This window comes from Pituophis catenifer, unplaced genomic scaffold (assembly GCF_029215685.1).
Source record: "Pituophis catenifer annectens isolate HBS135680 unplaced genomic scaffold, rPitCat1.0.hap2 SCAF_1, whole genome shotgun sequence".
Taxonomy (NCBI): domain Eukaryota; kingdom Metazoa; phylum Chordata; class Lepidosauria; order Squamata; family Colubridae; genus Pituophis; species Pituophis catenifer.
The window spans coordinates 156525760-156669938 of record NW_027256881.1 but is presented as its reverse complement, the minus strand read 5'-3'; the positions used below and the strand labels follow the sequence as shown (position 1 = coordinate 156669938).

General features: G+C 37.6%; 2 protein-coding genes across 3 annotated transcripts; one reads left to right on the top strand and one right to left on the bottom strand.

The window, feature by feature from the left end:
• Positions 1 to 28687: 28687 nt before the first annotated feature.
• UGP2 (UDP-glucose pyrophosphorylase 2) lies at positions 28688 to 63690 on the top strand. Of its 2 annotated transcripts, none has more exons than XM_070933084.1 (10): positions 28688 to 28744; positions 43255 to 43382; positions 45092 to 45199; positions 45858 to 46043; positions 50852 to 50985; positions 51812 to 52109; positions 53009 to 53206; positions 56011 to 56253; positions 58002 to 58106; positions 62966 to 63690. In XM_070933084.1, the coding sequence occupies exons 2-10, from the start codon at positions 43269 to 43271 to the stop codon at positions 63071 to 63073; spliced, it is 1494 nt and encodes a 497-aa protein (XP_070789185.1). In that variant the 5' UTR covers positions 28688 to 28744; positions 43255 to 43268; the 3' UTR covers positions 63074 to 63690. The 2 variants fall into 2 exon arrangements, with proteins under 2 accessions (XP_070789185.1, XP_070789184.1); XM_070933083.1 differs by lacking the exon at positions 28688 to 28744 and adding an exon at positions 31468 to 31818.
• Positions 63691 to 63745: 55 nt separating this feature from the next.
• On the bottom strand, positions 63746 to 128321 carry VPS54 (VPS54 subunit of GARP complex). The gene is made up of 24 exons (XM_070956544.1): positions 128156 to 128321; positions 125216 to 125325; positions 116471 to 116632; positions 111575 to 111816; positions 106421 to 106499; positions 106119 to 106153; positions 90400 to 90531; positions 89321 to 89706; positions 88395 to 88521; positions 86984 to 87091; positions 85678 to 85733; positions 84199 to 84295; positions 81680 to 82020; positions 79936 to 80065; positions 79222 to 79403; positions 78176 to 78288; positions 75849 to 75912; positions 72989 to 73094; positions 72493 to 72580; positions 71553 to 71674; positions 68753 to 68833; positions 67962 to 68069; positions 67018 to 67112; positions 63746 to 64866 (listed from the first exon to the last, which is right to left on the bottom strand). Exons 3-24 carry the CDS (start codon positions 116604 to 116606, stop codon positions 64761 to 64763), a joined length of 2934 nt encoding a protein of 977 aa, XP_070812645.1. The 5' UTR covers positions 116607 to 116632; positions 125216 to 125325; positions 128156 to 128321; the 3' UTR covers positions 63746 to 64760.
• Between the last annotated feature and the right edge of the window lie 15858 nt (positions 128322 to 144179).

The window sequence follows — 144179 nt, the reverse complement described above, 5'->3', positions numbered from 1 at the left end:
AGGAAAGAAAGGATCTTTGCAAAATATCATTTCTTATTCTTCTATCAGTAAAATATATCACCACATCTCTGGGCAATTTTCTTTGTCTAGCCACCCATGAGTTCACTCTGTAAATTTTGTCTATTTTATAGACCACGTCTGCTGGATCAATTTTTAACAATACAGCCAGGGCATCAGAACAAATCTGTCTCAAATCTTGCCTATCATTCTCTTTTATTCCTCGAAGCCTTATAGCAAATTCCATGGATCGAAACTGTATCATTGTAATTTCATTTTCAACTCTCTGCACTTTATTATCCACATCAACAATTTTAGAATCAGTATCCTTCATTTTGACATTAACTTCTGATTTGAATTCTTCCAGTTTGGAATCCACTTTGGTAATGGTTTCTGCCAAATCAGAAACCACATTTGACAATTTGTCAGACACCTTGTCATAATTCTCTTTCATTGCCTCTTTAAATTCATTAATTTCTTTCTTCATTTCCTGTTGTGATTTTTGAAATTTATCATCCAGAGCCTGGGTAATAAAATCTTTCAAACTTTGAACATCAAAATCCTTTCCCTCACTCTGCTGACTGGGAGGGGGCTGCTGTTCCGGTTTGTGAGTGGGAGATCCCTCCCCTGCAGCCTTTCCTTCCTGTTTCTTTGAAGCCATTCTGCCAAGTAAATTAACTTTTCTGAAAAAAGGAAGTCTTTTTTTTCCCCCCCTTTGCACCTCCACAAAGTCCTTTAAAAAAGTCCCCCAGATTTGGTCAAATTAGAAATTAAGTAAGCTGGAGCAAGCTCAGGTTTATTTTAAAAAGGAATTTTTCTTCCACTCTTCTCTGTTCGCTTGCTACAAGCAGTGCTACAATGTAGCTTGTTGAAATAGCTTTGCGAGATCACTCTCCCTTTCAGCTCGTTAACACTGGAACGGCGCCATTTTTTCAAGCCGTTTCCGCTCGCTCTAACTTTTCCCAAATCAAAAGTTCAAAAACAAGAAAATACTTGCAGTTTCTTGATTTAGAGGTTGAGGTTGTGTTATAGCAAGATTATTTTCCAATCAATTTAAATGTTTGCTGCAGCCGGCTTGCTCTGACAAGCAGAGTCGTCCCACGCCATCCGGAGTCTCCGCAAGTTGAAAGGGAGCCGCGCCCGTTTCCTCCCCAGTAGCAGACTTCTGGGGGTTCACGGGGGCTCAACCTGCCTCTTGCTTCCCTCTTCTCCTCGAATCCTCAGGATTTTGGAGTTTTCAAGCCGCTCCCCTCACTCGGAGCGGCTCTACAGGCGGCGGGGCTGGCGGTCCTTCAGAAGCGACCGTCTTCGCCGGTGGCAGACAAACCCGGAAGTCCGAAAATAGCCAAAGTCTTGAGGTCTTAAGTTTCCTTTTTGGAAGGGAGGGAGGGAGGGAGGGGGAACTACAAATGTGTTCAGCATATACTGCTTTTAAAATAAAGCATTTAATATTTAATAAGTATTCAAGCAATAGGTTCCTATATACCTTAAATCTTTTCTTAATCCCAATCCTCTTTCTCTCCCATAAGGAATTTCCTTCCTAGAATACTAGGCTGAGTTGATGACACTTGGGAGAGTAACCACAACAGTTTATGGCATGAAAACCTGTGTTTGTTGCACCATTTAGACAAGCTGGGATCTGATATTGTAAATTATGGGGCATGGAGAAATTCAGTGCTAAGCCTTTTCCATGGAAAAACAGTAATGGAAAAAGCTTCAGTTGTTGACATTCTTTTGTCAGGCATTTTATTATCTGGGTTTATCCTTGGGTTATTTTTTTCCTCTGAGGATCAATGGTTTCCCCTCTCTGGACTTCCATTTACCAAAGCAACTCCCATTTATCAAAGCAAAGAGCCCACAATAGAGAGTAAGAGAGATAATATAACTTGACAAGAACTTTCTTTGTGGAGTTAAAGTGGTAATTGTGTCTTTATGCTTATACTTTAGTACACGTGTGTTATATGCACACATTTTTTCCATGTCAAGCACTGGGCCCTAAGCTCTGACTGATCATAAAGACTTAGTCTTTTGTATCTCCTCATTGTCATCTAGTGTTTGTCTGGATTAATGCAGCCTAAATATAGCAAATATAAAATAATGAACCATGCTAGCGTATGCTATCATCACTTTGTATCTGATTTATCTAAGGTGGAAAGAAATCACATGATTAGAATTTGTGTGTGGAATAGAGTTAAGTGCAGTCTGGTCCTGGCAGAGGCCATCATTAAGGTGAGTTGGACAGCTTGATAGATCTCCTCTGCACCAACTAATTTTAACTACTGTTTCTTGGCCAGTGGCAAAGGTTCTCAAACTTGGGGTCCTCAAACTGTGTGATGCCCAGCATCCCTAAAACAATAATTGATGAAAATGAAAGAAAAGTGAAGTAGGCTGCGGGTTTGATTAGCACAATACTGTAGAAATTGAATTGGCAGGTTCAGAGCAGTGTCAGCCTTTTTCTCTTCCCCAATTCCCATCAGCTATATGATGAAACAGGTGGGGTGGGCAAGAGGGGCCCATTCCAGGAAGCCCATCTCGGGAAAGCTGACTGCCAGAGTAGAAGTCACACACTGACAACAGCTTTGCCCAGCACACTTTTGGTAGGCAAGAGGCAAAGTTGCCAGTCTGGTATTTACTGCCCCTAGCTCATTCCCAGGTGGTTTTATATAATCCATCTGCACCACAAGCAATGTGGGTCTATCCAGATGCCCACTGAGAAAATGATGAGCATCCCATCCCGAAGACTTCAGTTCTCCTGATACATCAACTAATCACCTTCTCCTTTAACTCTCTGCCCCAGAGCTTGGAAGCTTCCCTTATAAGAGAGAGCAGGTTTGGTCATCCTCTAAATTTCAAAGTAGGATCTTTTCCCAAGCCTGATGTAGGGTCAGCTAATCTTCAGTCAGAATCAAGGGGTATTAAAGCAGTCCCAATTATGCTTTGTTCACATCTGGGGGGGGAACACACCTTGCAGAGGGACGTGAGTATAGTCAGGTTGCCTGCAGTGGGTACAAACGCTCAGCTTCAACACCAAGGGTGAAACGGTCCAAAAAAGAGAATAGAAAATGACAATCCTGGTTAGATCACCTTGGACAGTATCCAGAAATGAGTTGGCCTTAGAGCCATTCCTGCAAGTGCGAAGGCTATTTCAGGAGAGCTTGGCACCCAGATCTCAGATACAGCATTGACCAGCATCAACAATTCAGGGAATTGTTTAGCTATGATCTAAGCAGAGCTAAACTGTGACATGCCCCAAATCCACCTCTCATATTTGCTCATGACTCTGAGAAAATCTGACCCAAGTGGAATATTCAAGCAATTCACTTGATCTCACAAGTGGCTGTTTTTGTTTTAAGACAGCCCAGTATTTCTCAATCTTGGCAATTTTAAAATGGGTGGATTGCAACTCCCAGAATTCCCCAGTCTGGGAGTTGAAGTCCACCCATCTTAAAGTCGCCACGGTTGAGAAACACTGAGATAACCTACGTGTACATGAGCATGTAAATCCATGACCATCATTTCATTTTTAGTAAACTAATCCATCATTTTTCCACGACTAAAAGCCAGCTGTATTAGGGTGGTGCAGACAAACACATCATACAAAACAGCCACTCAGAAGTGGAGGGATTTTCACAATAAATCTCTTGCAAATAGTTTGGAATTAATTTTTTGGATTAAAGCCATGTCTTCTTGACATATTCAAGTAATACACAAAATATTATCAGTTTATCTGTTACTATGACTAATTTAGAAAAGTCCAGGCCAGGGCCGGATTTAGATGAAAAGAGGCCCTAGGCTATTCCACTTATGAGGCCCTTTCACCTATAGTGAAAGTGTAATTTTAATTTTGCTAACAATTTGAATGTAGGCCCCTCTTGATCTTGAGGCCCCCTCTTGATCTTGAGGCCCTAGGCTGAAGCCTAGTTAGCCTATAGGAAAATCCGGCCCTGGTCCAGGCACTGAATTTAAAAGAGAGAGAGAGAGACAGAGATTCAGGGAGCCAGTTGTCAGAAGTCAGATGTATTTTGCCAAGTTAAATATGTACTGAAGGATTTCTGACATATTTGCATTATTGCGTTCAATCACACCACCATCTGTTCCATTTGCAAGTCATTCCAAAGGCACATTAAATCCAGCATGCATTTCCCCATTTGTCCCTATTATCCATGCTCAAACCACTACCCAATCAAGGTTGCCAGATGCTGAGTTCATTTTTCCCTCCTAAAATTCCCAAAGCTCCATGAATCAACCCTTCGTTTTCTTCATAAAAAGAGAAGCAAAGCAAAGCAAAGCAAAACCAAACAAAAATGTTTTTTGCTTGCAGCAAGCTTTGTGATTCCTTTTTTTTTAAAGAATGTATATCTTTAAGAGAGTTTCTGGCTATCATATCTATGTTGCAAAAATCCATATGACCACTAACAAGAGACAGTATGTCCTGTATCTGTTTGCTGCCATCTGGAATCCAACACCCCAGTTTTGGTAGCTCTAGAAGTGCTATTACCAATCCCAAATGTGTGAAAGGCTTACCTTGCATTAAAACCAAGTTCCGTCAACATGAAAATGAGGTATCTTTTCACTGTTTGCTTTCCCCCCCCTTTGATTATCTTTTCAAAGCTGAATTCACATTTAAGTCATTTAAAAGTTCATCACTCTGATGAGATTTCTGTTTTTAGAACTAAGTTTCAGAAGATAATAGAAAACTTGTTACCCTTATTTCTCAGTTCCATCTCAAAAGCATATACTAAAGCAGTGGTTCTCAGTTGTGGGGTGCTGACTACAGATGGGGTTCAAAAATCATCTAGGTGAGACATCAAATAATTTGGTGGTAATTTAAATCAATGTAAAAGTATCATGGATGGAGAAGAAGTGAGCAGCTTAAGAATGAAAATACAATAGATAATATACCCTTTGTATCCATGTAGTTGTACTGGTTGTGGATATTCTAGAGAGGAAAGAGAAACTAGAAACATATCAGTTTAATGGGAATTGTTTCCTTCCTTCTCCTTAGGAAGCTGAAAAAAATGATCTTTATCAGAGAATGGCAAACTCCTTATTCTGCTCATTTCTTTTTAAGTCTGAATGTAAGATCAGGCAAGCGAGCAGAATCGAAGAATATAATTCTTAAAGATTAGAATAGGCCCAGATAGCAAACAAGAAGATGGACAAAAGAGCAAAAGGTGCAACCTGGGGATCAAAATTTGAAAGTAAGCAGCTATGGCTCAAACATTAACGGTAAGTAAATGGATAAATTTGGTCACACTGTATACAAAGTAAATAAATGGAAAGGAAGTTCCAAATTAAATCCAAAGAAGCAAGGACACCCTAAAAGCATAGCAAAAAGAGATGGGACGGGAATGTATTGCCTCATCAACAAAATCCTTACTGTTTCTCTCTGCTCAATAAATAGAGCAATCTTTGTCCCTCTTAATATTCTTCAAATGTGTTAGACTACAATTCCTATAGTTTCCAGTCCAAACAACTAGACCATGTTGGCTGAAACTTAATGGACAAATACTGATTGTACCTGGACAGTACCCAGTTCAAGAAAGCTAGCAAAAGAGATGATGGGAGAAACACTTATCAGTTTAATTTTTATTCCAGATCAATTCTCATCTGCAATTCATTTCCATTCTTAGTAGTCAAATAGTAAACACATTTGATTGGGCCGAGTATCCCTTGGGTTCAGAAAAAAATAATAATGAAGCACTGTACTGACTATATCACCATCAATTTAGGACAAATAGCATGGTTTAGCTTCTAACCATTAGCTTTGATCTAATTCTTATCTTTATCTAAGAAACACTTCCTTTTATATAAGTAAAAAGTAAAGACGCCCTAAATATTAAAGCGATTTGTAGTGGTGAAATCCAAATTTTTTTTACTAATGGTTCTGGGGGCATGGCTTGGTGGATGTGGTTGGCTTGGTGGGCCTAGCAGGGGAAGGCTACTGCAAAATCTCCATTCCCTCCCCCACTCCAGGGGAAGGATACTGCAAAATCTCCATTCCCACCCGACTCGGGCCAGCCAGAGGTGATATTTGCCAGTTCTCCAAACTACTCAAAATTTCCGCTACCGGTTCTCCAGAACCTGTCAGAACCTGCTGGATTTCACCCCTGGCGATTTGCCATTGTCCGATGGAATCCAGAGAAGGGAGTGGCATCTCAGAAGAAGCACTAGGAGGAGGAATTCTAGAGAGAAATTCAAAATAAGAGACTGCACAGTCCTGAACTAGATAGAAGCAGGAGAGAGAGGTTTAGGGTAGCTATTCCTTAAAATTTCCCAGGGTATATCTGTTAGATTAAAAGTTTGTTTGTTTGAAAATTTTATTGATTTATTTACAAAATTTATTGGCTTCCTATCTTACCATAGGGTAACTCTGGATGGCTTACAGTTACATATACAGTTAAATCATAAAAAGTTAAAATCAGACATGAAAAGCAAGGACATATGGAGAGAGCGGAGGGTAAAGTGGGGGAGAGGGGAGGTGGGATCTGTTATTACTCAATTAACAATTTCCATTGCACTGTTCCCCCACTGGGGCCCCAAACTGATTGGTAAAGCCACATCTTAAGGCCCTTATTAAAAGATAAGTTATACACCAGTGAGCCATGGCGACACAGTGGTTAGAATGCAGTACTGCAGGCTAATTCTGCTGACTGCCACCTGCCAGTCGTTCGATTCTCACTAGCTCAAGGCTGACTCAGCTTTCTATCCTTCTGAGGTCTGTAAAATGAGGACCCATATTGTTGGGGGCAATATGCTGATTCTGTAAACCGCTTAGAAAGGACTGTAAAGCACTGTGAAGTGGTATATAAGACTAAGTGCCATTGCTATTGATACACTGTAGTCTGGCGAGAGTCTGTCTATTAAGTAAACGAAGGATTGGATTTTGCTGTGGCATTTTTGGGCTTGGACCTAATACATTCTTCTGGGGGGCTTTCTTCTTTCCCACTCTAATCTTGTAAAAATCTAATTGATTAGTAGTTGCCTGGATTTTTGCAGCTGAGATTTTGTAAACCCCAGTTTACAGGCTTACATTTTCCAGATAGTTCCCTAACTTCTTACTAGGCCAATCTTGTTTAGCTTTTTTCAAGTTTTCTAAGGTGCTGCCACCTACTGTTAGGTGCTGTTAAGTGCCAAACTCAGCTAGTCTTCGACTTACAACCACAACTCAGCCCAAAATTTCTATTGCTAAGCAAGACAGTTTTTGAATGAATTTTGCCCTACTTTACAATCTTTTTTGCCACAGTTGTTAACTGAATCACTGCAATTGTTAAGTTAGTAACATGGTTAACTGAATCTAGCTTCTCAATTGACTTTGCAGTCAGAAGTTTGCAAAATGTGAACTTGACCTTGGGACACTGCAACCATCATAAATACATGCTAATTGCCAAGCATCCAAATTTTGATCACATGACCACAGGGATACTGCAATGGTTGTAAATGTGAAAATTGGTCATGCTACTTTTTTGAGTGCCATTGTAATTTTGAAGAGTCACTAAACAAATGGTTGTAAGTTGAGGACTACCTGTATCTATCAGCTCAGTCAAAGCAGCCACTGTCTTCAGCAGTTGTACATTTTTTTCTCAACTAGGCCAATCCTTTATATTGATTGCTTTTGAACTAAATTAGAGGTCTAGAAATAACATGAAGTTTATTTTGGCAATAAATAATGTCTTGCAACATTCCTCTTTTATCCTTAGTTGATTCATTCCTTCTTGCATAAAAGGACTCTGGCCCACTGATTAGGTTAAACAAATATTGCATTAGCTCATCCTGTTATAGGTTGGCCAGACTTTTCACTAATTAGTGAAACCCGTGATGGTCGAGCAGGGCACTTTTCTGAAATCAGACCACTTGACATGGAATGACCCAGTAATAAGAGTAGGTTCAGATAGAATTAGAATCATGCACATATTTGTTAAGCTTAGATCATATGCTACACACATACTTAGAGTTGACATTTGGGTACCCCCCAAAAAATGTTATCACTTGTACTTCTTAAGACCTGGGTTATCAGCAAGACAGGGAGAATAATTTGTGTGGGTATGCAGAGCAATTAGAAGCTGTATATGGTATTTCCAGAGCTTAGTTGGAAAAGAACAAATTTCGTTGGTAGTTTGAATAAAAAGGGGGGGGGGGAAACTGCAATGCTGTTTTTATACTGCCTCTTTCAATCAAATCCTTAGAATCCTCAAACTAAAAGGGTTGGGCTGTTCAAGATCCTACAGCAAATATAGACAAAATGTGTCATTCCAGAAGTTATTGAAAGGCTCCTAATACCCTAAACCAGTGTTTCTCAACCTTGGTAGCCTGAAGACAGGTGGACTTCAACTCCCAGACTCTGCCAGCCAGCGCTGCTGGCTGGGGGAGTCTGGGAGTTGAAGTCCACCCGTCTTCAAGCTACCAAGGTTGAGAAACACTGCTCTAAACATTTTCATTGTTCATGGGAAGGCTGTGACTTCAAATTTGTTGACAACTGGACTGCCACAAAGGTCTACCGTGCAGGTCTTCAACCATACCGTGCAGGTCTGTTGACTATAATATCCAGGGATTAATGGAATTGGAGCGCAGCAACTTCTATAAGAGAAGTTTCTCCACCACCCTATCAAGAACATTAAGTTTCTACTGAGAGTTGACTCAGACTTGAAAGCTGAAAGGCAGTCAAGCAAACCGGGCTCATTCATTCATTTCAATAGTTGTGGCTTCCACTAATGAGTCAAAAGAACAAGAGATACATTTGATAGAGCTCCAACCCAGCCTGAGCTGCATATACTGTAAATCCCATCAAATAGCTATTTCTTTCTGACCTTAAAGAATGGATGTCATTTATTTTTCTGCTTTTCTTTTTTGTTTTATACTTTTTAAGTTAGGCTTTTATGTGCTGCACAAGAATTAGGCCCAAACATTAAATTAGAACAGATCCTCTAATTCTGTCCAAATTAAATTATACTATTGGGTGCAGCTATGGGATTTTGGAGTAAATGTCCCTTATTAAATCTTTTTATATAGATTATTTGATGATCAAACTGATTTAGTTTAAGTGAATATTTAAGGAGATACTTTGTGCAAAGGAAATATTTAGTAAATAGGAAGAGAAGATTATTAATTCATTTTTTGTTTTGTTTTATAGGAAAGGTATAAAAAAATTATACAATGTTTTTTTTAAAAAATTGGGGAAAAGTAAATAATGTTTACAGGCAAAGAATATTTGTTTCAACTTTCCAAGAGTGTGATTAAAAAAAACCTCCTAGCTTTTTGTTTCCTATATTTGTATTCCTATATTAACGTGTAAAATAGCTCCATTAGTCTCTTTCTGCCCATTTATAGTTAGTGTTCAGTTAGTAAAAACAAGTAAAATGGCAGCAGTGTAATATGTAAGAAGTATCTCATATATAATTGTTAATTTAGATTGATATTGATTTAAATTCTGTGATGAAAGTAATTTAAACAGGTTGTGGCAGATAATTTTAGTGTCTACTGTAATTCAGGCTTCCCTGTTCTATATCACTGTCTAAAAGAGGTTCAATTCCCTTTTATAAATAGGGGAAAAGAACAAGCACAAGAAAAGGAACATTTGATGGAAGAAAAGAAAAAGAAAAAGCAGGAAGGAAAGAAAGAAAAAGAAGGAAAGTTCTCAGGAAAAGGGTTAAGAGATTTCAGTTATATGATTTAACGTTCTATTTTATTCTATTAATGTTAACATAATATAGTAATTGAATGTATCTTACTAATCAGTATATTGTAACTAAATAAGATTTGTGGCTTGTTTACAATAACAGGATAGGCTTGCCCCAACCCCTTGCATCTGGGAAAATGTCTTCAACTTCAGCTTATCTTAAAATTAAAATGCATATAAAATGCCTAGCTATAAAGGGAAGTGTCAAATATAAAGCCAAACATTATTCAGTCATGAGTGCTCTTTTGAAGATCACTCACATGCTATTTTTCTTTTTATATCTAATAAAGCCTCAAGGATTCACACTGGTTTTTGTAGACTCAGCTGCCACTGACTTTCAGAAACTAGCCTTGCAGGAAGTACGCACAAATCCGGCTATCAGGTTAACAAAAGAATCTCTGCTTTAATTCTCTGGCTTCATGTTTCATATTGCATTTTTTTCCAAACATGTCTTTAAACTCTTTTTCTATTAGATCTGCAAATCATAGGACTCAATCTCAACTAAAGTAAACAGTGCTCTGTGTTAAAGTTTTCACCTCTATCCCTTGGAAAAAATTTTTTATGATTTTTATGCATTAGATCAATGCTTGTTTAAATCCAAATTACTATCAGATGATTGGCAGACATGTTCTTCAGAGGCTATCTGAGGTGACCTAAGATCACATTGTGAAGATGAGTGTTTTAAGATTCCAAAACTAAGTTTAGGAGCTTGGCTACAACTCTGAACTGGAGCCAACCCAAGTTTCTCAGCTTTCAGCTTAAAAGACAAATGCACAAGGAGATAAACATCTTATTAAACAGAGTACAAAAGTTATAGATGCTTAGTCAGCAATTTTGTGAGTTAATTGAAAGATAGCAGCAATTCATTGTTAGAAATGAAACTTAACTAATAGGTGAAAATTGTCAAAACAAAGCCATCATAATGAACATTGTGAATGAGTCAAGTGTAAAATAAAAAGGAAAAAGTGAATAAGAAAACAGTCTATTAATAGGAGTAATGATCTTTAAGCATTTGAGTGTATTTGACTGGAGTCCCCCTTTTGCTTGTTTTAATTGCTTGTTAGACTATTTCATATATTAAGCTACTTTTAATGATGTATGATTATTTGTTGATGTTTTTTATTATTGCTTTATGCTGTCCAAGGTCATTGTTTCAGTTGAAGATGCTTCAACTGAAGGCTACAAAACAAAAAAAACAAAAAAAACAAAAAAGGTTGCATTGTCTGAAGGCAGAACTCTTAGATTTACAATGATTCTTCCATTATTTTGCCTTCACACTTTTTTTTTTTTTTTGCTTTAATTTATATACCGCCCTTCTCCAGAGACTCAGGGCGGCTTACAATGCGTTAAGCAATAGCCTTCATAATTTTGTATATTTATACAAAGTCATCTTATTGCCCCCACAATCTGGGTCCTCATTTTACCTACCTTTGAAAAGATGGAAGGCTGAGTCAACCTTGAGCCTGGTGAGATTTGAACTTGCAGTAATTGCAAGCAGCAGATGTTAATAACAGTGCTTTAGTCCACTGTGCTACCAAGGCTCTAAACATAAGGCAAAATATTTACAGCATGTCATAGATTTTCGTGACTTTCTTCATATAATGTTGGAGCTTTATTCTTCAAAATCTTTCAGGAAACCATTTCAGGTTTTTAATATTAGTACAGCACTTTCAAAATAATAAGCAATTTGTGTGGTCATACCATGTACATAGTAGTAAGATTAATCTTTATTATGGTCACTGACCAGCAAATCACACAGCCTACTTCTTAAAAGAATAAAAGAAAAGAAACCAAGGCATTGGAAGAGAAAACATAAACATTACTTGGGGAAAAATACAATGCCTAAAATATAGAGTGCTTCTAAAACATCAATAAGTGTACTTATAGCAGGTTATTACAATGCAGTGAGTATAGACTTTTTTTCTTCCATTCACTTATGCCTGGTTATCAGAGATTGCCTGGACAAGTCCCTGCATTTTTCTTGGTAAAGTTTTTCAGAAGTTGTTTGCCACTGTCTCTTTCTGGAGAGAAAATAACTGGCTTGTGATTACCCAGCTGGCTTCATGCCTAAAATAGGACTAGAACTCATGGTCTCCCAGTTTCTAACCTGATGCCTTATCCGCTATTCCAAACTGGCTCTTTAAAAGTACAGTAATGCAGCCTAGATAATATAAACAAACCGACAAATTAATTAGTAAAATTACCTTGAGTTCTACTTATGAGATATTAAGTTATTAAGTGGGTATATATTTACATGAGTTTCTATGAATGTAAAGGTATATAAATAAAAGAGTATATTGGTTAGTGACAAATAAACAGCAGAATTAAATCCTTAGTTCAATAAAAGAGACTGAGATGAACAAAATGAAACTATACCTTAATTTTAAAAAATAGTTTCCTACATGGGATAATGGTAGCTGAAATAATATTGGCCTTCCGAAAAGCGGTGAAGACCTGGCTTTTCCGGCAGACCTGGGACCCTTGATCTCGCTCTTGCGATCCGGCGAGATCCGGCCATGAATGGTGTGAATGAGTTTTAATGTTTTTAATGTTTTTAATTCTTAAATGTTTTTTATAATGATTTTAAATGCATTGTGAGCCGCCCTGAGTCTTCGGAGAGCGGCAGCATACAAATTGAATTAATAAATAATAAATAATAAATAAACTTCGTAGCTTTCCTGGTGTTGGGTTCTGGTTTGACAGCAAGGAACAAAGACAAAAAGGGAGAACAAAGGAGACTTCTATTGACAGATGGAAGTTATTGTAAGAGGCATCAAAGGAAAACATAAGTATGGTCTCAGGTTCCTCCACAGCAAAGTTACAACTTCATTCTGCAAAATGAATGTTATATTCCCCCCCCTCCAATATTGCACAGGTATTACTATACACTAAAGAAGAAGCTGTCCTGCATAAAGGGCAAGTGCTTTTGAGTTTAATAATTTGCTAGTCTTTCATTATGTTCTGCAACTTTGGGTGCCTAGTATACCCTGTCCCATCTAAAAAGCTACATAAAACACAATAGAATAGAATAGAATAGAATAGAATAGAATAGAATAGAATAGAATAGAATAGAATAGAATAGAATAACAGAGTTGGAAGGCAACTTGTAGGTCATCTAGTCCAACCCCCTGCTCAAGCAGTAGACACTATACCATTTACGATAAATGGCTGTCCAGTCTCCTCCTCCTCCTCTTTCTTCCCTATTGCTGGATTGAAGCTCTCACTTTTAGAAGCCCATCTGGTCATAATTACTTTAGGTTTGTTTACTGAAAACGTATCTAATTGGTGTGTATTCAATAAAGTACACCAAAGCAAAGCACTGTGATTTAGTTTATAGGAATGAAAATAAGACATTCTGAATTTTATTTTTGTGTACTTGTAAATATGTGTATATTATTAATTTTGTACTTATATTCTATCAAAAAGCTAAACTACTTTGAGATAATTTTAACAATAAGTCTTACAAATAGAGAAATGGAGATTTAATCAGAAACAGACACTGGATATAGCTGCTAATTGATGTTTTATTATCTTACATGGTTTGATTAGTGGAAGAGATATGGTAAAACATTTATCATTAGAAATTGATTGATTGATTTAAAAATTGTATACTGTATACTGCACAAGTCAAAAAGAGGGCTGTGAAAATATCTACTCACATCCTCACATCCTGGACATAAATTGTTTCAACTTCTACCCTCAAAACGACGTTATAGGGCACTGCACACCAGAACAACTAGAAACAAGGACAGTTTTTCCCTGAATGCCATCACTCTGCTAAACAACTAATTCCCTCAACACTGTCAAACTATTTACTAAGACTGTATTACTATTATTCTTCTCATCCTTCCTATTACCTATCTCCTCCCACTTATGACTATAACCTTGTTGCTTGTATCTTTAAGGTTTATATTGTTTTATTTAGTTTCCTAGTACGATTTGATTGCTTATATAGTATCCTAAGACTATCACTAAGTGTTGTATCTTATGATTCTTGATGAACATATCTTTTCTTTTATGTACACTGAGAGCATATGCACCAAAGACAAATTCCTTGTGTGTCCAATCACACTTGGCCAATAAAGAATTCTATATTCTATATTCTATCTATGATGCAATAGCTTGGATAGCATTTAAGAGTTCTCATAGTGGATGGAATGTGGGAACAATATCTTTCAATGGTATAAATAATTATATTGTGGAAAATTGCATTGCTCCACATGATTTTATGCTTTTAAAATTACTCTTGGATTTCTTTCATAGAAAAAGTCCCTGTTGGACTAGGTCAAATAGAGCTCTCAGGAGTGGCACATAATCTCCACAATGGCCAATGAAATGCCCTTGGGAAGCAGGTCATGAAATTAAAATGTTTCCAGTTACACATTCAGTACCTATAAGCAATTTATTTTAATTCTTGTAATCATAAAAATGTATGGAGCATTGTTATTCTACAATCAGAATTAATTCAGTGAATAAGCAATAATAATTTCTAGCACAACATAAAAGCCAGGTAAGGATTTTAAAATATAAACAGATGAATGGAAAATTTTAGAAGAGGCAGACGAATGGGCAGAAGTGAGAGATCAAAAAGAATAGAGAAATTGAGTCAACTGGAAAATTAAAGAACAACACTAACAGAAAGCTTCTGCTGAAAAAGAGATAACCACCCTAAAATTCTCAAAAGAATTTTGGTTTGTAAATTAAATAATTTGTGGAAAGTTACAAATGATTTATGATATAAAAAAAATAAAACTACACATGGACTTTGCAGATTCTCTGTATAAACAATATGAATATGGAAATGTATTATTTGAAATGGTTTTTCTATTGTATGTAAATGTACCTGTTGTAATGCTAACTATATAATATCACATGTTGGAAATTTATTTTGTCATTATTTAATATTTGATTATGTTTCTTCTCTCTTAAAGTGAAAATGCATTCATGTATATAACTTCAAGTGCAGGAATAAACGAATGGAATCAGTAAGTCTATTTAGCTTTTCCAGAGGAAAAACATGTTTTGTTTTATCAATGCAGGTATTGTACCAGGTTACCCTTATTTCCTGAAAAAGATCTCCTGGTTGTTTCCTGTGCAGAGTTGACTTTTCAACAGCATTTATTAAATTGCTGAACTAAAGTTGTTTTGCAGTTGCAGACAGAACAAAGTAATTTAAAACAAGGGCAGTGAAGGAGCATAAATGCTAATTTACTTGTAAATGCACATGTCATTGAATGAACTTGAAAATTGTAATTGAATAGGGATCCTGAAAAACAATCCCTGATTAATTTGTTGATAATTTTGGGAGAAACCAGATCTTTTTTTAAAAAAAGAGATGTTCATAAACCTTAATAATAATAACCTCATGGGTGCATGTTGTTGGATAGTATTACATCCAACCAATCTAACTTGTCCTAGAAAAAGTGACAAATCACAAGTATTTAACGGAATAACAGAGTTGGAAGGGACCTTGGAGATCTTTAGTCCATCCATTTGCTCAAGCAGGAAACTTTACCATTTCAAACAAATGGCTGTCCAATCTTTTCTTAAAAGCCTCCAGTGATGGAGCACCCATAACTTCTGAAAGCAAGCTGTTTCACTGATTAATTGCTCTCACTGTTAGGAAATTTCTCCTTAATTCTCAAGGTTGCTTCTCTCCTTGATTTGTTTCCATCCATTGCTTCTTGCCCTGTCTTCTGGTGCTATCCACCAGCAAACCATTTCAGTTTAAACTATGCATTCTGCACAAATATGATTCCAGGATTCATGGCTTTTGCTAGGTTGAATACACTAATATGCTACACTAATGGGTGGGGTGGGGGCTGGGGTGTTGGACTAGATGACCTACAAGTTCCCTTCCAACTCTGTTATTCTGAGGTAATCAGTAGCAGAATTGTTACTAACTGTAATAAGACTGAAACAGTGATTATGAATTTTGTTGCTCACCTTCTTTAATTTCTTGTTGTTTCTTAAAGCTTCATTTTGTTCCAACATCACAATGAAGAAAAATCTTAACCAAATATTTAATTTTTTGTATTTTAAAGAAAACGTTCAAAGGTTATTTGAGACATTAGCAAACTAAAAACACAGTAAGGAGGCACTTTTCCTTCAAGCGATGAATGAGTAGTCTGAGAAAGTAGTCAAATTTAACTCTTTGTAGTTTAGAAGCTTGATAGATATAAATAAAAAGGAACAATTTTATCACATGCTCTGAAAGGTTTTTCTGTTATAAAAGATCAACACAATGTTTCATATGCATTAATTATTTCCATAAATAAAAAAATATGTCTCCATATTCTATTATGGAGAATAAATCAAATCCATCTCTCTCATACACAATAGAATTTCAATAGGCATGTGAAGCAGTGACAAGGAGAAACATTGTTATTTATTTATTTAAATTTATGATAACTCAGCTCCAATGGAGTTTTATACACTCTGAAAACTATCACAAAAGAAAAAAAAAACAGGTAGAATTACAGCATTATAAAAATACAAAGGGACATTATACGATATCCAATATAAGTTCACTACTAGTTACTAATTAACATATTATTTGCCAACAATGTCCCAGATAATTAATAATGCACAAACTAGGCTAAGCATTGCACAATTGTAACAGAAGAGCTACCTTTAGCTCTTGTGCCTAAAACTCTAATGTGAATTTTATTAAAGTATAACAATTTATATTAGCAATATTTATATTTTAATAGTAAGAGGCATATATTTTTAAATCTGTTTAGGAGAATAATTATGTACTAACCTTTCTCATGTCTGTTTTTCCTTCATGGCTTATATCCAACAAGGAAAAGAATGGTCTTTATACGTATTATATTACCATTTCTGCTGTTGACTGTAATTTATTCTCGAGATTTTTTAGATTCATGAGATACACTGCCCTTCAGTATAGTTTAAGTGCAAGCAGGAATTACAAGCTAGTAAAAAACATTTCCCTGAGATGTGTATTAAATTTCATATATACTGAGGTTTCATTAAGAGGACTTCCTCCTGTCATCTGTGCTATGTTGGCTTCCAAAGAAAAACATCACCTTCATGGTGAAGTTTCTACCTCATTTTGTTTGCATTACAAAAAGAAAAAGAAAAAAAGGAGCATTTACCAGACACGGGTAGCCTTGACATCAGGTTTATTTCCTCTCCTGCATTTATAAAGGGGCCAGTGATTATCATGTTGATAATAAGCATTCCATTGTGGGTCTTTGGCATTCTCATTTTGAGAAATCCAATCATGACACATCTGAAAAATATCAAGTTGCAGAAAGCTGATGAACAAAATCCTTTCAGATTGGCTTTTGATGTGCCTGCAGCCATTTTAGCTAGATGGAGTTTTAAATATCTCTGTAGTTGCGAGTTCCCTCAACAATGTTAAGTCCTAAAAGATGAGTGCAGTTTTTGTTCTGTTTTGCAAATTGTGATCCCAACCTATTGCAGTTTGTAAATCAAAGATTACAGGTAGTCCTCAACTTATGACCAAAGTTATACCGGACCTACATGAGAGGTCTTACAACCAGAATTCAAACTTACAATGGTCAGCCTTCCCTCCCCCATGGAGGTGTGACTGCACTCTGAGGGCTCGGCATCTGGGCCACATTTGTCACCATTTGCAGCATGTGTTTTACAAAATTTTTGCTGAAAGCATTTATTTCGGCCCATACCAAACCACTGGTTTGGTTAACAACTATGGCATTCGCTTAATGATCACTTAACAATTGCCATGTTTGCTTAGTGACCATCACACAAAAAAAGTCATAACATTGGATCAAACCTAATTTACGACCCTGATGAGCAGGCTCCATTACGGTTGTAACTCGAGGACTATCTGTATAAACATTAGCAACAGAGATATGTCAAATGTCTCAGAAGAGGTCCGCCCTAATTTCTTGAACTGTATAGGTCAGTGATGGCTAACCTTTTCTGGACCGAGTGCCCAAAGTGCGCGCCCAAACCCCCAAAATGCAATGCATGTGCCCCCCGTGCATGTCCCTGCCATGTGGCCCCCCCATACCCCTGTGCATGCGTGCACTGCCCTCACATATGCCTCGCCCCCATGCACGCATGCGTGCCCCACACATGCACCCTGCCCCCCACGCATGTGAGGCAGAAGACCAGCTGGCCGGTGGGAGGCGCTCGTGCATGCGCAGCAGAGCTGAACTGGGGCGACGGCTCACGTGCCCACAGAGAGGGTGCTGTGCGCCACTTCTGGCACACATGCCATAGGTTCGCCATCACGGGTATAGATGATCAGGGATGGGGGGAAGAAGTACTTTCATACTGCAAGACAAATATAATGTAACCCAACAGTACACCTAGAACTAGTATTTCTGGGGTGTGTATTTCTTGTCTGGATTACCTCTCAAGATTGACAGCAGGAGGGGAGTTGCAGCTACATGGACAATTTCTATACAACCATTGTGACATAGTATAGCTGTACATTTCTGCAAGAAAGGGTGCGGGGGGGGAACGACAGATTACAAACTCAGGCAAGAAAAATTACGAGGTATAATGTTCATCTCTGGAGGCAAACCTGAAGCATCAATGAGGTTCTATTCACATTTTTGCTCATATTGACTCTTCTCAAAAATTGCAAAAATATAAATAAAATCTGCAAATGAAACTTTGACTACAGACTTGCAGGACAACAGAGGACTTTTCATGGAATATTGGCCATGTTTCCAAGGTAAACAAGCAAAAGACAGCAATTCCTCCTGTCTACATGGCACAAAAAATTTGCCAGCCAAATCAAAATTTATTACTATTTCTTAAAAACACTTTCATGAACATTGGATCCAAATTTGACTATTAAAATTGTGATTCCCTAGATTTATATAAAAATTTTGCTGAAGAAACCTAATGCAAGACTCAAGTTACAAAAATATGCATCTGGCAATGACCAACTGTTAAATCTGATTTTTTTTTTCCAGATTCTCGTTCCCTCCCAATAAACTTTCATGAACTGATTTCTCCTAGGGCAATATGGTTCTCTGAAGAGTAACATAGATCCACATCAATGGAGAGTTGCTACCAGTTCTCCCCGGTTCTTGCGAACTGGTAGTGGAAATTTTGAGTAGTTCAGAGAATTGATAAATTCCTCTGCCTGGCCCCGCCCCCAATCTATTCGTTGCCTCCCAAGTCCCAGCTGATCAACTAGAAGGAAAAAATCAGGGCTCACTTGATAAAGAAGAGAAAAAAAAGCCAAGACACCTTAGCTTTAAATTGAGAAGCCAAGAAGCCTCCCAACGGATCGGCTAGAACTGATCCGCTCCCTGTAAACCACTTGGTGGTGGTAGATTGGCAATTGAGGCCAAGCTGCCTGAAAGCGGTTTCCGATGCTCTCGGTGGTGGCAGAGCGGCAAAAAACTGTTTAAACTCTTGCTGTGGCACTTCAAAGGGCCGCCCTACAGCTGATCAGTGGTAAAAGGCAGTGTGGTGGTATACCAGTGCGTTCCAAAAACAAATGGGTAGACCAGTACGGCTCTGCAAGCAGTTAAAAGCCTGGTAGACCAGTACCTCTGTTAAATTTTAAAGAATTGTTTGTCACATGACCATCAAACCACGCCCACAAAATAAGCCACACCTACAGAACCAGTAGTAAAAAAATTTACAATCCACCCGATCCACATAGTGATTATTAAAAATATACTGTAAATTTATTGCCCTTCACACCATGCTTTATGAAGCTATATCCAAAGCTCACTGTTATAATATCCTCACTCCAAACAAACAGAGATTAATAGCACTTGTGACCATTGTAGTATTTGGGGAACTGTGTTTAGTTCACTTAAAAGCAAGATAAAAAAACCAGCTGAAAAGGCTGCTTCGTTGATACGTTTTATACAAATCATTCATTTAGGAGCATATATACCAGGGCTCAAATTCCATTAAGTCTTAGCCAGTTCACAACTCTCTCCACTCTTCCCAGCAATTCCCTGATAATTAAATGAGTACAAGTAGTCCACGCTTAATGACTGTTCACTTAGCAACAGTTCACAGTTACAATGGATCACTCAAAGTTACTTATAACCCAGTTCTGGAGTTCTGACAATTATATCACCACCCTCCAGTGGTGGGTTGCCCACGGTTCGGACCAGTTCTATAGAACTGGTAGTAAAACTGGCGGGAGGCTCCGCCCACTGACCCGGATGTCATCAGAAGTGATCTGCGCATGCGCGCGGGCACAATGTGAACCGGTAGTAAAGGTAAGTAGAACCCACCCCTGCCACCCTCCCTGCAAATTCCATGACCACATCTTGGGTGCCTGGCAACCAGTTCACCTTTATGGCCAGTTGCAGCATTCCACAGCCATGTGACCACAATTTAGAAGAGTTTCTGTCAGTCTCCAAACTTTTCAGCTGGTTTCCCAGAAAAAAACCACACCCATAGCAGTGGTGGGTTCCTTCCGGTTCCGCCGAGCCAGTAGTGGTGATGATATGACATCACCGAACCGGTTCTGCCCCCCCGCCCCCCCACGTTATTCTTACCTTTTATTTGGCCCCACCCCCAATCTATTGCTGCCTCCTGAGTCCCAGCTGATGGCTAGAGGGAAAAAAACTGTTTAAACTCTTGCTGCGGAGCTTCAAAGGGCTGCCCTACAGCTGATCAGTGTTAAAAGAAAACAAATGGGTAGACCGGTGCCTGCAAAAATACATGGGTAGATCAGTGCCTGCAAAAATACATGAGTAGATCAGTGCCTGCAAAAATACATGAATAGACCAGTGTCTGCAAAAATACATGAGTAGATCGGTACAGCCTGGTAGACCAGTACCTCTGCTAAATCCTAAATAATTGCCACAACCATCAAGCCATGCCCACAAAATAAGCCACGTCCACAAAATAAACCACGCCCACAGAACCGGTAGTAAAAAAATTTAGAACCCACCCCTGACCCATAGAAATATATTGATTCACTTAATGATTGTGATATTTGCGTTAAGGACTGCCGCAAAAAACTGTAAAATCAGGCCAGGTCATGTGTGTGCCTTGACTTACCATCATCATGATTTATGATGAAAATTCTGGACTCTATGATGGTTGCAAATCAAGAATTACCTGTAGCTAAATGGGTACAAAGGTAGTAACTATATTGAAATTTATGCAATTATTATTATATAGCACATAGTCTTGAAAGCTGCAGGAAAACAAATAGACTTTAAAGGTGGTAAAGGATCTACCATCTTTAGTGCCTATTTGTTTTACACAAATACTGTATTTTTCGCACTATAAGATGCACCTGACCATAAGATGCACTTAGGTTTATAGGAGGAAAACAAGAAAAAAAAATCAGGGAACTAGGTCTCCTCTCATGTGCCAGCTCTGCTTATTGACTCCTGCACTGCGGAAAAGAGACAGAAGAAGCAGGAAATGACAAAGACAGAAGAGGCAGGGTTCAGCACTGTAAAAGGACCTAGCAGCTGCGGCCCGACTGCTATTCACCAAAGGACCCATACCATTTCCACGCACTTTTGGGGGGAAAGTGTGTCTTATGGAGTGAAAAATATGGTATATATTAAACACAATTAGCTGGCATCATACATTATACTAACTCATAGAACATATTGGGCAAACAAATGGTATAATCATAGAAAGTGAAATACCTATTTCAACTTCCACAACAGTATAACCCCAACTAATTACCCCGTTCCTGGTTAATTTTTATCAATCAATTTTTTTATTATGGTCGTAGACCAGCATAGGAAGGACAGAATACAAAGAATTTTAAAAGCTAAAAAATATAGAATACAGAAATTTAAAAACTTTTCCTCTGGTCCCATGGGAATCTGACTACCAGCAGAAACAGCTTCCCTTACCTCCATTTACACTGAACAAGCTAAAGGATGCTTTCCCGTTAACAGTTGGAAACTCAGCTCATCAATGATCCACATTTTGCCACCTATGCTGCACTGATTCTTTGGATGAAGACAGAAGAAAAGGATGAGCAGGTGCCACATCTCCCCTCCCCCAGGAGATACAACTCCAACTGCCCCAACCATCAACGAATATGAACCTATCACCTTTGCAAAAATCACCCACCCAATTCCAGGTGTGCAGTGCAGATGGTTTATACCCATCAGGGACCCGTGCTTTACTGACTTCCTCTCTCATCATGACATTATACTGCTCTAGGAAACATAGACTGTTGACAACCTATCATTAAATTCATTCATCTTCGACCAGGATAAAACCAGGAATAAAGCATGTAACAGCCAGTTCCACGCTGGAAATCTTAGTCATGAGAGTGAGTCTACCGTTATTCTAAGCAGACAGTTCTACATATTAACAACTTTTACTATCAAGCAAATTCTTCCCATTAATCAGCCTGAATTTTCTTATTTTAGTTTCACCCTGTTGAACTTTGTCCTGCTCTTGGTTTCAACAGAGAACAGATCATATCCCTCTTGCCTCTGACAACTTTTTGGATATTAATAGCTGCTATCTTTGTAAACTATTTCTCAAAGGGCTTAGTTGCCTTTTTAAAAATATATTTTATTAAGAGTTTTAAAAAGAAGATTAAAAACTAACAAAGACCAATACGGTACAAAGTTCAAAGGGCTTGGTTTCCCAGGCCACTTATCATTCTAGTGGCTCTCCAGCTCACCTGCTCCAACTTCTTCATATCTGCTTTACAAGCAGAACTGAACACATTTTGAAGCAGCACAAAGTACAATTAAATTACTGTCTCCTGGGAGTTGAACACATTGCTTTTATTATAGCAAGGCACAAGAAAACTAGATTGGTACTTTTCAATGCAATCTTGTTGCTTGCTCAAATTGTGTTGATGGTCAGTTAGTATTCCTAAATTCTTTTTACATGTACTTCTGCCAAGCCAGGAATAATGGGTAATACTGCATATTTATTATTTTTCCTATATGTATGCAGGAATTTATATTTTTCACATTCAGACACCATTTTCATGGATTTGGCTCAGTGTTGACGCTTGTTGAAGCTATTTTGAATTGTGATTTTGTTTTGTTCTCTGAGGCATTAGCTAATCCTCCAACCTTGAGGTTATTTGCAAAAAGTATCCTTCCCATCCCAACATTTGTGTCATTTACAAAGATGTTGAATAGTACTATACAAGGATGGAGCCCTGAAAAATTCTACCCAATATTTTACTCCAGAATAATGCTGAACTAGTTATCAGAATGGTTTGATTGTACTTGTTGCAAATCTACTGGATTTCCATACTATCTAGCAGACTTGTATCCCTATTTCTCACAAAATAGATCTTATCATGTTGCTCAGATTAAAGTACGTAGCACCCACAACATTAGCCTGATTTGCTAACCCAATCTAATCCAATCCAATCCAATCCAGTCCAACCAAATCACATTGTGATTTACTACAATGCATGAATCCAGCCACACAGCAACAATGTCTTCATTTGTAGCCATATTATAAAAATGCTAGTAAAATTTTATCTGGAAATGCAAACATAAAAAAATCTTTTGCAGATGTTATACCATTTTCCAGGTTACAGTTTTTATATCTAAACACAAAAACTGTTCCTACTTTCATTCAACTGACTTTGAGGAAGTTGGATCATATTCCACACAGGGAACATTAGACAACTTTTAAAAAGGTATACCTTTTCCATCTTACATATTTAAATATGCAATCCTCAATATCTTAGACCCGCATTCAATTATTCATTATTGTACTTTATATTAATGGTAATAGACCCCAAATCACTCAGATAATCTGTATATAAGTATATGCCCCTTTGCTCCTGAAAGATCCTACTATTTTTAGTTTCCAAGAAGAACATCTGAGAAATGTCTTAAGGAATATAAAATATAGTTCACATACTGAACGGGTTTCAAGGATGCTAAATGTCACAGGATTAAGACAATTTCTTAATCCAAGTAGCACCATGTCCCTGGCAACTTCAGTATATTTGATTAAGGAAAACAGTTCTCAAATTTCTTTCTTCTCTTTTGAGATTTCTACTTAAATGTTACACTACATTCATATATTATACTGAATCATAGGCTGGTTTGATGGTTTTAGCTTTGTACGCTGGGCAAATCTAGTCATTTATTTAATAAATCACAGTTAAGCGAAGCATGTCTAAGCATGGTATGCTTACCCAATGTCTCTCTCTCTCTCTCTGTGCATATTGACTTAATTAGCAGGAGTGCCATGTAGCATGTTCTAAATAATATAGCTCTTCTTGATAAATGATTTCTGGGGCCAATGGAATGTTCTTTTTTAAAAAAAATAATTACAGTCCTGGCATTATTTTTTTTAAGCTCTTAAATATGTCAGAACCTAATACACTACGAACGGTGAGTAATAATGATGCATCAAATGTATTTATTTTTTAAAAACTTGTTTCACATACACTTTAAAATATAAATAACTACAAAGTTTTTCTACAGCTTTGTATGTAGCACTGCAGTCCCATGCAGTACTCACTGAACTGGAAAGAAGAGCCACCTGTTTTTCTTATTTTTAATACGGCTGTCTAGTTAATTTCTATTTCTCACCAATCATAATAGCTTAACCTGTGGGACAGTATGAAAACCACTGAAATGGGTGGAAATGATATTTTTAAAAACAAAGCATTTTCTCATTCCCAGTAAGTTTTAGACAAGAACTTATACTGTAACTAATAGTATTTTATATTTGTTAACACCCAATTTGTGTGCATGAAAGCTTTTTCTCTACCAATCAATTTAATTGTATAGACACAGTTCTAAAATCAGCCATTTTTCTCCTCCCCTTTTTTTCTAATCAATTTGCTTGAATTAGAAAAGACGTGGCTAAATTAACAGTAATTATAATTATAATAACCTATATGCATTACCAATTTTGAAACATATCCTTCTAAGGATTCATCTTCAAAACATTACATTACATAAGTTAGCCTTCCTAAACCAGGGATTCTCCAGATCTTAGACTTCCCAGTCAGCATGGTTTATGGATGAGTGCTTTGGTTTGTAAAGATGAACTACTACATAGTTCCTCTATATTCCTTTAATAAGTAGAAATCCATTGTAATCATATATAGCAGGTTGGAAATGAAAGACCTACCTACATTAGTGAAGGCAGAGAAACTTTTACCCATATACTTTTTCAATCTAATTATGAGGCAGACAACTATAGATGTATCAGTCACGAGTTCTATTTTTTATTTTTACTGATGACTATTGATAGGAATATTGCTTTATTTTGTTCTTTGATCTGAACAAAGGGGAAAGCAATTAAAATTAAGTCGTACTTTTCCTGATAACAAATACTCTTGGCTACATTTTAACAGACATTTGTCATAAACGTAATTTATTTATCTTCAGTAATAGAAATAAAACATCTGAGATTATAGCAACAAGTAAAACCAGTGTATACACAGAGGGCAGGTCTTTGGGAGGCATTAGGCATACAGCATAAATTGTTAAGTAAAATAATATTCCACTCTTCTCTAAATAGAACTTCCTCCGTCCATCAGACGAGATACCCCATTTTTATTACTGAATCAGGTGGACAAAAGAATTGACATTTTTTTCTCATCCATCCTCTGTGCAGCTGCAATGTTTTCTCAAACAGAGTAAGAACCTACTTTCACAACTCTAATTTAGAATATCAGTAGAACTGTGCATGTACTGTTGGCACTGATCCACATGCCTATGTGGACAATATGGGTTTCCAAATAAAGCACAGTTTAAAGCTTAAATAAATGGACTAATGGACTAATGATAATAGTGTTACCATAAGTGAAATGGACACCATACATTTTAAAGTAGCGCAATTTTAGGAACAGCAGCTTTAAGAATAGGTAAAACATTTGGATTAAACATCTATCATTCTCTTCTACTGATTTTTAATCTATAAATAAAATATGATCAGGAAAATTACCGTACCTTTATCAAAGATGGCTAAAGACACTGATGCATCTGTTTTACTGAAATGAATAATGAATTCCATGAGAAAGTTAAGGAATTGCTAAACTTAAATGCAGGTGACCTAATTGCTAACTTACCATTATTGATTAAATTTCCCTGAGTCTTTGGAGGTGACTATGTAGGCCTATAATTTAATTTGATTTTTTTCTTTGGTAATTTTATTGATGCTACTGTTGTGAGTCCAATGCCTTTGCTAAAAAATGTTTTCAATAATAGGAAAAGACTTCACTGAAAAAAGGGGGAAAAGGGAAAATACTCAGAAGACCTCAAGAATGCCGGCTGGGCCAGATTAAGGCCCCTATACACAGCTCCGCTCTTCTAATGCTTAACTCAGGGGTTTCCAGACTGGTGACAGTCCATGGCCTGTCTCAGACAGCACCAGAAATAAAGACCTCTTTTAAGGAGCAGTATCAGAAAAGATTTAGAATCTTGATATTGCCATTGCTAATCTCAAAATACTGTTTCTTACTGTCTATAATAAAAGTGGTTGTTGCTGTTCCATAAAAATACTACTGCAGTTATAGAAATCTTGTTTGAGAGTATTTATGGTTTTTAGACTTCATTATTTATTTATAATTCTATTAAAATATTGTGGAGAGCAATGTAGGATATACTGCCAAAGTGCAGGGAAATAATTATTGATGCATAAATAGGCAGAATCTAGTCTTCAAATTCTCCCTTTTTCATATTGTAGCTGGAGGGCCACTTTTATCAAATAAGTCATGGAATAGGTTATAAAATTCAGGTGGTTTATGAAGAAGGTGTTTTTACACACTTCTTTTTGGCTTTTCCCCCATTACCTATCCATTTACATATTTCTGAATGTGTTTGTTTATAGGAAACAACAAAGAGAAGCATAAAAATTTTAAAGCAAAATATTTGCTTTAAAAATTTGATTTTTATTTTTGATTTGCTTTATTTGATTTCCATCTTCTTCCATTTATTTTATCTATTTTACTCTGGAATTAGATCCTGTATTTTATTTTTATTCTTTTTTTGATATGGTTGTAAGATTAATCAATAAACTACTATTGCTACTACTACTTCAATAGGCCTTAACCTGGATGATCATATCCGACAGCTTTTCTCTACCAACAAATGCCCCTCTAGGAATATTCCATCTCTGCTGTTTTGTAATTCCCACATTGACCCCCGATTCTTTTTGATTCACATTAGTCCAACAAAAGAAGGCCAAAGTATTTTGCTTTTAAACTTTCATATTTGTTTCATTAGACCTTCTGGAAAACCTATTTTTTCATATTAATTATTTCCTTTTCAGATCCACAATTTATACTTTTCAAATTGTTTGATACCTTAAATATTTCTTGTATACTTTGAATATTTGATGTATAGACATTTTTCTGTTGATTCTGTAAGACATACACATAAAATTATTGCTAGGTGCTTTGTATTGTTTTGGTTATTACATTTTTTTTTAATTTGATTTATATTTTTATTACATTTGAAATCAGTACCTAGTTTCTTTGATGGCACAGATGAATATTAGGCGATTACATTCTCAAAATACTGCTGGGGGGGAAATGCTTACTGACCTTTAAAAGAGAAGGTCAACTTTCTACATCAGAAAAGATTGCTGTACTGATAACTCTTGGATCCTATTCAAAATCTTGACTTTTAAACAGTCATGATTTGTAGTGACTCTTGACTTTCAAAAGTTCTTTATCAATTTGGCGCAAAGCCAACCAGTTACCTTGTAGGGGAGATGGGTGACATAGAAATTTAATAAACAAATAAAATGCGCAAATGATTGCAAACCTTGTCACATAGATCCTCAACTGAGAGCCTTCATATCTCTGTTGGCACCTGAGAGATGATGGTTAATTATCAGGGAAGGGTGTTGTTCTTTTTAAAGTAAGGAACTCTTGAGTTCCATGCTGTATTCACATGTTTTTTCATCTAAGGGAGAAGGCTTTTTGTTAAAAAAAAATCCCAAACTTTTCAAGTTTTAACTCAGCCTTCTCCTACCTGGGGTAACGGTGGTTCACTGTCCTCAGACAGAACTGGAGGCTATTTAGCTCACATCTGAAAGTAATTTTCAATATTTTATTGTAAATGATCTCATGGCTGCATTCCACTACTGTGATGCAGTAATATTGGACAAGCCCCAGGAATATCCAAGATTTAGTCTACTTTCAACCACACAAATATAGTGAGTTTGGGCCAGCCACTCTCTCAGCTACCTTTTTTCCATGGGGAAAAAAAGTGAGTGCCATGAATTCCTGAACAGAGATCGAATGTAAATCGATCACATATTTTGTATTTTACTCATTATTTTACAACCATAATAAACTATATCAAAGCTTGCCAAACCGCAATATAATTTAGTATCTGTCTCAGTCAAGAAATCACAGTTTAAGACAGGGCTTAGTCCTAATCCACAATTATGTTACAGTTTAGCATATTGGGTGAAAACGGCCAATGTAACAATGATATATAAAAATAAATGCTCACAAGGGAACACGCGAACCCTTATTGCATTCATTGCGCACGTATCAGTGTCTCCGGGTCAGAGTGAAGACTAAAGCGGTCCAAAACAACGAGACCCCCACATTCGTAGAGCGTGGCTTTTCGGGTGTTTCCCACAAATTCTCGTCCTTGAGTCACTTCCACGGGAGATCGGCGCTGCTCCAGGAAATAAATGCGCAGCGCACACTTCGTAGCTTGGAAGACAACCGTGTCCCCATTATTTTGCGAGCGCGCGGTTGCAGCGAAAAGATCGCCGTTTTTGGTAAACCAAAAGCCTGGGCCCAAAGCAACCAATTACCAGGCAGCCTTCCTCTGGCATCTTCCTGGCCGTGCGGTTTGCGGCTGCGCTTTTAAGGGCAAAACAACGACGCCTGTGTTTCATGCGGCACTTCCGTGTGAGTTTCCTCCGCCTTGACGCTGGCAGGTTAAAAGGGAGTCGTTTAACTTGCTGCAGCCGCCGCCGATCTTCCTGCTCCTCCTCCCTCCTCGAGGCCCACTGCTGGAGCCCTGACGTGAGTGGGAGGAGAGACCAGAGCAGGCTCTTGTGAAATACACCACTTTTTTTTCCTTTTTTTTAAAAAAAAAAAAAAAATCCCACCACTTACTGCCAGAATTGAGCTCCCAAACCCTTCCCCACTCCCCGGCCCAACCCCACCGCCCGAGGAAATAGGTGGGTAATCTCTGCTGGCTTGGAAAAGGAAGGGGGTGGGAGAATAGCTGCTCCTGCTCTACCGCCGCCCTCTTGCCTGGCTTTGTCTCCTAAAATAGGGATTGCCTCGAGGAGGCCTCTGCTTGGAGTTTTTTTTTTTTTTGCCGGGAACTGGGAATGGGGCGCGCGAAGACGCGCTCGCGGGCGCGCGCCAGTGTTTTGAAAGCAGCTGGTGCGGGGTGGTGATGGTGATGAAAGTGGAAAGCGGCCCGAGGGGGAAAATATGCTGCGGTGACATGATGTTAGTCACGTTCTTCTCTGAAACGCTGCTGTTCCGCTTTCTCCCATTCCGCGTGTTTTTCATTTACTGCTTTTGCTTTAATGAAGGTCGTATTTAGGTCCCGGCCTCTTGTTGCTTTTTCAACTTTCCCCGGCGCCGCACCCAACCTCCCTCCGGTTTCTTTCCCCATCCGGACCTTGCTAGTGCTTCCTGGGGAGAGGAAAATAGAAAATCGGAAATTCTACTGATAGAGGCATTGAGTATGCAAAAGTGCTAAAAAAAAAAAGAGAGAGAGAAAGCATATGCCCCCCCCCCAATTCCTTTCAGCTCATGGAAGGAGTAGCTGAAGCCCTACCTTTACAGGAATTGTCTCTTTCTCTTATTCTGAAAGCATTGCAACTCTAAAGGGACTTTGAGCCAAAGAAATAAGCAGGCCAGTTCTAATTGGTACCTGAACTGGAGACCTTCAGGAAATTAGGATTAGTCTTAGACTAATCTGAGTTGAGGTTACATTTTAGAAGATGCATTGGAAAACTACTGTTTTTGAAGACATTGGAAGTGGAATTTCACTTGAAGGGCCCCTTCTGCTCACTGCCATTGCTTTAGGAAGGTCCCTTTTGTTCTGGGAGCTGAAGAAGGCATAATAGTGTGCTTGCAAGGTAGATTGATCTATAAAGTTGCCAAATGTATTTTAGTCTAGCATGGTGTAGAAATGGAGCCAAGGTAGTTAGTTCATGGTTCTATATATCTCACAAACCCTGAGAACAGGGTTGAGTTTGCAGGGGTTAGTAGATCCTGCAAACTTAGTGTTACATGGATATCTCCTTCTGTTATAACAGAGAAAATGAAATGTTTATTATGCATTCATAAAAATTGTGAAAGAATAATTGCAGGAACATTAGACTGTTATTTCTGTGGGGTGAATCACACACACGTCAGTCTGGAGTCTGGTGGTGCCTACGTTGAAAAAATAAAATTATACTTTTATATCGTGGAAGCTAATAATTTACTTTTATCCCAGTAATCCACTTGTGTGTTGATTTTACACAACACACAAGTGGATAACTGTGTGTTGAGTCTTGAATTACTTCAGTCTGTTTTATAGATCCCACAGGAACTGTAGGCCATGGAGAAAATCAATATGCAGCTCCACAGATTTTCCCAAGTGATCCCTTATGATTTGCTCTCATTCCATTCCTGTAGAATTATCTTTCAAAATGCATCTTTTCTTCTGTCCCTCTAATTTTTACCTATTTACTTATTTTTCCAGAGCCCTTGATTTTTTGGGGGGGGATTTTTAAAAAAGTCCAAAAAAGAAAACTTATGCTGCAAAGCACTAATTATCAGCCCAGACAAAACCCATGTATTTGATTGGGGCTACAGTTCATTGTTTATAAGTATGTTATCTGCCCCCCCCCCAACCCCAGAGCTGAGTGGGAATAGAAGAAAACCATCCAGTAAATGCTTATGTTCTCTACAGCGGCTATTTTGTAATACTCTGTCATTTTGCAAGATCATCTATAAACATGTTCCCACAGTTCCAGTTATTGGTCATCATATTGAAAACATTTTAAGTTTTCTGATGTTATTTCTTGAAATAAAAAGGATTTGATAGTTTTTTAGACTAATATACAATACTGTGCATTTGTGGATCAATCAAATGAAAATACATTTGAGCCATAAAAGCTTATAAAAATAGGTATTCTGTAGAGTACCCCAGTTCTGTCTCCTAATAGTGACCATCTCATTGAAAACTTTGAAAGAAATCCTTAAGTACTGCAACAAAATAAATGCTTAAATGTTTTTACAAATTCAGATGATCTTACCTGAGTTTTGCACAGCACATTGTTAAACTTATCTATCAGAAATTACACCCACTAAATCCAAGGAAGCAATGATGAGGAATAGCATTGCAGTCCTAACGTGCAAAGCAGCTGAAGCGTGGCAGAAAAGAGAAGAACAAAACAAAAATGAAATGTAGAAATTGCCGGTATAGCTCACAGAGCAAATTCCAACATTTCTTTAAAGCTAAGAGCAAGAAAGAAGAAAAGGGGTTCAATTCTGACCCTCCCTCTCTCTCTCCCACTCTCTCTCCCTCTCCCTCTCCCACTCTCTCCCAGTTGGGGATGAGAACTGAAGTTGTAAAATCAAAAGAGCCTCTTCTCATATAGAAAGAGATGGCTTGAGGAAAGCAGCCAGGAGCTCTGGGAGAGGGAGAGAAAGCAGGACCAGTATTTACTGTAGGTGGTCCTAAGGAATCCTGCCTTTTAAAGGAAACCAGTCAATTCCCAGGAAAGGAGGAGCCGGGTGGAGGGAGGGAAATGGTGTGAGCCACTCTCATCTCTGCAGCAGCCAGGCGTTTCCGTGGTGGTGAAGGGGGAGGAGAAAAGGGTGGTGGTGAGGCACAGTTTTTGACCCTCCTCTTTCATTGATGAAATTTAAATCCTTAGGTTTTTACCTTGAAGACAGTTTCTCTGAGTCATTTATTTCTGAAGATAGGTATAGGCAGAGAGCAGGGAACAATCGGTGATAAAATCCTGATGAAAATCATTTTTTTACAGCGTGGGTGGCTAAAACGATTATGATTAGGACTTTTATTTTTTTCTAAAAGAGTATTCTGTTGACGGTATGTAAATTTTGAATAACAGTGAGGGAAGTATCTGCTACATCGGGGGAGAAGTCACTTAAAAGAAAGCTCTTATTTTTCTGAGCTTTTCTGGCATATTCTGAAGGAGGTAGTGTCTTAATTTTTCTATATTTATACAAGAAGAGTATTTATTTTCATAAAGATACAAAATGTCATCATTTGCAAAAGGTAAGTGTAAGCATGTTAAGTTTTGCAGTGCCAGAAGCTGTATGATGTTCGTGGCTGTGTGTGTGTGTGTGTGTGTGGTTTTTTTTTTTTTTAAAGAGCTGTGCTGTGGCTCACAGGCAGCTACTGAGGTAGGATGGTAATGATCAGAGGCTGTTTAAAAGGGGTATCAATTGGATTAAGTCAGCAATTCTCTTTTTGAGGGTTGCTTAGGTGATAGCAAAACACTGCCAGTCTCTATCATCTTGTGTGTGTGTGTGTGTGTGTGTGAGAGAGAGAGAGAGGAAGGAGAGAGAGAATGTGTGTGTATATGTGTGGGAAGGGGAATATGTGAGTAGGATTCCTTTTCTTTCTCCAAATGTTAAAAAAAAGAGACTAAAACTAGACTGAGGCAGTTGGAGCTGCTTGTCCTCAGTCTGGTAAATTAAAAAACTGTCTGTACTGAATAGTTTATCAGCTGGCCTTCCATTAACATTCTGGTGACATAAGTGGTTATTAAAGCTTCATTTCTCCTAGGTATTTTATGGCCGTGCATGTCTGTATACGTGGTTTGAAAACCCTGTATTGTGAAATTGCCCACAAGCAAACATTTTAGCTTGATGACTGATGCATTGCTGTGACAAGGAAATAATTGAATAGTGTGCTTGTTTCACGGAAATAATCTCATTTCTGTTTTATGCCACAAACTGAATATATGAAGCCTTCAGTATTAGGAAAGTGTATAGATTATTTCAAATAGGCAATACATAGAAAACCAGGTAGCAGTTCAGTTCTGAGTACTACTATCTATGCCAATGGAGTGTGAATATACCTGGTGGATTATAGATACAGAATAATCTTTCTAACGACTGAGTGAAAAGCTGACCACTACTGACATGACTGACTCTTAAAATAGACTCCTTGAAAGTGATCTAATGAACTCTACACAGCAAAACAAAAACAACCCCCACCAATAAATGTTATTTTAACATTTGTTGTTGCTATTTTTTAAGTCCAATACTGGAGGAGGCCATTTTGTATAAAAATGGATTTCATTATGTTTTCTAAATGTGTCTGTTTTATAATACAACATTCCTCACTTAAAAGATAGTCTTGGTTGTAGATGCTATTTTTATGTATCTCCTACATTCATAGATTATATTGTAAACAGAGATTAAGTATTAGTAATTGCTAATATAAGCTTAAACTTTCATGGTCAGAATGTAACAAAGCACTTTTCTGTACTATCTAGCATTTTTAATGGAAGGTCAGTAGATCTTACTTTTCTTTTTAATGCATTTAAATGTATGCAATATCTTACATGCTTTTTTTCATTTTGTTATTGCGAAATAAAATGGTGCTTTTTTTTTGCGCCCCCTCCCCCCCAATTTTGGCATACAATTTTAGGATGAATTGGGATCCTGGAAAGGGATTTAGCACACTACAGCTTTCTGTCCTTTTGCTAAGCTTTTCACATTATCAAAGATAAGCTTTGCCAGAAAATCACATTATCACTTAGCAGATCTAGGCCACTCTAATTAGGTTAAAACTAAAAAGTGTTGTCTATGCGAAATAATTTTATTTGTTTATATACACTGAATAAAAAGATAAATCTAAAATACTTAAAGCCAGTACATATGCTGGATGTTTCCCCAGATGAATGCATTTGCATAGGGTTGATGTTTAAATGTTTAGGTAGTGGGTCTGAAAGTCTATGATCCATGTATTTCTATTATTAACAGGAAAGTGGCAGAATTGAAGAGGTTGTGCTGCACAGAAATAATATTGAACATCTTTCAGCAATATATAATCCAGTCATAATTTCTTATAAATTTCTAAAGCAAATTATGTAGGTACATGGTCGATTTTCTAAATCCATATACTGTAGATTATAACTATATATTTAAAATGGATTAAATAAAGCTGTTTAAAATAGAATTAAATTAAATTAAAATGGAATGGAGTATATTGTTGACACCACCTACCTGTCCAAGAGTACTTGGATTCTGTCCTTCTAGAGCAATATTTCACATGCTGTCTAAGTAAAAACAAAAAGGGGAAAGGATAGTACTACCTACTTAATTATATGTAAAGTAGCTTACTGGATCCCAGTTTCAGATTCTGTACCATGAGATATACTGTAAATACAGAAATGATCCTTGTCATGTTCCTTATATCTCTTCTAGATACATACTTTTCTTTTCTCATCTTTGGGTATCCCTCTGTCCCAGATACATTCTGTACTTTTAATATGGCAAGATGTGTTCTTCTATCTTTCTTACTTAATACATTTGAATAAAATTTACAAGCAGTGATTCAGAATTTGATGTGACCAGATTTCAGCTCCCATCTGTCCCAATTAGCATGAATCATGGCAAAAGATTTTGATAATTGAAGCCCAGCATATATATTTAATCCAATTTTGGGTTATCTGTCCTTAGTCTGACCAAACAATTCTAGAGTGTAACTAGCTGTATGCTTTCCTTTCTCTAGCCTCACCATTGTTTTCCTTCTACACCCTCACACCACCCCACATCCACCCCCATTTCGTGTATTGTAATTCAATACCCTTTCTTAGAGATCCACTTAAAATCACCATAGAGTCAGAAATATCATCCTGTGCTGTGCTTTTTTAAAAAACAAGCTAGGACTATAAAGGCTGATTAGCATAGTACTGCAGTACTTGTAGTATTTTCATATATTGTACTTGTTTCATTTCCTTCTCTTACAGGTGTGCATGTAAACAAAATCTTGTCTCATGCAGCATTTATCAAAGTGCAGTTTTGTTTAGTGGGAAAACAAGGTTCAAAATAGACTTTGAGAAAGGCAGAGTTTTATAATAAATAGTTTCTTTGTTCACAATTTAGTTGTATTTGAAAGCAGTAGAAAGGAGTCATATTACTTTGTTTTAACTAAAAAGTCAAGGTAGCATAAGTCTCTCTTATCCAATTTGATACCGGTATTGTATGCCTCCTTTCACTAAGGGTAAAGAATGGCACTAAAAGCACGAAAATATCTTGAACGTTTGATTGGAGCCATACTGCTTTGCTATCCAGTTGTCTCCATTAGAAATACCTTCAGAATTTTAGTTGCAGTGGGGGCTGTGCCAATTCTTTCCTTTTGATCTGGAAATAGATAAAGCAGACTGAATGTGGGATCTCTAAAAGAGACAGAAATCTTTATCTTTCTGTGTTTCACAATTTTATTATTTATTTCAAAAATAGTTCTTCAATATGGTCCTTTTCCTTTTTGTTTTATTCTGAAGAGTTTGTTAACTAAATGTAGGACGGTTGGAAAGTTCTTACCTTGTTTGTTTGTACCTGAGCTCCACTGTCTGGGTGTATTTTTTTTAAAAAAAGCTATATTTTCTTGAGTACAATGTTAACTTTTGCAATAGCTGTGATGAAGCAAGTCTGTTCAATTTTTGTTCAGATTTGTTCAAACTTTTTTGCTTGCCTGCATCACTATATTTGCTAATCCTATCGGGCAATGAGGGCGTCATCGTTTTATTGCTACATTGGAAATGAGACATGCAGTTGACAAAAGCAGTAGGGAAGGCAAACAGTTGAAACAAACCATGTTCTAAGATCGTTTTATCAGGCGGTTGTAACTTCCAGGGTTATTTTTGTGAGACTGGGGCATAAATATGTTGTATAGCTACTAAGAAAGAAAGCTGGTTCTACTTACAATGAAATTAAAATACATTTCATTACCCAAAACAAAACTAAATGTATTCACTTGACATTTGCAGTTGAATTTAAATGTTTCTTCTCTAAATTGGGATAATATACTTTATAGGTGTTTCCCCTAACAATTTTCAAGTATGAATATAGCAAACCTGCTTTTAAACCTAATGAACATACCCTTTTTAAACCTAAGATATCAGCCTTTTGCAACCCAGAAGCAGGAAAGGGTATTCACCCCTCATCATGTCTAGCTATCTTGAGAGCCGGAAATCCAACAAATCTGGAAGGCATCATTTTAGGGAAGAAATCTCATCTTTATAATGAGGAGCATGATTCATTAGTATGTGACACATGCACTCAGTGCAGTTAAAATATTAAACAATTGTGCAATCTGCAAAATCTGATCATTCCAGCCCTGATATTTATTATTAAGTTTCAATAGTTGCAATTATGATTAGTTTTAATAACTGGTTTAAGTGGCAAAATGTTGTAGGTAGAGATCTTGCATTTATTATTCCTAGCTGATGTACTTTTAGTGTTAACTATGGCACATACAGAGTTACATATAGAGAACTAATAGAATGCCTTTTGTTTGTGAAGATTTACTTATTGAACGAAAGGGCTACTTTGATAACAAGGTGCTCTACCTCTATTGTTACATGAGTGGCACTTTTGTGAAAGGTACTTCTTGATCGGCTCTTTCTGTATTTTTTATTACTTTTCATCTGCTCTTGATGGTCCATCAAACCTCTGGAGCAGATTTCAAAGATTTCAAAGATAGTGTAAGAACTGAAGAAGCTTTTTGGATGAGAAGCAAAACATCTTCAAGGAAAAACAAAGTCCTGTTGTCTTTTGAAAAAGCCCCTTTGGGACAACCATGACTTGTATCTCCATACTCCGTAACTTCTTTCTCAGCAGACAAGAACCATTGACTATAAGACATGGTGTTGTTTATATTATAATTATCAATCAGTTTCCAAGAATGTTTAACTTGGATATGTGTTAGTTGAAGAAACTTAAGAATTCATAATTGTGTGAAGGAACAGAGGATTTTTAATATAGAACTTTAGGTACAGAACTTTTGAGATACTACTATTTTTTAGTCTTTCTAACAAAGCCACAACAGGTTGTTATTAGTACTATATTATAGAAGTCCGATCACTCCTTTTTAGCCTAATAAATTTTAGTGTCTTCAGATACAACTGTCAAATGTATTGGAGTATGATGAAATAAGCTGCAGGTCTTGAAATGTCTTAATTAATTTTATTGTCTTAATTAAATTTATTGGTCTGAAAAGGTGTCACCAGATTCCTAATTTTTGGATACTGTAGACTAACGTTTTTTTCCTACAGTGTTTAATATTAAGTATTTAGCTATAATATAACAGCCACTTCTTGCAACAAATTATTCTCACTTTGGTCAGATACAGTAGAAAATCACTGTTCTTAACATCTATTCAAAATCCATAGATTCATGTCTAGTTTTCTGTTACCCACATACCAAGTTTGAAGTTTGTTTGTAAATGGGAGTCCACTCATGTTACTTTGAATTTTTTTTTCTAATGTCAATTCTCTTCTTTCCTACCACCAGTAGTAGATTCAGTTTAAGATTACAAAACATGGTTATAATGCTGATTGTGTTAGGTGTATGCTTGGGTCTAAAACATAGTAAAAGAAATATAACAGAGTTAGACAATATGCAAACAAACTGGGAATTGATTATTGAGGGAAAAACTTCTATGTTTTTGTAGATTTTCACGGGTAGAGGTATGCACGTTTTGGTGTATTCGGGTCTTTTCCCGTGTAAGATTGAGAGTATCTTCATGACGTTTTGACAAGTTCCCACTCGTCATCTTCAGGCTGGTGTCTTCGGCTTTGTGCTTCTGCGAGGAAAGCGTACTAATGTACTAGAAAATTGTCTAGCTTGTCTTTTACATGGGGCCAGATGACAAACATATCATCTACATATCTGAGCCAATCATTTTGGTTTATAAGTAGTTTGTTCCATTGCCCTAATTTCTAATCCCTCCATGAACAGATTGGCAATAACTGGGGAGAGCGGTGATCCCATTGGTGCCCCTTGCGTTTGTTTGTATCTTTGTCCTTTATACATGAAATAGGTCTTAGATAGGCAATGCTCTGCCAATTCTATGATGTGGTTTGGTGGTTGATATTTCTTTTTGATCATTGCTAGAGCTTCTATAATGGGTACTTGGGTGAATAATGGACCACATCAAAGCTTACAAGTAGGTCACCCTGCTCTATGCGTTGGTTTCTCAGAATTTCTATGAGATGATATGCGTTCTGCACATAAGAAGCAATCGATTCCGCAAACGGTTGTAGTTGTTTGACTAAATATCTAGCCAAGTTTTGCATCGGCGAGCCTATGGAGCTAACTATGTCTGAGAGGTATGCCCTCTTTATGTATTTTTGGGAGGCCATATAGTTTTGGACATCTCGATGACTTCTCTCTAGGGATGATTTTTTGTTGAACTTTCTTTATCTATGGGGCTGGCCTTTATCTTGGTTTTGGTAGTTTTTTCCAAATATGTGGTTGGGTCAGTACTTAGGGGTTTATACGTAACGTCTTGGAGGAGCTCGAGCAACTTTTTATCGTAATCCACTATATTCATTATCACCGTAGCATTGCCTTTGTCTGCGGGCAATATGATTATGCTATCATCCTTTCTTAGTTCCTGCAATGCTCTGTATTCTTCTCTGGGCAGATTACTTTTAGGGGGTTTACTAGTGCAGATAATGTTAGTAACCTCATGTCTAATTTTATCAGCATCCTCAACGTTAAGTTTTGTCAAGCTGGCTTCCACTTCACATGTTATTGTTTCTATGGGAATTCTTTTGGGCGCTACTGCAAAATTAAAGCCCTTTGTTAAGACACTTGTTTCTGCTGTAGTCAGCTCTCTGTTAGAAACATTGTGAACTACCTGTTTCAAATGGTGCTGTACTACTTTAGGGGGTCTCCCTTGATTTTCTAAGTTTTCAAATTTCTTTTGCTATCTATTACTTTTGTAAAAGGTCTCAGTTTCAGCCCTCCAAATGGCCAGTAGTTTTATTTTGTCCCACAGAATAGGGTGAACTGTGTTATTTATTTTCAGATGCAGAGTTAGTAAATCCTTGTTTGTTTGATCTAATAAGAACCTTTTGTTATGGAGTTCATTTCTCAATAATGCCATTTCTGTTCTTCGTAAAATACGTTTGATAGAAGCAGACATAGGATGGAATTTAATTATAAAACATGTTGGTATAACTCCTCGGTCTCGACAACAATGTAGGAAACTTAGATCACATAATATTACAGCCCTTCTTACTTCAAACTTTTCATAGGTCCTAGTTTGAAGTAATAAGGGCTGTAATATTATGTGATCTAAGTTTCCTACGTCCAAAATTCTGAGAAACCAATGCATAGAGCAGGATGACCTACTTGTAGGCTATGATGTGGTCTCATTATTCACCCAAGTACCCGTTATAGAAGCTCTAGCAATGATCAAAAAGAAATATTAACCACCAAACCACATCATAGAATTGGCAGAGTATTGCCTATCTAAGACCTATTTCATGTATAAAGGACAAAGATACAAACAAACGCAAGGGGCACCAATGGGATCACCGCTCTCCCCAGTTATTGCCAATCTGTTCATGGAGGGATTAGAAATTAGGGCATTGGAACAAACTACTTATAAATCAAAATTATGGCTCAGATATGTAGATGATACGTTTGTCATCTGGCCCCATGGAAAAGACAAGCTAGACAATTTTCTAGTACACTTGAATAACATTCACCCGAAGATGCAGTTCACTATGGAAATGGAGATTGAAAATCAACTCTTATTCTTAGATGTATTAATATACAAGAAAACTGATGGCACTCTAGGACATAGTGTCTACCAAAAGAAGACACACACAAATCAATACCTAAACGCACACTCACACCATCATCCTTCGCAAAATAAATTCAGTGGCAAAAACCTTAATTACTAGAACTAAACGTCTAGCAGATGAGGCACATGTACAAACAGAGCTTCAGACTCTCACAGAGGTATTAATGGCAAATGGGTTCAACGAAAATAAAATTAAAAGTATAATCCGGCAAGGGACATTAGGACAGAGCGAAACCCAAGAAGAAGAACAGAATATGGGAAAAGCCATCCTGCCCTATATAAAAGGGACCACCGATAAAATTAGTAAGATATTACAGAAACACAAAATAAAAACAGTGTTCCGCAGAGATAGAAAAATATCGATGATGTTAAGAAACCCCAAGGATAAAATTGAACTGGAAAATCAAGGGGTATACGAAGTGCCATGTGCCTCCTGTCAGTCATCTTACATTGGACAGACGAATAGACGAATAGATGTGCGTTTAGAAGAACACAAAAACGCATTGAAAAAAGAAAAGCGAACTTCTTCCTTGGTACAACACATGAAGGCCACGATACATAATATCGACTTCAGCAATACTAGAACAGTGGTGAAAGAGGAACATCTTAATAAGAGAATAATTAGGGAGGCTATCAAAATTGAAAAGAGGCCGCAGAATATGAATAGACAAGATGACGCTTCTAGATTATCAAGCATTTGGAGACCTACACTGAGGGAAACTCAAGTTTTAACATCAGAGGATAGGCAGAGATTCCAACAGGCAACCAGTGGTGGTGTAACGCCTGCCAGAGTCCTTCCCTCTTTGCAGATGATAGCTAGCAATAGGGAGAGAGAGAGAACCGAGGCAGAAGATAGGCTGAGATCTCAACAAGCAATCCGCAGTGTTATGATGCCTACCAGAATCTTTCCTTCTCTGCAATTGACAGTTAGTAATAGGGAACCAGAGAAATCTGGGCCTTTAACACGCAGTCAGGTTGCAGCTAGGATAATGAAGCAGGAGAAAAAACTGCTGCCCTCCAATCAGGACACAGAGTCGCAGGCTAACCAGCATACGTCAACAGCAGCGAACATAGAAAAGCGACAACTCCGATCTCGCAGCATACCCACAGCTTCCAACTGAAAGTAGGGGCCTGATGATGACAAGTTAGAGAGCTTGTCGAAACGTTGCCAAAAAGAAAACTTTTAAAGTGTTGGTTAGGATTTTAGACAAGGGTTACAAAGTGTTTTGTTGGGATTTTGGAGGATCTTTTTTTTTTAAATTTTATTAACATAAACAAACATAAAACACAAATACATGTAAACACTTATACATTAACAAAGAGTCAATCGACTAACTTCTAGAAAACCTTCGCATCGGTGATTAATGTCCATTTAACCAATTTTCCTTAATCATACTATTTACAAATTCACTTGCTTATACCTTAATATATTCATTGAAGTTCAGCAGTATCTTTCTACAAACATATTAACCATTTATTTATACAATCCTACGGCTCATCTCATGTATCTATTTCTACAATTCTTGAGTTATGTTCTCCTAATGTCCTATGTTGTTGGCCCTATCCTTCTTTCTAACCATGTGTACCATTTTTGCCAAACTAAATAAAAGTCAGTGTTCTCTTTATCTTGGAGCTCTTTTGTGAGCCTATCCATCTCTGCGCATTCATTTATTTTTGTTATTATTTTTTCTTCTGTTGGTATTATCTCGGATTTCCAATTCTGAGCGTACACTATACGTGCCGCTGTCAATATGTGGATGGTACGCGCAACTCCTCTGGGATTTTGGAGGATCTTAAGCTGGGATTTTAGTCAGGATTTTAAGCATTTCAACTAACAGACTTTTAATGATGCGGGAAAACACCCGAGATTTTAATTTTTTATATACACACACCGCGAAAACTTGAGAAGACATACATACATACATACATACATACATACATACATACATACATACATATATATATATATATATATATAGAGAGAGAGAGAGAGAGAGAGAGAGTATCCTGCAAGAGAGAACTAAATATTTTAATAGGAAAATGGCTAGTACGAGCTGTATGACAGAATTGAAATAGGAAAATATTATATGTGTTCTAATATAAGGAACCTTGTTAAGCAAGTTAAAACTATTTACAAATAACTTAAAAATGCTTTAGGCCATTATCGCAAAACCTGGAAATGCTTTTATACTTAACTGGAATAGTCTTTAAAAAATAGTCTTAAGAAAAGCAGAACTTGTGTATAGAAAAATCAGTTCTCTGTGAATAATAATGTACTGAACTTCTCTGAGTTTCTTTTTAGTACAAATAATGTTGGGTGAGTTAAAATGACATCTATATCCAACACTATTTTATAGAGTTTTAATGCAAAAATAACCATGTTTTTTCTGATGCTATCAATGATTTAAATGATTTTAAAGTAATCTGCTGATTCAGTCTGATTCAATCTGTTATAAAAAAAACTAGAAAAGCAAAATATAGTGCTTCATTAAAAAAAATAAGCATAGGAAGAAAGAAAAAGTAATATGTACATTGAGAACTTCCCAGATTTGGAAAAATAAGTAATGTTATTATACAGTCCTGAAAAATGTGTATTCTTGAACCAATAGCAACGGTTTGGGACCTGACAAATATAATAAGTTAATTTAATATTGTATTGTGTTTCTGAGCAGTTTTGTAAATTTTGAATTACAATATGTTCATTTTTTCAACAGTCTGATTTGAATAGGAAAAATAATAAGATACATAGCTACTGTGATTTTATATAGTTGCTTTAGGTTGATACCTGTTTGTTGTCCTGTTAGCTTTGAGACACCATTTCTTAATTCTCACAATAATTGGCAATGTTTTTAGAGTCATCTTAGAATTTGATTGGGATATTCATTGTGGATTGTACAGTTTCTTTTATATAACCATTTAACCAGACAGAGCCAACTGCATTTGAAAGTCATTTTTCCATGTGATTGGATGGAGGTGAACAGGGAGACAGATAACTTCAATTGAATGGGTTGAAACTGAATAGTTCTGGAAGATTTATTGATTTATTCCCCCACCCCCCCAATGAAGAGTTAGTTACCTAAAAGTTTGTAGTGTAATTTTTGAGTCGATATGTTACAGTACATTAGGGAAAAGCAAATCACTATGTTGTTTCTTTAACATACAATTTTTTAAAAAATTAAAGAAAATGCTACTGCTGATTTATGATGATTGATATCTTGGATTGTTTCTGTATTGTATGACAGCTGGTTTTGACTAATTTTCTGTTTAATGGTGAAGGATTATCAGATCCCCCATCCCCATCTAGAAACTTGTACTTAAAAGTATAACTTCCTAATAATGAATACTTCCTGTTATTTTTGCATGTGTAAAATAAATGCCTTAAAACTAAAGTTCTGTAAATGCAGGTAAGAAATATGCAGCAATTCACTTCATGTTGCTTAGTAATAATTGAACTCTTGAACCAGAAAACACTAAGGGAGAGAGCTGAGGAATACAGAAAAATTATTAGAGTTTATCACCAAGTTTCTACATTTTTTGTATGACATAATTTTGTGAAAGGAAGATTGTGTTGCTTGGCAAATCAGTAATGCTCAGCTGTTCAACTGCAGAACAGCCTGACGATTTAGAAAAAGAATAGCTATTATTTGGGGATTTTTTCCCCCATAACTAGTTAATTAATAACAAGCATAAAAGTGGAATGCACCCTCATTTGGCCCATTGGTTGACTAGCGAAATGCAAGAATATGTTGCATCTGTAAAAATATTGTACAAAATAAATCTATATAATACATGCTACAGTACAGTTTAACTATGTTTCATTGTTAAGCATTTTGTTCTCTCTATGATGCCTATTAAAATTGTCTCTTTTTTTTTTTAAAGATTTTAGCAAAGCGATGTCTCAGGCTGGTACCTCCCCATTCCAGGAAGCTATTAGGCAAGAACTGGAATATACTATGAAAATGGAACTGGATAAAATACTTGGAACTGCACCACAGAATGAACTACAGGTTAGGATTAAAACAAAATTACAGTATGTTCTTGAGTAGATCCTGTTTTTGTAATGTTCAGAATTTTGGGATATATATGGGATAAGTACAGTATCTAGGCAAATGTTCTGGAATTTGTCAGAGAAACAAAGGAATTTTAAGTGCAGCCACTTCAAGAGCTTTGTTGTTCTTAAACATCTTCTTTAGGATTACATGTAATAATATTAAACAATGTAAGTTAGAAAGCAGTTTTCTATGCATTCTTTCCGTTTTGGGATAGATTAACTGATGCACAATAAAATATGATTTTTTTTCTATATTTTTTGTGCTTATCTGTTTTGCCTTCAGCAACTTTATTATCTTTTGTTGACACTTCTTGATTTCACACAGTGAAACATCCTAAGCAGTTGGCAAGCATGACAACTCTAACAATAGGGTAGAGGGGCAAGAAGTAATAGATACATAAAAACTATTTATAAATAAAGTTATATCAAGTGAATTTTAAGGAGTGCATGTGTGTATACGTGTATATCATAAGCATTTAGCATGTGTATGTGTGAAATGCTAAAAGGTTATGATGGTTAGTGCAATAATCATTGGTAAGAAAATTCTTATGCATTCACTTTATCTTGCATAGCAATGGGAGGAAGAAATAGAAAAAAGAGGAAACAATGTTTTTATTTTTTTAAAAAATGGTATACAAATTGTTTAAGTATGCAAGTAATCGTTACATATTTGAAAGTATTCATATCTAACCCAGAAATAAATTAGCATAAGAAAGGATAGCTTTCCTCATTACAGTAATATCTTCAGTTTCCAATAATACTTGCAAATGTTGAAAACAAAGACATAGAAATAGAAACTGCTGATAATGATGATATTGTATTCCAGTTCAGAAAAAGAAACAGATTACATAGATGCAGGCATACATATGCAAAAGTATATTTTGAGCCTTGGATGCTTTCCTTTTTCTTAGCTTTTTAAAAATTACTGCCTTCTACATTGTTTGAGGCAGTGAAACATAGAATTCTAACACATTGATTTCTTTGCACTAATATCTTTGATAATTCCTTTTCTGTGTTTTGCTTGCCTGCTGCTTCTAAGGATATAAAAAGATGGCTACATTTTTTAGAATCTAGTAACATCTAGCCTTGCTCCATTTGAAATTAAAAATTAAAAATAATTCTATAACTACAGGTAGTCCTTGTTTAGAGACCATTTGCAGTTACAACAATGATAAAAAAGTAACCTTATGACTGTATTTTACAGCTTTCACAGCTCTGTAAAGTAAAGCAAAGCTAGAGTAAGATCATAACTAGAGTCATAGTTTCACTTAGTGATTGGTTCGCTTAATGATCAAGTTGACAGATCCACTTGTAGTTGCTAAACAAGAAATTTATAATTATTGCCTGAATAAACTATACTTTTCAGCTTTATTCACTCCAGATAGTGAGATAGGAGGCATATAAATTTAATAAACAATAAATATATTTCCCTGACCAAGTCAAGTAAGTTATGATATATGTTACACTGTATAACATAAACAACAGTGTGCTAAAATAAGTATTGATATATTTTAATTTTATGCAACATTTCCAATTTTTCCTCTCAAAAATGAAAGAGAAATAGCTCTATTTCTGTTGCCTCACATTTTACAATAATTTTATATCTCTGTTTTGCATAAGTCTTAGCAGAAGTTAAAAATAATCTGCTTCAATTTCCTTTTTCAGCACACTAAAAAGGACCTGGAAGGATTTCAAAAGCTCTTTCACAGATTCTTACAAGAAAAAGGACCATCAGTAGACTGGGGAAAGATTCAAAGACCTCCAGAGGATTCTGTAAGTTACAGCATGATGTGAATTACCAATTTCTTGTGGATCTCATTGTTTTTTAAATATCATATTCTGACTTACCCAGGGATTTTGGAGAAGTTTACACTAAACTATACGAAGGAATTGGGTTTTGATTTGAAGGAATAAAAGCCAACAGCCATGATGTATCAGGATATCAGTTTGCCTAAAGATAAAATGTTACTATCCTCAACAATATCTGTCACTTATCTTTGAGTCATTAAAGGGGGCTTCTAAAAAAATAAGTCCAGGAATTGGAGTAACAAATATATAAGGTTCCCTAAAGCATCATCTTTGCTGGCATTCAATGTTTGCAATAAGATTTATTGAATCAGTTTTGGTTACCTAGTTTTACTTCTGCAGCCACTCAGTACTTAATCTAAACTTGTTGCTTGCAAACAGGAACAGAGTATTTCAAGATAGTAACCAAACACAGTGGTTGGGAAGAACAGCAATCAGTCTTTGGATTGCTTTCACCAATATAGACAATTCTGCAATGCTGTTTGGATGAAAATTTTGTCTTATGTAGCTAAAACCAAAATTTAAATCTTTACTGCATGTTTTATTTTGCAATTCTTTTTTACAATAAAATACTATAAACAGTATAGTTATTCTAACATGCTTATCACCATTGCTTTCCTTTCAGATACAGCCATATGAGAAGATAAAAGCAAGAGGATTACCTGATAGCATTGCTTCAGTTTTAAACAAGTTAGTTGTGGTGAAACTTAACGGTGGCTTGGGCACCAGTATGGGATGTAAAGGTCCCAAAAGTCTCATTGGTGTACGGAATGAGAATACATTCCTGGATTTAACAGTTCAACAGATTGAGGTGGGTAGCATATACGTGAGTTCTCCTTGTTAAATAATTGTCATAAAATCTCTGGCTATGATTCACAGAGAGCCCATGCAAAACACTAAAACCCCAGTGGGAAAGTCGACTTGCATTATGCTGAAATCTATTTTCTTTTGGGGGGGTCTATTTCAAGAATCTTACAATCACTCCAGCTACCTCATATTGATGTATCATTACTTTTTAGCATATAACTATTTGTAAAAGAGCACCTGAGAGCAAATTGGAATAAAATATTAAGAGTACTGAAAAAGGTGGGGGGGGGGGTTTGTCATTACCATTCCAAAAGCTATATGAACATAAGAATATAAGCAGTGTTCTGTTGAATTGGACCCCTGGCTCATCTGATGCAGCAGTCTGTTCTCAAAATGGCCAACCAACTGCACAAGGAAGCCCACTAATCTCTCAGCAGTGGCTTTCAGAGGCAGTCACTCTGCTATCAATACCAATAGTCATTGATCCCCACATGTCCCCATGAAACATTAATTGGTGTTAGAGGCAAGTAGTAATGTTTTACACTAGTGCTCATTAATCCATTTGGTAGAAGGTTATTAAAACAGCAATACCATAAGCTTCCTTTTAAGTTTATTGTAGACACTAGATGACTTTTCATGACATAATGAATTTGAGATGGTGTTGCTTATGTCAAGGATAGCATTGGTCCAAGAGTTTTTGGAAAACATTTATGTTTTGGCTGTTGTTTCTCAGGTTGTGTAAAAAAAAATTTAGAACTTGAAAATATTGTTGATCCTGCTGTCCATTCCATGCTATGTCCAATTTGATTGAATGAAATTTTCTGTTTTGTTGCCTGCAATCAGCAGTTATATGAAATTTTGCAGATTGGATCTTCAAAGCACAAACTAACTTGCAGAATCACATTCCAATTATTGCATTTTAAAATGGATTGTGGATTGAGTGGTAATTCGAGTACTCTGTATAGACAAGGACCAATGAGAAGTTTGAAAATGAAATAGCTTGACAGTAGATTGTATTTTTGGATATTCTTTCACTCAGACAGAGTAATCATATTGAGCAATAGCTTTGAGCATTACCTTTCTGAACTCCATTCATTGTATAGAGTTGGGTGGAGCAGGGAGCAAGAAGGGGGAAGTATCAGTGAAAGGACCTCGTAGTCACATGGAGCCTTTTTTTTAAGGAATATGTAAAAAGTGCTGGGGTTCAATTCATATGTTAGTTTCACTTGTTCCAAGTCTGTAATTATTATTTGAAAGACAGTTATTGCTGACTACATTGTTTCAAATACAGTGTAAGCTTTTCAAGAGTGTAGTGTTCCAAATGGCAGGATAAAGAAAGAAAAAAAAAGAGTGGCTTGTGAGGAAAGTATGCTATCCAGGCTTGGTTGTTACGAGGCTGCAATAATAAAGGTGAATTAGTTCAAAAAACCAAAGCATGACAGTTACTGGCACCAATACTAGTAGTTGAGCCATCTTGTCAGTTTTCAGTTAACTTCAATGTGTTGAGCTAAAAAAAAAATCTTGTTTGTGATGGGGGAGGGGTAAATGATGATTTACACTTTTGCAGCATGATTTATCTCTTTTGTATATACATCATAATATTGCATACACATTAGAAAGTGGCACAGCTTGCATTGTGACAGCATCTTTGGCATTTTTATGAAAGCCTTCAATCCTCCTGGCCCCTCTAGAATTATGGTAAATAAAGGGGTTTTTTTAATATTAAAATGCCCTCCTTGAGTAATCAGGTTGATGGCAAAGACTTAGTTAAAGCTTCAATCACTGTATATTTCCGATTTCCTTTGCTTTCTTTGTATCTTCAGTAGTTTTTAAGTGTTAAGTAAATGCTGTAAAACTTTTAAACAGAAACTAGGGTTTATTAAACATTTTCTTATTGAACTTGTTGTTTAAATTTTTAATGCATAAATGTTGCTTTTGTATGCGTGTCGTGCCTTCGAGTCAGTCCCTGCTGTTTTCTTGGCAAGTTTCAGAAGTGGTTGGCCCTTGCCTCTTTCCTTGGCTGAGACAGAGTGACTGTCCAAGGTCATCCAATTGGCACAGTCTCTCGGTTTCCAGCTTTAACCACCACACTAGACTGAATGTATGTCTTGCCCTCTGTACTGAAGAATATTTGAGCCAGCTTACAAATAAATAATAGAGGAATAGACGACAACTATGGTGCTGCAACTATGTTGAAAAACATTTGTAGGTTGGAAATATTTCAGTTTTCATACAGATAAAAGTATTTTCAAAACAGGAAACATAACTTTAGATAATGTACATATATTGTTGCATGCATCAAGTTAGGAAAGATATTCTTTACAAGGAAGAAAGGAAATTCCTCTTCAGATACGGTAGTTGCTCTCTGCAGTTTCCATAAACACTTGGGTTATATTTGTCATTCTTCCTAATTAGGGATAGCTATTTATGCATTGAAAGGTTTTACTCAATAAATAATTCTAATTTTATAACTAAGAACACGGACTTGGTTTTTCATTCTACTACTCCCCATCCCCAGTTCCTTTGTTTTTTGCATTATCATTAGTTTGAAAATAATTTATAAGCTGTGGGGTGAAATACTTCAGGTATGTGTTCCTCTTATTTTCTGAGGGAAAGTTTCTTGAGCGGAACACAAGAAGTAATAGGAGGTGGTGCTTATAAATGGTAGATGATTGAGAACATTTCTGAATCAGGAAGCTACCATAGAAAAAGCCACATCTTCTAGCCTGATTGATATATTTTGGACCAATTAATATTTGTAGGTTCAATAGCAGGTTCCGATTAACACATTTTTGCAGTATTGTAGTGGAATTTGGATATGACTAAAATATGAATGAAACCAGGCAGTTTAATGTTTATTATGGACATTGAAGACAGAATTGGTAAAGACAAATTGGTGAAGACAAACTTGGTAAAAAGCTATTCTAGACAATGCCACTAATTAGCTGTCCAAGAGAAAGTAGGCCTAATGAACAGCAGGGTTTCATTCTCTCTGTTGACAAAAATGGATGAGGCGGTAAAGATACAACTTATTATTTTTTATTTGTTAAATTTATAGGCTGCCCATCTCACAGTTGAGCAATTCTGAGCAGTTCATGTTCTTCTTTGTCCATTTTCAAAACTATATTCCAACACTACCAGTTTGTACCACCTCACGAGGAGAGCTGTTCCCCATATTACATTTTTGCATGACCAAACCCAACAATTCTTTGCAGCTGATGAAAATGATGGAGTACATCATTTTCCTCGTAAGCGGCTAATGGCAATTAAGTGGCATTTGTCTGTCTGTCTGTCTATCTATCGTGTTTCCCCAAAAATAAGAACCCTGACTTATATTTTTTTGAACCCCAAAATAAGTGCTTGGCCTTATTTTCAGGGAGGTCTTATTATTTTGGAGTAAGACGGGGCTCCTCTTGCCGTCTTACCTGATTTCCAGCTCTGCGTTTAAATATTTTCGGGGAGGGCTTATTTTCGGGGGGAGGCTTATTTTAGCGCATGTGCTCAAAAGCCCATCAGGGGATGTCTTATTTTTGGGGAAACTGTCTGTCTGTCTGTCTGTCTGTCTGTCTGTCTGTCTGTCTGTCTGTCTGTCTATCTATCTATCTATCTATCTATCTATCTATCTATCTATCTATCTATCTATCTATCTATCTATCTGACAAATTTACACAACCACCTGACTGATACATAGTGACTTTGAATGGATTATAAAATTTTAAAATTCCATTATAAATAAAAAACCCACTTCAACTCCCCTCCCTCCCCAAGACAGCAACAGTACAATTAAATCAGCCACTTGATCCATTTGTGGTCACCAGGCCCACTGATCAGACTCCTTGACTAGGCCCATGAAAAGCAACAGTGTGGGGAGCCAACCATACCTCAGGGGGAAAGAAGTTCGGTAAAGAAGGGGCCACACCAAGAAGGCCCTTTTTTGTGGTCCCACCAGATGAGAATCTAATCAATGGAATCTGTATACATACCCTGTCTTGCCTTCTTAGTGGGCCAGATAAACGTAATATTTTCCATCATTACTGCCTGATGCAGTCTTCAGAAACGAGTGATGCTCTCCATACCAATCAATTCCAGTTAAGCTGGTGCGTGCGCATATATGTCTGAGAATGTGAATCTGTAGCTAATAATCCATCTTCCCATATCACAAATGTTTAAATGGTTGCAGATCTTCGAAAGAAAAATTGCTACTGAATAAAGACTTCTAGCTTATTTACTACCTAACAATCGAACTGCATCACAAAATAACTCCATCTCTGATTTATGTGGTGATGAAGTTGTATATTCCCTACATTGGTAATGTGAAAAGCACTTATCATATAAAAATGATAACACACTAAGTGCTAATTTAAATCATTTGTCTCTTGCAAGATGTTCATTTTCATGAGACAGATTTTTCAAAGAACCTTGCAGTTAGTATATTTAGTAAGAAATATATTTAGTGATGATTCAAACTGAATTTTTGGCATAAGGGATCACTTATTTTTATAGGGTTAAGCATCGCTTAACCCTGTAAAATTATTCAAAGCCCTTGATTGATTGAATTAGATGATTAAATTTTGTGACTGTATTTTAACTTTGCTTTGATACAAATGTAAAGCTGGAATATGGAGGTTATATTTAGCAGATATTTTATAGCAATTGTTTTAAAATTTTAGCTGTTGTTTGAATTAGAAGCCCGTGTGTTTGTTTTTCCTGTTGATTAAATGTTGTCTTGTAAATACACATGTTTAATAGCTCTTGAACATTAGATATCTTTAATGTTAGTGAAATGTTTAAAATAATATTTTATTCTTGTAGCATCTAAATAAGACTTACAATACAGATGTTCCTCTAGTTCTGATGAATTCCTTCAACACTGATGAAGATACAAAAAAAATCTTGCAGAAATACAGCCACAGTGGTGTCAAAATCCACACTTTTAATCAAAGCAGGTATTTATAGTTCAATTTGAATAATACCAATAGCTTAGCAATAGCTTTTAGACTTATATACTGCTTCACAGTGCTTTACACCCCTCTCTAAACAGTTTACAGAGTCAGCATATTGCCCCCAACAATCTGGGTCCTCATTTTACTGACCTCAGAAGGATGGAAGGTTGAGTCAACCTTGAGCCTGATGAGATTCAAACTGCCAAATTGCAGGCAGCCGGCAGTCAGCAGAAGTAGCTTGCAGTATTGCATTCTAACCACTGCACCACGGCAGCTCTTATAATAAAAGTTATGTAGTTGCAGAAGAAATAGCATTTAAGGAGCCCAGTCAATTGTTATGTAAATAGTAGCAATAAAAATCTTCAATCTGTTATATAGGCTTTGAGCATTAATTTTTTAAATTACAAAGAAGACTGTTACATAACTATAATGAATAAAATTGTAAATGAGATGTAGATGAGAGAATGAGTGTTTTGAGATAATTTTTTTCTTTATGTTTATGGATTCTGTTTTCTAATACTGTCTCCTCATGTGAAAAGCTGCATTTTTTTCTCTCACATACGTTTCCCTTAGCTTTCTGTGATATTTGAAGAGCTTGGTTACAGTTGTCCCATGGAAAACCAGCTTTTCCCAGATAGGGCTGTATGTATATTAAATTTCTTTTTAAAATTACAGTTCTCAATTATAAACTACATATGAGCTTTTGGTTTCATAAACATGCTATAATAAGTAATTAATGATTGATATTTCCTCCAGACATTGAATTGATCCAGTGGTGCCTCACCTAATGTTTCAGCAGCTACCCTGAGGGCTTTTTTTCCCCCCCCAGGTATCCTCGAATTAATAAGGAGTCTTTACTTCCAGTAGCAAAAGATGTGTCTTACTCAGGAGAGAACACAGAGGCTTGGTATCCCCCTGGCCATGGAGACATCTATGCAAGTTTCTATAATTCTGGATTGCTAGATATTTTTATTGAAGATGGGAAGGAATATATTTTTGTGTCCAACATAGATAATCTTGGGGCTACTGTTGATCTGTATATTCTCAATCATCTCATGAATTCGCCAAATGGAAAAAGATGTGAATTTGTTATGGAAGTCACCAATAAGACAAGGGCAGATGTGAAGGTATTTAATTCAGTTGATTTCATTGAATGTAAAATCTGTATACTTCAGTTTAATGAAAAGGATTGCTAAATTATTATATTCCCCATTTGCAACACACTGATCCTCTAGAAATGTATTTCTCCCACCCCATTCTTGGTCTGTGAACCAGATCTGCAGACCACGTCCAATGGCAGGAAGTAAGACCCATTCTTATTGACAGAGATTCATTAGTTACACATTCCCACTCTGGAAATGCTAATTCTTTTTCTACCTTCTTCCACTGCTGACAGTGTTTCTGTACATTATGCATTTAGAGTTTTATATTGCACGTTCCATAGCTATGAAATCAATTATTTTTGCCTTTTATTTTGCATTTCATTGAGGTTCTCCTAAGTATTTATCACATAAGACATAATTTGAGAGGATGGTAACTAAGAAAATACCTAATAAAAATGTTTAATTTTTTAAATTGCTTTTCAGATCGCTTCCAAAATAGATATGGTTTTTTAAAAGTGTTATTTTTTAAAAACAAAAGTATGCATGCATGCAGTTAAAGTGCCTCTTAAGATATAGTATCCTGCATAATACAGTGCATAAAGGAAAACAGTGTGGGAAATGAATCCCATTGGACTTAATACAATATAGTTCCAAAAAGGTATATAAAAAATTACATTATATTGCTGTGAGAAAAATAAAATAAAAGAACTTTTTGTCCAATATTAAATCTATTACAACAGTGGACTAAATTATGCCATGGCAAAATATATGTGGGTTTTTAAAGCTAAAGTAATTGCAATTAGATCTCACTGAAACTAGTGGTACCAAATAATTGTTGTGACCAAAGCCATACATTTCTTTAGACATTTGTTTAGGCACTGTGACAGATTTCTATTTAATAAAGGCCACCTTTACTTTTGCAGGGTGGTACGCTTACACAGTATGAAAACAAACTGAGGCTAGTTGAAATAGCTCAGGTGCCAAAAGCACATGTTGATGAATTCAAGTCTGTTTCAAAATTCAAAATATTCAACACAAACAACCTGTGGATTTCACTATCTGCAATTAAAAGGCTGCAGGAACAGAATGCTATTGATATGGAAATTATTGTAAATCCAAAGGTAAGCCTGTAAATAATTGAAGACGGGAATTGCGGTGGTGAGAATAACATTATGAATCCGCTTGAGCTGATCAACTATTTATTTATTTATTTATTTATTTATTTATTTATTTATTTATTTATTTATTTATTTATTTATTTATTTATTTATTTATTTAAATTTGTATACCACCCTTCTCCTAGTGGACTCAGGGCAGTGCACAGCCAGAACTAAAACACATACCAATACAAAATTTAAAATTATTAAAAGAATTACATACTTTGGCCCAAATTTAAAACAATTCGAATTAAAACCCATTGACAGATTAAAAACTAAAAAACTAAAAAAAAAAGCCTAAAAAAGGAGGGGGGGGTTCACGCCAGCCCTGCTTGATGGAAAAGTTTTCAGTGCACGGTGAAAGACCCGGAGATCCAATATCCTTCTTATCTCCGGGGGCAAATCGTTCCAGAGGGCAGGAGCTGCCACAGAGAAGGCCCTACCCCTGGGGGTCGCCAGCCGACATTGCCTGGCTGACAGCACCCTGAGGAGTCCCTCTCTGTGGGAGCGTACTGGTCGGTGGGAGGCTATCGGCGGCAAAAGGCGGTCCCGCAAATACCCAGGTCCTATGCCATGGAGCGCTTTAAAGGTGGTAACCAACACTTTGAAGCACACCTGGAAGATCACTGGAAGCTAATGCAGCTCATGCAGGAGAGGTGTCACATGGGAGCGCCCCCTCGCTCCCATAATCCCCCGCACGGCCGCATTCTGCACCAGTTGGAGCCTCCAGGTACTCCTCAAGGGGAGCCCCATGTAGAGAGCATTGCAGTAGTCCAGGCGGGAAGTGACAAGTGCCTGAGTGACTGTGCGTAAGGAGTCCCGATCCAGAAAGGGACGCAACTGGCGAATCAGGCAGACCTGATAAAAAGCCCCCCTGGCCACGGCCGTCATATGCTGTTCTAAAGACAGCAGTGCATCCAGGAGGACGCCCAAGTTGCGAGCCCTATCCGTGGGGGCCAATAACTCGCCCCAATAGCCAGCAATGGCACGAGCTGGTTATATCGGGACGGCGGAAGCCACAGCCACTCGGTCTTGGAAGGGTTGAGTCGAAGCCATCCAGATCCACACAGCCTCCAGGCATCGGGACATCACTTCAAGGGCATCGTTGGGATGGCCTGGGGTGGAGATGTACAACTGCGTATCATCAGCGTACTGATGGAACTCCACCCCAAAGCCACGGATGATCTCACCCAGCGGCTTCACATAAATGTTGAACAGAAGGGGCGAGAGGACCGACCCCTGAGGCACCCCACAAACAAGGCACCTCGGGGTCGACCTCTGCACCCCTGCCAACACCGACTGCGACCGGTCGGAGAGATAGAACCACCGCAGAACGGTGCCCTGCACTCCCAACCCCTCCAACCGGCACAGCAGGATACCATGGTTGATGGTATCAAAAGCCCCTGAGAGATCTAACAGGACCAGGATACAGGAGCAACCCCTATCCCGAGCCCTCCAGAGATCATCCACCAACGCGACCAATGCCATTTCCATGCTGTGCCCAGGCCTGAAGCCGGACTGGAGCGGATCGAGATAGACAGCTTCATCCAGGTACCCAGGAAGCTGTCGTGCCACCACACTCTCAACAACCTTCGCCAAGCAGGGAAGGTTGGAGACCAGACAGTAGTTAGCCAAAACAGCCGGATCCAGAGCAGGCTTCTTGAGGAGGGGCCTCACCACCGCCTCTTTCAAGGCGGATGGCAAGACACCCTCACTCAAGGAAGCGTTGATAATTCCCTGGAGCCAGCCTCGCGTAACCTTCCGGGAGGCCAGCACCAACCAGGAGGGACACGGGTCCAATAAACATGTGGCCGCGTTCAGCCGCCTCAGTATCCTTACACGTCCTCGGGAGCAACAGGGTCGAACTCCTCCCAAATGGCAGTCTCAAGACCGGCACCCATCATCCCGTCTGTACCTACCTAGTCAGAGACCAAGCCTTCCCGAATCTGAGTGATTTTATCGTGCAGATACTGGACAAAATCCTCAGCACGACCCTGCAAGGGATCCTCCCGCGCTCCCAGATGGAGGAGGGAGTGGGTCACCCTAAACAGGACGGCCGGGCGATTATCTGCTGATGCGATAAGAGCGGAAAAATAGTTACATTTTGCCGCTTTTATCGCCACTAGGTAAGTCTTAACTAGAGAGATAGTTCAAACTCTATTTACATTTATGGCTCTCCTGTCTTCAAAATAATATTTGTAGGAATTTATATCAGATCAATCTGGAAAAGTATTTCAAGAGCACATTAATAATCTTTAGTGTTTCTGTAATTTTAGTCTATATTATTCTTGGAGGAATGCTTATTATCTTTTACTTAAAATTCACATTTAACATTTTTCAGATAAACCTATCTTTAAAATGTTCCATTTTCATTTGATAGATCACAAAATGATCCTTAGAGAGGGAATATTTTCATCTCTCTAGGATAACATAAGGGGAAATTATGCTCATTTTCATGTTCCTGTCAACACTTAATTATGAAACAATAACGTCTAACTTACATTCTTTATTTGTTTGGAGAACTGGCAGGTAGTGACATGTAAGATAAAACTTGGCTTCCCATTTCCCAAATACATGGTGGCTGAAGAAAATCCCTTGTGTATGCACTGATTAAACCCTCTGTGACTAGAATAACAGTTTTTCGGAGACATTTTGATTTCAGGTTTATCAAACCTAATGTTTCTAAGCTCACTTGAATTGAATTGAATTGAATCTGTAAAACTCAGCTAGCTAGCATATCCCATGATCTTGAGCACTTTCTCTTCCAGACTTTAGATGGTGGTCTAAATGTTATTCAACTGGAGACTGCAGTTGGTGCTGCTATTAAAAGTTTTGAGAACTCTTTGGGAATAAATGTTCCCCGTAGCCGTTTCTTGCCGGTCAAGACCACATCTGATCTTCTACTTGTGATGTCTAACCTATACAGCCTTAATGCTGGGTCTCTAACAATGAGTGAAAAACGGGAATTTCCTTCTGTGCCGCTGGTCAAGCTGGGGAGCTCTTTCACCAAGGTACACATAATTATTGTATTTTTTAAAAAAATATATGTGGAAACAGACATTCAATCTATAAGCTAGAAAAAACAGCTCTTGCTAATTACTCTTAAGAGAATAGGAGTAAGACTGATAGTATCCTAAAATGTTCTATACATGTGATCATCCAGCAGTTGCTACCTATTTTTATCAAGTCATTCTGGTACTAGCAGTACAAAATTGGTGTTCGAAGTTAGTTACTGAAGCATCATCTAAGTTATTGCATGTAACATGTTTAATTCTTTATTTGGATATATGCTGAGACTCTTGAGTGGCTAACAGTTCTCTAATTGAGTAGATTAAAATACAATAAGATTAAAGATTGTGATTAATTTGATTGGAAAAGTTTTGTGACAATGTAATTATCATAAAGAACTAATTCTGCAATCTACAGATATTGATTAGTGCAATAGGCCAGTTTGCATCTTTATAATCTAGTAACATTACTATTCATAACAATTTTGTTGCTTGTTTTTATGTGTGAATTGTTATTTAATTAGTTAATTTCTAGACTACTCAGATGACTTTGGTGGCTTCACAAAATTTAGTTAACCCAGACCTGGGCATTTTACAGCCTTCAGGCCACATCTGGCCTTTTGACTGTCTCTGTCTGGTCTGCGGTAACAGTGGGGGGAGGAAGCGGCAGTGGCCTTCTCCAACAGTCCGAGTTTCTCACTGGTGGCCTTTTGTGAAAATTATTTGCCTACATTTGAGTTAGCTGTTCTGTGATAACCTCTAGACCAGTTTACTGCAGTCAATTTTATAGACAGATTTTAAGTACTTTAAGCACACTTTAAAAATGGATGGGCAACACATGGCCATCCCCAGCAACCCCAGAATATATTAGATTTGGGCCTGATTTAGAAAATGTTAAGAATGTAGTAGCAGTTTCCTCCCAGAAGCTTCCCCTTCCCATGCCACTTCATTGTTCCTCTCCCAAAACCAAAACAAGCATCCCTGGTCCTTCTAGTGAGTAGCATCTTGCAAGCTTCCAGAAAATTGTAAGGCCAAGTTGAGGCCACTGATCCTCCACAGTTATCCTGGCATTCTAAAGCTTTTAAGTTTGTTTTTAGGGGCTGAAGTGTAACATTTGTGCCTTCCCACACTCATTCTAATAGGGTTTTTTCTGAAGTTTTTAAAATTAGGGTTATCATTCTAATAAATTCGTAAAGATTATAAAGATTTGCCTTCCTTAAATCACTCAACTTTCTCATTCAGACAAAAGCCAAATTGGTCTAGTGATTAAGGCACCAGACTTGAAACTGGGAGATGGTGAGTTCTAGTCCTGCCTTAGCCACGAAATGGATGGATGACTTTGGGCCAGTCATTCTCTCATCCCAAGCCACGTCATAGGATTGTTACTGTGGATAAAATAAGAGGATATATATTTGAGTTATTTGTAAAAATAATGAACGTGAGATACAAATAAAATTCAGCTAAGGTGAATAAAATATAACCATAATGTAATCAGATGTGGATCAGAACAAGGACAATTAAAGAGAGCTATATGAAATAATAAAAAATTAACTTAAAGTTACAGATATAGTAGTGAATACTATATGGCCTTCAATGAACTGCAGATCAAGCTGTGTTCCAGACACTTCCTTAGGGCTTGTGTTTTCCAAATTAAGAACTTTGCACTATGGTTTGCAGCACAATTCTCTGACTACATATTGTGAGTTTCATAAATATTGAACCTGAGGCTTTGCATTCTCTATTTTTTTAAGGTTCAAGATTTTTTAAGGAGGTTTGAAAGTATCCCAGATATGCTCGAACTGGATCATCTAACTGTTTCAGGCGATGTCACTTTTGGGAAACATGTTGCATTAAAGGTTGGTCAATATGATTAAAATTTTAGAACAATCCCAAACTTTTATATACTTGAAATGCTGCATTCTCAAGCCACGCTATTTGACAAAATCTGCCACTATCTTTAGAAGTCATGTGCATTCTTGCAATATCCATTTGATATTGGAGATCCAGTAGATTACTTAAAATTAGTTAATCATATATTTTCATTTACTTAAATAAAGTTGCACAAAACAGTCAGAAGCACTTTTGTGCAGAATGGCAAGTACAGATGAAGCACCTCATCTGTTATTAAAGTAGTCACATGGTTTGCAAGTTTGCACAACTGATTCAAAGGCTGTTTTGTGCTCTTGTCTGCATATGTAGGCAAGCAAAGAAATAATTTCATTTATGAGCTGGTTGAAATAAGATTTAAATAGATTTCCCATTTCTAGATCTCACTATATTACCTCTGAAATTTTAAGCTGTTTTTTATGCAAATCTATTTCTGCTTGTTCCCATTTAGCATTCAATTTGTTTAGGTGCTTGAAGACTTCTAAACTCAGTTGCAGATGTCTTCTTTAATTTCTTTATTCCTATTATCTACTTGGGTTGTTATCGTATCTGTCATTAATGTCAGACTTGATGGAATAAATTTTTGTTTTCAAATTACGAGCCTTGATAGTACAGTGGTCTACGCACCCTGTTATTAACACAGTTGCCTGCAATTTCTGCTGGTTCGAATCTCTCCAAGGCTCAAGGTTGACTCAGCCTTCCATCCTTTCTAAGGTAGGTGAAATGAGGACCCAGTTTGTGCGGGCAATAAGCTGACTTTGTATAAAATATACAAAAGTATGAAGGCTATTGCTTAACGCATTGTAAGCCACCCTGAGTCTCCGGAGAAGGGCGGCATATAAATCAAATTAAAAAAAAAAATCTTATTGAGTTAATTAAGAACAATTAGCTTCCATTGTATGCAGCAGAGGAATGAGACTGGGCTTCTCCCGGTTTGGATTGTTCTCTTTTATATATTCTGAAAAATGTAAAATATTTTATGCTAGAATTTTTCTTCATTAAAATCAACCAGCTAATTAAAACATTAAAAGTAAGAAATAATAAAAAAGAAAACTCAATATACTTAATAACAGATATATAAACAGAGAATACAGTATGAAGGAAATGGACATAAAGCTTTTAAACATATCAAACTATACAGATACTAAATGGTGGATTCACAAATTAAGAACTGAATTCCATTCATTACGTTCATACCATTTTCTTAAAATAAACATTCCTTATTCTTGTTGTTAAAAGAAAAAAATTAAAGGAGTTGAAGAATGTAAAAATGGAATCAGATCAAATTAGTTCAGTCAAGTTGAGTAGCATGTATCTGGTTGAAGCAAACAAAATAATAATCTGAAAGCAGGTATCTCCACATTAATAACATTCTTAACTATATAATTGCACTAGAATAGTTTTAAAAGTTTCTTTTAAACTTTATTATGGATCAGACGTGATTAAAAAATACAACATCCAGTTTTGGTCGCCACAATGTAAAAAAGATGTGGAAACTCTAGAAAGAGTGCAGAGAAGAGCAACAAAGATGATTAGGGGCCTGAAGACTAAAACATATGAAGAACGGTTGCAGGAACTGCGTAAGTTTAGTTTAATGAAAAGAAGGACTAGGGGAGACATGATAGCAGTGTTCCAATATCTCAGGGGCTGCCACAAAGAAGAGGAGTCAAACTATTCTCTCAAGTACCTGAAGGCAGGACAAGAAGCAATGGGTGGAAACTAATCAAGGAGAGAAGCAACCTAGAACTAAGGAGAAATTTCCTGACAGTTAGAACAATTAATCAATGGAAAAACTTGCCTCCAGAAGTTGTGAATGCTTTAAAACACTGGAACTTTTAAAAAAAATGCTGGATAACCATTTGTCTGAAGTGGTGTAGGGTTTCCTGCCTAAGCAGGGGGTTGGACTAGAAGACTGCCAAGGTCCCTTCCAATTCTGTTATTCTGTTCTGTTAAACATATAATACAAATTACAGTGTTGCTCATATGCTAAAACAGCCTGTAGCCTCTGTACCTTGCTGTCCACAATGCAGATTCTACAGGCTAAATAAAACACTTCCAACAGCAAATGGTCAAAAGAAGCTGCACATAGAATTCTTCTGTATGAAATGGACTAAGAGGTGTTAATAACTCATTGTATGAATCTAGGTAAAAATTGCAACATAGCAGTTTACGATCCTGTGATTCAGTGTTCCCATCTTTTCAGGGACAGAGCTTTTCCACAAAGGGAATTTTGGAGTTCTTACCCTCCATCATTGCTGATGGTAAGATCTTAAATGAAATAGTGTATAGGGCTTCCAAAAATTTGTCATTTGTAAATTGGGCCAATACAATGGTGACTTAAAATAGAATTAGCTCTGCCCCAGTTTAGCTCTAAAAGTCATCTTGGTATAATCCTTTTTAAAATTCTATATCATGAACTGTTCCAAGTGCATCAGCATCTCATTCGATTGAGTGAGATTTATATAATATTCCAAGAAGACTAATAATTATCTGATTGGATAATTATTGGGGCTCTGAATGCAAGCTTTTAGCCACAATTTGAGAGCACATAGCCAAATTTCTATTTTGATTTTTGTAAATTTTGCATTTAAAGAGAGCAGCATTAGGAACATATTTTGCTACCTGAAAATAGCAAAAGTAGGAAGCTAGTTTCTACTCTCTCCTGTTGCTTGTAATTGCCACCTACAGTAGATTTAACTGCTTCATAGAGGAATTGTGCTCAGAAAGTTTCAAAGTAGCTAGTACATACTGGTTCACTCTAGAGAAAAAGAGAGGCTTGTTTATTTATTCAGTGTAAACAACAGCTCACTTCACGTAGGTGAGCCTGGCAGCTCACATACTTAAAAACAGAAAACAAAGAAAAAGTTAAAATTTAATTTGTGGGAGAGTGCAATCCATACAATGATTAACAATACAATTCGATCCCCAATTATTTGATTCCCAATACTGGATTCTCAAGCATGATGACAAAGCCATGTCTTGATAGGCTCCTGAAAGGCCAGCAGCATCAGAGCCACTCTAACCCCAGGGGTAATGAGAATGGATGTTATGGCAGAAAAGGCTCTCCTCCCGTGTCCTTCAGATGACATTCCTTTGTAAATGGACTCATAACATGCCTCTACTGCCAACTGTGATAGGACAAGTAGATGTAGCTGGGGAGAGGACCTGCCTCAAATAATCTGGCCCGTGCCTTGTAGAACTTGTTGCTGAACCGGTGGTGGGTTTCAAAATTTTTTACTACCGGCTTTGTGGGCGTGGCTTGGTGGGTGTGGCGTGGCTTGGTGGGTGTGGCAGGGGAAGGTTACATTTCCTCCCAATCAGCTGGGACTCAGGAGGCAGAGAATAGATGGGGGCGGGGTCAGTCAGAGGTGGTATTTACCAGTTCCCCGAACTACTCAAAATTTCTATTAACAGTTCTCCAGAACTGGTCAGAACCTGCTGAAACCCACATCTGTCCTGAACCCGTCTGAGTATTCAGAGCAATCAGAGAAATAAGGGCATCTCATTTCCCTGAATAATATGGCATATATCCCAGGTACTCATTCAAGTATGTGCCTTTTAGGGTTCAGTGGAACTTTTTATATGGAATGGGACAACTTGCCATAGCCAACACGCTGCGGCCAACTCACCATGGCCAACTCGCTGCAGAACAACTCGACGTGGACATCTCACTGTGGGACAATTTGCTGCAGGACAATTTAACAATTCTGTTTAATTATTTAAAATAAATTATTAACTTTTTTGCAATTCACATTTCATTCTGTACCTCCTTTTGCATGCTTTTTAAAATGATTGTATTCTACTATTTCTTTGATATTAGTATAAATTTTGTCCCACAGCAAGTTGTCCTGCAGTGAGTTGGCTGTGGTGAATTGTTATAGACCTCTTTTTATAGCCTCTTACAAAACATATGATCTTTATTTCTTAGTTAAAAGGTAATGGACCAGTTCTGTTAAGACTTGCCAGTGTCTTATAATGGTATTGTTTATAGTTTTAAATTAAAGCGATGTTCTATTTGCCTTTTGAAGAAAGGATAAAAAAGGCACTTGCTGTATGGAATGTCTTTTTCAAATTAGCTGTTGTAAATAAATTTTGCAGTTTTGAATTTTACTGGAAGAGTGAAACATTGAGCAATTATATAAACAGTCCTCTTAGATATAGAAAAAAGTAATAAATCCCAATCAGAGATATTTCAGTGGGGATAGTTCAGAAAGAAACAGTTCAGAAATTCAGAAAACATGAGGAAGATACAATAAGAAAAAAACAAGATTAAAACCTGTGAGTTCTGCATTGGTGATTCTCATCAGATATGCCTGCTGTAACTTGCTTCAGAGCAGGTGGTTGATCTGTTGAAGATGTATAAATCCATCCCTCTGGAACAGAGCCATCCCTCAGCGAGAGAAAACTGGCTGGCAATTAATAGCCAAGAATATTTCCTTGTGCAGTTTGGTTGGGGGACATAAAATCTTTCCTGCTATAATAATGATTGTCTCTTTAGTGAACCTCAATCTTGGGTTCAGATATATGCGTTCAAAGCTATTCTGATCTAATTCTGCTAATTTTAGAAAACATCTTGAGACTGCAATTAAATATACATTTCTCAAATATAACTGACAGTTCTGTGAAACCAGGACATTAATACATATGGTTGAATTTTCTGTAATGAAACAGCATGTGTTTTTGTTAGATGTTATAGGATAAATGTAAGGAGTTCAATATCAGTACTTTATGAAATGTGATTGCTTCAGAATTAATGAAATGTAAACTTAAATTTAGAATTTTATCTTTAGGCAGCTCACTGGAACTTTCCTATTTTTTATATACACAGGGAACTGTCATAATTATTGCAAACCATGGTGACAGGATTGACATCCCCCCTGGAGCGGTTCTGGAGAACAAAATAGTCTCGGGCAATCTTCGGATCCTAGACCACTGAGCTGCTATGAACTTCATATAATATAGTTTCATGAATGGAAGAATATATAGGCATTAAGATTTGTATACAATCAATCACTCTTCTGTTCTTACAGTATTATTTCTGTAATCCCTTTTAACTGAAAAAACTAATGCAGGCAAACATTTAATTAACTCAGTAATTCAATTAATGTAATCTAAAGTGCAATATTGCTGATATTCAATGACTTTTGAACTGCTTGTAACAGAAAAAGCTGTGAAACAATATGCTGTTAACTATTAAATACAACTACATTATGAAGTACTTTTTGCTACTATAGCAGGTATGTCTAGAATGTTATTTGCCTTTCTGTACTTCAAACTGTGCTATTCACAGCAACCTCACCCCCTTCACAGGATGGTTCAGTACCTCACTTGGACTGTTTTCTCCTGTTTACCCAAAGAAAAGGTACCTGAAACATTGGAATAATCGTTTCTCACCCCGCATCTATACTGTTACTACTTAAAACATTAGTTTACTTTTAAATACGGAACAGATTGCCTTCTTCATTATACTCATTAACAGAATAAAATGTGTTGAGACAAAGGAGGAAATGAATTCCACATCTGTACAGGTACTGAAATAAAGAATATCAAGTCCCCCGTCTGGATATTGGTTTTTGTTGGTAATAATGTTAGGAAATAAGTTAAACAATTCATTTTAAGAGTTTTATTTTGATTGACAGTGATTTCTGCTAATGTTAACAGATAGGCATGCCTGTTTGAAAAAAGCCATAGGCACACAAAACATGGTAGACTATTGTTGTACATAATCATCACAAGAGTAGGCACTCACTGGATTTAGATAAAAATGCTGTGAGGTGAAATACACAGGCACTTTATTACTTCATAACAGGCAGGTACCAGCCTGAAAGCATTAAAAATGTTATAAATTAATACCCCTTATACTGTTGCTTTTATGGGTATATTTATTTCTATGCACCTTGAAATATTTTAATTGGGATGTGGGTGGGAAAGACTTGGAGGTAAATGTTACATGGATACTGGCCAATTTACACTGTTGTAATCACTCTCCTTAAATAAATAACAAATACGCTTGAACTGCGTTTCCAGTTTGCCCTTATAAGAACTGGGCAAGTTTTACAACTTCATTTTAAGATACAGGAAATATTTCAAATATTGTTTCCTGATGAGAGTACGTAATTCAATTGAAAAAAATACTTTGGAACGTGAATACACCTTAAATCCAAAGTTTTGTAGGTAATCAAGAATTTATAGAAACATCTGTAAAAAAATAATTTTAACAGTATACTTTTATAGTGAAAACATTTTCAAGATTTCAACAGCAAGAATTTTCAAACTGTACCATCATTAAATAAGGTGAGACACCACATAAATTTCATTGCACTAGAGGAAATGCAAAGCATCTTTTTAATATAAAGACTTACAGAGCACTCTCTAGACAACAGCTGTGTTACAGCTATGAATTCTTTTGGATTTGGTCCAAAGAAACCTGAGTCTGGTTCCAGATAGAATGAAGAAACTGCGCAAAGAACTGCTGTTGCTTTTCTTGCAAAAAGGGTTCTCCCCAAATCATTCCTACAGCTACGTTCTAACACTTTTCAAGAGAGTTTCTTCTTCAGTTTGCAAGAATCCATTCTTCTTTTGCAAAGAAGAAATCATTCCAATGTGAAGTGGCAAGTTGTTAGTCACCTCTTCTGTTCCCAGATTTCAGCCATGTTTAAATCTAGAGTCTGAAGCCCTTTCAGTGCTTGGAGGTTTCCAGTGTAAAAAGCTACATCAGCTGTAACCAATCTATGCAGAACAGAAATAAACATTCAGAAAATACATTTTCAAACCATGTAGACACTGATGCCATTTAAAATATATGTTGAGAGCTAATCCATTTGTTCTAATATCTTGTGTTTTATGCTGGCAACTATTAGAATATAAAGCACTTAGTAAACAGCATCACCTTCTGTTGGACATCTTAGCAGAAAGGTTTTAAGGAAAATATTAAGAGTTGTGAGTCCATTCTATCACTTGGCTAATTTTTCTACCCAAATCCAATTTTTATCAACTGCAAAATGATCCCAACCTCAACTCATTCATTTACACATGTGGTTTCAAGATGGGGGAACTCTCCAGAAAAAGAAAATGGAATAATGAGTTTTAGCATTTTTTTTGAAAGTATACATTTGTGCATTCAAACATTTTTTTAAAAAATATTTAACTACAAAATTATATCTATTGAAATATAACTATGGAAGAAACAATACCAGTAAAATATATAAAGCAATATATAATCAGTGTTGAAAATGAACATAGATGTGAAACCTGTTACTTAAAAAAATTAATCTTGGAATCCTTAAGAGGCAGATTTCTGATAGAAATTTGGATTTGCATGAGTGAACTCCCCACCACCACACCAGTCTCTCACAAAACCCCATCAAGCACAGTATAAAACGCCCGCTGTAGATGATCGATGCTTCCAATCTCCAGCATCTTCAGATTGCATAACAGAATATGGGAGATACAGCTGAAAGTCAGCAAGGCCCCACATTCTAGTCCAAAGAATACAGACTTTTTATTTACCACAAAGAATAAATAGGTTATTCCAGATAGCATAGCTGTGTTTAAAACTCTGGCAGGCTGCAATAGACTGAGAAATGGCACATAGACTTACTCTATCAGTAGAGCTGATGACAGCAGAGCTGATGACCTACTTTGATTTCCCCCTCTCCCTATACTGTATTCCAGTGGTGGAATTGGAATAATTTAACAACCGGTTCTCTGCCCTAATGATTTCTTCCAACAACCAGCTCACCAACTACTCAGAAAGTTAACAACCGGTTCTCCCGAAGTGGTGCGAACTGGCTGAATCCCACCACTGCTGTATTCCAACTAATTGTTATAAGACTTTTGTAATTTTAAGACATGATATCCAAATTTATTTTCAGCTTCCTTCCCCTCACTAGGGAGGGGAGAAGGGAGAGAGCAATAAAACCAGGGTTGTAACTCAATCAGTGGTGCAATCCTAAATTTATTAGTTCTCACATAGCTTAATACAGATTATGCATTGCAACCCAACAGCATAGGAGCTGTGTTTTTGTACCTACATGATAATGAGTGGTAGCAAGGGAAAGGGAGGCAATTTCCTCTTACAGAGTGCTTGGAAATGTTGGTTTCATAGCATTGAGGGAGAAGAGTCACTTTAATGTGGGAGCAAATATTTGAGTGTATCTGAGTCCCTCCTGCCCCTTTATTCCCTTAAAATGAGATGGTGTTGGTAAAATCCTTTTGCATAATGGACTTGGTCCTTTGTAGAGAGTTTTTTTTCCTTTACTCCCTGAGAAAGCATTCAAGTCCTCCCAGAACTCTGAACATCTACACATCCACTTAAAAAGCCCTGCACTTGGAGATGGACAGTCATGGTTTGAAGATCTCTAGTGAGGGATAATTCACTAGATCATGTGGCAACTTATTCTCTGGCTGACACAATCAGGAAGGTCCTGATTCAATAACGTCCTTCCTTAAAGTTTAACCACAGGTCTGGTCCTGTCCCTTGTGACAATGAAAAATAAGTCCACCTGTTCTTTTGTGTGACAACTTTTTAGCTATTTCATATATTTTCTTTAAGATAAAAACATAGCCAGATTAGCCGGATAACCATTCCTCATAGGGGTTTAATTCATTATCTCAGCAACTGTCTTTTGAACTTGTGGCCGTTTGTCACTGTTCTTCTTGAACTATGAACTTCTTGAACACTGAATTTCTTAAACTATTGAACCAAAGTTGGACATAATATTGCAAATGGGGTCTCACGGGGCAGATGGTTCTGTGGTTAAGTAAATTAAATCTAGTGCAAAAGTGGAGGGGGGAGAGAAATACAATTAGGATATTAACTTTTTATGCTGGAACAAAATACGTACCCCCAAACTAAGAAATAATTTTATTGTAACATACCCATTTTGAGGTCCTCCATCATTGACTACATTTAAGTGGGCCAACTGTCTTTTTAAGTGAAATTTGTAACTTGAATTAATTCTTAAAAATAACATCTAAAAGATAATACAAAAGTTAACAGTAAGAAAATATTCTTTTGAAAAATCCATAACTAAGCCGCTACATCGATTTGCAGTTTAAGCAGCAAACATTCTTGTTCCTAGAGGAAAGTCTACTGCAATGGAAACAGTGTGAAAAAGAAGCAGATTTATGTTCTTAGGAAAGGGAAAGGAAATAGATTAGGAAATATGACTGCTGAAATTACAGAGCAATAATCAGATGTGCAAATATTCTGACACTGAACAAGTGATTAAAACATGCAATTTGATAAAAAGCTTTTTTTGGTCTATATTATCTGTATTTAATATAGAAAAAATGTGAAGCTTTTATTGAATTTCAGTTTGCCTTTTAGGATTATTTTTGAGTCAGCAGAAATAGCCTGCAGTAATGCATTCTAACCACTGCGCCACCACAGCAATAATGTATCAACTTAATTAAAACTAATGATTAATTTACTTCTTTTATGATATGAATGAATCATCTACCAACATACAGAGAGTAATAAAATAGATGTTTTAAAGTAAGGGACTAAGTTTATATAAGGGAACCCCAACAGACTATATTTGGAAAAAGCAGAAAAAAAGAGATCAACCTCTTTTTTCTTCCTCTCATATAGTTTCATAACTGAAGATTTTCTTGCTTGGTTCAGATTAGACAAAGCACTTCCCATTTTGATTTCCTTTTTTACTGTGACATGAATTATGTATCATCCAACAGTCAAATACAGTATTTAAAATGCCATTAATATTGTGTACTATGGCCCTATTTTACATCTCTTAAACATTTGGGAGAACATTTATGACAGTTCCTCAGCAGCAACTGATCAACCATCCCAAAGGACTCACCTGTGTTTGCTCCTCAGGAAGCAGGTCATATATTGCTTCATGCATCTTTGCCATCTGCTTACAAATATTCCTGAAGCATATAGAAGGTACCGGAGCTTTCACTTCATACTAAAAATACAAACAGTGGCGGTCACTGAATTTGTCTTCTGGATTTTGACTAGCAATTTATTTGTGAGAGGAAAAGATGGGAATAGAGTCATTGTAGTAATTTCTCCATTCACCTCACTCTGTGAATCTGTTTTCCTTTGTGCAGGCTCTTATGCAAAAATAGTGCTACATTGCTACATTGTTCTCTGAGGTTTGGGCCATTTGAACTCTTACTATGACTTAGAGTTGCTGTGCCATTACTCTATGAGGGACAAAAGCACAGATTATAATCCTAAGGGATGGCATCAGAGCACTACATCCTACATGTGTCTTTTGCATGAGAACATTGCAGTCAGAATAGCCTGTGAGTCGTAGGTGTAAGCGATGCTCCAGGGAAGCTGGTATTGTGGCTACCATTATTCCACAAATATTGAAAGAACTGGTTTATGTTTTTGTTTTAGGTGGGAAATATATAGGTTATGTCTATAAGTAGAGTAACTATTTTATTAGCATAAAGCAATAGTACAAGGATAATTAATTTTTAAGATAGTATTAAGATAATTTTTATAGCTCTTGGCACATATTATTGAGAATGCTAAAAGAAAAGAGGAGGAAAAATACAACTCAAGTATCAGTTTAAGTTCTAAGCAAAATAAGGAATTTAATACAAATTAAGCAATATCATTCCACCCTCAGATTATTACCTTGGAAAGCAATTTGTCAAACAAGGTATCCATTATGGCTACAAGTTTAGTGGAAATTTCTGATATGTGGTCATGGTAATCCTGGAATAAAAACATGATTATTATTCATATTATGTCAGACTTTGTTGTGATAAATATCTATAAAACACAAAGTAAAACTAAAGACGGTTTCTTTGTGCCCTCCTTATTTATTTACACCAGTTTTTTTATTCATTTGAACTGCAGTTTGGAAAAAGCAGAAAACGGTTCTTAAGCTGTTATAGAAGGTATACGAAACTGCCTTTTCCTCAAATGTTTGGCTGTTTCTTTTTCATATTTTAAGCAAATGAGATACTGTATTTTTCGGAGTATAAGACGCACCGGAGAATAAGACGCATCTTAGTTTTTGGGGAGGAAAATAAAAAAGCTGATTAAGGTGGATCGCCTCCGGAATACCCCCAATCAACTTTTCCCAGAAGTGAATTTTAGCAACAGGTTCGTTGGTTGTGAATTCTGTGCCTTACTTTTTTTTCAGCCTCTGAAACTTGTGAACCTCCGTTTCAGGAAGAAAAAAAAAAAAAATTCTGCTTCAGAGCTTCTTTTTCGGAAGCTCTGTTTGGAGGCTTTTTTTCTGAAGCTTCTTTTCAGAGGCTTTTTTTCCTGAAGCTCTGTTTAGAGGCTTTTTTTCTGAAGCTTGGTTTCTGAGGCTTTTTTCAGCCTCTGAAACCTCTCTTTGAGAGGCTGGGCGGGGCTACATTCAGAGTATAAGACACACCCAGATTTTAACCCTCTTTTTTGAGGGGAAAAGGTACGTCATATACTTGGTAAAAATATGGTAAATGATTGCTCTCTTCCAAGCATTCTACTTTTGATAGAGGATTGTAACATCTGGGAATCTTTTCTCACTTCCTAAGAAATCTGGATGAAACTGAACAAACCTGTTCCTTATTAAATCCTTGAATGGATATAGAAATCCATCCAAGGAGGACAGCATATTGTCTCACGACAGTCATGGCCGTAAATGTTGGCACCCCTGAAATTTTTCCAGAAAATGAAGTATTTCTCACAGAAAAGTATTGCAGTAACACATGTTTTGCTATACACATGCTTATTCCCTTTGTGTGTATTGGAACAAAACCAAAAAAGGGAGGAAAAAAAGCAAATTGGACATAAGGTCACACAAAACTCCAAAAATGGGCTGGACAAAATCATTGGCACCCTTTACTTAATATTTGGTTGCACACCCTTTGGAATAAATAACTGAAATCAGTCGCTTCCGATAACCATCAATAAGCTTCTTACACCTCTCACCCGGAATTTTGGACCACTCTTCCTTTGCAAACTGCTCCAGGTCTCTCTTATTGGAAGGGCGCCTCTTCCCAACAGCAATTTTAAGATCTCTCCACAGGTGTTCAATAGGATTGAGATCTGGACTCATTGCTGGCCACTTCAGAACTCTCCAGTGCTTTGTTGCCATCCATTTCTGGGTGATTTTTGATGTATGTTTGGGGTCATTGTCCTGCTGGAAGACCCAAGATCTCCGACGCAAACCCAGCTTTCTGACACTGGGCTCTACAGTGCGACCCAAAATCCGTTGGTAATCCTCAGATTTCATGATGCCTTGCACACATTCAAGGCACCCAGTGCCAGAGGCAGCAAAACAACCTCAAAACATCAGTGAACCTCCACCATATTTCACTGTAGGTACTGTGTTCTTTTCTTTGAAGGCCTCATTCCGTTTGCGGTAAACAGTAGAATGATGGGCTTTACCAAAAGGTTCTATCTTGGTCTCATCTGTCCACAAGACGTTTGCCCAGAAGGATTTTGGCTTACTCAAGTACATATTGGCAAACTGTAGTCTTGCTTTTTTATGTCTCTGTGTCAGCAGTGGGGTCCTCCTGGGTCTCCTGTCATAGCGTTTCATTTCATTTAAATGTCGACGGATAGTTCGCGCTGACATTGATGCTCCCTGAGCCTGCAGGACAGCTTGAATTGCTTTGGAACTTGTTTGGGGCTGCTTATCCACCATCCGGACTATCCTGCGTTGGCACCTTTCATCAATTTTTCTCTTCCATCCACGCCCAGGGAGATTAGCTACAGTGCCATGGGTTGCAAACTTCTTGATAATGTTGCGCACTGTGGACAAAGGCAAATCTAGATCTCTGGAGATGGACTTGTAACCTTGAGATTGATAATATTTTTCCACAATTTTGGTTCTCAAGTCCTCAGATAGTTCTCTTCTCCTCTTTCTGTTGTCCATGTTTAGTGTGGCACACACAGACACACAATGCAAAGACTAAGTGAACTTCTCTCCTTTTTATCTGCTTTCAGGTGTGAGTTTTATATTGCCCACATCTGTTACTTGCCCCAGGTGAGTTTAAAGGAGCATCACATGCTTGAAACAATCTTATTTATCCACAATTTTGAAAGGGTGCCAATGATTTTGTCCAGCCGATTTTTGGAGTTTTGTGTGACCTTATGTCCAATTTGCTTTTTTTCCTCCCTTTTTTGGTTTTGTTCCAATACACACAGAGGGAATAAACATGTGTATAGCAAAACATGTGTTACTGCAATACTTTTCTGAGAGAAATACTTCATTTTCTGGAAAAATTTCAGGGGTGCCAACATTTACGGCCATGACTGTATAAATGAGTATTACGAACTGTAAGTTTTCGGTGTTCAAAAGAACATCTCTGACCTGAAAGCATTGACACTGCTGTTTATTTTTCTTTAGGAAGCATATAGCATACTTTGAGGAGCCAAATGCTCCTTTTTTGTTGGTTTTTAGAACATTTAAGTCAGAAAGTAATTAGAAAAATACCTTGGTAATATGGTCAAAATGCCTAAGCATGCTGAACTGTTTGGGCTGCAGGCGAGCTTCAAAGTGAGCCCTGATAACAGGAATGTAGTATACTATAAGCTGTAGGCAACGTGATGAAAGAGCTAAAAATTGAAGAAACAAAAGGAAAATCACAAGAGAAGAGTTTTGCTTTATACTAATGGACGTTTTTCAATGCCAGCTGTACCAGTGGTCTTGGTTAACAACCACTCATTCAGCAACTGTTCAAACTTAACCAGTGCTGAACAAGTAGTACTTCAACTGGTCTTCCAAGTTCTGGCCCTCATGGCACCCCCATGGTCACATGATCATGATCCAAGCACTCATCATGATCCAAGCACTCAGCAGCTGACCTGGATTTTCAACCATCAAAGTATCCTGCAGTCATGGGATCGTGATTTGCAACCTTCCCTGCTAGCTTCCAACAAGCCAAGTCAATGGGGAAGTCGGAAATCATGTTCATGTGACATCCTGACTCAACAACCTGTGCTGATTCGCTTAATGACATTAACCAAGGACTGTCAGAATTGCTATCGCTAAGCAGCATGGCCACATCATGTCTCACTTTATGATCACTTAGTGATAGAAATTCTGGTCTCAATTATCATTGCTATGTAAGGACTACCTGTAGGCTTGTCCACTGTCTGCATTAAAGAGTATCATTTCAATTAGAGAACAGCATTGAAGAAAAAGATTTAGAGAGAAGGAACCACATTTTATGGACTGAATCTTACAATTACTTTTCTAAGGCCAAATTATAATATTCAAACACTTATGGCAAGCAATTTGCCAGAAACAAATTCATAAGAAAACATTATATTAAGTCAAAATTTAAACTGCAGCTCTTTTTCTTCAAACAAACAAACAAACAATCTTAAGGAGAATTTACAGAACCACAGAACGTTTAAAACCACAGCCATACCTAAATTCTTTGTAGTTATTGTTTTCAAGCCAACCACTTGTAAAGCACCTGCTCCAAGTACTAACTGACAACTTCTTGAGTTGAAATACTGTATGAGAAAGAGAGAGGAATAAACTATTAAAGAATTACATGCAATGTACTTAAAATTCAGGAATCTGATAGCACCTCTTTTCACTAACATATGTTGTTAAAAGGCACAGACTTTCATGAACTGCAGTTCATCTTATCAGATGCCCAGTAACAGTCTTTTTATTTAAAAGTATAAGCTGCAGCACATGAAAGTTTATGTTTTTCAATAAAATTACCCAGAAAAAGACACTACCAGGCTCCTTCTGACTTTCTGTTACCAAGGGGAAAGCTTATTACACAATGAAATACTGTTTCTTCCTGTGTTTTTAATCTTACCATTTAGATTAAACAACTGTGCAAAAGCAATGTTAAAAATAACCCTGCAAGTACAGTCCATGCATTGAAAACAGACTGGAAGCAGTTGTACCTTCAGTAAATCAGACAAACGAGTGAGCATATCAGTCACTATGGAGGGAATATTATCCACACACTGGCAGTATTCAAGGATGATTTTAATTAATAGCAACACTGTCCTGCAAGGTAAAGAATTGAATATGTCATTACAAATCATAGTACATACTGGAATCATATGAATCCTTTAAATATTAAATCATATTTAATAACTTTGTCAGTGAAAAAATTAGTTGACAAAAACAGCACGTTGTAAAGAGTGTTAACATAGACAAAGAATTAAAGAATTAAAGCAACTGCACGTTTTGGAAGGCTTACACAACTGCTTCAAAGACAGTCAGCTTTAATGCAGCTACTTTAATGCTACGAGTAGGGATGTTTTGCTAGTTTACCTTTCCATTATGAAGGATCCTTAAAGGATTTTACATCACTACCAATTAATGTAATGTGGATACTTTTTCTGCTAATCAGCCTGTTTCTTCTCTTTTTTGTCATATTTAGTTTATTTTAATCCTCATTATATATCTAGGGCCTTTTAAAAACTGTATAGTCACTAATTATCCTCCCTCCCAATGCAATTTTTTAATATTTCACTACTGGAAAAAATTGAATTTGTTTTTAATAAACATAGATCAACGAATAAGTAAACAAATTTTACTTTGCCACTTTCAAATTTGAAGTGCCACTGGAAACAATTTATTCATCACTGATGGAGAAGTACGGTTCAGTGATCATTGGAAATACTAATTATTTTAATAACATAGAAAGTTGTGATTTTCTGCTTCAGAAATGCCAAATACATATTTACAGAGGAAGGCAGATTCAATAAACCATATTGTTGTAATCACTAAAGTACATGCTGCATCACTCTATGAAGATTGTGTGTATCAATTAGCAAATATGTAAAAAGAGTAACATATTTAGTAAAAGCATAAAATTGCTTATTATTCATTTTAATACTCACAGGTATTAGATAATTATTTACTTAAAGATTTACCTCCTCTCATATTTATCTAAGAGAAAGATGAAATTTACTTCAGAAGCCATTTTAAATGTGCCCTGTCAAATTAAGTTGAGACTCTAGACTCTGAGACTCTAGAAAGAGTACAGAGAAGAGCAATAAAGATGATTAGGGGACTGGAGGTTAAAACATATGAAGAACGGTTGCAGGAACTGGGTATGTCTAGTTTAATGAAAAGAAGGACTAGGGGAGACGTGATAGCAGTTTTCCAATATCTCAGGGGCTGCCACAAAGAAGAGGGAGTCAAGCTATTCTCCAAAGCACCTGAACGTAGGACAAGAAGCAATGAGTGAAAACTAATCAAGGAGAGAAGCAATTTAGAACTAAGGAGAAATTTCCTGACAGTTAGAACAATTAATAAGTGAAACAACTTGCCTGCAGAAGTTGTGAATGCTCCAACACTGGAAATTTTTAGGAAGATGTTGGATTTGTCTGAAGTGGTGTAGGGTTTCCTGCCTGGGCAGGGGATTGACTAGAAGACCTCCAAGGTCCCTTCCAACTCTATTCTATTCTATTCTATTCTATTCTATTCTATTCTATTCTATTCTATTCTATTCTATTCTATTCTATTCTATTCTATTCTATTCTATTCATAATAGATGCTAAGAGAGAAAAGCTTTTCAACCAATGGTGTCTCAATTGTGTAATAATTCCCTTCTATAGAAATTGTTAACACCAAGTGAGAAATTGTTTATTTTCCAAAATAAATAAAAACATTTTAAAATTTTGTTTAAGATCTTTCATGTTTTAGCTTTGTTATTTTAAGTTTCCACTTTCACCCATCCAGTTCATGACAAAGATCGTCCAAGTGTGCAATGTTCTTTCTATCCCATAACCTGACTGAAAACGATCCAGATAATTCATTTCTTTTGCTGCACAGTTTATCTACTATCATGTCTACAACTTTCCCCAAGAAGTGGAGACTGGAGTCCAGGCATTCATATTCCCCCCCCCCCAACTTCTGGATTCAGAAATTGTGTTTTCTGAACTGAATGCACCACTGCCTCTTTCAAAGCTGATGGAAACTCCCTCTCTGGGAATGAGGAATTGACAATTAGCTGGATAAAAGTCTTCACACACCTACCACTTTCTATACAAGCCAGAAGATATAGATTTCCAACCAGAACAAAACAGAGACAGAGACAGAATTGTTATTGAAGATAACAAGTGGCAGAAGACAGCACCCTTCTATTTTATTGGAGAACAGACATCAAAATAAGTTCCATGTACCAGTTACTACTGAAGACTCTGTCCAATAGCAGCCAAGACTATAGCAAATCCAAGAAACTTTATTGGCAGAATGCTGCATAAACCAGTGACAGTGGCCCAGAAAAGGATCACAAAAAACATCTCTTGCCCAGAATAGAATTCACCATCCTGTACAAAGCCACTGGATGACAGCCATCCAAGCTATAAGATAGAAGAGAATACTTTGCCTCTCTTATTGTCACAGTGTAGGCCTGAACATGGTACCTATCCATCCTTCTAGATTTTCTCCACCAGCATCATGTAGGCATTGTTGTACTACATCTCCAAAGGGGTCTCCATAAACAAATATGCCACAAAAGATCAAAGAGGCCATTCAAGGCAAATAACATCCAAGATTCAGTTAGTAGAAGCTTACCAGCCATTGAGCAGAATAACCCATCAGAGAGCTATAAAATTTTCGAACATCTTTTGGAATTCAACTTCACTAATTAGGTGCCTATGGCAGACTATATGAATCTGTGCTATACCTATTAAATTTTTAATATTTTTATATTACTTTATATTAAAAATAGATCATATTTAGATATTTTGAACCAAAACTATTCAAAATAATGAAGTTATGAAGGAAAGGGAAAGTTTTTCTTACCCAACTACAGCATATTTTTGTCCATCAACAATAAGAAAATCAGTGGCCTTTCTTTCTTCGGGTGCTATTAAAAAAAGAAAAAAAACCCCTAAATGTTAAATTGACCTCATTAAGTTACAGATAGTCCTCAGCTTATGACCACAACTGAATCTGGAATTTTAGTCATAAATCATCATGGTTGTTAAGTGATACACCCATGTGACCACTTCTCTCAACAACCACATTGCCAGTTCTCTCTGTTGCTGGCCTCTAGGGTTGGGGAGGGGAGGAAGAGGGCCTATGTGGTGGTGGGCCTAGCTGGCTGAGACCTTGTGACCCACAATGGAAGGAAGTGGAATTGCAGCAATCCTACAGTTTTAAGAGTGGGAGCGCTGCCAAGCACCAGAATTTTGATTATGTGACCATTGGGGCACCCCAGCAGTCAGAACTTCAGGTAGGGTTATGTCCCTTCATTCAGCACCATTTAATTTCAAACAGTCGCTGAACAGTTGTAAGTCGAGGGCTACCTATAATACATTCTTGTACATTCTCATCTATTTAAGCAGTAGCCCAGTAGCTGCCTAACTCCATAGGCACAACTACTTTTCTTTATCTATGCAATAGATAAAGACATAAAGCAAGCTGCTACATTATAGTGTTTAGAGCATCTTGAAGCAGCACATCTTAGATTTCACTTTATTCTGGTCATAAAAAGGATATGTTTAGTGGATAAGGCAATTGGAAACAAGGCACTCCCAATTTCCTGAAATGAAAACTCCTCAGAACCCACATGATGTCAAAAGGTGAGGCCTTGAGTAGGGTTCAAAACCTGATGTTGTTCATCCCCCTAGTGGATTAATTTGGGGAATTAGATCACAACCTGCCCTCCAGGGAGATTCTAAGTATCATCTGTGCCACAGGCAGCAAAGAAATCCAGGAAACTATTTGGAATTGTATGCCAATGAGTGAAGAGATTGCTAGAGAGGAATGAAACAAACCAGGTTTCCTCCCCAGCCAGTACAGAAGGAAAGCTTGTTCCAGCATAGCATACAACTGACTGCTCAAGCCTCACAGACACAAATATTTTACAGAATAGTAATTGGTAAAAGGTTACAAAGAAAATGGTTTGGATTTAAAATTATTCTAGTTCCACCTTTCCTTAGTAATACTATCACTTAGTTTTCATTTGCTTTTATCACATGTCATTCGTGAATTGTAAATTATAAGACACTTGCTTCATAAAAAGCACATTTGTCTACAACCTCAGAGCCCATAACTATTATATTTTTTCCGCCATTTTTGAAACCTACTAAGATTTGCAATGAATAGAAACTGAGAATGGTGGAATGACTGTGCAGATGAAAGTAACAGATGGTTCTTCATGTATCTGGAAATTGAAATATTAATCAGTTGTAAAAGAGAAGTAACTATGACTTCAGTTATCTAATTTAACTGAATTTTCTAAAGTCCATCACGTCAAGAAACAAAACCCTTAATCAGTGCTTAAGTTTTGAGATTCAAAAATGACCCCATTATTTTATCAGAAAATATAAATGGCCCACATCTTCAATAACTGAAAGGAGGCTGGAATTGCCATTTGCTCAAAAAGCACACCCCCAAACTCCAAAATGTATCCATAAAGATAAAATAGAAATAAAGTGTTTCTTGAGGGATACTCTGACAGAAGGGCAGAGTCTCATGGCATCTTCCCAATGTCATTTACCTCACAAATCATGATAATGGACATACTGTTAGCCCCATTCTTTATACCAGCAACAGTAAAGGGTAGTTTACAAATAATTGAAGTACAAATTACAAGTACCGTAAATGATCTGTTTACTTATGTTCTGGTGTTACTATGTAGGTAACTTGGCTATTCTAAGAAAATGCACCTTTTTGGCAGAATCTTAAATACAAAAATACTTAATTTTACTCATCCAAGGAAATATAAAGAATTACATTTAATTTTTAAAAACCTTTCTCACTTTGGATTAGGAGCAAGCCACATCCAAGGAGTACAGCTTGCAGGTTACATGAAGACATTTCGGATTTACTTTTAATTTCATTTCTCAGTAAGTGTGCACTGTTTTAGATTGACTTCAGAAGAGGCATTTCTGAACCAGTGGATGTGCAAATTTAACCCGTCTGTGACTCATTAAAACAGCTATGTTTGCTTCTAAGCTTTAATGAGTCCCAGAGATAAGTATTATCCTTATCAAATTGGTCTTTCTCTTTAGGAACTAAAAAGCTTGGTTATAATTCATAATGATTTTGCCTGTCAACGGTTTGCCAAAGTACATTCACACGCAACAGTAGAATAATCTAGAGTCTATTGAGAGAAGACTCACCTCCTGCTTTTTTCTCTGGTAAAGCAATTTTGCCATCTGATATAGAATCAACAAGATCCTGAAACTCTGCAGGAACATCAGCTTGCTTCCAGCGTTCATTATCTAGTAGAAGACTATTTACATGCAAAAAGAAAATGGGGGTTTAAAGGGGAAAAAACTGTTTCTTGTCTCTTGTACCCATTTTAATTTGAAATTCAACATTAGTAATATTCTAACTAAGGGGCAAGCTGCAGCATCTATTTCTATAGATTTTTATTTTTATTTTTTTAAAAAATCCCTTTTGGTGTTTATAATATTAAGTATTGATACTTAATATTATAATGGTGACCACATGGTGTGTAAAAATGAATATACCATTTGGAAAATGAGTTTACCAGTTTTGTATTTTTCTTTTAATTTATTGTCCCTCTATTGACTTTGAAGCCAAAGTTTGGATAAATAATCATGAGAACCTCATATGAAACAGTGACCCAGAGATGAGCTGTTGAGAAATGGAAGCCATTTACTCCTTTGTTGGCTCAAGTCAAGCTTTTTCTACCACTGAAGTTCATCCACTGCAGGCTTCATTCTCCCATTTATCAGTTTTCTCATGGCATCTGATGCTAAGATGTTGTCTTATCTCAAAATCTCTAGATGTACGGTGGAATATTTTGTCCACTTTGTTTACAAGTGTTTGGCCATGAGAAATATGTGTCAGGAAAATGGAGAGAGATAATTAAGGAGGCTACGGTAAAAGGGTAATAGAGGCTAAGTGTGTATAAGAGAATTAGAAGGAGAGGAATAATGAATTGTGAAGATGTGGAAGGGAGAAAAATATTTTTGATCATTTTTGGTCTATCATATTCCTTCTGAAATCCACGGCAGTGCTCTACTTACAGAAACCTAAAAAGTGACTTAAAATTAACTATCATTTTATTGATTTAATATGGATTCAATATTGCTTCTTAGGCTTATTGGTTAATAATTCAGGTGGAATGCAGTGGATTTCAACTCCACTTTTTACTGTTTAGAGTGCAATAAGGGCTATGTAACAAACATACAAATACCTCAGCTTAGTCTTTCTTTCCTCATGGAATCTATTTACAAATCTATTAGCTTGGCTTTGAAGTGCGCCCCGCAATGACATACTCTTTCTACCACATATCTGTTCTGTATCCAAGATGAACGTTTCCATTAATCGTGAAAGAGCAACAAACTCTGTAGAATTCAGTTTCTCCAGGAATCCATCCTAAAGGGAGAAGAAAAGCTGATGCAATAGCACTCTACTTATTTTCATTTTTCCAACCCTATACAGGTAGTCTTCGACTTATAACAGTTCATTTAATGACGATGCTGAAAAAAATGACTTATAAACCATTTTTCACACTTTATGACCATTGCAGCATCCCCATGGTCATGTGTCAGAAGGTTGCAAAGGGCGATCACATGACCTTGGGACACAGCAATGGTCGTAAGTTTGAACCAGTTGCCAAACATCTGAATTTTGATCACATGATCATGGGGATGCTACAAAGGTCATAAGTGTGAAAAATGGTCATAAGTCACTTTTTTCAGTGCTGTTGCAACTTTGAACGGTCACTTTTTTCCAGTGCCATTGTAACTTTGAACGGTTACTAAATGAACCGTTATAAGTTGAGGATTACCTGTATTTCTTTTGGGGAATTATCCCAAAGTGATCTGGTTAAAACTGCAAGCAGGAAAAAACAACTGCATTTGAAAATTTCTTCCTGGTTACATACAGGTACTTGCATCAAACTTACTTTTGCTCTAGCCATAAGAAACTTGACAGAGCGATCATGGCAAATATCAGAGGCACTGTAAAGTAGCTCCTGGATGTTATTTGCTAATCTGCCCAGTTCCAGTTCTGACAATTTTATATCTTCACCAATCCTGAAAGTAATAAGAAAAAAATTGTTTACAAAAATATGTATTTATATAATCCAGTGGCTACTGTTTTGTTTAGAAAAAAATGGATCCACCTACTGCTGCATACCGTGTTTCCCCAAAAATAAGACCGTGTCTTATATTTTTTTGAACCCTGAAATAAGCGCTTGCCCTTATTGCCATGCGCTCAAAAGCCCGATTGGGCTTATTATCAGGGGATGTCTTATTTTGGGGGAAACAGGGTATATGCTGACTACACTGCATTTTGAGATCAAGGTCTTTGAACTAGAGAGGAATTTAATGGTACATTTCTGCTCATTGGAATGTTTAACTTGTATTTGCATTTATTTTACTATAATCAGAACTAAGAACTTGTTACACTAGGGAGAAACAGTATAATAGAAGAATTGTCTCTAGAAGTGTTTACCACATCAGTTCTCCAAAAGCAACAAAAATAATTCAGTGCAAGAAGTTATTACATAACATGACAGGAATAATCTGTTTTTGAGTAAATACGATATTTTTCAGAGTATATGTCGTACCTTTCCCCCCAAAAAAAGAGGGTAAAAATCTGGGTGCGTCTTATACTCTGAATGTAGCCCTGCCCAGCCTCTGAAAGGAGGTTTCAGAGGCTGAAAAAAGCCCCTGAAACAGAGCTTCAGAAAAAAAGCCTCTGAAATGGAGCTTCAGAAAAAAAGCCTCTGAAACAGAGTTTCAGAAAAAAAGTCTCTAAAACGGAGCTTCAGAAAAAAAGCCTCTGAAATGGAGGTTTCAGAGGCAGAAAAAAAAAACCAAGGCACAGAGCTCACAACCAACAAACCTGTTGCTAAAATTCACCTCTGGGAACAGCTGATTGGGGGTATTCCGGGAGGCCGATCCACCCACCAATCAGCTTTTTTCTTATTTTCCTCCCCAAAAATTAAGGTGTGTCTTATGCTCTGGTGTACCTTATAGTCCGAAAAATACAATACTTATACTGTAGTTATTCTCAAGTAAAGATAACTTCATTAGCATATTATAGGCACCAATGAAGATGGAATAGAAAGGAAAACTAGAAATCTCATAGATGGACTGGAGGATGGGCATGGAATAAATATATCAAAGCAAAGCTTCTCAATTTATATAAAAACACATAAACAGATTAAAAAATATCAATAAGACTCTTCCATTGCAATTAAAAAATGTGGAAGCAATATTAGTTCTTTCATCCACAGACAATAAAGCAACAGAAGCAGCAAAAGTCACAGAATTCTAAATTTTTAATGCACAAACACAGACAGGATGGGCAAGCTGTTCATTTTAGACAATTCTACACACATTTGAAAATAATACTGGAAAATGTGACAATTTGCTATTATTTTATGCAGAGTTACCAAGTTAAAAACTTAAAATTTTCTGAAACTAACAATTGGTGTTAAAAACCAGGGCTAGGAACTCTCAAGTTGTTTCTTTCTTCAGAGAATGCATAAAATAGAGTCAAACCTGACATTTGAGTTTTGGAAATTATGTTTTCTAAGTTCCACTTTTTAGAACTTTTATGAATGTTCACATTTGTATAGCTGGAACCAATCATGCCTGCCATTTGGATCAGGTTCTAAGTTAAAGATTTTTGCTACATACATGATCTCAATTCCACCTAGTGTTACACTGGATGAAGTCTGTTCCTTGCTAGATGAGGAATCAGTGGTACATTCAGCTTCAGACACAGAATCGCTACTGCTGGGCTGACTGTCTGGGTAAAGATTTCTTTGGGAGACAGAATCAGCTACTGTGGATGGAAGGTCTCCTTCACTGAAGGCATCACTTATGAACATGCCTTCATGAGTCAGATAGGCCACTTCTGTGTCTATGGAACTCTCTTTTGCAGAATTGGTCTGCACAGAAATATCGCCCACTTCCTTGCTCCTTTGGTTCTTGTCAAGAACCAAGAGAACCACGCTTCTGATGACATTTAGTGTTCCCTAAAGAAAATATAGTACTTGTTAAAATGCTGTATTCCTTGAAAAATACATCCTTTAGCAAAATATGCTAGCTTGATAACACATTAAATTCTACTCAAACAATAAAATCATTAAAAGTATTCAAAATTTACAATTATCTAACATATATTCTGTTTCAAAAGTGATGGTACTGTATGGAACATTTATGGTTTTATATATATGAACTGCACTAAAAACAAGTGTCAACATTTTGGCAAGTAACAATAGTTTCCTCCCCCACCCCCAATGGTCTTAAAAATTTCAACTGGACTCCAGTGTCTCAAATCTTTTAAATCTGAATGAGAGGTCATGGAAGATTTTCTGTTTCTGTGAATCTGAGCAAAAAGAGAAATGCCTCCTCACAACTCCAATTACACAAACATTTCTTTTCATGCTGCTGTTTATAAACTTTTATACTCAACATTGGATAGAATGTTGGTGTAAGTGCTGGAACGTATGTCTATCTTTTCTTTCCTAACCATGTTTCTATATCATAAAAAAAAGTTTTCCCCTACCAGTTATGTTTGACTCTAGGGGGCGGTGCTTATCTCCTATTTACAGCTGAAGAACCAGCATTGTCCAAAGACGCTTCTGTGGTCATGTGGCCCGCATGACTATTTGCTAAAGGTGCATGGAAAGTAGTACCTATTTATCTACTTGCATTTATGTGCTTTCAGATTGCTAGGTTGGCAGAAACTGGGGCAAATAACGGAAGCTTACTTTGTCATGCAGTATTCTCGATCTCGAACTACCAACCCTCTGGTCGACAAGTCCAGTGTCTTAATTGTTTGGCCACTGTGCCCTTTTCTATAGCATAGGTGGAGGTAAATCGGGATTGTTATCATTAAGAATTGTAAATGTATTTTTACTAAACTGCCCAAGTGAGAGGACTAATAACAACAATTCCCAACAATATTTAGTCTAAGAAGTCAGATTCCTAGCAAAACAGGACTATCTTTTCTGCTGCTTGTTCTTAGGACTGGATATTAATAATATGTATCTTTTTCTTATCATTTCATTTCATCTATTTTATGTGAAATGGGCAGAATTAGTTTTACTTTAAAATGTGAGCTTGTTAACCGATATTAAAGGAAGACTTTCTTAATTCAGACAGGATGGAAAATGCTGATTCATACAAACGAGAAACAAAGTACCAAACAGGAAGTGATTAGGAATAACATTCAACCCTCATGCTCAATCCATTCATAAAGACTGGAATTTTCTTGCAAACAAGATCATGTTAATCATAAAGGCAAATACTGCCTGTAGATATTTAATTCCAGGTATGTTTTAATTTGCAGGTTAAATTAAGCTCTATGGTTAAACTTGTCAGTTTTTTACACACCAAAATCTTAGACATGTTTTGTTTCTCCTCTAATCCAGTGGATTAAAATTTATGTTTCAGCCTGAGCAAATATTTAACCAATCAATTTCATTTCAGTTTTAAAGTTGACTTGTTATTATAGACCAAATTAAATTAAAGATATAGTTTCTAATTTCTAGGTAAGTCATTGGAGGAGAGTAAAATTCAGCCTCTCCTAGATTTACTATAGACCACTGTCATAATTAAATATGGGGAGAACTAAGTGTAAAAATCCCAGATTACTATATAAAAGTGGCCCTTGTTATATGGAGTTCTAATATCCATTGTTTTATGGATCTATGTTTAGTAAATATAGACTATATTTTGTTATCCATAGGAAAGGGTTTCTTGTATTTGTGAGTTTCGGTACATGATTCTTTTTGAAAGTGGACTTTTGCAGCATATTGTGTGTATTTTAATCGTGTACAAAATAAGTGGGGTTTATATATGTGTAAACTATATCTTTTCAAAGTTTCACTATCCACAGTTTCATTATTCACAGCTGTCAAGTCTGGAATGGCACCCCTCCAGATAACCATGGCCACCTATATTTGAATTTTGACCGCCAATGTATTTAGAATTTTATTATCTTAAATAATTATTGTTGACAATCAATTGTCAACAATTGATTCAATACTTCCTTAATTTGCAGCTGTACAACCTTTTTTGATAATAACGGCAGACAAAAGTCCAGTATTCTATTATAAACTACACTATATCATAGAACTAGAAAAATTTTGTATTATGTATTATGCAAGATACATTGTAAAATCTTTATTGAAAATACAGTACCTTACCTTAATTCTCTTGAGAAAGACAATGAAATTAGAAAAAATATTTTTCAGAAGTTCAAACCACTGCGGAAAATTTAACATTCTCATTTGATCTGCAAGTCTATAAACAATAACAAAATACTATCATTTAAACTTTAATTTAGCTCTCTGGTTTACAATGGAAACAATAAGGTCATTACAATGTTGTTTTGATGATTAATAAAGCTGCATCTTTTTCTTGGTCCACAGAATAGTTGAGTAATCTAACTGGAGTTAAAGCACACTTGACAGCATATCTGTCTGCTTTAAAGCAGCGGTTGCAAACCTTTGTATTTGGCAGTCCAGGACAGTGTAGTGGGGAGGGCGACATGTGAGTGGCAGGCACACCTGTGCACACACAGCTCACCTGTGCAAGCAGCAGGTGCCCACGCCCTCAACTCGCACAAATGGAGCTTCGCACATCAGCAAAGGCAGAAGGTACAAGCAGAGGACACTTACACTCATGTGCAAAGCTCCATTCTTGCAAGAGGCAGGCACTTGGATGAATGGTAGGCACTTGGCACTCGCCTGTGAAGCTCCACTTGCACAAGTGGAGGGCGCTTGTGCTCATGTAGAAAGCTCCACTTGCGCAACTGGAAAGTGCTTGTGCCCATATGCAAAGCTCCATTCATACAAATGGAGCTTCATGCGTGAACAAAGCGTACTTATGCTTGTGTGCAAAGCTCCACTTATGCAATTGGAGGGCGCTCGTGAGCAAAGCTTCATTCGTGCAAATGGAACTTTGCGCGTAGGTGCAAATACCCTTGGATTATGCAAGTGGACCTTCACACTCTCGTGCTTGCCCATCTCTCCCACAGCCTGGTTTCGAATAGACTGCAAAGCAGTAGTGGGCCATGGCCTAGGGGTTGGGGACCCAGCTCTAAAGCATCATGTAGCACTTAGGTACTTTCTAAGCTCAAAACCTATTTTTCCTAGAATCAAGAAGCTAAAAAATCTCCTTAAGGAGATGTTAACAGCTCTGGCACATATATTCATACACTTGAATGTCCCTTTCTAGTTTATGAACTGAAGCACAGCAGTTTCCTATAATCAATATATTTGCTGATAAAGCCATGCATACTTTGCTTCTGACTTGTGCCAGATGTTCTAAAACTCAGAATTCTCATTTTTCTTTATTGATTTAGTTTATTATTCTGTGTGAAAATGGTCAGTTGCTCCATTTATTATTCTTATCTATAATTTAACATTATTTCTGAACAAAAGGCACAAAATATACTAGGGTTATAAATAAATTTGGATCTTAATTTAATTTAAATTTGAATTATTGAGATCATTTCCAGCATTATCATTTTTATCTAGTATCAGAATATTCCCAACATTAAATAACTCACTTGACAGAATGATGCAAAAGCACAATTGCTAAGAAGAAAAGATATATGCATAAAAGTGTAAATTATTCACAGATATAGAAAAGATCTTAAAGCAATTTAATTTTATACTTACTTTACAACAATGTCTGTGTCAATTTCTTCTTGTTGTGATACTACGTTAACAATACACTGCATAGTACAAAACAAAAGTCTTAGTTTTCCCCACAGATTTAATGCTTCCCAACCTTAACCAATTAGAAATATTTATTTGCCTAATGCTAGGCTCAGATAAAATCAAACACAGAAAAGGTTGAAAAAAATTGGATTCTGCTTTAATTGTATAAATAAGTAAGATTTACTTATTTAATATTATTTTCCACCTTCTAATTATTGTGAGGCTGAAGGCACAATCTCAGGTTCCTGACAATGTTAATTAGGTCCTACTTCTGGTTTTTCAATGCATGTTGTGGTAGTGGTAACATATCTTAATTGCAAAAATTATCCTCAGCAAGGCACCACACAAATCCCAGCCATCGTGTGTAAAAATTATGTCGTATTTATTTTTTTAAAAATTAATAGATAAGTTTAAATTGAACCCATGTAATGAATGGGGTAAGAGCTGTCTGCAAATGTTTAAGTAAGGCCAGACTTGACTGGCACTTGGATGGGATATTATCAGTGAATTCTGGGGCTGACAGCTAGACTGGGAAGCCAGAAAAAAATTCCAGGAGAAGCCAATGGCAAACCACTTCAACATTATTGCAAAGGAAGTTACATGAATTAAAGTCATCAGGAGCTTGAATGCAGCTTTATAAGCCCAAATATACAAGAAAGAAAGTTTGTTTTATCAAGCCCTACCATATGAATAACTAACTGGGTGCTCTCAGTATCACACAAGCTAATCTACCCACACAAGGGCAAGTCACCATATCAATTACCCTCAAAATATATTGTACCGTTTTGTAATAAAGGCTGGCAAAATATAGACCATGGTCATAGTCTTTTACAGCAGGAGCTGAGTGATACTTTGAAATTCATAATTTTAAAAAGTTGCAATTCCCTACCCTTTCTCTAAACTCTAGCTGCTGCTAAATGCTATTATCAGACATCACTTGTGAGAACCAAGATATACTTTTAAATAAATTTAAAGCAATAGATTATGAAACACAGTGTTCCTTGTTTTCTACAACATTTAGTGAGGAATTATAAAACTTCCCAACAGCCCATATTTTAAAATCTAATTAGTTTATTTCTCCAAATAGAAATGTGTAGTCTGTTCAAAGCAGTGTGATACATCAACAATACATGGGTTTTGGCACATTTTTGTAACTCAATTATTAGAAAAGAGAAAGCTATTAAGTTACTTTGAAATATAAAATTGCCTGCAGAATACATACTTTCAATATATAAGATAGGTAAAAATATTTGAAACAGGTCACCTGCTTTATTATATTCTTTGCTGTGATAATAATTTCATCTCCATATATTTCAAAAAAATTCAGCTTTCTTTGCTTTAGAAGTCCAAACACTAATGATATAAGCCTTTCCTTGGTAAAGGAAAAAAACAAAACACAATACACTATAAAAAAATTAAAACTTACTATACTAAAACACTAAATAGTAAATTCAATGGAAACTGCCCCTGTAATATGGCTTTAGGTTTTAGGTGCAGAAGTTACGAGATCCTGATGTGAATATATACTGTGCATAAAGTATTCAGACCCCCTTCACTTTTGCCTAATTTGTTATGCTCCAGTTCCTTTGACCTCGTGGCTTTTGTTCTGCTACATTATATATTGTCAGCTGTGAGGCCTTCTATAGAAAGATATGTGCCTTTTCAAAACTTGTCCAATCAATTTAATTTGCCACAGGTCGACTCCAATCAAGGTGTAGAAACATGTCAGCAACAATCAAGAGAAAGGGAAGGCACCTGAGCTAAATTTCATACGTTGTTGCAAAGGGTTTGAATAGTTATGCCAATGTGATATTTCAGGTTTTTCTTTTTAATAAATGTACAGTCATAAAATTCTGTGTTCAGTTTGTCACTATGGAGTACTGAGTGTAGATTAATGAGGAAAAAAATAAATTTCAACAACTGCAGAATCAGACTGCAGCATAACAAAATTGACAAAAATGAAGGGGGTCTGAATATTTTCTGAATGCACCATAATTATGTATATACTGGAGAAAGTTAAGACACAGTTACTATGACTATGAACACAAACCAAAGAAAGGACAAACATATATTTTGATGTAATGAAGAAAATATTTTTGGAGATCATTAAAGTTTTTCATTTCTAGATTGAGATACTACTACCCAATATATCTAATTAGCAAAAAATGAATTATTCTAATACAAGAGCATTCCACATATAAAATAAATAAATGAAAAGCTGCTTTTGATTCTGCTATCTTTGTCTTAATATTTATACAGATTATCTAATCTATATCTATCTCTCTATAAATAAAATGTTAGATTTATAAGTTATAACTTAGTAAAACTTCCTCACTGGATAGTATCAGTAAGTGCAGAGGAGGATGGAATAAGGAATTCATGCATCTTTCATACAATGCTTTTTCTGATGTAGCCCAGAAGAGTATTAGCTCATATTGCTGGCTCATGTTCAACTTGACCATGCTCATGTCCTTCCCAAATGTAATACAGAAAAGAAAAGATGTACAAATGCAAATTGGGATCAGAATTAATGCTTATAAATCACTTGATATAATTCAAGTTATATTGGTGTGGATTACTTTAATGAAAGGAAAAAATAAACAGCATTTCTGACTATGGATTTCAAATTGTGTCCTGAAGGCAATTGTAAATTTATTCAATATTGAACATTGTACCTCTTCTAGAATTTGACATTCTTCCTCCAAAGGTCGACTTAAATCGTTGTGAGAATAAGAAGAGAACTCTGCAATCATCATTTTATCTATCAGTTTTTCTAACTCACAAAGCTGTGATCCAAGATGCCTGTTTAGGATTTTTTTAAAAATCAAGAAAAAAGGTTTAGAAGAAATAAAGTTCATTTTGAGAAACATGGGAGTGTATTACTATCATATTAATAATTTCTATTCACAGTATATTACAGTTCCACTTAAACAAAGACATTCTACTTTGACATTAACTGAAAAGAAATTTAAATTAAAGTGAGAACAAACTAATAAGAAATGATTTGCTTCCATTGTCTTGTTTACAACTTCCTGAAAGTATCTGAATAACTATTGTTCTAATCAGGAAGGCAGTCTGCTCTATCAATATTCTTATATTTTATGAAACATACTCTTTTTATTTTATTTATTTGTTTGGTAAATTTATATAGCTGCCCATCTCATATATGTGACTCTCAGCAGCATATAAAGTTAAAAACACAAAACAATACAACAAAATAACAAAAAACATAGCAACAAAATAATTTAAAAGCATTAAAACAAAAGAACTCTTAAAACTCATTTAAAACTCATCTTTTTTTATATTTCTTATGAACAAAACCCCCTTTTTGGCTTCTGCAGCATTGAAAAGTGTAAGCCATTGCTCTGCATATGGCAAATTCACAACTGAATGTTAAGTAAGTTTTATCCGATTGTCATATGCTGCCCAGTGTCACTGCCCAGGCAAGATGAATGGCTATATAAATTTGATAGGTACATTTCCCTCTATCTTCAAAAACAGTTAAATGATTAAGTATAAAAATAACTTAGCTATCTACATACAAAATAAGTTAACAATTATATGATTATGCATATCTAATGAAATTTCAAACATTACCTACCGGAAACTGTGTATGCCCTGAAGTTCCTGTTGTAGCACTTCCTGCGTTGTTGCAATTAAGTCTAATGCTCCAACAAATTCAGAAGTGGACAACAATAACTGTACTGTAGGCTGTGTTTGGTGTACAGTTGCCATCAATTTCAGCTTATTATAAGCTTTTATACAGTTATTTCTACTCAGTGATAAACTTAATACTTTAAGAGATCCTTCACACATGACTTTGTCTATTTGGCCTATCTTATCTCGAAGCATTTTTACAGCCTGGGAAGTTTTCTTGAGGTAGTCTTGCAGTTCATGCTGAGAGGTCATTGCATGAAAAAAAGCTTCTGATCGGAGAGAGATCTGATGAGCAATATTTACTTCCACAATATCCAGATAGTGACTAAGCTTAAGAAATAAAAAGAAATCATGTTGGATTTGATCTATCTACAAAAGTCATTATTAAAATGCCAGCAAATTCATACAGTATGTTTCATTCATGAAATTGCATTCTAAAATACTTCATATAAGTATTTTTTTACAAATTATGACCTGTAAAACAGACCCCTTATTTAGTATTACATTTTAGCAAAAACAAGTATATGGCCAAAACCAAAAGGTTTCCAGGAGAAAACTGAGAAACAGTTCAGTATTTCTGAATTTCTGCCATTCTTCAGAGAAAATTTTCACTGTTCCCTTTTTGGAAGTCTCTGTGATCTAGTTGAAGTTACTCTGTGAATGTACCAGAGAAATGCATTTCCCCCAAAATTTCTGACCCACAAATCCTGTGTCCCTCTAATCTAGTTTAAAGGCTGGAAAAATACTAGAACAATGTAGAAACTGGCAGAGTGGTAGTTAACTGCAAGCACACAACCTGACACTATTTCTGACTGAGTTCTTCCAAAACATATTTAGAATTTGCATAGAAAGTTTTTCTTGAGGGCTGCTATTAGAATGAAGGCTAGCTGGAAAATGAGATGGCCAAACATGGTATCTATATCTTACCCTTCATTTGTTTTTAAAGAAAACAAAACATGACATTTCAAGAAAATACTTCAATTATTTTTAATCACTGTGGTGAAAAATATGCATATTGTTTACCTTTTCTTGGAGTAGCTTGGAGGAAGCTGCATCACGGTTTCCTTTCCCAGAAGCAGTATTAAAATGAGACCAAGGTAATACTGCATTAAATGTTAAGGAATCATCCAAGGCAAAATCTGGTTTCATAAAAATCTGGGGGGGGGGGGAAACCCACATCTCACATAAATATAATTGATGGATTCACTGCATACTATTATTTACTTATCAGTTTTCTACAGTTTTCAACCAATCAATTATAACATAATGTATTTATTTCTATTCTGCTACAATCATCTGACTCTTGATGGTGCGTACTTTAGAAAACCAATTTAAAACATCCAAGATGACCTAAATATTATTTTGGTTTTGTTTGTAAAAAAATTCTTAATGGTAAAATAAGAATTAAATATATCTCAAGAACAGTTTCCATAATCACAGAAAGAATAACCCTACCTCTTTCCAATTCCCTGGCTGTAGCAACAAGGTTGAATGACCTAAAATCTGGCAAGTCTGATTTCAGAGAGAGTGACATTGTCACCTTTGCCCATAAAATATGTCAGATCTGCCTGTTTGTCCACCACCAAACTGTGAATGAAAGAGGTTTTATTACAGACAGATGTGGCTTTTACTACCAACACCCTGAGGCCACTACTTCAGCAATCTGATCATCTGGCCCCCAGCATGAGCTTGTTGAGTTAGAAATAGAAAATTCCATTAAATTAGATGCCTCTCTTCTCCTAGAACAGTATACTCATATCTTCCTGAACCAAACAGTACAGAGATATAACCACCACTACCCCAGTCCACTCTGTTGGCTCTCACTAGTCTCCCTTCTCCTTTCCATCCATTTAAATGCCCTTATTTCCCAACCAGATGGGAAACACATTCAGGAACAAGCCTATTTGGAAATAATCACACAGCTGATCACAAGTTCTAGGAACTCACTCAAATTTTCATACATATTAAATCACCAATAAATCAACTGAGAATCATCCTTCCCAATACATTCCCACTAATGTCTCAGGGTTGAAACCTTGCACTTAACCTGTGACCCAACTCACTTCTTACCCAAGATTCCAGTAACACAACCCCGCCAGTTACTCTCTCTTTTTTTTTTTATATATATAATTTTTATTAATATATTCTATACACAAATACACAAATAAAATATACAATCCTGCCACCATGGTATAATATGATTACATTGTCCATAAGTATAAAATCATTCCTTTATACATACATATTTGCCACCATATATATATACATCATCATATATCTATTCTATCCCACCTTTTCTGGACCCAATCATACCATACTTTCCAACTGTTATAAAATTCTGAATCTTTTTTACCATTGATCAATCTAGTTAATCTATCTGATTCCGCACACTCATTAATTTTATATATTATTTTCAAATCTATCGGTAAGTATTGATTTTTCCACTCCTGCGCATATGCTAATCTTGCTGCAGTGATAATGTGAATCAACAAGAACCATATATCTGATTTAACATTCAAAGGTTTTGCCCCCAATAGGAAAATCTCAGGTCTTAATTCCAAATTAATCTGTGTAATTTCCAAAATCCATTGCCGTATTTTTTTCCAATATTTAACCGCCTGCGGGCAGGTCCACCATTGGTGAAAATAGGTTCCATTGCTGTAACCGCACTTCCAGCAGCAGGCAGATGTCCCGGGAAACATTTTAGCTAATCTCGCCGGGGGGAGATACCACCAGTAGACCATTTTATATATGTTTTCTTTATATGAGGAGGCCATGGTTAATTTCATATTTTTCAACTAAATCTGTTCCCATTGCTGGAAGTCAAGGGGATATCCAAAATTTCGCCCCCATGCTATCATACAATCCTTCATTACATCCTGTCCTATCTGCAGAGACAATAAATATGCATAACATTTAGATAATATCCCTTTCCCTCCTTCTAATAAGATCTTATCCAATTCTTGTCTTTTACGGTAGATTCCTTCACTATGTAAATCTTTTTTATACCTGGAGTGCACTTGAGAATAAGACCACCAGTCTATCTTATATCCTTGAAGAGTTAATAATTCTCGTGACTTCGGATTACCCTGAACATCCAAGAAACCTTCATACGTCAAGGTTTTCTCCCCTTTATACAATGTCGGGTAAACCTGAGCTTCCTGCGCCGAAATCCAACATGGAACTTTTGAATATACTCTTCTTCTAACCTTTTCCCAAGTGTACCCAAGCGTCCTACGTAAATAGTGATCATCAAAGTGTCTAGGACGGCCGGATGCTCCCGGCCATAGAAAATAGTGCCAGCCATGTTGAAGACTGGCTCCCTCAAATGTCAAAAGTCATCTCTTTTGTAGGACCGTCCATTCTTTCACCCAAATCAAGTTCGCTGCTTGGTGATAGAGCTCCCAATTTGGGAGTCAAATCCTCCTCTATTTTTGGGTTCTTGTAACATTTTAAGTCTAATCCGCGGCCTCTTTCCCTGCCAGATAAATTTAGATATACTCCTATCCAAATTTGTAAAAAACTCTTTATTCAACCTTACCGGGGCTGTTTGGAATAGAAATAACCATTTGGGTAACACGCACATCTTAATGGTTGCCACCCTTCCCAAAATTGATAGCTGGAGATTTTTCCATCTTTCTAAGTCTCTGAGCATCTGGCTGTAAAGAGGAAGATAGTTATCCTCCTTTATGGAGGAACATCTGGCGATCAACCATATACCCAGATACTTAATTTTATTTGTTATTCTTAAGCCCATTAACTGCTCCAGCTGTTGTCTTTGCATCTGAGTCATATTTTTCACTAGGATTTTAGTTTTTTCTTCATTCATCTTTAACCCCGCTACCTTTCCATACTCTCTAATCAAGCATAATAATTTCAGGCCCGAGTCCAGTGGCTGATCCAAGATAAATACAAGATCGTCTGCATAAGCCTGAACTTTAACTTCCTCCTGCCTAATCTTCATTCCTCTTACTTCCGTGTTTCCTCTCACTTCTCTAAGCAGGGGCTCTAAAGTCAATACAAATAGCAATGGGGAAAGGGGACATCCCTGTCTTGTACCTCTACGAATTTGAATTCTCTCTGTCTCCTCTCCATCTATGAGAACTCTTGCAGTCTGCTCCCGGTAGATAGCTCGAATTGCCCGAATAAAATTCCCACCAAACTCCATATATTCCAATTGAGAAATCATAAATTCCCAACTGATTCTGTCAAACGCCTTTTGGGCGTCAACAAAAATTAAAGCTAATTGTTTATCCGGGTGATTTTCGAAAAATTCTAGTGTATTCATGATAATTCTAAGATTATCTCGTAGATATCTATTAGGAAGGAAGCCGTTTTGGTCTGAGTGAATGAATTGGTTAAGGAAGCAGCTAAGCCTGGCTGCAAGAACCCCCGCAAATATCTTATAATCGGAATTTAGTAATGATATTGGTCTATAGTTCTTAATAAGAGATAGATCAGTTCCTTCTTTTGGGATAATAGAAATATAAGCCTCAGTCCAAGATACTGGAACCTGAGCCTCTTTCATAACCGCATTGAATAAATCCCTCATGTGTCTTCCTATCACGTCAAACGCTATTTTGTATAATTCAACTGGAAGGCCATCTCTACCCGGGGTTTTGCCATTCGCCTGTGCTTTCATAACTGTTTCTACTTCCTCCATCGTAAATTCCGCATTAAGAATTTCCTTCATTGTTTCCGAGACTTTAGGCAAGTCTGTCTTTTCCAAATATTTCCAAATTTCACAGATATTTTCCTCTCCTTTCTGATAAAGCTGTGTGAAAAAATCCTGAGCTACCATTCTCTTGCCTTCCTTAGTACAATGGAAATTCCCAATTACATCTTTCAGCCCTTCTATTCTCCGTTGTTCCTGCTCCTTTCTAAGCCGGTAAGCCAACCATTTTCCTGTTTTATTCGCCCTTTCAAAAAAATTTTGTTTAGTCCACTTTAGTTTATTTGCTAATTCCTCTTGATCTAATAATTTAATCTGGTGTTGCCAGTATTCCCTTTCCTCTATCAATGTTGTCTGGGTTAATCCATTTTGCATCCTTTCTTCTACCCGTTGTAATTTATTCAAGAGGTTGTCTCGGTGTTTCTTACCCGCCCTACGTTTGTCAATCATATATTTGATTAACCATCCCCTCATCACTGCCTTAACCGTATCCCATGTATTGTATATTGAAGTATCCTCTTTCTTATTTTCCTGGAAAAAAAGATATAACTCCTTCTTAAATTTACTCATGAATTCTTCATCTTTCAGGATACCTATATTCATTCTCCATCTACTCTTCCTACAATGTGGGAACTTCCAAGTTACCATTAGCGGGTTATGATCCGCCCACTGATTGGGCCCTATTTCCACTTCCGAGACCAGCCCCCTCAACTCAAGAGACATCCATATCATATCTATTCGGGTCCACGAGTGGTGTCTGGGAGAGAAATAAGTATATTGATTTTTATTGGGATTTCTCAACCTCCATATATCCTGTAATCCAAATTCCTCCCTTAAATCATTACATATTTTTGGTAATGTTCTCTTAATATCCTTTAACCTTCCTTGTATGTTTCCCGGGACATAATCCTGCATTCTATCCATTACAGCACTGAAATCCCCCACTAGACAGACATGTTCATATTCCAGTTCCCCCAATTTAACATATAAGTTTTGATAAAAAGTCCTCTGATTGTCATTAGGGGCTTAAATACAAACAAATAAAGACTTCCACTGGGCAATTTCTATTTCGAGCATGAGAACCCGGCCTTCCTGGTCAGCAAAAACCTGTTGGGATTTCAAATGATGTCGTACATATACCACTATCCCTTTTTTTTTTTTTTGACCTGCTAATGAGGTATAAGTTTTACCCAACGCCCGGCATTCTAACAAATGGTTTTGATCTTTTTTTATATGAGTCTCCTGCATGCAGACAATATCATACTTAGCCTTTCTTAATTTATTCAAAATCCTACTACGTTTATTAGGAGCATTTAAACCATTAATATTTACAGATATCAAATGCACTAATTCCCCCATTTCCTTTTCTCACCTAAGTTTTTACTTTCCCGCTGTTATAGCCTTCTTAACTGTTTGTCTTGTCTCCCTCTGAGGTGCTGTTAATTCCTCGACTTTTCGTTTCCCCCACCCTTCTTTCCCGCCTTTCCTTCTCTCCTCTCCTCTACCTCTTCTTCCTCTTGCGATTCCTCCAAACTTCTACTTTCCCCTTCTCTTTCAACATCTAATTCTGACAAATTAAATTGTTGTTCCATGAATTCTCTTGCTTCTTGAAGACTCCGAATCCTCACCTTCTTATCCCTCCATGTCATCAATAAACCTTCAGGCAATAACCAACGATACCAAATTGCATTTTTCCTCAGGAAAGTCGTCAAAAATTGATATCTGTGTCTCTGTTCCCTTACCCAACGTGGGATTTGTTTTAAAACTATCATCGGTTGGCCTTTATATGTAATAGTTTGATCCCTTGTTCGTTTATAAAATTCTTCACACAAAGCTTTCTTGTTAAAACGAACATGAATTTCCCGAGGAAGATTGTTCCTTTTTGCGTAGCTAGTGAATACTCTAAAGGCCTCATCAATATCCCGTTGGATCATGAGTCTATCTGCCTCCAAAGTTTCTGCAACTATTTCTCCTACAATGTCATCCAGTTTTTCCCCTTTCTTTTCCACCACATTCTGTATTCTAAGGAAAAAAGAGGATCTCTCCATTTCTAGAAAAATTATTTCTTCTTCTAAGTCTCTATTTATGGTTATTTGTCTCTTCTCCCAACTGTCCATCCGTCCTTCGCATTTCTCCGTCTTCTTCTCTATCTCCTTCATTTTTTCCTCTTGTTGTATTAATGTCTGTCGTATATCTCCCAGTTCACTTCGCATCTCTTTAATTTCTTCTTTAACCCCTCTCATTTCCACTTTCACATCTGCTCCCAAGTCCTCAAAGTTCTTAGATGTCGACTCCTGGTTTTTAGCCATTGATTCCTGGATGGCTTGTAACATATTTTGAAGAGCCTGCATAGAGGGTGTCTTCCCCGTCGCCGACATATCTTCCGATGTTCTTCTAGAAGCTAAATACGTCGAATTTGGGGTTACAGCGGTAGGCAGAGAGATAATTTTCTTATTTGTTGTGGCAATAGTTGAAAATGTAGACATAACTGAAAACAACCACTGTTCCTCTACTCTTTGTTGAATAAATATATCAATCAAGTCTTTTAAATCAAATAATTTAATCCATCAGCTCTTGATATATCCAAATTAGTCTATTTTCAATGTTTACTATGAGGCAGTGTATATATATCTTTTTCCCGCCTCCTTTCCTTTCCTTTCTTTTCCTTTCCTTTAGTTGTAATATCCCAATCCACCACTAGGTGGCAGTACAAGACCAACCAAGGGCAGTCTCCGTCTTCAGGAGTGGGGAAAGAAGAAAAAAATATCAAGTCAAGATGTGGCAAAAAGCTCGCCTCTTCTGATAATGTGACAAAGAGAGAAGTAAAAGAGAAAATCTCACTACGTCTTCAACAAGATCAGTCAATTAGTCAGTTACTCTCAAAACACCCGTTTTCCAGATTGGACGTTGTCTTACCTGAACGTCCCTTTTCTGGGCGCTGTGTACACTATCCATGCATGGGTTAATCCTCCAGTGCTTGGCAAACAACTGAGTGAAAACAAAAGACTTTTCCTCCCCTTTCCGGCTCCCAAGCCATGCCTCTGGTCCCATGATCCCCCAGTCTGAACGAAGGCGCAGCAGACAAGAATCCACACTGTGAGTAGCTTATAAACTCAACTTTATTAACTCAAATTAACGAAATGGAAAAAGAACTAGTCTCAGACATAAACAGGGGCAGGCAGCCCTGACGGGCGGGATATGGATAGTGTACGCAGTGCCCAGAAAAGGGACGTTCAGGTAAGACAACGTCCATTTTCCTGTGCGCTGCTCCCACTATCCATGCATGGGATATACCCAAGCTTAAACTCCCTGGGTGGGAAGCTGACTGCCTCCAGAGTCCTCCTCCGTCAACACTTTCTGAAGTACTCTGCGGTCAAACGATGCCTCAGCCGAGTTGTACGCATCGATCTTGTAGTGGCAGATGAACGGTGTGAGGGAGGACCACGTTGCAGCTCTGCAGATGTCCACAACCGAGGCTTGGGTGGCCCAGGCCGCTGTGGTGGCCGCGCTGCGAGTCAAGTGCGGTAGAATCCTGCCGGGGCCCTGTTTGGAGTTCAGGTCATATGCCAGGGCGATGCAGGCCTTGATCCATCTGCTGACCGTGGCTGCTGATATCTTCTGACCCATGGACTTCGGGTTGAAGGAGACCAGGAGACCCTCCGTACGGCGGAAGGGAGCGGTCCATCGGATGTACATGCGGATGGCGCGTCGAACGTCTAGGGTGTGCCACCTCTTTTCCCTGGGGTCACGAGGTGAGGGGCAGAAGTCCGGCAGGATGAGCTCCTGGGCTCGGTGGAACCACGAGTTGACCTTCGGGATAAAGGCAGGATCCAGGGTTAGCGTCACGGTGGAGTTGTGGAAAATGCACAAGTCTTTGCGGACTGAAAGGGCCGCTAGCTCTGAGACCCTCCTCGCCGAGGTGATCGCCAGCAGGAAGGTCACCTTAAATGATAGGTACTTAAGAGAGGTCGAGTTTAGGGGCTCGAATGGGGGCCCGGTCAGCGCCCGCAAAACAAGAGGTAAATCCCATGAGGGGTAACGGTGTACTGTGGGGGGTCGCAGGTTGGTGGCCCCATGCAGAAACCCCTTGATGCGCGGGTGGTGCGCGAGAGAGTGGTACGGAGAGCATGCGATGACTGTTGACAACGCCGCTGTCTGTCTTCGTAGGGTTGCGGGCGCCAGGACTTTGTCTAGGCCAGCTTGTAGGAACCGCAGAACGTCTCGAATAGTAGCTGACGTGGGGTCGATATGCTGGTGGGCGCTCCAGCGACAGAACGCCTGCCATGATGACTCGTAGATGCGGGTTGTAGAAGGACGCCTGGCCGCCTGGATAGTGGCAACTACCTCGTCTGGCAGGTTATCCTTCTTCAGGATGACCCGTTCAAATGCCAAACGGCTAATTGCAGCCACTGGGGCTCTGGATGCGTGACTGCTCCCTGGCACAGAACGAGCTGCTGTGGTGGGATCACCCATGGTTGTTCCACGGACAGTGCCACTAGGTCGGCGAACCATGGTCTCCGGGGCCAGTTCGGGGCTACCAGGAGTAGGTCTGCTTTTTCTGCCAATAGCTTTCGGATGAGACGCGGGAGCAGCGGGACTGGCGGGAAAGCGTACAGGAGACCCTCGGGCCACCTGCAGCGCAGCGCATCGTGGTTCTCCGCTTGTGGTGTCGGGTAGCGAGATACAAAGCGGGGAAGCTGAGCGTTGGCCGGGGTTGCGAAGAGGTCTACCACCAGGTTTCCGAAGCGTGAGGCGAGTTCTCGAAACAGCTGAGGGTGGAGCTGCCATTCCGCTTGATCTATCGTTTCGCGGCTGAGCCAGTCCGCCCTCACATTGGTTGCCCCCGAAATGTGATCTGCTCTGATCGAGAGAAGGTGTCTCTCTGCCCAGCTGAACAGTTCCGCGGCCTCCCGCATCAGGGTACGGGACCTTGTGCCCCCCTCCCTGTTGACATGCGCCTTGGCCGAGATGTTGTCAGTTAGGATTAAGATGTGATGCCCCTGCACCGTCAGCTGGAAGTTGCGCAGTGCCAGTCTGATCGCCCGAAGCTCTAGGAGATTGATGCTGCATTGCCGTTCTTGAGGCGACCACTGTCCTTGCGTGACTAGGTTGTGGAGATGGGCTCCCCACCCCCGAAGGCTGGCGTCGGTGGTGAGTATCAGACGGTCCGGCTCTAGGAAGCTGGACCCCTTGAGGAGCGATGGCGATGTCCACCACCTGAGGGACCGGCGGACCTGGGGAGTGAGGCGAACTTCCTTTTTGGAGTTGGCCCTTCCCGTTCGCTGGAAGGGAAGGAGGAACCATTGCAGGGGTCTCGAATGTCTGCGTGCCCACGGTACGATGCCGAAGCAAGATACCATCTTCCCGAGGAGGCTTGAGAGATGGATCAGGGCAACTCTCCTCCCCGTCAGGATCTGCAGGATCAGCGTTTGGATGCTCTGGACTCTGTCCGGTGATAAGAATACCTGGCCGCTGGACGAATCTATCACTGCCCCTAGGTGAAGAAGCCTGGTGGTGGGTTGGAGTTGACTCTTTGCAAAGTTTATAGTGAAACTGTGATCCTGGAAGATCTTCATTACCTTCTTCATGTCTCTGGAGGCCTGGTCGGGCGTGGACGGCAGGACCAGAATGTCGTCCAGATAACAGAGCACCCGGATCGGGACGGCTCGGAGCCTGGCCGCCACCACCGCTACCAGCTTGGTAAAGGTGCGGGGGGCCGACGAAAGTCCAAATGGCATTGCGCGATATTGGTAATGCCGGCCCGCGTACTCGAACCTCAGGTACTGACGGTGATGCGGGTGAATGGGCACGTGCAGATAAGCCTCCCGGAGGTCGACCGATTGGAGGAAGTCGCCCTGTCTCACCCCCGCTAAGATGGACTTGAGGGAGTGCATTTTGAACCTGCGGTATTGAACGGACAGGTTCAGATGCTTTAGATTGAGTATGCCCCTCCAGCCCCTGGAGTTCTTGGGTACCAAGAAAAGGGTTGAGTAGAACCCTGAGCCCCGCTGGCTGTGCGGGACCGGCTCTATGGCCTCGACCTCCAGGAGGTGGGCAATCTCCTGTGACATTAGGTCCTGGAGCTCCGAGGATCGAGGTGTTGGGCAACGGACGAACCGGTGGGGCGGCTGACCGAAAAATTCGATGGATAACCCTGAAGAGATCGTACGCCTTACCCAGGAGTCCGAAGTCGATCTGGCCCATTGTAGATGGAAGAGGATGAGCCTTCCCCCTATGGGCCCCGTGGGCCTGGAGTCATTTTCCCCTTCTGGCGGGCTTAGGGCCGGCTCCACGGAAGTTGCGCTTAGGCTGCTGTTGTCGTCCTCAGTCTCGGAACTGCTGTCTGTCGTGAAATCTGTCTCCTCCTTGGTATTGGGAACGATGAGAAGAGGACCCCCTGGGTCCGGCGCTGGAACGAAAGGGCTGTTGGAGCGGGTAAGGCGTGTATCTGCGTTCCTGGCACCGGTATGTTGAGGGGAGGATCTTCCTCTTGTCCTTCCCTTCAACCAGTAGAGGTTCCAGCGTGGCCCCAAACAGATCTGGCGCTTTGTATGGGGAAGTGGCCAGCTTCCACTTGGCTTTGAAGTCGGCTTTCCATGGCCGAAGCCAGAACAGCCTCCTAGCGGTAAGGGTCGAGGCCAGAGCCCTTGAGGCGAACTTGGCTGAGTTCAGGGAGCTGTCGGCTGTGTATTCAGTGGCTGCTATTATCTTGTCAAGATCTTGATGCAGTCTAGTGTTCTCATGCGGGAGTCTGTCCTGCAGGTGTCGGAGCCAAATGAGTGACGCTCTATTGAAGAACGACGATGCTGTCGCGGATCTGATTGCCCAGCCTGCGGCCTGATGTGCCTTGAGGAAGGCCCCCTCCATTCTCTTCTCTTCCGCTTTGAGGGTGTCTAGCGGGTCGGTGGAGACCAAGGAGCTAGAGGATAGTGCTGCCACCGGTTGGTCTACTGAGGGAAGCGCCAGGAGGTCCTCCAACTCCGGGGCTGAGCAATAGAGTTTCTTCTCCAGGCTGCTGGGTGTTGCCAGGGATGCCGGTTGCGCCCAAGGGTTCTGAATGACCTCTGTAAAGAGCTGAGGGCAAGGGATGAAGTCCTTTTGTGGCTTTGACGATTTGAAAAGCGCGTCATGAGGGCCTGCTGTCTGCGGGGTGGCGGTTGCGACATCTCCTGGTACTCCGAGGTTGGTTGTGAGCCGAGCCTTATGGAGTAGGGACTTGAATAGGCCCGGGCGAAAGAGGCCTGTAAATGCAGGGGTGTCCGGTGCCAGGCCCTCGTCCTCCGATAGCTCCATCTCCTCAGGCCCCTCCTCCGCTTGGTCTGATTCCTCAGACGACGAGTCTTGGCCACAATCTGGGCGAGGACGGGGTTGCAGATGATGCTGCCGTGCTTGGCCCAGTGTGGCTTGTACCTGCGCCTGGGATGCCTGCTGCAGGCTTGCTGTGAAGAAGGACGAGAGGGCTGCCGAGAACATGGCCTGGAAATCCACTGGGGATGCCATCCCTGCCCCCCCCCCCGAGGCTGCTGGTCTGCCCTTGAAGGGGTAGAGGCTGCTTCCCTGGCCCGAAGGAGCTGGGCTGGTGAAGGAGTCATTGCGGCCTCCGGTCCGGCCCCTGGGCCTAACTCGAGACGGGGGGTCATGTGTCCCGGCCTGGCCACATCTGGGGTTCTTGGAGTGACTGCAATGTCAGTCACTGAAGTAATTCCCAGCTCTATGTCCCTTGAGGGGACCTGTGCTGGTTCCAAGGGGCCAGGCTCTCTGGCTGGGGTTCCTGAAGTCGCCCTGTGCGCCTTCTCCCACTGTCGCTCGAGCGCATTGTGCTTCCTTAAGGCGTCCCTATCCCGGATGGGTAGGGAGCCTTCTGATGCAGCCCTGCTGGTTGAGCTCTCGTGTCTCCTTTTGGATTTCTTTTTCCCCCCCCTTTGAGCTTTTGCGTGGGGGGGTGAGCTCCAGCTCCATATCCGAAGACGGGGGGGAGCGAGACATTGCCGCCTCTGAGATGCTTGGGCAGGCCTGGAGCTGCGCTGAGCCTTACCCCCAGATGAATGCCCCCTTCAGACGTGGAGTGGTTGGGGGGGGGTTTGTAGCCGGCTCCCTGGTGGTGGGGGGAGGCGCAGGCTTAAGGCTCTTGCCAAAATGGCGGCCCGAGGGTCCGTCAAGATGGCGCTGGCACGCGGTGCGATGAGCCGCTGTGCCAGTCTCCAGCGACGGACTCACAATGGCGGCCCAAGGGTCCGCCAAACGCCGCGCGTTTCCGCTGTTGCAGGCTTTTCCGTAGTGCAGGGAAAAGCTGCTTAGCTTCCTGGCGCTCCTCTCCTCTTCACGCTTCTGATCCGGTGCCGCTCCGGCGAAGCGGGGCTCCCGAAGTAGCACTCGGTTCAGCACCACCTGGCCTGAGCTTCCGGCCCCGCCGCCCAGCTGACTAGCGCGAAACCGCTTGTTACGGAGAGAGCGGCGCACTATGGACGAAGCGGGCGTGGGTGCTATGAAAAGAGCCCGCCGGCCAGCTGGGGAGCACGATCGTGAGCGGCTGCACCAAGGTGGGAGGAAGGCTGCCTTTTGAAATTCAAGCCGCCCGATCAAGCGGCGTAGCTCCGCTCCCCCCCTTTCCTGGTGCACGATGTAGCAGCGATCCGTAGAGTAAAGGAGCCGCGAAAAACAAACTATTCAAAATTAACTAAAAAAGCCTAGATGCCCTAAGGAAAGGGAAGATTAAAAAACTAGGAGAGAAAGAGAAAAGAAAAGGGAGAACAATCCCCACAGAGGTACTCTACCTTCCTGGAAAACTGTGGAGCTCCCAAAATCACTACAGTGTTTGTCAGCAACTGAGTGAAGACTGGGGGATCATGGGACCAGAGGTGTGGCTTGGGAGCCAGAAAGGGGAGGAAAAGTCTTTTGTTTTCACTCAGTTGTTTGCCAAGCACTGGAGGATTAACCCATGCATGGATAGTGGGAGCAGCGCACAGGAAAATATATCAGTCTCCAAACCACATGAAAATCCTTGCAACTAGGACATTTCCAATGCTATCTCCAATCCCACTTGGTTGTTCATCAGGTTGCAATATCCTTCCAGTTTCGTCTTAATGCTGCTTCTTTGTTCCTATCAGCTATAGCATCTGAGGAAAGGACACCTGCATCCTTTTAAGCCATTTTATGGCTGTTTCAGATTCCTTTTAACTGCCATTCTTGTTTTCACAAGACTGTTTTTCTTACTGTTCTTTTTATTGACACTTTAAAAGCTCTTTTTACTTTTCTTTCCATTGATGTTTTTCTTTTTCCTTCCTTCTGCTGCTGTGCACACGATAGTTCTTTTCATTTTGCTCTTTTTGATTCAGCAATATTTAATGGCTGAGTATTTTGCCACCAGATATAACTCTGACACCTGTCCTTTTAAAGCAGTTTTTAAAAATTGCAAATATGATTCAGAAATGAATTAGCATATTATAAACTATTGTTGCAAATTCTTTATCAGAAGATCAGGATAGTGGAGGGGAAATAAAATCCTGTTAAGCGAGCAAAGCAATGAATTTACCAATGTTAAAGTTGCTGCACATATGAGTAATTAACATTAATATTTCTGAGAAAAATGCATGTAGCTCATAAAGTAAGCAATATAACTTTTGTTGCTGATCACTACCTGCTTTCCTCTTTTCAAATATAAAGATGACAAATAGGGTAAGTCTTAACTATTCTACAGGTAGTCCTTGACTTACAACCATTTGTTTAGTGAACGGCTGAAGTTGCAACGACACTGAAAAAAGGCAATTTATAACAATTTTTCATACTTACGACTATTGTAGCATCTCCGTAATCATGTGATTAAAATTCAGATACTTGGCAACTGGTTCATATTTATGACAGGTGCAATGTTCTGGGGTCATGTGATCACCTTTTGTGTCCTTCTGACAAGCAAAGTTAATGGCAAAGCCAGATTCACTTAACACCCGGGTTATTAACTTAACAACTGCAGTGATTTGCTTAACAATGGTGATGAGAAAAGTCATTAACATGGGGCAAAGCTCACTTAACAACTGTCTCACTTAGCAACAGAAATTTGGAGCTCAATTATGGTGTAAGTTGAGGACTACCTATACTAAATTTAGGAGTCCATAATCTAAATATCTTAAGCACGGTGTAAGAAATACAGCTGTACTTGTAATTGCAAATATGGCTGCATGGACCAAAGATTTATATATAGTTTTCCAATACTGACAGTTTTATTTCCAATTCATTTCCTAAAAATCCCTAGCAAAACACTGTTTTTTTTTTCATAGCCACCACACACACGAGTATTGGGGGAATGCTTGAGCAACCAACAGAGATGGTCCTTTAAAATAGAGAGGGGGTGAAATATTCAATTACAAGTTCAGTGAACTTGATAGAGGTGAGAAAGAAAAGAAGATGACCAGCAGTGAGGCAGATAGACTCATTTACAGGGGTGATGGGTGCACCATTGGGAGACTTAAAATAACAGGTCAGGATAGATTGTCATGGAGAAAATCTATCTTTGTGATCACTAGTCAAAAACACATCATCCTTATCATTCTTATCTTTTTACCTTTAATATTTTTATTAATCTTGTCCTATAAATAATATTTCTTTTCAATGCAAGCACAGGCACTGAATAATATCCTCAGTCAGCAACTCAGGGTGCCTCACAAAATTACATTACATTTACCCAGGAAAAAAGATAAAATATTATCTAAACAGGGAAACAAACATACATCATGAACTAATCCACGTAGTTCAATACAGGTGGACATCCGTGGACATCCTACCTAGAGAATGGATATGATGACAGGAATCAGGATACAAAATAGCATTGCCTGAGAAATGGGTCATGATGCAAAAAAAAAGAAGACTGAGTTCAGATTCATACCCAGTTATCTCAATCCAACTCCAAAATAGTATCTACTACCTTTTTTCCTAAGCATGTCACACCAATTGTTCTAAATTTGCTCTTATTGTTTTGCCCATTTTTAAAGTAAACATTTCCTTGAAATTTGCAATAAATAAAGGTTAAAATGCACAATATTGTTAAAATTTTGATGTAAGTTTGTTGTAAACTAAATCGGGAAATTTTAAATTTTAATGCCACAGTTTATGAGCAGACAATGAAAGAAGGGAAAAGAAGACAAGTCTGAAATTTCTTTTGCCATATTCTAAATGTTAGTCCAACACAGGTAAATAAAATAAAATCTTACAAAAAAAAAAAAGAAAGAAAGAAAGAAAGAAAGAAAGAAAGAAAGAAAGAAAGAAAGAAAGAAAGAAAGAAAGAAAGAAAGAAAAATATGGAGACAGCACAACTGTGCTAAGCTTTCTAAATTGCATACTTCTTTGTATAAAAGAGCATGTCTATTTGTCTTCAGGATATTTTTGACTCCTGCTGACTGCCTGGACAAGTCCCTGCAGTTTTCTTGGCAATGTTTTCAGAAATGATTTGCCCTAAAAGACCTAGGGCTGATTGGCCTACATAACTCTTCATGTCTAAGATAAGGCTAAAACTTATCATCTACCAGTTTCTAACCTAATGCCTTAACTACTACACCCTCTCCCCTCCCCCCCCAAACATTAAAGAATATATTACCATACACACACAGTAAATTATTAGGCCAAATATTTGAATAATGCACTTTTTTCTTAGTACAGGTAGTCCTCAACCTACGACCACAATTGAGCCCAAAATTTCTGTTACTAAGTGAGAAATTTGTTAAGTGAATTTTGCCCCATTTTACGACTTTTCTTGCCCCATTTGTTAAGTGAAGCCCTGCAGTTGTAAAATTAGTCCCATGGTTGTTAAGTGAATCTGGCTACCCCATTGACTTTGCTCGTCAGAAGGTTGCAAAAGGAGATCATGTGATCCCAGAATACTGCAACCGTCATAAATGTGAATCAATTTTCAAACATTTGAATGTAAATCAGGTGACCATAGGGATGCTGCATGGTCGTAGGTGTGAAAAATGGTCATAAGTCACTTTTTTCACTGCCGTTCATCTTCGAGTGATCAATAAGTGAACTGTTGTAAGTCGAGGACTACCTGTATTTTGCCTATAAAATATTTTAATCATACCTTAGGTACTTGTTCCAGATCTGTCCTGGATTTATCTAGGAATAAAATAAAATTAAACAAAATGAAAATTAATTTACATGACAGAAAAAGATATTTGAATTATATACACCCTCAAGAAATTCTGTTCATTCACTGATTTTCTGTTACAAAATAATAACAACCAATAACAGGCTTTATTAATTTTTAGAATTTATTAATTTTTACAATTTAACTTAGAATGTATTAAATATTATTCTAAGTAAACCCGGCATATGACAAATACCAATTAAAAATTAGATAAATAAATAAAAACAGAACCCTACCATGAGTATGTAACAATGTCCTGTCAAAAGTATCTTTAGGAGGACAAATACTCTTACATTTCTCATGAATCTTCTCTTTCTGTAAAAGAAATCAGATAAAGAAAATGTTTGGTTTGAAAAAGTTGATGAAGAACATTTTTCTAATATATTAATTTCCTTACCCAAGGAGAAACCTTTGTCAAAAACTAACTGGTAAAATGGAATGTAAGCAGTGGTGGGATTCAATTTTTTTAACATCTGGTTCTGTGGGCGTGGCTAGCTGGTCATGTGACTGTGTAGGCGTGGCTAGCTGGTCATGTGACCGGGTGGGCGTGGCTATGTGCATAGGGACTACTCAGAGGGCTGAAAAAAGTCATTTCTGACTGCGCCTCGCACTTTTGACCGGTCCTCACACTTATGACCATCCTCACATTTATGCCCATGCAGCATTCTTAACAACCATGTCACTCATTTCACAGCTGCTTCTTTTCACCATGGTGACAAGATAGGGCAAAAATGTAAAATGTGAGGACAGTCGTAAGTTCGAGGACTGGTCAAAAGTGCGATGACCAGTCAAAAAATCACTTTTTCAGCCTTCTAAGTAGTCCATATGCACAAAAGGACTACCCAGAGGGCTGAAAAAAGTGATTTCTGACAGGTCCTCGCACTTTTGACCGGTCTTCGCACTTATGACTGGTCATCATTTATGCCCATTGTAACATTCTTAACAACCGTGTCACTCATTTCACAACTGCTTCTCTTCACCATGGTGACAAGATAGGGCAAAAACATAAAATGTGAGGACAGTCTTAAGTTCGAGGACTGGTCAAAAGTGCGAGGACCAGTCAAAAATAACTTTTTCAGCCCTCTGAGTAGTCCATATGCACAAAAGGACTACCCAGAGGGTTGAAAAAAGTGATTTCTGACAGGTCCTCGCACTTTTGACCGGTCTTTGCACATAAATGATGACTGGTCATCATTTATGCCCATTGTAGCATTCTTAACAACCATGTCACTCATTTCACAACTGCTTCTCTTCACCATGGTGACAAGATAGGGCAAAAACGTAAAATGTGAGGACAGTCGTAAGTTCGAGGACTGGTCAAAAGTGCGAGGACCAGTCAAAAATAACTTTTTCAGCCCTCTGAGTAGTCCATATGCATAAAAGGATACAGCAATAGAGAGGGATGAAGGAAGGGAAGGGAAATTAGAGTAGGAGGGAGGGTAAGAGAGGGAGGAATAGAGGAGGAGAAGGAGAAAGGAAGAGAAAGTAGGGAGGAGAAGAAGAGAGGGAGGAAGAGAAAGTAAGAAGGAAAGAAAAGAGAGAGGTGGTAGGTTTGAGGAGAAAGATTGCTGTACAATAAAAAAGGTGAAAGGGAAGAAAGCCAATCCCAAACAAATATAAAGATAGTAAGATAAAAGAATGAATTGTTAAACTTTAAAGAATAAAAGAGAACAAATATGAATAAATAACAATAATTAGAAACACACATACAAACATACAATGTATTTTCTTTGAACAGAGTATTTGGCCGGTTCACAAATTTAAACAGTGTTTAGTCATTTCAATTAAATTTACAATTTCTATATTTCCTTTTTGCCATATTTATTCCTCATCTATTTTTGTAAAAAACCAATATTACCCTTCACCCCCATCTCTAATCTTAATCAAATTCAATTTTTCCCTTCTATTCTATATTATACCCCTTCCCATTGTCATCTATTTTTATATCCATCCTCACATTGGTTAATTATGTAATATTACAGTTGTTTAATATAAATTCAACATTTTAATATAAATCAATTAGTTATATAACTACCTTTTTTGTATATTAATCAATATGAACATGAATATTCCAATTATTTCCATGCAATCCAATTTCTTACAAATCAATTAATTATATTTACCAATAATAATAAACCAAATAATTTCCCCCATATATTCCTCCAAACCACAACTTAACCATTTCTGCTTTCAGAAATATACAATTAATAGTATCTCAATTATTACAATTCCCTAGTTAAATAGAGCTTTTTTTCTTTTGTGTTTTAAAATCTTGAACTCTCCTCTTTTTCCCTAAATTTCCCATTGTTTGCACCTACCTTTTTTGGTGAGGAAAAAGAAAAGAAATCTGCCTGCCTAATTATCCAACCTTGCAGCAACAGCAAAGCAGTTTCAGTTTCGTTTTTCAGGATATCTAGGGGGAAAAAAATTGCTCCAGCAAGCAGCAGAGCCCTGAGCAAAACAGCTGAGACAAATCAGATGAGACTCAGGAGCCGATCTAAGCAAGGGCTAATTAGCCTATGCTGAAGCTCTGCAGGCCAATAAAATTACAAAAAAACACCGAACCATTTGTTAAATTGCTGGCTCGCCCGGCCCTCGCCCACCACTATTGATTGGCAATAAATAGTGGTGCGGAGGGGCGGGGCAAGCCAGCAATTATCAAACGGTTCGGTGTGCTGCGGGGCCAATAAAATTACAAAAAAACACCAAACCGTTTGTTAAATTGCTGGCTTGCTCGCCCCATTTATTGGCAATAAATAGTAGTGTGGAGGGGCGGGGCAAGGGGCGGGGCGAGCCAGCAATTTAACAAAGGGTTCGGCCGAACCCCCTAGAACCGGCAGAATCCCACCACTGAGTGTAAGTGACATAATGGTATGGTATCTACAGTATAATTAAAAATATTGTATTAATTACTATAAAACAATTTTAAAATTCTCTAGATACTAGAGAATTACTCATTCTAATTTTATCATTTACAAAGCAGTAGAGCCAATTCATTCAATGAATTAGGTGCAATTCAATCTGGCTTGGCTATCTGGGAGGAGCCTATTGGTCCTAAGGTAATGGGCAGGGTGCTTGCGACTGTTGGTTTGCCATCACTGTTTTAGATACATATTCTTCTGGTTAGCTAAGGCCTATCTAGAGGCAATGTATGATTGGGTTTGGCACTGGAAAATTTCTCTTTGAGAAAGGGGGTGGTGCTACTGGTTCCCACGGAAGCAATGGTCACTCCTTCCTCAGACAATTTCTTCCAATGTCTAACCTTCTCATTTTGGAGACGATTGTAGAGAAGGTGGTAGCACAGGAACTCTAGTGAACTTTAGAATATTATCCGAACCCCTTTCAATCAGGATTCAGACTTGGGATGGGACTAAGATAGCACTGATCACACTTTTAGATGATTTCTGGTGGGAGTAGGATGGAGGCAATGCATGCATCATTGCTCTTTTTGATCTTTCAGCAGCCTTCATGGTAATTTTTTTGAACTACTTGAGAAGTTGGGGTGGGTGACACTATATCCTGTCCTATCTTCTGGAGCTGGTTCTAATCAGTGCTGATACAGTGGGAGAGGTCCAGCTTCAATTTAATTCTAGCCAGATTAAGTGGCTCTGGCTTTTAAAATCCTGTGGTTTATCTAGATCCATTCCAGTCAGGCTTCAGGCCTGGGTACAGCATGGAAACGGCACGGGTCACGTTGGTTGATGATCTCTGGAAGGCTTGGGACAGGGGCTGTTCCTCTGTCCTGGTCCTATTAGACCTCTCAGCGGCTTTTGATACCATCGACCATGGTATCATGCTGCACCGGTTGGAAGAGTTGGGGGTGGGGGGCACCGTGTTGCGGTGGTTCTCCTTTCTCTCCGACCGGTCGCAGTCTGTGTTGGCAGGGGGCAGAGGTCGACCCCATGGCGCCTTGTATGTGGGGTGTCTCAGGGGTCAGTCCTCTCGCCCCTTCTGTTCAACATTTATGTGAAGCCACTGGATGAGATCATCCATGGTTTCGGGGTGAAGTACCATCAGTACACTGATGATACTCAGTTGTACATCTCCACCCCGGACCATCCCAATGATGCCTTTGAAGTGATGTCTCAGTGCCTGGAGGCTGTGCGGATCTGGATGGGGAGAAACAGACTCAGGCTCAACCCATCCAAGACCGAATGGCTGTGGTTTCCGGCGTCCTGATATAGTCAGTTGATGCCATCACTAACTATTGGGGGTGAGTCGTTGGCCCCCATGGAGAGGGTTCGCAACCTGGGTGTCCTCCTGGATTCACAGCTGTCTTTAGAAGAGCATTTGATGGCTGTGGCCAGGAGGACTTTCTATCAGGTCCGCCTGATCCACCAGTTGCGTCCCTTTCTGGATCGGGGCTCCTTACGCACGGTCACTCATGCCCTCGTCACCTCCCGCCTGGACTACTGTAATGCTCTCTACATGGGACTCCCCTTGAGCACCCGGAGGCTCCAACTGGTCCAGAATGCGGCCACGCAGGTGGTTATGGGAGTGACGTGGCGTTCCCATATAACACCTCTCCTGTGCGAGCTGCATTGGCTCCCGGTGGTCTTCTGGGTGCGCTTCAAGGTCTTGGTCACCACCTTTAGAGCGCTCCATGGCTTAGGACCTGGGTACTTACGAGACCGCCTTCTGCCACCAGTAGCCTCTCACCGGCCAGTATGCTCCCATAGAGAGGGGCTCCTCAGGGTGCCGTCGGTCAAACAGTGTCGACTGACGGCCCTCAGGGGGAGAGCCTTCTCTGTGGGGGCACCTGCCATTTGGAACGAGCTCCCCCCGGAGATACGGAGGATCCCGGATTTACGCACTTTCCACTGTGCCCTCAAGACCTTTTATTTCAACAGGCTGGCCTGGCCTAACTTCCTTTTAATTGTTAATTTTAAATTTGTTTTAAAACAATATGGGTGTTTTAATCTGTTTGGGCCAAATTATCTAATGTGTTTTTATGTTGCTTTTTTAAATTTTGTATTATGTGTGTTTTATCCTGGCTGTTCACAGCCCTGAGTCCTTCGGGAATAGGGTGGTATATAAATCCAAAATAAAATAAAGTAAAAGTAAAAAAAAGTGGTTTGGGGGAAGTCCCATCTCCTGCTCTGGATGGGGTTGCACTACCCCAGATGTTGCACAGCTACAATGTGTGCCAGTTGCACACATTCCTAGACTGTGTCAGCAGTTATTGATACTTTATATATATAATATTATAATATTTTAAATTTATTATCATTAGAAGGATTCATCTTTGCAAGTTGGTTCCTTCATGATTCTACACTATTTGGACTAAATAATTTAAAGATACAAGGAAGTCCATTTGAAGTTTAGTAATGATTAAATTTAAATAGCAAATATAGATGAGTTTAGTATACATACATACAATTTATTTTTACCTGAACAACTTCTTGTTGGTATGTTACAAAATGTTCCTTGTTGATTTGTGGGAGGTAGAGTGAAGGCACGATTTCAATATCCACAAAATCCTGTCCCCATGTCTTTGTAAAGAAATCAGATTCCCTTTTTGTTAATCGAGGATCGTTTAGTGCTGCTGGGAGATTTACTTTGGAATGATAAATAGTCCATCGATGTTGATCAACAACTAATGATGGGCTGTCACATAAGCTACTAGGATCACCTGCAAGACAAAAACAAAAACAAAAAACCACCTAGTCATGGAATACGATCTAGCAAAACAATATTTTGCATAAATTTATAATTAATCAAAAGGCTGATTGTATAGTTAAACCATACAAACCAATATTTAAATAATTATTGTAGAGCAAGATAATGTATTAGCTGGATTTATAGGTATTTGAATTTAGTTCACTACATTCTTGAAACAAGAAGAGTAAGCAGATTCTTCTTGGTTTTATGAATGCTATTAGTATTCATAGAAGAATAGAAAATTGTGAACACTTCAATACTCTCCATGATGCAGCAAATAAATTTGTATCCAGAAGGTAACCTGAGATATCATTAAAAACATACTTTGTGAATCCTAAGAATAGAAAACTGCACCCATTATAATATTTTACAACAGCAAAGCCATTATAGTTTGCTGATTTCCCATACCAAATGATAGTAGAGTTCATTGGCAAGGAAGAAAGAAATATTTGTGCCCCATCCATTACCCAGATAGCACAGAATTAAGTTGGACCTATTCCTGCCAAAACCTTGTTTAAATAAGAGCAGAAAAACATTATGTTCATTAATTTCTAAGTCCTGATTTACTGGCTCAATTGCAAGTTGTATTTCTGCCAATACTTTGGAAACTTATTTTTCTAATAACATTAATGTTTCTAAGAATTTGGGACTAAAGCCAAAAAGTAAGAAATAAATAAGCAAGATTTAGAAAGGTCAGGTTTTTATTAATTTATTCTTTCAAATACTCTTTATTAATTTACTCATGAAATAACAGAGTATTTTGAAAATGAACTATATATTGTCATATACATTTGAAAACTGCCTCCATTTTAATTTCAATAGTTAAGGATTAGCAAATGGTAAAAACTGTTGTTAATTACCCCTCAATCAGGCCAAATTATATGTAGATAGGACAGCGATTTGTCTACTCTCCATTTCTTGCCAATAAAAATGACTGGTAGGGTTGTACACATTCTCAGATTGTTTAATTCATATTTAAATTACTTGTGAGCTACTTGTCTTCCAATTTTCATTCATTTCAAACTGGCTGAATCTAGAATATTCTTAGTATTATATACAAGTGATATACCATTATGTCAATAAAGCAGTTATATTTATATATAATTCTTTGAGTAAATTATTGTGAAATACTAAGCAAGCCATACATTTTCAATATTTCACTATTATTTGCATTCTTCCAGTTCTTGGGTAACTTGGAAACTTCTGTCATTTAATCTATATCAAATATTTCTAAAGCTATAATTTATTTTATACAAAGAAGAAAAATTATTCTCATCACTCACCAGATATTGAATACAAATACACTGACTCAGTTGTCCAATCTGGATTTGAGTTTTAACCTTCAAGTTAGTGTATTCTGTATTTTTGTAATCTCTCTTGTTATGCCAGATATCCTGTCTCAGTTTCTAAACAAGGATCCCTTTTGGCTGAATGCAGAACTGGATACCAAGCATTCAATTTGGACTATTATGCATTCTAATATTTCTTTTCAGGTTATTTGTAAATTCTCCAAAATTGATATTATCAAAAGCCTTTGATAATGAATAACTTGTATTAAGACTCTGTAAACTCCATTCCACTCAGAGCTATTGTCAGGCAAAATCTATTCTTGAATGTTAATTCATAACATTTTAGTAGCATTGCTCTGAAAACTTACTTTTCAACACATCTTTGTTTGATTTTTAATTTTATCACTGACAATTATCTGGATAACTTGACTGTTCTCCAATTCTTAAGAATATATTTTTCCTATCTATCCTATCTATTTATCCCAGTGGTTCTCAACCTTCCTTAATGCCGCGACCCTTTAATACAGTTCCTCATGTTGTGGTGACCCCCAACCAGGGGTGGGTTCTAAATTTTTTTACTACTGGTTCTGTGGGCGTGGCTTATTTTGTGGGCGTGGTTTGGAGGTCATGTGACTGTGTAGGCGTGGCTAGCTGGTCATGTGTCCGGGTGGCCATGGCTATGTGTATAGGGACTACTCAGAGGGCTGAAAAAAGTCATTTCTGAAGGTCCTCGCACTTTTGACTGGTCCTCACACTTATGACCATCCTCACATTTATGCCCGTGCAGCATTCTTAACAACCATGTCACTCATTTCACAGCTGCTTCTTTTCACCATGGTGACAAGATAGGGCAAAAATGTAAAATGTGAGGACAGTCGTAAGTTCGAGGACTGGTCAAAAGTGCGAGGACCAGTAAGAAATAACTTTTTCAGCCCTCTGAGTAGTCCATATGCATAAAAGGATACAGCAATAGAGAGGGATGAAGGAAGGGAAGGGAAATTAAGAGTAGGAGTGAGGGTAAGAGAGGGAGGAAGAGAGGAGGAGAATGAGAAAGGAAGAGGAAGTAGGGAGGAGAAGAAGAGAGGGAGGAAGAGAAAGTAAGAAGGAAAGAAAAGAGAGAGGTGGTAGGTTTGAGGAGAAAGATTGCTGTACAATAAAAAAGGTGAAAGGGAAGAAAGCCAACCCCAAACAAATATAAAGATATTAAGATAAAGAATGAATTGTTAAACTTTAAAGAATAAAAGAGAACAAATATGAATAAATGGTCAAAAGTCAAAAAAGTCAAAAAATCACTTTTTCAGCCTTCTAAGTAGTCCATATGCACAAAAGGACTACCCAGAGGGCTGAAAAAAGTGATTTCTGACAGGTCCTCGCACTTTTGACCGGTCTTCGCACTTATGACTGGTCATCATTTATGCCCATTGTAGCATTCTTAACAACCGTGTCACTCATTTCACAGCTGCTTCTCTTCACCATAGTGAAAAGATAGGGCAAAAATGTAAAATGTGAGGACAGTCGTAAGTTTGAGGACTGGTCAAAAGTGCGAGGACCAGTAAGAAATAACTTTTTCAGCCCTCTGAGTAGTCCATATGCATAAAAGGATACAGCAATAGAGAGGGATGAAGGAAGGGAAGGGAAATTAAGAGTAGGAGTGAGGGTAAGAGAGGGAGGAAGAGAGGAGGAGAATGAGAAAGGAAGAGGAAGTAGGGAGGAGAAGAAGAGAGGGAGGAAGAGAAAGTAAGAAGGAAAGAAAAGAGAGAGGTGGTAGGTTTGAGGAGAAAGATTGCTGTACAATAAAAAAGGTGAAAGGGAAGAAAGCCAACCCCAAACAAATATAAAGATATTAAGATAAAGAATGAATTGTTAAACTTTAAAGAATAAAAGAGAACAAATATGAATAAATAACAATAATTAGAAACACACATACAAACATACAATGTATTTTCTTTGAACAGAGTATTTGGCCGGTTCACAAATTTAAACAGTGTTTAATCATTTCAATTAAATTTACAATTTCTATATTTCCTTTTTGCCATATTTATTCCTCATCTATTTTTGTAAAAAACCAATATTACCCTTCACCCCCATCTCTAATCTTAATCAAATTCAATTTTTCCCTTCTATTCTATATTATACCCCTTCCCATTGTCATCTATTTTTATATCCATCCTCACATTGGTTAATTATGTAATATTACAGTTGTTTAATATAAATTCAACATTTTAATATAAATCAATTAGTTATATAACTACCTTTTTTGTATATTAATCAATATGAACATGAATATTCCAATTATTTCCATGCAATCCAATTTCTTACAAATCAATTAATTATATTTACCAATAATAATAAACCAAATAATTTCCCCCATATATTCCTCCAAACCACAACTTAACCATTTCTGCTTTCAACACAATATACAATTAATAGTATCTCAATTATTACAATTCCCTAGTTAAATAGAGCTTTTTTTCTTTCGTGTTTTAAAATCTTGAACTCTCCTCTTTTGCCCTAAATTTCCCATTGTTTGCACCTACCTTTTTTGGTGAGGAAAAAGAAAAGAAATTTGCCTGCCTAATTTTCCAACCTTGCAGCAACAGCAAAGCCAACAGCCTGCTTTACTTTCAGTTTCCTTTTTCAGCATAGCTAGGGGGAAAAAAAATTGCTCCAGCACTCTTTGCAAACAAGCAGCAGAGCCCTGAGCAAAACAGCTGAGAGCAAATCAGCTGAGAGTCGGGAGCCGATCTAATCAAGGGCTAATTTGCCTATGCTGAAGCTCCGTGGGCCAATAAAATTACAAAAAAACACCGAACCATTTGTTAAATTGCTGGCTCGCCCGCCCCTCGCCCACCACTATTTATTGGCAATAAATAGTGGTGTGGAGGGGCAGGGCGAGCCAGCAATTTAACAAAGCCCGGCGGCAAGAATTTAAACAGATTTTTTTCCTCTAGCCATCAGCTGGGACTCTGGATGCAGCAATAGATTGGGAGTGGGCGGGGTAAGCGAACAGCCGGCGAGCCAACAGAGCAGAGAGTGAGGGTGAGTGAAGGCGTGGGGGGGGGCGAGAGAGAGCTTTGGCGACCCCTGTGAAATGGCTGTTCAACCCCCAAAGGGGTCGCGACCCCCATGTTGAGAACCGCTGATCTATCCTATCTATCTATCTATCTATCTATCTGTCTGTCTGTCTGTCTGTCTGTCTGTCTGTAATATGCTAGTCCTTAATACTACCACTTGATTTGATAAATGAAAAAATAATCCAACTATCCCTTTGAAAGACAAACAAAGGAACGAACAAACAAAACAACCCAGTTTAAACATCAAAACTTAGGTTTCTACCTGTGGGTTCCTTGGGGCACACATCTGGTAGCGTGCATACTGGTCGAAAACATTTGGAAGAATCCATTTCGTTTTTAAAGAAAGCATCATTGTTCTTTGACTGAGGCACTGGTGAAGACCGGTGGCTTGAGGCCATTGCATAAAATCACTACTGGATAAATACTGGATTAAAATATATGCATATTTATTTAGACATGTCCAAACACCATAGGAGAATAATGAAATATATAGCAGTTATAAGGGGAAAACATTTACAGCAAGAGTAACTAAAAATAATTCTGTGTTACCAATGACTACATGAAATGTTAAGATTATTTTATTGATACCTCACACAAAATTAAACCAAATCTTAATTAACAAATGATTACTTCAACCAAAGTGCTAACGAATATATGCAGGTAGTCCTTGACTTACAACCATTTATTTAAAGACTGAAAAAAGTGACTTAGGACTGTCTTCCACACTTATGACCATCGCAATATCCCCATGGTCATGTGATCAAAATTTGGATATTTGGCAACTGGAATGAATTTATGACAACTGCAGTTTCCTGGGGTCATGTGATCCCCTTTTGCAATCTTCTGAGAAGCCAAGTCAATAGGAAAGCCAGGTTCATTTAACAACCGTGTTACTAATTGAACGACGATTCACTTAATACCTGTGGCAAGAAAGGTTGTAAAATGGGGCAAAACTCACTTAACAAATCTCTCACTTAGCAACAGAAATTTTGGGCTCAATTATGGTCATAAGTTGAGGACTACCTGTACTCTGCAGTGCTCTATAAGTGACTGTAGGAAATAGAGAAAAGGAATGACAATGAATAGTTTGGATGGATTAATTTTATAGAGCATGGTAATACACATTTCCTAATTCCCAATAATATCTTTTTCTCCAAGTTATTTGAAAGTTATCTTCAAACTCTATTCCTAGCCTCAGTCCTATTTTTTTAATGAACTTCATCTCTTGTATCTTTTTGTTTTGCTAATGTAATTCGGTCCATCATTCCATATCCTTGCTTATCACAAGTTATATTTCGTTCTCTTGCATTTTAGTTACCTTTCTTTCCCTTCAGTTTGAGGAAGAACAGATCTGACCGGAAGAGCTCCCACTTGTAACTATTCCTCTTTAGGAAATGTGGAACTTCTCTGAGAAGCTCCTTTTAAGAAATCTGAAGATGACCATAAGGCTCACAATCAAAGTGCAGGCTGAATCAACCATTAGCAGCAGAAGTAGTAGTATAAAGAATCAAAGGCTTCCTCACATGTAAAGTTATACTCATGACTAATATCTTCCTCCTAAATAGGAGTTTTTCAAGAGCCTCTCTAATTATCTGAACCTGAGCTTGGGTAATTTCTGATTGTGGCCAGACCAATCTCAAAACTATCCTGTCTGTCACATAGTCTACATGCTCTGAACTGTGAACTTTCTTTGGACATTGCCCTTGAACAGATATTCTGATGAAGACTGCCTTTAGTCAGCCTCTAGTTCTGCCAGCCAACCAATAATGCAAGCAGATATGGCTCTGTTTGATGCAAATCAAAATACAGGGGAAAAAACAGGTAGAAAACAGTCTCAGAAGGAATTTTGGTAAAATAAAATACTTTTACTGCAACTTTTTCATTCTCTTTCCTCATTTTTTTTTCTCATCAAAGGTCCAACAACAAGGGAGATACAAAATGGAAGAATAAATATAAATCTTTGGAGATCATCTTACTGTCTTCAAGAGAAAAGGTCCTCCGAAATGAACTGCGATATGAAGCTATACTAAATTATTCATTGCTAACAGCTATTTGTGTGCAGCCATAATTTAGAATCTTATGGATAATTAACTTCAATAAGGCACTGCATCTGTCAAGATAATGACTGGTTCACATATTAGAAAAACAATCACCCCCCCAAAAAATGCAAAAATTGATTATGTATAAATGTATCAGTTATTTAGGAAATATGTAACAGGATAATAATATCAGTGTATGTTATGTTTTTCAGATGTCATTAAGTAATGAGAAGCATTCTGATATACAATCTGCTACTTATACAATCTACCATAATCATTTGCAATATCTCAGTTCTTTGGACCACAATATTATTTCTGGACAGATATTAAATGTTAAAAAATAAAATCTATCCCGCTATTCTTTCAAAAGCACCAGTTTTAAAAAATAAAATTACATCAAGAGATGCAATATCCACATTTTCTAAAAACTGGGCCTGAAAGCCAGAAAAATCCCAAATCTGTCATGTTAAATTAATAGGAAAAAACCCCTTGCACTGGTAATCCTTGATTTACGACCATAACTGAATGCAATATTTCTGTAGCTAAGCAATACAATTAAGTGAGTTTTGCCCATTTTACAACCTTTCTTGCCACAGTTTTAAGCATTTCATTACCCTAAGTAGGTAATATCATTAGTGCCAGTAAGGAATGCTGTTTGCTGTCAGTTTATATTCTGGTGATTTGCTTGTCTTTGTGGGTGGGCGTGGTCTCAGAGATTCTTTGGTTGGGCTGTTTACTGATGGCTCTTTGGCAGTTTCTTGATTGGGGTATTGTTTACTCGATTATTGGTCTGAAGTTAACCTGGGAGTTAATCTATACTGATCTGGTTGCTTAAGTGAATCTGGCTTCTCTATTGACTCTGCTTGTCAGAAGATGGTCACATGACCTCAGGACACTGCAACTGTCATAAACACATGCCATTTGATAAATGTCTGAATTTTGATCACATGACTATGAGGATGCTGCAACAGTTGTAAGCATGAAAAACGGTCATAAGTCACGTATTTCAGTGCCACTGTAACTTTGAATGGTCATTAAACAAATGGTTAAGTCGAGAACTACCTGCATTTCTTTACTCTTTACCAGAAAAGAACTAGCTTCAGAATCATATGCACTTTAAGGGACAGAATAATTTTACAATATAAACATACGCTGTTCCTTTTTGCTGCTCTTCTGCTTCTTTGGAAGTGTTCATTTCAAGTTAGCATCACTCTTGCTGGCACAGAGGAAAGCTCTCAAAACCTATCTAGGGTCTGCTGCTAGGACAATTTTCTTCAGTGTGGACTAGGAAGTAAATTTGTATTGAATGTTTACTTTTATTTTTTTCCTCTACTTAATTATTTTAAGTTTATTTTTTGCAATCAGTTCAGGGCCTTTCTGGAATTGAGTAGCATATATTGATAAGCATTTCAGAAATACATGCATGCATACTGCTTGCAGGTAAATACTGAATTAGTTTAATAACCATAGCTTTCTTTAAGGGCCAGGCAGATTTAGTAGGAATAAACAGACTTTTAAATAACTTTGATCAAAAGCTAAACAGCTCACAACCCAAACTTTTAATTATGTCCCAAACAACTCACAGCGAAGCCTAGGCCATATATAAGGCAAGCATTTTCCATCTGGATTTCTCAAAATCAATTGTTAATGATAACTAATTTTACTGTTCCTTGCAGTCTAAACTAAATAAAGTTCTAACTTCAATTATCATATGCTGATAATGGGTTAGATCAGCGGTTCTCAACCTGGGGGTCGCAACCCCTTTGGGGGTCGAACGGCCATTTCACAGGGGTCGCCAAAGCCCTCTCTCGCCCCCCCCACGCCTTCACTCACCCTCACTCTCTGCTCTGTTGGATCGCCGGCCGTTCGCTTACCCCGCCCACTCCCAATCTATTGCTGCCTCCTGAGTCCCAGCTGATGGCTAGAGGAAAAAAAACTGTTTAAATTCTTGCCGCGGGGCTTCAAAGGGCCCCCCTATAGCCAGTGGTGGGATTCTGCCGGTTCCAGGAGCCAAACCATTTGTTAAATTGCTGGCTTGCCCCGCCCCTCCGCACCACTATTTATTGCCAATAAATAGGTGTTTTTTTGTAATTTTATTGGCCCGCGGAGCTTCAGCATAGGCTAATTAGCCCTTGATTAGATCGGCTCCCGACTCTCAGCTGATTTGCTCTCAGCTGTTTTGCTCAGGGCTCTGCTTCTTCCTTGCAAAGAGTCCTGGAGCAGATTTTTTTCCCCCTAGCTATGCTGAAAAACGAAAATGAAAGTAAAGCAGGCTGTTGGCTTTGCTGTTGCTGCAACGTGGCAAAATGAGCTAGAGAGAGATTTCTTTTTCTTTTTCTTCACCAAAAAAGGTAGGTGCAAAACTGCAAACAATGGGAAATTTAGGGCAAAAGAGGAGAGTTCAAGATTTTAAAACACAAAAGAAAAAACGCTCTATTTAACTAGGGAATTGTAATAATTGAGATACTATTAATTGTATATTGTGTTGAAAGCAGAAATAGTTAAGTTGTGGTTTGGAGGAATATATGGGGGAAATTATTTGGTTTATTATTATTGGTAAATATAATTAATTGATTTGTAAGAAATTGGATTGCATGGAAATAATTGGAATATTCATGTTCATATTGATTAATATACAAAAAAGGTAGTTATATAACTAATTGATTTATATTAAAATGTTGAATTTATATTAAACAACTGTAATATTACATAATTAACCAATGTGAGGATGGATATAAAAATAGATGACAATGGGAAGGGGTATAATATAGAATAGAAGGGAAAAATTGAATTTGATTAAGATTAGAGATGGGGGTGAAGGGTAATATTGGTTTTTTACAAAAATAGATGAGGAATAAATATGGCAAAAAGGAAATATAGAAATTGTAAATTTAATTGAAATGATTAAACACTGTTTAAATTTGTGAACCGGCCAAATACTCTGTTCAAAGAAAATACATTGTATGTTTGTATGTGTGTTTCTAATTATTGTTATTTATTCATATTTGTTCATTTTTATTCTTTAAAGTTTAACAATTCATTCTTTATCTTAATATCTTTATATTTGTTTGGGGTTGGCTTTCTTCCCTTTCATCTTTTTTATTGTACAGCAATCTTTCTCCTCAAATCTACCACCTCTCTCTTTTCTTTCCTTCTTACTTTCTCTTCCTCCCCCTCTTCTTCTCCTCCCTACTTCCTCTTCCTTTCTCCTTCTCCTCCTCTCTTCCTCCCTCTCTTACCCTCACTCCTACTCTTAATTTCCCTTCCCTTCCTTCATCCCTCTCTATTGCTGTATCCTTTTATGCATATGGACTACTCAGAGGGCTGAAAAAGTTATTTTTGACTGGTCCTCGCACTTTTGACCAGTCCTCGAACTTACAACTGTCCTCACATTTTACGTTTTTGCCCTATCTTGTCACCATGGTGAAGAGAAGCAGTTGTGAAATGAGTGACACGGTTGTTAAGAATGTTACAATGGGCATAAATGATGACCAGTCATAAGTGCGAAGACCGGTCAAAAGTGCGAGGACCTGTCAGAAATCACTTTTTTCAGCCCTCTGGGTAGTCCTTTTGTGCACATGGATTACTCAGAGGGCTGAAAAAGTTATTTTTGACTGGTCCTCGCACTTTTGACCGGTCTTCGCACTTATGACTGGTCATCATTTATGCCTATTGTAGCATTCTTAACAACCGTGTCACTCATTTCACAACTGCTTCTCTTCACCAAGGTGACAAGATAGGGCAAAAACGTAAAATGTGAGGACAGTCGTAAGTTCGAGGACTGGTTAAAAGTGCGAGGACCAGTCAAAAATAACTTTTTCAGCCCTCTGAGTAGTCCATATGCCCTCACATTTTACATTTTTTGCCCTATCTTATCACCATGGTGAAAAGAAGCAGTTGTGAAATGAGTGACATGGTTGTTAAGAATGCTGTACGGTCATAAATGTGAGGATGGTCATAAGTGTGAGGACCAGTCAAAAGTGCGAGGACCTATCAGAAATGACTTTTTTCAGCCCTCTGAGTAGTCCCTATACACATAGCCATGGCCACCCGGTCACATGACCAGCTAGCCACGCCCACCCAGTCACATGACCTCCAAGCCACGCCCACAAAGTAAGCCACGCCCACAGAACCGGTAGTAAAAAAAATTAGAACCCACCCCTGGTTGGGGGTCACCACAACATGAGGAACTGTATTAAAGGGTCGCGGCATTAGGAAGGTTGAGAACCACTGGGTTAGATCAAAGCAAACAAGAGCTATGCTGATCTAGAGAAAGCAAAGCTATCATCGATCAGCCAAAGGGCAGATTACAGGGCAGGTAGCAAACTATTGGTCTTTGGTTACAACAATTTCACTGGCATTTGGTCCTTTTTCAGGCAATTCAAAGTGCTATTTCTGATTTATAAAATCTGATACATTGACATAGGCTACTGAAAAACTCTTTATTTTCCTATGACCCTGTGGAATGTTTAAAATCCTTAATAGATACACTTCTTTCTTATCCCTTTTTGGGGGATCTGTACTGTCTATCTACTAGCAAGCAAAAGAAAAAAACAATTCAAACAGGAATTTGGCTTTTAAAGTATTCATGAAGAGATTTTAAATGGAGGATACTTGCTTCCTATTTATTTTATTTTTTATGTTCAGTCATAATTTCAGTTTGTATTTTAATATACTGACCTTGAATATTATTATAATATAAAGATAGGCTCTATGTTTAATAATAAACCAATTATTAGAAATTTAACAATATCTGAAAATATTTCAGTATTTTGTGCACTTTTGAGGATGGGTTACTTTGAGCCAGTAATCATCTCTTAACCCAACCTATTACATAGGGTAAACAGGTAGCCTTTGACTTACGATTGTTCATTTAACGATGGTTCAAAGTTACAGTGGTCTCAGAAAAAGTGATTATGACCCATCCTCAAAATTACAATTATCGCAACACACCCATGGCCACATGATTGCAATTTGAGTGCTTGGCAACTGGCCCATATTTACGAGATAACTTTCTGTACCATTAATCAAAACATCTTTCTTTAGGAATCATATGAATTTGGATCCCTCTGTCTCTTAACACTCTGCAGATGAAATGGAGGAAGAGTTTGCTTCCTAGACTGAAAACGTTGGTCATCCTACCTTAACTAACTTCCCTCCAATTCATTTAGTTCACATATACAGGTAGTCCTCCACTTACAAGAGTTCATTTAATGACCACTTGAAGTTACAACGGCACTGAAAAAAGTGATATATAACCATTTTTCACACTTCTGATCATTGCAACATCCCCATGGGCATGTGATTTACATTCAGATGCTTGACAAGTGGTTCATTTATGATGGTTGCAGTGTCCCAGAATCATGTGATCATTTTTTGAAAACTTCTGGCAAACAAAGTCAAGGAGGAAGCCAGATTCACATAACAACCGGGTTACTATTTTAACAACTGCAATGATTCACTTAATAAATGTGGCAAGAAAAGTTGTAAAATGGGGCAAAACTCACTTAACAAATTTCTCACTTAGCAACATAAATTCTGGGCTCAATTGTGGTCATAAGTCGAGGACTATCTGTATTGAGGCAACAGGATTTTATCAATTCTAAATTATTCAGTTCTGATATTTGGCTATTTCCTCCCATTTTTTGGTCCTGTACCTATATGATGCACCTCCCAACCTAGTATGTAAATGACAATGGCAACTAATCCCCCCTTTCCTGTTACAAACCTCTTTTTCACTTTGGAAAGATCTAATGTTTTTGCTGCAGTGCATTTTTAGTGTTCTTCTGATCATGCAAAAACTATAATGTGCAATGAAAAGTGCTGACAGTGTGTATTTGTTTAATTCTTTCTAAAGAGTTTTACTTGATCATTTCCCAGATGTATTACAATTTTATTTTGACTGTTGGATAGCCAGTCAGATGCTAATAAATCTGTATCTCTCATTTCTGTCTCTCTTTATCTATATATTCTTGACTACTAACTCCTTGAAGATGTCCACTGCATGTATGCCTCTTTTACAAGTTAATATAGGACAACATTAAGTTTGCTATATAGAGAGCTCTGCACTTTCTTCTAGTAGTCTAAACATAAGTCTGTTGAATAAAGACTTGTCATTTCTGCAGCTTCATTAATTAATTAACATTAATTGCTGGACCCAACAGTTTTTTTGTGCAAGTTGAGCTGCACACGCATGTGTCCCAGCCCACCGCTTGTATGAGTGAAGCTGCCTGCGCATGAGTGGCCCAGCCCATTGCTCACACCACCTGGTTGCAAATAGCTGACGGCCTGGTAGTGGGTCGTGGCCCAGAGGTTGGGAACCCCTGTTTTAGATTATATTTACGTATTTGTTATTATGTAATTTACAATGCTTTAAATTTAAATTAATTTTAAATGTTACGTACTTTCCCTATGGTTCTATGCGATAAAGAAATAATTTAACTGTTTTCATTTCATTTTCAACCCCTGGGACTAATTTTAAGGTATATGGTTGCATTTAAAAAAAAAAAAATCAATAAGTGTAATTCATTTTAACTATATATCTATTAGGGTCTGAATTTATTTTGTAAAACAAAGCTTGGTTTCTGAGAATTTATCATAACAATTAGGCTTAAGTCACTGTGTTTCTCATGTACGTATATTTTAATTTATTAAAAATAATAAGTTACTAAAAAGGTAAATTCTAAAAATTTATATCTAACTGTATGGAATACTTTGAAATTTGTGTCATTTATGGCTGTTTACTTCAAGAGATGCTCATTTATGATGACGCAGGAAATTACTCTCAAAGTCAAAAATAAAGATTATGTCAGGAAGTTATTTATAGTTGTGTTTGTACGTTTTATTTTAAATATACACACTTTTAGCACCAGCATGTTATTAATAACTACTGGCTGTGAGAAAATACTGACCGCAATCTGCAAGTACTTGACAAATGAAAAAGTATAACAACCACTTAATTTGCATACCTTAACAATAGTATTCCAAGAAGATTCCAGTAAGGCAGACCTCATATCTCTTCCAGTTTCATTTGTTAAAAAATCATGAGATTATAACATTCATGACCATTTTTCAAGTTCTAAACAAAAGAAGCATAGATAGGAAAGTTAAGGCTTTTTGGATAAAAATTTGGTGGGTCATGCAGAATGTTTTGAAGAAAAAAATTCAATTCTCTCCACAATTGTTTTTATTGGGTATAGTTAAGGGTTTTACATCGGGTGAAACAAAATTGATATTGTATATGATAACAGCAGCAAGATTGTTGATAGGTAAATATTGGAAAAATGAAGCTTTGCCCACTATTGAGGAATGGACTTTGAAGATGGCCAGTTTTGCAGAGATGGCGAAGATTTCAGCATACTTAAAAGATTGTTCACAAGAGACTTATGAATGGGAATGGAAAAGGTGGATAGAATATGTTCAGAACAAATATCAAACTAGAAAGTATCAAATAGCTTTTATTTGAAAATAATGTATTAGAAATATTTTAATGTAATGAGGTAAAAAGAAAAACTATACAGGGGAGGGAGGGGTTCAAGTTTTTACATAAGTGTCATATTAAGGGGTTTTTTTGTGTGTGTTTTTTTATCTTTCTTTACCAGTTATGAGTATATTATAGGGAAGTCTGGGGGGAGGGGAGGGTTAGGGAGGGTTAGGGAGGTTGGGAAGTTTGGGGGGGCTGGTGGGGGGGGGAAAAGGGGTGAAAATGTAATTGTAAAACTTTTGCAATTAAAAAAAAAAGTAAAAAAAGAAAAAAGAAAAAAAAGAAGCATAGATATAAAAAAGTATCAATTAACTTAAATTAATTAAAATATTAATTTAAAAGCAAAAGTATAAGTTAAAGACTGCATATAATATAGTTTCTTGTAACTTGTTAAACTAAACTTCTCCCTTTTGATAAGGCAGGATGATTACTTCAAGGTCTGTGTAATATATGCAGCTCCATTGTACCTATAGGAATTTCACTGATTCCTAAAATATAATTAATAGTTTTATTGTAAAACCATACATACATGATACATATCATAATGGATGCAAGCATTTAATTATTTTTTTAAAGTATCAGAAGTAATAAGTTTGATACTGCCATTGAAAAGACAGCATTTTACAAAAAACTAGCAGGAACAAATAATATATTAACCATACATAAAGAGTAAAACAAAAAGCAAAGGAGCAAAATAAATCATATGTTGAAAACCTGTCTTAAACATTTCCCTTGCAACATTTGACTGTTTTTCAAACAAGGAACCCAAAGTATTTAATACTGAAAAATCCTGAAAATAAATCATTTTAATTTAAATGATTTCTCCATGGCAGTTTTTACAGTACTTCTCATAAGAGGGATGAGGACCCGGTTTGTGGGGGCAATAAGCTGATTTTGTATAAAAAAGAACACTGCTTGGGGGAAGCCGAAAGCCCTACTAAGCAGGTATATACAAAAGTATGAAGGCTATTGCTTAACGCATTGTAAGCTGCCCTGAGTCTCTGGAGAAGGGCGGCATATAAATCGAACCAACCAACCAATCAATAAATGAAACATGGGCACCTGTCACATAACTTGCATTTAAAGCACAATGCAGGAACATAGTGTACGTTTACATCTAGGATATTACTAAAGAATGTCAGGTTCCTTTTCAAGCCAATCTACAAATATTACCGTTCCAATCCCATGACTTTGACATATATCAGAAAATAAATCCATTAGAAAAGACCTGTGATGCTATTTGACAACTAAGAAAAATTCTGCATGTAAGTATGACTTAATTTTGCCACTGATTCAGAAGCAACACTAAAAGCATTTTAAAAAGTTAATCGGAATTAGGAAAGTCAATGTATCTATCAGTATTATTTTATGAATTAGTCGTGTATGTAATATAACTCTAATTAATTCCCACCCCATTTAAACTAATATAATTATTGGTCTTTCTATTTTGCATTTTTTCTTCCAACCACTCTCTGTACAGTAAAGGACACCCTTTTACATTCTTGCCAATGTAGAATAGCAATCCATACATCCAACTACCAGTAAGTGGACTATAGGTACGGCAAATGCTTACGCGCCCTAAATTGTGTTAATTAATTTTATAAACATACATCTCCTTTAAATATACTGCCAGGTTTACACCCAAAAGGAAAACATTTTAGAACATGAAGATTAAGTAATCCTGAGATAAGTATCTTGAATTAAACAGGGATTCTGAATAGGTAGTCCTGGGTGGGCTAAAGGGGTAATGTGGAGTGAAACCATTTTTATAAGTGTGTTCACTAAGCGAACTTTGTTATATTCTAAAAAGAAACCATTCTCTACAATACTCAAGTGAAAATGTGTTACTTTTCCTTTAAAAAAAAATTAGTTGGGCAAAGGGGTGACTCTGATGGGGCAAAGAAGATACAGCACAGATTTGACTTTCTCTGGCCTCAAAGTAACTTCTATCTTTTTAGTCAGAAGACCCTTACGTGGGATTAGCAATTGTTTCCTCGAGATTAAGAACAGAAGCACACACAAAAATTTTGCTCCAGTAAAACCATTTTCCTGAAATTGGCAGGGCATAGCCTTCAATTGAGAGGGGAAGGGAGATAAACTGGGGCAAGTGGGGCTCCTAACCATCGTGGGATAAAGAGATGGAGACGGAAAAAGATACCTAATGCTTCCCCCCCACCCCATCACCGTTGGGACTTGAGAAGACACTTAACTGAAAAAACTCAAGGAGAGGTGAGGGAGGGTTATTAAATCTGTTTCTCCCAATGACGGGAGGGCTCCAGTAGACTCAGCCTGATACCTGGGAAGGAAAGCCGCCTTCTCCTCTGCAAACTGCACCGAGGAAATGCGGGAAAACCGGCGAGGGGCGGGGGGACGCCTGCAATTTGCCATCCTCTGCCTGTAAGGGGGGCGTCCGAACCCGGCCTACCTTAGCGAGGTTTTGCTACTCTCCTTCTTCGCCTCTCCCCGGTATTAGGGGCTGGGGGATCAGCACGGAGAAGTGGCAGCCGCCGGCGCTTTTCGCCCTTCTCGGCCTGGAATTCCCCGGGGGACCGGCGGGGTTTCCGCCCCGCAGCAGAGCGCGGGGTTTACAGCTGTGGCGGTCGGAGCGGCGAAAAAAGACCGAGGCAGCGACGCGGCCTAGCGCATTCCCGGCGCCTCCAAAGCGACACGTCGCGACCATGGGCGACTCTGGGCCGAGCCACTCGGCCGGCGGCAGCGCAGCGACTTCACCGGCCGCAAGCAAGCGCCGCCTCTCGTCGCAGCCGTGACTGGGAAGGAGGAGGAGGAGCCGTGCAGCTCTCCCGTGCCGCTGACAATCTCTGGCTGCGGCTCCGCACCCTTTTCTTTTCTCTCCCCGCCCCACCACCCACCACTCTTCGGTGGAGATCCGCCGTAGCCACGGAGGAGGCGAAGGTGCGGCGGTCAGAGATGGGAAGCTCTCCAAGGCCGGCCCCAGCCGCGCTGCCCTTCCTGGCTCATCCGAGGCTCTTTTCTTCCCCTGAGCGAGGAATGAGCCCGCCACGGTTTAGTCTGATTTTGCTTGAACTCGCTTGGCGCAGCTACTTCGGGGTTCGGCCTGAAGAAATCATGTCCTCCCTCCCTCCCTCCCTTAAGTGGAAGAGCCTTGTTTTCTCTCTAGGCTAGGGAAAGGCTGGCGTCACACACCCTCCTCTTAGAGCCACCTTAGTCTACTTCGGTTTGCGAGGGGAAGCCTTTCTATCCAAATCACAGATTTTTCTAACCTCCTAGTTGAATTGGGCCCAAAACATATTGGTTTCTATTGGCAATATAAATAGCTCAAGGAACATGCTCCGTGTGCCTATCTGTAATGTAACCAGGGGCTGCCCTGTGGACTATCTTTCAAAGGCAACAGTACAGGTAATCCTCGACTTACAACCAGTTGTGGGATTCAAGTAATTTAACAACCAGTTCTCTGCCCTAATGATTTCTTCCAACGATCAGTTTTCCAAACTGCTCAGAAAGTTATAACTGGTTCTCCCGTGGTGCGAACTGGCTGAATCCCACCACTGCTTACAATTATTTGTTTAGTGATCGTTCGAAGTTAAAACAGCACTGAAAGAAGTGATTTATGACCGTTTTTCACACTTAACAACCTTCCCCATGGTCATGTGATCAAACTTTGGACACTTGGGATATTTACAGTGCATTCAGAAAGTATTCAGACACACACACCCCTTCACTTTTGTCAATTTTGTTATGCTGCAGCCTGATTCTACAGTTGTTGAAATTCATTTTTTTTCCCTTATTAATCTACATTCCCCATAATGACAAGCAAAACAGAATTTTAGAAGTGTCTGTGAATACATTAAAAAGAAAAAACTGAAATGTCACATTGGCGTAAGTATTCAAAGCCTTCACTCAGTACTTTGAAGTATCTGAAAAGTATCTTTGAAGACAGCAGTTACAGCTTGTCTTTTTGGGTGTGACACAAGCTTTGCACACCTGGATGGGGGAATTTGCTGCCATTCTTCCTTGCAAATCCTCAAGCTCAAGTCAGGTTGGATGGTGACCTTCAGTGAACCGCCATTTTCAGGTCCATTTTCAGAGATGTTCAATAGGATTCAGGTCAGGGCTGTGGCTGGGCCACTCTAGGACATACACAAAGTTGTCCTTAAACCACTCTGGTGTTGTCTCGCCTGTGTGTTTAGGATTGTTGTCATGTTGGAAAGTGAACCTTCAGCCCAGTCTGAGGTCCTGAGCATTATGGAACAGGTTTTCATTGAGGGTATCCCTGTACTTTGCTCCATTCAGCTTTCCCTCAACCTGGCCAGTCTCTGCTGCTGAAAAACCACCACCACAGCATGATGCTGCCACTACCATGATTCACTGTTGGGATGATAGTGGGCAGGTGATGAGTAATATTTGGTTTCCTCCAGATATAATGTTTAGAATTGAGGCCAAATAGTTCAATCTTGGTTTCATCAGACCAGAGTATGTTGTTCCTCACAGTCTGAGAGTCCTTCAGGTGCTTTATTGCAAACTCCAAGTGGGCTGTCATGTGTTTTGCAATGAGGGGAGGCTTTCATCAAGCTGCCATAAAGCCCAAATCAGTGGAGGGCTGCAGTGACTGGAGCTCAGTCATGTGACCATTGGGTTCTTGGTCATCTCTTTTACTAAGGCCCTTTTCCTCTGATTGCTCAGTTTGACCAGGTGACCAGCTCTTGGAAGAGTCCTGAGTGTGCCAAACTTCTTCCATTGTGCTCTTACTGGTAGGAACCTTCAGTGCAGCAGGAATTTTAGTGTAGCCTTCCCCAGATCTGTGCCTTGCAATAATCCTGTCTCTGAGCTCTGCAGAGTTCCGTGGACCTAATGGCTTTTGCTGTGGCATAGTATACATTATTAGCTGTGAGGCCTTCTATAGGGAGATGTGTGCCTTTCTAAATCATGTCCAATCAATTTAATTTACCACAGGTCGACTCCAATCAAGGTGTAGAAACATGTCAGCAACAAGAAATGGGAGGCACCTGAGCTAAATTCCAAGTGGTGTTGCAAAGGGTCTGAATACTTAGGCCAATGTGATATTTTTTCAATCAATTTACAGACATTTCTAAAATTCTGTTTTCACTTTGTCATTATGAGGTACTGAGAGTAGATTAATGAGAAAAAAATGAATTTCGACAACTGTAGAATCAGGCTGCAGCATAACAAAATTGACAAAAGTGAAGAGGTGATGGTGTCTAAATACTTTCTGTATGACAGTTGCAGTGTCCCAGAGTCATGTGATCTCCTTTTGTGACCTGACAAGCAAAAATTCTATTCAAATCAATCTTGTTTGGGGAAAAAAATTGAGTAAGTTGGGTTGTTTTATTTCTACTCCCCACTCTGCTTCCTCCTTGTATTTCACCCTTCCTCCTTTATCAATTCCACAGAATCACTCTCAAAATATAGTTACACTCCATTTGTGCTTGGGCATAATTTCAAATAGTTCCAAATGAATTAAAATACTTTAAAATGAAAACATAATTAACTACTACTTATGTAACTCAGAAATGTATTTGTAAAAACATTTTTTATTAAATATACAATAAATATAAAATTGTGGTTCTGCATTATATCTGTATGTGTAGAGGTATAAAATAGTAATAAAATAAAGCATTTAAGATTCCAGAAACAACAGTATAGACAAAATACTAAAATTAGTGTTGCCATCTTTCAATTCTTTTCAGACACAAAACAAAACAAAGGAGGTTAAAAAGGTCTGTTTACCACCAAGCAGTGATTTCATTCTACTAAAATGCCATCTTCTGCAATTAACAAAAATACTTGGGGCTGTGTTTTAGAATGGTGTTCCATTCTTTTTTCTTTTATTATTCCAAACCACATACCAGAAAGTCCTTTTTACTCCAAAGGGTAAAATAATTTTAAGTCAATTTAAATGTTGTGATTGGGTAATGGATTTGTATGTTATTACCCAAAGAAAAACCACTTTTATCCAATTTTGAGTAATTTACCCAGGTTTGGAAAGCACTGTTTTTACAAGATAAACAAGCGATATAAAATTGTTTGAATTAGAATTCTGAAATGATAAAGTCTCACAAATATTAATGTAAAGGTAAAGGTTCCCTTCACACACACGTGCTAGTCGTTCCTGATTCTAGGGGGCGGTGCTCATCTCCGTTTCAAAGCCGAAGAGCCAGCACTGTCCGAAGACGTCTCCATGGTCATGTGGCCGGCATGACTAAACACAAAAGGTGCACGGAACGCTGTTACCTTCTCACCAAAGGTGGTCCCTATTTTTCTACTTGCATTTTTTACGTGCAATTGAACTGCTAGGTTGGCAGAAGCTGGGACAAGTAATGGGAGCTCACCCTATTACGCAGCACTAGGGATTCGAACTGCTGAACTGCTGACCTTTCGATCGACAAGCTCAGTGTCTTAGCCACTGAGCCACTGCATCCCCTGCCACAAATATTATATGTGGCCAAATAATAAACTGTGCAGTAAAATATATAAGTTCATACTTTCCTAACAAAGTAAATACCAAGTCTTCACATGCTTAATTTTGCAAGCTTGGCTCCATCCGCCACTGATTATGAAATATTGGTTAATGTTGTGAATTGTTAATGTGCTTAGATTGACTAAGTTGGTTATGTTCTCACTTACCAACTGGCATGCTGCAAACAAATTCCTTGATTAACCAGATGGCAACAAAAATGCATCAAGACCTAATCAGCACAGAACTCATTTGAGTACTGTGGAGTGGAAATCAGAATATTGGCTTGCAAAAATGGGTAGTTGGCTTCTACTCATATTTCCCTGGTTGAACTTTAAATCAGATTTTATGTTGCAATTTCAAAGTCAATATATTAGAGGTATAATCAAAGATTATTAGAAATATCTGTTACTCAAGGATTGCAGTGCTGCATATGTAAAAGAAATTTCAATGAAATACATTAGATTTATTTTCAACCAAATATATTGAACCAATTTATAAATAAGGGACTAGAGGAGGATTACCTTCAAGTTAAGTAATCTTGTGATAGTAGGCGACTACTCTTTTTTTTCCTGTATTTATTAGAAAATTGTGGTGCAGCAGTGATGTAACTAGATGTGATTAGAAAGAGTTGTTTTTGATGAATGATTCGGTTTACTAAGGCTAACGCTGAACCACTGTATCTTTGTGGGATTTTGTGATCACAGGGCACTGGTGGCCAGAATTCTGATGACTGCTTGTTGATGCCACTCGCTCAACCCTATTACAAGTTTGAACAGTTGTTGAATCATTAACTGAAGACTACTTGTAATAATGTTTTCAGAAACAATAGTTTAAAGTCCAAATAGTTATTTTCTGTTTTTCTGTATATTTTCATTTTTTAAACACATTTAATGGGTTTCAGAGTCATCAGAAAAACACATGCAATTTATTAGTTTAATATGAATATAATAATTGTGCACTCTGGTATTGTGAACAGTGAATGGAACAGAAAAACAGCTGATATTGCTTAGGCTCAAGAGAAAGTGTGCTGTTCTACTGTTAATGGCATAAAAGGAGAATTTCTTGTCAAGTAAAGCATTAATGATATTCCAGTTGATCATAAATGGCAAGTTGAATACAACTTGTACTGTTCAATAGGATAGATATTAATGTCCCATTTAAAGGATAAACTGATGTGTAAACTGACTCTGTAAAATACTTGGAGAACTGTAAAGCACTATGAAGCGGTATGTAAGTCTTAAGTGCTATTGCTATTAAGCTTTTAGTTTGAGAATTGTGATAAATATTTTGTACTTATTGGTTTGAGAGCAATTTGGTAGAAAATAAATACTTATAGATTTACTTTTATTTAAGCTTTTGCAAGACAACTTGTTTTTACATTTTCTGACTATGGCTGTGAAATACACCAACAGAATTAATTACAGTTTGCATACCTTACAGTGGATTAATAAATTCTCAACAGTTTTCATTTAAATTATTTGTTTAAAATAGCAGATTTGTAGAATTAAACTAATTTTTAAATACAGTTATGAGAAAGTATAATCCACTGATTTCAATTGAACCAATGTGCATACGGTAATATTGTATTCCCTATGTGTATTTCAGAGTAATTATTTTACCTTCATGGGTTTTTTTTGTTCTAGTTTTTAAATTGACTTATTTTTCCCCTTTGTGTGAGGTAACTGAACCCTGCTCCATTAAGAGGAGAGGTAATGTCTATGTCTCAATGCTATTCCTTTTACAATAATTACATACACGTGTATCCATCATACTATTTCCTTTCAGTGTAATCAAAGCTGTGCAGAGTATAGAAAACGAGTAAGAAATAATAAGCCAAAGATATTAAAGGCATGAAATGAGGAAAAGGAAACGTAGCTAAAATTAATTTAGCCCAAGATCATTTGCTATGGGTTTCTCTGCATTGCAGCCTTAAGTTGCTTGAATTCTCTGTGTAAACTTTCCTATTGGTGAGTTTTTGGGGACATGTGGTTTCACTGATAGATCTTTTGTCTGATCTCATTTTTGTTGACTCCTCCTTGTATTTGATGCCTTCCTATCTGATGCTCCACCAATGGACCAGTAAATAAAAATGAAAATGAAAACACCTCATTTTTTATCATTTCACTTAGGCAAGAAGGGGGAAATGGCAGAACATTAGTCAATTTCACCAGATTAATTCCCTTCATTAATGTACTTGTAAACAATTCAAACTCCCAATTTTTCATTGTTCTAGATGATTTACTAGTTTAACCTGGATGAAATGACCATATAGGATGAAACAAAGAAAATGTTAAAAAGTTATATTTATGTAGTTACTTACCAAGCACATCTAAATTATATTAAAGTAACCAAAATATCTTTACAATCCCCAACGCATGTCACAACTTTTGAGCACCCTAATGTTTGGAAATTGAAAGTTGAAAAATTTGACATGCCCTGAATGGTAACCCATAACCAGAAGAGAAAAATAATTTTTGCCATAGCATACATTAATTGCTGAAGTTGGGAGTTCCTACAATAAAATGAGGCCCTATAGGCAAAGAGAAGAGCACCACTTTAGCAATCACAAATCAGAAAACATTACTTTTGACACATAGCAGAAAAAGGTCTAGAGATGAGTAGAGGATGATATTGTATAGGGCTGTCTTTGAGAAATGAATAATGGATTGTACCATTATGTACACTCATGGATATGATGGAAGCACAAGGGCAAGCTTGTTGTGCTTCCATCACATCCATGTGTGTTCATTTCCTTTGTTCTTAATACAACCTCTTTTCTCTTTTTCAAGATATCATCAATTCCATCCAGCCATGACATATTTTTTCTTCCCCTCAACCCATTCATCTCTCATTATATCATCAAGCCACCTCACCTTTCCTACTAGTCATTCACTTTTGTATTCAGTTCATGTTATTCAGCACACCTACATTTTAACCGTATATCTTCTCCTTTCACATTCATAATTCTTAAGTAACCCATTCCTGTAGCATTCAAGTTATGTTTAAGTTTCTCTGATGTACCTATCTATGTATCACTTTCATAAAACAAGGTGAGCAGAAGCATTCTTTTATACACATATATTTTTGCTTTTTTAAAAAAATATTCTTCCTTGCAAGATTCTTCATACTACCCTGTGTTTCCACCATTTGGACATCTTAAATATTCTTCATTTAATTCCCCAGAAAGAACATTCTGCTAGGGTACTTTCTCTCTTTTTTAACCCTCTGTCTACATTGTAATTTTTCATTCAATTTTCCCTGTTTACTACAGCTATCTTGGTATTCAATACATTGATTTAGGTAATTATCAATTACATCTTATAGTCTTTCAAATGTTCCTTTCAAATCATTTGGGTTCTTAGCCAACAACATGGCATCATCTGCATACAAATGTAGACATTCATTCATGCCCCAAGCAATACACTTCTATCATCATCACAAATGTTCTCTACACATTTATCCATAAATATCTTATGCAAACAAGAGAACATCATACATTTTTATTTTTATTTCTGCCTCATTGTTAAACCATTTCTAATGTTCCATTTATTCTCATGCATGCTTTAGTTTAATCATATACTACTCTTACCAGATTTAGCAATCAAATTTCAACTCCATATTTGTGTAAAACATTTCATAATTCAAGCCTGTTCACTTGATCATGTGCGTCTTCTGAATCAACAAATGTAAAATAAACACTCTTTTTTCCCTTCAAAATTTTCTCAATGAAAGGTAATAGCCCAAAATCTAATCTACATGCTGCATTTCACAAATATTGTTCATGTGTCATATCTCTTATATCTCTTCGGTCATATTTCTGCCAATTATCTACACAAGCATACTTAATTCTGTAGCTTTTGTATTCAGACTTGTTTCCTTTTCTTTTGCATAAGGGAACAATAACAGTATTCTCCAATCAGTACACATATAAATATATTGAATATCACAGTCACTCTAAAAGAACTGCATTCTTATTTTAGTATTTCTCCAGTTATATTATTTATAATTTTCCTAATATTTTAAAAAACATTTTCATACTTCGTCATCCATTTTTTTAAACACTGAATTTCTAACATTCATTTTGATTAATTTAAATTCCTTTATTCAGTCCTTTCTTTGGCATCTTTTTATTATTACATAAATATCATTGAAAAGGATGTCATCACTTTTGTTTTTAATTTCATTCAGTCTACAGGAGGCTCATTTATACTGACTTTCAAAACAATCCTTTATTTCCATCAAAATCAATTAGAACAATAACTCCTTGTTCTTCTTGATCATATTCTTTGCAATAATTTTTTTCTCTTCATACATTTTCCACAATATAGCTTTATTTATCATAGTGATAGCATTCCGCGACATGCTTTTTTCCCTATCAACATGCTATTTCACTAAGCACCTTTTATTCTATATCCCATTTAGTATAACTCCCCTTGCTTCATACTAATCTATGAATTAGTTCTGGTCAAGAAACAGACTCCATAAATCTGCCTGGAATCACACTTTGTTGATATAGACTATAGTAAAAAGGAACTTGAAAGCCTGACTGAATTGCCCTCTCCCTTCACCTTATACCCATGATGGCGAACCTATGGCCAGAAGTGGCACGCAGAGCCCACTCTGTGGGCATGCGCGCTGTTGCCAGTTGCTCTTCTGGGTTCATAGCGCACATACGTGCTGGCCAGCTGGTCTTCACATGAAGACCAGCTGGCTGGCGTGCATGCATGTGATGGAAGCTGGAAGAGCAGCTGGCCGCCATGCACATGCGCACTGGCCAGCTACTCTCTTCTGGGTTCCAGCGCTTATGCATGTGCTCCAGTTTCAGCACTTAGTGCTGAAAAGGTTAACCATCACTGCCTTATACTATAGTGAATTAGGAAGGAGTCAATCTAAGCTTCTTTCTTACACTTTCAATATTGCCAGGCTTAAAGTATGCTTTTGTTTATGTTGCCATTGCTCCCCATGTCTAGCTTTCCAAAGATCACCTAGATCTCTACATCAACAGTCATCATTCTCTTAATTTTGGGGGTCTCAAAAATGCCTGATTACATTTACTACACTGCCTCATCTTGTTCCTACCCTTCCATTCATTTGTGTCATCTAGTAATATAACATTTTCTCCCTGGATTGCATTCATTTGGAATGTTTAATCATCATTTTCCTCAGAAGTCATCACTGGTTCTTCCAGTCTTATCATTTGCTAGAACACAACCTGCAACTATCACCAACTTAAGGATTTTATACTGTCAGTCACACCCATAATAACCTAGATGACATCATGTCAAACTTTTTAACATGTAGGTATGTTATTTCATTCATAATAAATGAATGAAACATTTTCACTCTAGTTTGTGTTTCCTGTGTCAAAATTATGTTAAATTAGACCATTTGATTTCAACAGCAGGAATTATACAAAACTCTCAAGGGTTACCAGATCAAAACCAAAACTGGTTCATAATGTGTGTCAACCTCTTGCACATATCATTTTTATATTCCAATAAAGGATATCTATGTCAAAGCTCGGTATTTTATTTTAAACATAATACTTGATTGAAAGACAAAATTTTTGGTCTCTAGCAACCTTCATATAAGTCAGCAGATGGCAGTCCAATACTGTATTTTAAAACACATGGAACCTTTTCCTTAATTATCAGTTATAAGAATGGAATACATTCTACATTCATTAAACACTTGACTGGTTTATGTTGCAGTCAAGACTAGAAATGCTCAGGTATAAGTACCTACTCAACATCAAAATAATAAATAATAAAACTCTTCTGTAGTTCAAGACAAAAATTTAGACTAATTTATTTTTGCTGTTGTTGAACACAGTAATTTTTTTTTTTAATTTGATTTATATGCCGCCCTTCTCTGGAGACTCAGGGCGGCTTACAGTGTGCTAAGCAATAGCCTTCATCCTTTTGTATATTTATACAAAGTCAGCTTATTGCCCCCATAACTGGGTCCACAATTTACCTACCTTAGAAAGGATGGAAGGCTGAGTCAACCTTGAGCCTGGCGAGATTCGAACCTGCAGTAATTGCAAGCAGCTGGTCTTAATAACAGGGTGCTTTAGACCACTGTACTACCAAGGCTCTTCACATAAAAGTTAAGGATTTTTTGGTAGATATTATTCAAGCCAAGTAGATGATGATGATGATTTTAACCCAAAGACTTAGAACAGGGAGGTACAATTTTCAATAGTGTTGGGCCACATTTTATTTTTTTCTACTCTGGTCAAAGTCACCAATAAGCAGAACCTTGATATTAAATAGGAACAGTATGGAGAAAAAAATTCAAATAATTAAGGGCAACTGGAAGAAAAATAATTGTAAACAGAACTTTTTTTTCATTAAAGTATTCAGAAAAATTCAGCACAGAAATAGTAGTTTATAAACATTACACTGATCCACACTGCTGAATTTTGGTGGTGCAATCAGATGGGCCTTCAGGGACTGCAAAACAGTAGTTGGGAACCTTCATTCTTTAGATTTTTTCCCCCTGAAATTCAGTTCAACAAAGGTATTTTTGCCTTGCCCTGTGGTTTCTTCACTGAAGACCACACACAGAGACAAAATTGTACTGTTCTGCAGTATCCTTTCCTTACACGTGTTGTCATGATAGTCAAGATACCCTTAATTAGTTCACTAACTTCTGTTGTAAATTTTTAAAAAATGTTGGTTTAAATTATTTGAGTGAAGTACAAAAAAGAAATATATATTTTGATTGCAGGTTTGGCCTCCTTTCTTGTTGTCCTGATTTGGGCCAGCTTTTCATATTCTTATGCTTATTGCATTCTTATTGCTTCCTATGTTTTCCTTGACTTCCTTGTTAAACATCTTCATATAGGATATATGTCTAATACTGGGGATTTTCAGTAATTTCCAGAATGTCAGCAATGGCATTGCCCTTTTTACTTTTTCCAATGTTGGGGTGGTGGCGGAAGAGAATTTCTCCTTTCTAGTCAATTATTCATATAGGTGTGCAACATGTCAAGATTCTGCCTCTTATTTGCAGTACATTTTTAATATGGCTGATCTTTTACAGGGGAAAGAAAAACCTCCAGAAATATTCATCTTGGTTTTATATTGATTACTCAGTACTTTTGGCCAGAAGCTTCCAGTTTTATTTTTGGAAAATGTTCTCCATTTGTATCTTTTCTTACAGTGTTAAAGTTATGAGAAAAACAATTCAGTACCTAAATTGTCTGGGCTGTCCTTTGTGAGGAGCTCTTATTTCTAATTCTTATCAGTAGCCATGTCAAAACTAGGCAAATCTTGCCTAGTTTTCTTGAAAATTCTGATTGAACTACTAGAATAAATGAAAATACAAAAATGAAATGCAACTGTACCAGAATAGCTATGATTTTATGTGTCCTGTGTGCTTTCATATATAATACCCTGATGAAACATGAAATATTCACTTAAAAAATAAACATGTGCTAAAATAACTGAACTTTTGACCTATATTCTGAAGTGTTCTTATGAAAAACTATTTTAAGTACCTCATAATTTTTTTTTAAAAAAATGCAGGCGGATTTTTGCTAATCTGCTTGCAAATCTGCTTGACAGAAGTTTCTAACCACACCTTAAATGCTAGTCATGTATTATGACTCAAACCCTTGATTTTTCAAAATTATTATTAGGACTGAAACAAAAAGCTTGTGCTAGAAGCTAGAATGTGGGCTACTGAAAAACAATAATTTGACTAGTTTTGATTGCATAGCAGAATTGTTCAAAGAAAATTGAAGATCAGTTTAAGAGTTCAAAGCTACCAGTATTACTAGGTTTGAGTGAGGGTTAAAGTACAGTAGATAAGGTGTAAAACTCCAGAACAGGAACTAAGAAGTCCCACTCCTCACATGGGATATTTTTCATTATGTTCTGTTATGTTCAGCTTTCTATTTAACTTCATTATAGTGTTTGGAATTCAGGTATGAAAAAGGATTTTGCTTCCTTTTATAGAAGCAATGAGTATTATGCGGCTCTGTATGCGGAAGAACAAATTCCTAATGAAAAGGTGGTCCAATACTTGTCAAAAGAAAGTCTTCCAAAAATCGGGGAAGAGGATAAAGAAATACTTAATAAAGAAATAACGATGACAGAATTAAGAATGGTAATATCAAAACTTAAAAAGAACAAATCCCCAGGCCCAGATGGACTTCCAGGGGAATTTTATAAAAATTCGGATTTGGGAGAAATTTTGTTACCAAAGTTGTTAGAAATTTATAATGAGGCCCTAACAGAATCCAAAATTCCAGAATCATGGAGAGAGGCGTATATTACTCTCCTCCAAAAAGAAGGAGAAGACCCAAAATTAATTAAAAATTACAGACCGATATCCCTCCTGAATACGGACTACAAAATCTATATGGGTATTTTAGCAGGAAGGCTAAAAATAATTTTGAATAAATTAATACACAGTGACCAAAATGGATTCCTCCCTGGGAGGCAAATTAGGAATAATACAAGGATGATAATAGACATATTGGAATACTATGAGGAACACCCGAACAAAGAAATGGCATTTGTCTTTGTCGACGCCCAAAAGGCATTTGACAATCTTAATTTGCAATTTATGAAACAACAAATTATCCAAATGGAATTCGGATCAAATTTTGTCAATACGATATCCACAATCTATCAAAAACAAAAGGCTAATATATTACTGAATGGAGAACTAACTAAGGCTTTTCAAATTAGAAAAGGGGTCCGACAAGGGTGCCCTCTATCCCCACTTCTATTTATCTTAGCACTAGAAGTATTCTTGAGAAAGATTAGGAACAATAATGAAATAAAGGGTCTGACAATCAGAAAAGAGATATATAAGACACAGGCATTTGCAGATGATGTGGTATTAATCATGGAAGAACCATTAGAATCAGGCACTAAAATTCTGGAAGAATTGGGCAATTACGGGGAGGTAGCAGGCCTTAAATTAAATAAATCCAAAACTAAATTATTAACAAAAAATATGACGGAGGCAAGGAAAAAAGTACTGGAAGAATCAATGGAGATCCAAATCGCCAAGAAGGTAAAATACCTGGGGGTCTGGATTTCATCAAGGTGCTCGGCCCTCAGAGAGGATAATTATTTACCATTGATTAGAAATATTAAACAGGATCTGGAAAAGTGGGGAAGACTACAGATATCATTATTAGGCAGAATCGCGGCAATAAAAATGAGCATATTACCCAAGTTATTGTATCTATTCCTAACGGTCCCTGTTAAATTAGATAAAAAATTCTTTCTGGAGCTCAATAGCATCATCAGGAAATTTATTTAGGAGGGAAAGAAACCAAGGATAGCAATTAGGAATTTACAGGACAAGAAGGAAAGAGGGGGTTTCGGATTACCTAAATGGGAGTTATATCAAAAAGCTGCAAACCTAGTATGGCTGAAAGAATGGGCAACCCTAAGAAATAAAAGACTGTTAACTCTAGAAGGGTATGATCTCCAGAAGGGTTGGCATGCATATCTCTGGGATACTGGGAAGAAGATAAAAACTTACTTCCATAGACATAAAATAAGGGAGATCTTGATACAAATATGGGGAGAGATGAGACAGAAGCACTATAGGAAAATTCCGAGATGGCTTTCCACCATGGAGGCTATAATATATCCAAATGTATTAGAAATGGGTAAAACGTTCAGATACAATGAATTATTAGATGGGGGAGGGAACCTTAAAACAAGGGAAGAATTGATGGAACAAGGTATTTCTATAGACTGGTGGCCATATAACCAAATTAAATCCAGATATAAAAAAGATAAGGAGGAATTTGGCATTGAAATGAGCATAAATGGATTTGATAAGATATGGATGGGTACGGACGACAAAATTTTAGCTAAATTATATAATTACTTATTGGAGTACGATATGGCAGAGGAAGTAGTTAAAGAACCGATGTTAGCATGGGCCAAAAATATAGGACAGAATATAAATTTGAACGAATGGGATTCAATATGGAATAATAACCTTAAAATGACAAAGGCGACGGCTTATAAGGAAAACCAATACAAGCTGTTTTATAGATGGCATATGGCCCCAGCCAGGATAGCGAAGATCTACCCCAATTCGAGCCCTAAATGTTGGAAATGTGACCATCAGCAGGGTACTTTTTATCATTGCTGGTGGACATGTAATCAGGCACAAAAATTCTGGAGGATGATATGGGTGTGGATTAGAGAAATAATAAAAGAAAATTTTGATTTTGACCCAAAAGCTTTTCTCCTGGGAATTTTGAAAACTGAATATGCAAAAAAGAAAAAGTATTTAATTATACATATTCTGACAGCCGCTAGAATTTCCTTTGCCCAGTATTGGAAAGAAAAACAAATACCACCTCAAGAACATGTTATTGGAAAAATATTGGAGTGCGCCGAAATGAACAAATTGACTTCAGAAATTAATGACAGAGAAGATTCAGAATTTTATAGCGTGTGGGACATGTGGTACGAATGGATGGGGGAAAGAAATAAAGAAGGTAATAGAGATTAAATTTTAACTAATTAACAAAATCTATATGAATAGTATTAGATTTAGTCTTAGGGAGTTGAGCACTATTATTTTTAAGTGTTTGAAATTAAATCTAGCTTCAAGAAACAATATCAACAAAAGACAAGCAATAATGTATGTAGATGTATATATGTATATAACTGCACCAATGAACCGAAAATGTACCGATTGTATCACTATATGTTATAATAAAATCAAATTTAAAAAAAAAAAAAAAAAAGAAGCAATGCGGTTTATTCTTCAGCAGGTATATCCATGTGTCCCAAAGTATTCCATAATTTTGGTGTTAATATTGCTTTCCAATTATTTAAATGGGACAGACATCTAGCAAATAACCTTATATTTTTTTTTCTGCTGGCATAATAGTCAGTCTTGTGAAAAGAAAAATTCAAGAAATCTCATATACTTGTTCGTCCGAACCTTATTTATCTGTGCCCCTGAGTCTTCCCTATTTACAGGAATTCACCTAGCATCTGCCTTATACAGTTGCTGTTGTTCTTCCCAACTCAGATACTTCCAGATGTATGGATTTCTCTACAAGCACAGCAGTTCCTGAAGATTTTGAAACTTGAAATCCACATATAGTTGGTTACCATAGCCAGGGAATGCAGTTTTATTTGATTTGCCGTTGTTGCCTGCTCTTATTTTCTGTTTGTAGGCTGCAACCATAGAATTAACGAATAATAGAATGAAAAATAATAAAGTATTCTGTTACAGTTTCACTGCTATCAATCATTTATGTAAAGCATTAATGGCTTACGTTTCTTTAATTATGTGAATATTGGGATTATTTAACTAAGAGACAGCAAAAAGGTGATGGGTTTTAACAGCTCCCGATACCTTACTGGTGATGCATTGGCTTAAAATGTATATATTGTAACATGGTTGTCCAACCTTTTGGCTTGCCTGGTCTATATTGAGGGAAGAAAAATTGTCTTGGGCCACATATAAAATATACAATATAGTTAACATATGCAAATATTGCTAAAGTCACATGTTAAATGTTTACTATCTTGTAGGGTTGCAGGAGGCCTGCAGGTTGGACTTGCCTGTATAACCTGTGAAGGAAAATGTCATAAACTGAATGCATCTTCTTTTATAAAATTTCACTTCCTCACCTGGAGTCAGACCTACTGAACAGAATACAACTTGCTTCTGAATCAGCTTGGATACAATTGTGCTAACCTTGCTTTGCCAATGTGTTTGACAGTAAGAGTCCATCAGTTGTTAAACTGGATACAGATGGTCAGAAGTGTCTCTGGAGGGTCCCAAAGAACTTTGTTACCTGTACACTTAAATTTTTCTCAACCTGTTTTCAGCAAGATTGCATGGGGGGATAGGAGGGGAATCAGCAATGAGGACCTATCTCTGTATTTCACTGTTACATTTGGAAGAAAATGAAGGCTGTTATCCCAGTGTCTATTTTTTTGTTCTATGAATAATGCTAGAAAAGTCTTTCAGAGCTGCCAATATA

What these genes read in the sequence shown, in the direction of transcription:
- VPS54 (XM_070956544.1), bottom strand. Translation starts at nt 116,606, where the DNA reads ATGGCCTCAAGCCACCGGTCTTCACCAGTGCCTCAGTCAAAGAACAAT. An exon ending in ATCTGGAACAAGTACCTAAG is followed by an intron (nt 90,532 to 106,118) that starts GTATGATTAAAA and finishes CCCCCCCCCCAG; the next exon opens with ATTTTTATGAAACCAGATTT. An exon ending in TCTTTCTCAAGAGAATTAAG is followed by an intron (nt 82,021 to 84,198) that starts GTAAGGTACTGT and finishes TATTTTCTTTAG; the next exon opens with GGAACACTAAATGTCATCAG.
- UGP2 (XM_070933083.1), top strand. An exon ending in CACACTTTTAATCAAAGCAG is followed by an intron (nt 50,986 to 51,811) that starts GTATTTATAGTT and finishes TTCCCCCCCCAG; the next exon opens with GTATCCTCGAATTAATAAGG. An exon ending in AGACAAGGGCAGATGTGAAG is followed by an intron (nt 52,110 to 53,008) that starts GTATTTAATTCA and finishes TTACTTTTGCAG; the next exon opens with GGTGGTACGCTTACACAGTA.